The sequence below is a fragment of the Cynocephalus volans genome, chromosome 5 (genome assembly GCF_027409185.1).
Source record: "Cynocephalus volans isolate mCynVol1 chromosome 5, mCynVol1.pri, whole genome shotgun sequence".
NCBI classification, from domain to species: Eukaryota; Metazoa; Chordata; class Mammalia; order Dermoptera; family Cynocephalidae; genus Cynocephalus; species Cynocephalus volans.
Window position 1 is genome coordinate 88,502,251 of NC_084464.1, and position 144,179 is coordinate 88,646,429.

At 37.0% G+C, this 144,179-nt stretch overlaps 1 protein-coding gene across 4 annotated transcripts; it reads left to right on the forward strand.

Annotated features, from left to right (window-relative positions):
- The first annotated feature begins 4,007 nt into the window (after positions 1 to 4,007).
- LOC134378010 (cytochrome b5 reductase 4) lies at positions 4,008 to 91,991 on the forward strand. 4 transcript variants are annotated; one of them, XR_010023600.1, is made up of 16 exons: positions 4,008 to 4,208; positions 8,138 to 8,291; positions 40,751 to 40,851; positions 46,291 to 46,372; positions 59,263 to 59,292; positions 61,349 to 61,409; positions 62,790 to 62,847; positions 64,431 to 64,524; positions 66,899 to 66,931; positions 68,757 to 68,879; positions 78,131 to 78,271; positions 79,747 to 79,899; positions 82,690 to 82,840; positions 83,148 to 83,234; positions 85,440 to 85,513; positions 90,308 to 90,393. XR_010023600.1 is itself a non-coding variant. In XM_063096904.1 (16 exons), the coding sequence occupies exons 1-16, from the start codon at positions 4,134 to 4,136 to the stop codon at positions 91,479 to 91,481; spliced, it is 1,563 nt and encodes a 520-aa protein (XP_062952974.1). In that variant the 5' UTR covers positions 4,008 to 4,133; the 3' UTR covers positions 91,482 to 91,991. The 4 variants fall into 4 exon arrangements, 3 of the variants coding, with proteins under 3 accessions (XP_062952974.1, XP_062952975.1, XP_062952976.1); XM_063096904.1 differs by lacking the exon at positions 85,440 to 85,513 and adding an exon at positions 91,427 to 91,991 and having other exon boundaries at positions 90,308 to 90,472; XM_063096905.1 differs by lacking the exons at positions 59,263 to 59,292; positions 85,440 to 85,513 and adding an exon at positions 91,427 to 91,991 and having other exon boundaries at positions 90,308 to 90,472.
- The last annotated feature ends 52,188 nt before the right edge of the window (positions 91,992 to 144,179 follow it).

Consider the following 144,179-nt stretch of genomic DNA (forward strand, 5'->3'; position numbering starts at 1 on the left):
CAGAGTCAAGATCTAAAGGGGAAGTACAGACTTGGGAGCCTGTGATAAATGAAAGATTGGGAAAATCGTGGCAGTGGGGCAGGTCATTCTAGAGGGCAGAGCTGATAATTCTCAATGAAGCCCTGGGGAAAGGCCAACATCTAACCAGTACCCTGAGAAAGAGAGGTCCACAGAGCAGACAGAGGAATCAGAACAGGGAGGAATCCAGGGAAGTATGGAGTCCCTGCAAGAAGAATGGTCCACAGTGAGAAATTCTGGGCAGTGTGATAACAACTAAACATTCTTTGGAACTTGCAGTTCTAATTACACAATGGAAAATAAGCATTTCCTTCTTTTCTGAACTACAGTTACAATTTAATTGTACTTCTCTTGAATTTATTTTATTTTTATTTATTTCTATCTTGGCTAGTATTGTGTTTCTTAGACTTACTCAGTCATCAACTTCTTGAGGGTAGGGACCATGATTTATTCATCTTTGAATTAAGAATTATGTGGGCACAAAGATATCACTAGAATATTTATTGAATGAGTGATAATTGATAGTTACTTATTTAAGCACCAAAGTTATAAACTTTTTTATTATTTTGCTAGAAACATTTATAAACTACACTGTCTATTTTTCTGCCTTTTAAAATGGAGCATACTGAAAATAATGTAATCTTTCTTTTGTTGGAATTACTCTATTATATGGCTACATGGAGCTATTTACCCTACACTAAAATGACTGCACTGTAGTTGGTGATTCAGCCTTATCTCTTCTCCTTTCTTTTCCTTGGATGAAAAATAATAAGGCCAGATAGCAAGAGTAATATTTGTCAGATTTTTGAAATTCTGGGGTAATCATGCTTACATGCAAATTGTTTGTATAAAACCTGTATCATTTCTCAATATCTCAATATGGAGTTCACAAATTTAGTTGAATGGAGAGAGGGGAGATCTGATCAAGGTTGGGGTCAGAGGTAGCCTTTCTGTGTCTCAAGTTGTGAGTACATAGACAAAATTTTTAAAATATTGCTTTTTGTACTTTTCTGAACTTACATTGGCTACATCTATAACGAAGAGCTAAATTTGTGAGTTTTAAGTAGGATAGGAAGTGATTGCTGCCTTTGTGTAAGATGCATGATATTTTGTCATCTTTATCAAGTTGGCTATTATCAGATTTTTTAATGTAGTGTTAGAATTCATTTTTTTTCCCAAAGGAATTTGGAAACTGGGAGACAAATCTTCTTTTGTATTTTGTAAGAATAAATATATACATAATGCGTGAAGTAAGATAAACTTTGATATTATGCTTACACAGGGTTTAATGTGAACTTGTTTGATCCCATTTACATCTTGGATAAAGATTGAAAGTAATCAACCAGTTGTTAATAGTTTGGCAAGTAGACTCCATAAAGACTGTGATAGCAGCATTTTAAAACTATTTTAAGGCTATATCTGAATGCATAAATCAATTGCTATCTATATTGAAATTTGACCATTTCATTAATATAAGGATTCAGAATGTGAAAAAAAGTAGTGTATTATGTTGTCTGCTTCTTTCAGACTATTTTGGCCAAAATCAAAGTGTTATGATTACTTATATCAAGAAGCAGAAACTCTTCTGAAAAATTTTCCAATTCAAGCCACAATTTCATTTTATGAAGATTCTGATAGTGAAGATGAAATTGAGGAGCTGACCTGTGAAAATTAATCTGATTAGTTACTTTGGATGTCATTCAAAGCTTGTAGGATTCAAATCTAGTGTACAGATGTATTATAATCCTCTTAAACTAATTTATTTGTATATAAATTATTAATAAAATGAAATATTTTGTAATCACTCTGGTAGTTTGGCTTTTTTTAAATCCCTGTAGTAGAAATAAATGTTGAAATTTAAAATAGTTGCTATTTACAGATGTCTTGATCGTATTATAAATATTTGGGGCATACGAAGGATAATTTTGGTCTCTTCATTAAATTACAAATTTATCTTTAGTTATAGTTTTGCAAAGAATGACAATATTTAATTTTCAAGACTGAATCTTTTAACATTTGCTATTTTCTATTGATTCCAATTGGATGTTGTAGTTACAGATCATTATTATCTTATTAGGTTATAAAGAAAATCACCTTATGTTGCCAATCACGCATTTATTATTATGCATTTGCTAGCAGATGGTGAAAAACATTCTAAATAATTTTCTATAATTGATAAAGGAAACCAATCTTAGGGCTCTTAAATTTTAGGGATTTTAAGTAAATGATTAGTAAGGTAACTCTCATGTTAATATTCCTCTGTTGTCCTTAAGTCCAGTAGTAAAATAGCCTGGATATTCATTACTGAGATCCCTGGAATTAAAGCAAAATTTTAAATGGGAGGGTTTACATGGAGTCTAAAAAACTAGAGCCTAAAGACCAGAATTTGATAGTATTTTTTCATTTTTGTTCAAGGGGGAGCTAAGACATTTGGCAGATATGAAACATTCTTCAACATTATCAATTTTCCTTTGCTCTAGTTCCCTGCTCTTGATATTCTCATGTAAAATTTATCTTAAGGGTAGTGAAATAAATTCTCAGTGATTAGATTTTCTTATGCATAAGAAAAATACATCATCATTTAATGAGAAAGAAAACAGGAACAATTTGCAAGGTCAAGGTAATATAGTAAGCTATGGTCATTTTTAAAAAATGAATTTCTTTTAGCTCAAATACAATCTTCTCACAATAAGCATTTCAATTTCAAATAAAAATGTTCCTGTAATATTCCAGAATGATAATGGTAGAGGTGAAGATCAGAGGTGGTTGCCTAGCTAAAATGCCTCTTATTTGAATGGCTACATATATTCACAAACTTTTTCTTCTAATTTAAAAGATACCACAAACATAACTTTGATTTCCAGGCATTTAAGGACTATGTAATTGAAATAGAGAAAGTTCCAACGATGACAGTGTGTTCAGCATCAGGAAAAGTTAGTAATGGAAAGAGGGTGGGGAGGGTTATTTAGACCTATGTTTCTTCTGCTGAAAACTTTCCCTCTTCATTGGATTCTGTTCTCAGAATCTGTGTTTTCCCCAAGGGACAAGAGAAACAAAACAAAACACAAAACAAAAAATGCAGCAGGTCACCGATCTGGACCTTGAGCATTAGGGACTGGTGTTTACCTGCACGGTACTTGTGCTTCTCTCATTAATATTTTGGAATAGTACAAAGAGCCACTGCCATTTATTGAGTGCCTACTATTAAGCAGATAGTGCACTATGTAGCTTACATATGACCATTTAACCCTTACTAAAACCTAAGACCGTCATGCTGATGGAGAAAACGAGGCTTTGAGCTACTAAAGCAACTTGCACAAGACAGCATAATCATTAAGTGCAGGGATGGCATCCAGACCAAGTCTGTCAGACTCTTAAACGTAGCTGTTCAACACAACTGGGGGTCAGCTGTATCAGTACACAATTCCCCGTAGCTTCCAAGGATGATAGGAAATTACATGAGAAAGACGAATTTGTGAGTGGGTGAATAGAGCAGAAGGAGACTTTAATAACGTCTTTGACTCATTTATCAGCCATCAGCGAGCGTGCTTAAAGGTGAAGTTTTTCTTCTTACCCCGCAGTAGTGGCTGTTTGCATTTGATACCTTAGCTGTTAAAGGTATGAGGTTCTCTTTCCGGAGAGAATTTCGGAAAAATCAACATGTTTTATTTAATAGTGGTATTTTATTCCATATTGAAATATGGATCTGCTTAACAGTGGACGGACACTTCTGTTCTGGGTTAACAAGAGTCTACAAGAATTTGTTCTCAGATCCGGTCAGCACCGAGGCTAAGGAACAGCTTCGCTCTCTCTAGTCTCCATGGAACAGCTGTCCCCTTCCTCCAGTGCTGAAGTTCAGGACGCGAGACTAACTGAGCATGCGTCCTTTCCCTGATTCTACTCCAGCCGGCGCTCCCTCCGACCCGTTGGCTCCGCCCTCCACGGACGTGCTGCGTCATGGCGCGCCTCACTCCCCGCGACCCCGGAAGTGTGTCGGGGGCTTGGCATCTGCCCGGCTGCGAAGCCGGAGCAGGAGGTTCCTGCCGGAAAGGGGTCCTGCCGAGCAAGTCCTTCGGACAGCGGACCACGGGCGAGGCCCGGGCCAAGGGGCCAGGATGCTGAACGTCCCTTCCCAATCTTTCCCGGCCCCTCGCTCGCAGCAGCGCGTCGCCTCCGGGGGGCGTAGCAAGGTAAGCGGGAGACACCGTCATTCTCGCCCAGAGCTCGACTCCCGCCCGCTCTGTGTATTTTCTTCTTTCGTCTCCTCCTGTCCCCCTCTGTAGCATTCGTTCCCTCCTGCCCTTGCTGGCGACCTCTTCTTGATCCCACGCCGTCGCCTGTCTTCGGACTCTCCTAACCTCTCTCCCTGTCACCTATTAGCCTCTCTTCTTTCCAGTCCCTTTATCCCATTCTGTCAGTTGCCTTCCTCCAAGCCCTTTCCCGCTGTTTAAATTCAGATGTGTATGATGGCACTGTGCTTGTATGCTTGTACATACGTAGGTACTCAGTGTTAGCTTTTTCTCCTCAACCTATCCTCCTCTCCGGTCTTTTGCTCTTCACTGCCCGAAGGAGTTGTCAGTGATTTGTGTTCTCTAGCAGAAGGGGAAAGCTGGGCAGTGGCGACAGTGACCATCCCTGCAAGAGTGGGGACTCCTGGAGCTAGGGGAAATTGGAGAAGCGAGGACAAATATGCACAAACCTCTGGTCAGATTTACGTACACTTCTAATTCATACTACCTTTCGTTCTTGTTCTGGTACTGTTTCATCACTGCCTTTTTTACGGATATCACTTGGTGACTTTGAAACTAATAAAGAGTTTTTGTTGAGCATAGTTACTGTTAGCAACAGGTGGGCTACAAATGTATTTTGCATCTGCAAAATTTAATCAAAATTATTTCCTATGTTTATTGCAACGTGAATATTGCTTGCTCTTGTTATTTGTTAGTTCCTCATTCTGTTACCACATCTTCATGTTTACTTTCTGAGACTTCCACTTACTTGGGCCACTCCTTTTTCTTTTCATTTCTCGGCTCTTGAGTCTTAGCATCATTTTGGACCTTCACCAACTTTTTTTTTCTTCACTTAGACCTGGAGTTCTGATCCTAGATCAGAATATGGGTTCAGGGATCTGTAGCTTTCATCAGCTTTTCAGAGAGATGTAACCTCAACTATAATAATAATAACTGAGGTTTATTTAGTGCTTACTGATGGCCATGTATGTGCTTAGTGCTTTACATGTATTAACTTGTTTAACCTTCACAATGATTCTTTGAAGTGAGAGCTTTTATTATCTCTATTTCACAGAAAAAGAATCTAGTTAAGAAATGTTGTCTTAGACCCTATATGCTTGTTGTCATGTGATTCTGACTGACACCATACATATCTATCATCCAGCCATACAATTATGTTTGACCTGTTTCTCTCCTTAATCTAAATGCCTGAATGAATAGTATAGCCTTTCCAGAGGGAATCTCTGAATTAGAATGAGTTGCTGTCTTCCTCCATTAAAACTACTGCATTAGTCCGTTTCTGTTGCTTATAACAAAATACCTGGAACTGGGTGATTTATAAGAAAACAAAATGTATTGCTTACAGTTTCTGAGGCTAGGAAGTCCAAAGTCCAGAGAACACTTCTGGTGAACATCTTCTTCGGTGGTGGCTTTACAGCAATGTAGTGGTCTCACATGGCAGAAAATAGTAGAGCAGTGAGAGAGACTCTCATGTGCTCTCCTTTTAAAGCCCTCAGAACCACACCCATGCCCATCATTATTAATCCATTCACTATGGCACGGCTTGGTCCTACAATCTAATCACCTCTTCAAGGCCCCACATTTCAGTAACCATAACAGGATTTCCAACCCTCTTAACACTGTCACAGTGGGTGTTGAGTTTTGGGGGGACACTCAATCTAAGGCAACTACCAACCATGTTTTTGGCATCCATTTAAAGAAGAAAACTTAGAGGCAAAGACGAAAAGTCCACACAAGTGGTGATAGCAAAGGTGAATCTCTGGGCCCAAAAAGAGGACCAAATAAGAGTATTGTGCAATTCAAAGGAAAACTCAGACTCTGTTCTTTTTTTCTTCTTTTCTTTCTGAAATGAGATAATCTTGAATGTGTTAGAAGCTGAGTCAAGATTGGATGAAGTGTGTAGAGCTTGAGAAAATAGAACCTACTTGGTAAGGTTGTATATCAAATTGTCAAAAGCATGCGCTTGGAAAGGAGAAAGATCCAGATTCTTTCCCCATCTCCACTACTTAATCTCTTTGAGTCTGTCTCCTCAGGTATAAATGGGAATAACAGTACCCATTTTAGAGGATTGTTTGCAGGATTAAATGAGATGTTTCTCTTAGCATAGCCTGATAAGCACTTAGTAAATGTCAATTTCCCTTAGGCTTTTATTCTGATTGCACAGATTTGAATCTGACACAGAGTATGCACTCAATATGTGATAGCTATTATTATTTCCACTAAAATTAGTAAATAAATATTTACTGAGAACCTACCGTATGCTGGAGATGTGGTCTCTGATTAGAGTTTAGCCTCATAGGCTGCACAGGCTAGTAGACAGGCAGTTATAGTGCCATAAGTACTACATCAGTGTGTTGTGACCAAGAAGGAGTTGGGGTCAGAGAAGGCTTCTGGAGGAAATAATTGGGGGTGGGGGAGATTGATTTAGACAGAGGAAGCGGCACTTGTGAGCACGTGCTATAGAAGTCAAGTTCCCGTTTGGCTAATGTATGTAATGGGTAGGAACAAAAGTTAAAACATGGAGCTAGTGAGGTAAACTATGACAAGATTATGAAGGACCAGGTAAATCACTCTAGGGAATTTAGAAATATTATTATAAGGCAATGTGGAGAGCCACTGAAGGAGGGAGGGCTTATGATCGGGTTGGCATTTCAAAAGACTAACTATCCTGTGTGTTATGGAATAGAGAGAGATCAGTGATTTGGATTCAGGTTAGGAAAGATCATTTTCTCACATTTTACTTCATTTGTTGGGACTAAGAGATCTAGAGAGTTTCAGCGATGGTAAGAATGAGACAATGTAGTTGGTAGGATGGAATGTGAAATTGAAGAGGCACCACAGTCTTATTAACTTGGTTATTTACTTAACTTGGTTATTTGGGGGTAAGTGGATGCCTAAACTTGGAATGATTCAGTCAAGTGAGGTGTATAAACTTCCTTGAATGTACCTGCTTTTACATTAAACATTCTTCTGGTACTGTGTTAGAAACTAGTTAAACAAGTTTAGACAGTAGCCTCGTTTCACAGAGATGTCTTGAAAAATTTCCACTAGGTTGTCTTAACTGGTTAAAATATTAATGAAAGGTATTTTTCATCTAAAAGCCTTGAAAATTCATTTTGCAAAAAAACGAACAAACAAAACCCCAAACATCCTGTTATTAAATCCTCTAGGCTACGTTGGCAAAGTTTTCTGCAAAGAGCCAGATAGTAAATATTTTAGGCTTTGAGGGCTTCATAAGGTTTCAGTTGCTTCACCACCACATGTGAAAACTATTCTTAGCTCAAGGGCTGTATAGAAACAGGTGCAGGTTGTAGTTTGCCAACCTCTTCCTTACAGTATTACAGGAGTTTTGTTATTTTCCATTATTTGATAAACTATGTTTCTCAGTGAATTCTTAGGAAAAAGACTGCTGCCTAATGATTTATAATGTTCTGTTTATATCAACAGTCCAGAAAATCAGCTTTCGCCAATTGTTTCTCTTCTGTCAAATCTCTGTTGTTTTAAGATGAAGAAATTTTGGTACAAATTGTTGACTGTAATATATTAGTGACAGAGGCAGGACCAGAACTTGTTTACTAACTCCAGGTTCAATACTATTCCTGTTATACTATGATACCATTATGATGAAAATTTGTGTGACAGAATTTCTAAGACCTAATGTTCTATTTATAATTCTAATACAGCAGAAACAATTTGGACAGCCTCCTAAAGCTGTAAGGGGATTTGTAGAATTGTTAGATAAGAGTTTTATTATCTTCTTACATGGGAATAAGAGTAATGAAATAACCTGAAGACAAGTAGCAGGAAGGGGGAGGGAAAGAAATTAACTTGAATCAGCCGAATTTAATCCTTCTCAACTTTTATTTTAGGTACCTTTAAAACAGGGCAGAAGTCTTATGGATTGGATTCGACTAACCAAAAGTGGAAAGGACCTAACAGGATTAAAAGGCAGGTTAATTGAAGTCACTGAAGAAGAACTTAAAAAACACAACAAAAAAGATGATTGTTGGATATGCATACGAGGTAGGTGGTACATATTTATTAAGTACTTCAAAAAATTTTGCCTGGGCTTTTCAATTGTAATGATATATAACCCCATAGTCATGTCATTTTGTGATATGATTCACATTTAGATAACAAAAATGTGCCTTATACTGGATAATAAATGATATAATTCTGACTTTGGATAGTATTTCTTTCTTAAATAACCATTGACATTCTGATGCAGAAAACAGTGAACTTCTGAAATGAAAATTTTTTCTAGCATTCCTGTTCTGCATTCCTTTGAAAGTAAGCAAGTGTTTGCTAGGCAATTTAATGCTAAAGTAGTACAGTAAAATTATTTAGTAATACTCAGTTTCTATAGAATAACTTTCCACTTCAGAGTCTTATTACAGAATTCTGTTGGAAAAAATCTCTCTGAGAATCTAAAGCAAGCCTGAAAACCCTTCATTAAAGCCAAATCTTCAGTTCTCACTTGCAGCAATCTTGGTTACTTAATGTATATTTCTTAGCAATATTAGTTACCTAATTTTTCTGACTCATAGCACATTAGAAGATCCATATTAAGAATGGGACTATTGGAAGAAGAGAGCAGAGGGGCAGGAGGGTAGCTGATAAAAGCAGACCTCACGGTTGCCAATAACCTGGCATCTAGGAGGGGAGCAAAAACAATGAAAGGCACTGAACTGTGCAGTAAGCCTCCATAGTGATGTTCTTGAGTCATCCAGACATGGTTTAATATGTCTGGGAAAGGGAAGTGGGTCATTTTTGCTCTTATCACAATTGTAATAATTTTTATTATTAAATTTAATCATTGTATAATTTTGGTTTATTGTCAGTTATCCTGATTACACTGTAACCTGTATGAGGGCAGGGACCATGACAGTCTTACTTACTGCTCTGTCTTTGGTGCTTGGCACATAGAGGCCATTAATATGTGTTTGTTGAATTAATGCAACACTTATTTTTAAGAAGTTTGATTATACTTAAAGAGGCATGTGGTTGTCACAGTGGATTGGTGATATGATGAGTGGAAAGACACCAGTAGATACTGTATTAGTTTCCTACGAATACCATAAAAATGTACAATTTAAATTAACAATGTAAATTTATTGTCTCACAGTTCTGGAGGGTAGATGTCTGAGATCAAGGTGTCAGCAGGTTTGGTTCCATCTGAGGACTGTTAGGAAGAATCTGTTCATGCTTCTTGCCTATCTTCTGGTGGTTGGCTGGCAATCTCTGGAGTTCTATTGCTTGTAGAACATTACCCCAATCTCTTCCTTCATGTTCACATGGGATTCTCCCCTTTTGCTCATCTGTGTCCAAATTTGCCATTTTAATATGGCACTAGTCATATTGGATTAGGAGGCCTACCCTACTCCAGTATGACCTCATCTAATTTTACATCTGCAACAACCCTATATCCAACTAAGGCCACATTCTGAGCTACTGGTAGTTAGGACTTCAACCTGTGAATTTTGGGGGGACATAATTCAACCCATAACAGACACAATTAGAGTGTGAAATTTTCAATGGCAAAGGGAATGGAAACTTCCAGCAGGTGATGATGTAGCTTGCCCTGAGACAGAACAGCTGCTCAACTCCCCGTAGTTCCTCAGAGACATACAAATGTGGATAGTACCAGCAACCTGGAATCAGGATTCTGCCAGGTGCAAAAAGGGGATAAGAACTTGAATTGCTGTGTCTGAAAAGTAATACACTGCTCCTAGTTACATATCTCCTGTAATGATTTGAATGCAAAGCACATTTTCTGGTAAGGTTGGTGACTTAATCATACGTTTTTTAAAAGTTTCTGTTGAGGAAGTTTTCTGTGATATTTCTTATCAATAATAAGACTTTTTCTCTTTTCCAAAAGTAAGATGTGTCTTTTTTTTTTCTTTTTGACAGAGTTTGTTTTTTAATTAGGAAATGCTAACTCAAAATAGACCTTGCCCTTGGAATGAGGATAAATGACTGTTAGACAACAGACTGCATGAAGTGCAGTAAGAGGGTACAAAGAAAGTGATTTCAGATTGAAGGGAGAAGAGGTTAGGAAAATCAGAGATGCTTTTGTGGTGGTGATAAGCCTTGAAGCAGTGGGCAGGATTTCAACAAGGAAATGAGGAAGTTCATCCATGTGGAGGGAGAGTCGTAAACAAAGGTACAGACACAGAGAAGCTTGAGATGTTCTGGAGCTTAGGGGAACTGTTGGAGAATTATAAAAAAGAAGGCTGGGAATGTGTGTTAGGTTAGATTGTGGACAACCTTGAAAACCAGACTGAGAAAAGTGTTCTTTATTTAGATGGCAGTATGAGTTATTGAAGGGATTTGAATGTGAGCAGTGTGATCAGAGTATGCCTTGGAGAGAGTAATCTGATGGTGGGTATAGGGAAGTGAAATGGGACAAGGAAAGCATTTAGCTCATTGTGGAAGTTCAGGTGGTAATAGGAGGTGAACCAGGATGTTGAAAAAGGCAATGGAAAGTAGGCTGAATGTGAGACAAAGAGATTACTGGTAACTTCTAACACGATCCCATACGAAAGTAAAAGAACATATGTAACAAAATGTAATTGTCTTTTTTTCTTCATAGCTGTTCTAATTCAAAATATTACTCATAACTTCTTAATGGGGGAATATATGCTAATTTTAGCCTCAAATGCCAGAGATAATGTCTGGACCCAAGTTTTAGTCAAAACTGTATTGCAAGGAACTTGTTATCATAGTGCCACTTTTCCCCCTTTTTTAAGCATTAAATTCTTCATTTTCTAACAATTGCTCCATTTTTTAGATCAGGTCTGAATTCAGCTGATCAGTCCTAGAAAATAAACAATTTTGTGTGGGTTTTTGGTGGGGTTTTTATAATATTTTGGAGGCTATTTTCTCTTTTTGAGTATGTAGCAGCATTTCTGCTTAATGTTCAGGTGTGTGGAACCTGGTCAGTTTCTTAAAAATGATGGTATAAAAAGAACTCATGGCTGGCAGCAGAGTGTAAATGTATAAACTGTAAAATGTGGGCATTGGCTTGGAATGATCTGTAAGACAAGTATTTGGAGTTCCTTATTTGTTCATTTACTTTACACCATTTTCTGTAAAGTATGTAATTACTATAATGCAGCAGTAGTTAATTGGAACATTGAAGGAATGAGTTGGGGGGAGGTTGGGATATTGCTTTCTCAAAAACCTTTTGAATTTATCATTGATTCATGCTTTCGTAGTTTTTTTCCTTGTTGCTGTTTCTTCCTTTCTCGAGAACTAAAGGTGATTTACCAACATGTGAAGCTTTGAGCAAACATTTAAATCACTCATCTGTGAGAGCTGTGTAGAGCCTAGACAGACTGTTTTTACTGTAGTATTATATATGTTACTATAGTAAGTAGTCAGTGTTAGTATTAAGTATTAAGATGTATTCATACATGAAATACAAATGTGTTGAGTTGTGAAATCATCATTTGGCAGCATGGTACAGACTTCGATCTTAGTGAGGGTGAGGGAAGGGTAGCCTGGTACTCAATACGAGCCAATTGAATAAATGATATTTCAAAAAAGTTGATTACAGTCAGGGGACTGGGGATCTGTTGTTTAAAAATTTAGCAGAGTAGGTCCTCCAAATGGGATTTAGTGGATTTCATTTATAATTTAGAAATGAGCATACTTTGATTTCTCCTAATGCTGATTGTCATATACTAGTAAATTGAAGAGGCCTGCTTGAGGCCACTGAAAAAGTGGCTTTTAAGGTTCATATTTTCATGTTTTATAACTATTTTTAAAAGCTTGGCAAATTGATTCTGAGAAGTAGTATGTTAGTCCTTTTATATTTCTATGACAGATTTTTAGATTTCTAAGCTCATTTACAGTAAATCTTTTAAGATTTGCTCATAGGATGGTAGTGTAAATTTTTGTGAATATAATTAATCTTCATTATTCATGGATTCTATATTTGCAAATTTGCCTACTCACTAAAGTTTATTTGTAACCTCAAAGTCACTAGAGTGCTTTCACAGTCATTTGCAGACATGCACAGAGCAGTGAAAAATTTGTGTGTTCCAACATGCACGTTCCTAGCTCAGGTTAAACAAGGTGATGCTCTGCCTTCTGGTTTCAGCTGTCATACTGTAATGTAAACAAGTGTATTTTTCGAAGTCTGTGTAGTGCCATGTTTTTCACATTTTTGTGTTTTTTGTTGGTGATGTCATTGTTTAAAATAGCCCCCAAGAATAGTGCTGCAATGCAGTTGCTAGAAGGCTGTGGTTTGCCTTATGGGGAAAGTATGCGTTCATTCAGGTATGAGTTATAATGTGTTGGCTATGAGTTCAGTGTTCATGAATCATCAATATGAGGGTAATTCAAAAAGTTTGTGGAAAAATTAAATTAAAAAACAATACAAATCTTTCTGTGAACTTTTTGAAGGCCCCCTCATCTAGATTAAATAAGGTGTCTTTAAACAGAAATACACATTAAACAAGGTTATGTATAGATTGCTTGACAAAAACGTTGTGACCAGAGGCTCACAGGAACCTAACCCTGTATTTTCCCCATGAAGCAGTGGTTCAGTATCTGCTAATTCAATGTTTGTAGTGACTTTATAAAATATAACTGCCACAAACAATGAGAATCGACTGTATTGCTTTAAACTATCGTTTATTTATAGTGAAGTAATAATAAAGTAAAGTAAGTTTTATACTTTTTAGGTTAGATTCAAACCCACCAAAAATATAGCTAATTTTTCCTACAGTAGGTTCTTTTCTCTAGGTTTCTTTAGCTCCCTGCTTTGATTATATTTTGAGAAACTGCAGTATTATGTCTTGAGCACAGAAACCTTTTCTATCTGAAAGTTTTCTTCTAGGAGTAGTTTTTCAAATTTGGAACTATGTTTTAATTTTTAATGGGACATATTATCACAGTAATACAGTATCTGAACAATAGTATGTTGCTGTTACAATTAGCTCAACTCTTCTGTGGGTTTTCTACTTTGTGTACTATCCTCATTACTTCTTGACAGCAGATTTTTAACAACTCTTTTCTGCTATCACTTTCCTGTTTAGGGAATACGAACCAAGATTTTTTAGAGGTACATTTTCCTTCCTTCATTCGTTCACTTCTAACCTAACCCATAGATTTTTTTTTTTTCAGGTTGCTTATCCACACCATTAATGCAAATAATCTAGCCTTTGTCAATTTTATTAGTTCCTCTGTCTTGCTGACATCTAAGATTATTTGCTTTTTCTTGCTTTTACTCTGTCTTTATCACCTAAATTGTCATTCACTCTCCTCCTTGTTCCCCCTCCTCCTCCTCTACTTTTACTTTTTACTTTTCTTCTCTCTGTACCTCCCTCTCATTCATTAAAAATTCAGTACGGGGGCTGGCCCTGTGGCTCACTCGGGAGAGTGCAGCGCTGGTAGCGCCAAGGCTGCAGGTTCGGATCCTATATAGGGATGGCCGGTGTGCTCACTGGCTGCGCGCACTGGCTGAGCGTGGTGCGGACAACACCGTGCCGAGGGTTGTGATCCCCTTACCAGTCAGAGAAACAACAAGATTCAGTACAGGAAAAGCTTATGGTCTCGGGGCCTCATCTAACTCTCAGATGTTTTGTTTGGTTGACACAGTGCTTTACAAAGTTTAGCCAACCTTTTGAAATTTTATTTGTGTGAAGCTTTCGATTACAAATTCATCTAAAAAAGATAAAGGGCTATTCAGATTTTCTCTTGTTCTTGTGTCAGTTTTAATAAGTTGTGTTTTTCAGTGAATTTGTTAACTTCATCTCAGTTATTGAATATATAGCATAAAGTATTCTTTTATTATTTCTTAAATGTCTGTAGGTTCTATGATATGCCTTATACCCTCTTTCATTTCTGATGTTGCTAATTTTTAGTTTTCTTTCTTTTTTTCCTGGTCAGTCTTACTAGGAGTTTATGAATTTTATTAACTTTTTCAAAGAGACTAATTTTGGTTTTGATTTTCTCTATTCCTTGTTCATTTTCTGTTTCATTGGTTTCTTCTCTTATTTTTATTAGGGAGGTAGCCATTTTAAGATTCTTTTCTTTCAGCATTGACATCAACATATTTATGGAGATAAATTGTAGTAACTTTTTATAGTCTTAGTTAATGCCTGAATTACTAGTAATGGCAAATTCAGTATTGTGATTTTTTACTCCCATTTATGTTTTGGCTGTTGCCATTGTCTTCTTGCCAGAGGTTTTTGTACATTTGAATTTATTACCTAATTACATAACTCTCAGGTTTTAAATTAAAATCATATGTATAGCTCAATATTCTTTGTAAGAAGTGTTTACTCTCTCTAAATGCCTTAGCAGGGTTAATGATGTGTTAGGTATGTGCTGTGTGCGAAGTGGTTAATTTTCACAACAAACCTATGTACTCCACTTCACAGATGAGTGCTGAATCTGAGAGAATCCTAATTTTCCAAGTGAGGAAGCTGAAGCTGAGAATGTATACTAGTGGGGACTCATGGATATTAGTGACAGAAACCTCAGCCTAACCTAGTTTAAACAGAAAGCAAAAACTGATTAAAGTGTTATGGTGAGCATTGATGTAAGAGCTCAGATCGTGTCCCTTAGACCTGCTTTCACACTATCATTTGATTTCTCTTCTGAGATTGCTCCAGTTTAGGAGTGGCTCTTCCTTCATAGCACCAAGATGACCACAACAACTCCAACCTTAAATATTTTCCAATTCTATTCTGTCTATCTAATAGCTAAAATAACAGTCTTAGAATTGGCTCTGATTGGCACAATTTTAATTATGTTACCATTGCTGGAACAGTAATTCTATTTAGGGGGAAATGGTGTACTTATTTACTTAAACCTAGGTCACAGACTTCAAACTATAGCCTGAGGTGGGGCCAAACTGAAGCACACAGGACAAAGAGGAGAGAGAAGCTCCCTCAACAAAAATTGCTGCTGCTGCTGGAAGGGGATTGGATGCTGGGTAGGGAAAACACTAATGCCTACTTCAGAGAGTAGAGGAACTTGCCAAAGACATGGCTGATGAGAATGGAGCCACTATTTTAACCTAGGCAGCCTGATTCTAAGCTTTTATGCTTAAACTATCACACTGTACTGCCTCCCGTTTTACTATATTTAGCTCTAGAATTAATCTTAGTTTGGCTTTTGTGTGCAGTTTCTCATTTTGAGTGACACATAAATTCACTCGTTAAGAAATTCCTTGGGGTGCCTGTTACTTACAACTCTTCTCTTGTGTTAATTAACATTGCTAATTAAGAATCATATTGGTTATCTTTCTGAGACAGTTTTTATCTTTAGTAATTTAATGAAACATAGTTTTTTCTTCTTTTGGTAACTTTGTGTGTAGTTGTCATTTATAAAAAATGGAGAAGACAGGTTTTAACTTTCTTTTCCTTTATCTTGGTTCATGCATTTAATCAATATTTCTCCAGGGTCTGCCATGTGTTATGCACTGTGCCAGGTTCTGTAGGGTAATATGGCACCTTAAAACAGAAATAGCATCTGCTCTCTTGGAATTTATAATTTGGTGGGGAACACAAAACATTAATCCAGTTTCATAGGTGTTGTGAAGGAGAGGTATGCCATGTTAAGAGTGAAGATTGTAGAGACCTGAAAGATGGGAGTTAACTAGGCAAAGAGAGGAATGGGAACAATAGTCCGTGCTCCAGGAAAAAGTATGCAAAAGCTGGGTGGTGTATTTGTTTGAGAGAAAGAGATCATGCACTCACACATAGTTGTTCTCAGTGACTATAAGGAACTTAAAACGGTATCTGTATTCTTTTGTCTCTTTCTTTAGTATCAGAAAGACATATTCCTTTCAAAGACATTCTTTCTAAGACATTCTCTTTTCTAAGCCCAGTCCCTTTATGTGTTCTTATCAGCCCTCTCCAGCCTTTTTTAAGATGTTGTGCTGTTGCTCATCCTATGTTGTTTGACATCCTCATTCCTTTCCTTTCTTTCTTTTAACTGCTTCTTTCCTTCAGACTCTTCATCACTGAAAACCTGACTCTGACCTTCCCTGACTTTACTTCTTCCCCTGGGCTTTCTTTCTTAGTATGTACTTGGTGTATAGAGCCTCTGTTGGAACATCTATCATGTTTTTTGGCCACTTTTTATGCTTGTATTTCTTTATTTTTAAATTGAGTTTCAGGCTATTAATATACCTCTTCTCTCCCTACATCCCCTGCATCTAGCAGAAGGCATAGCTCATAACTCAGTAGTTGCTCTAAGGGTTTATGATCTACGTTTCTAACTTACTACAGTCTATCTTCAAATAACATACCATTTCACACATGGTATAAGAACTCTGTAATAATATACTTCCATTTGCCTTGTGCTGTTATTATTATTCATTTTACTTATACATAAGCTATAAACCCCACAATATGGTGCTATTTTTGCATTAGACAGTTACTTCATTTTTAAATTTTTCTTAATCTCTTTAAAAGATATCTTTTATGTTTACTTACATTTTTATCATTTTTCAGTGCTTGTTATTCCTTAGTGCTGATCCACATTTCCCCTGAAGAATTTCCTTTAACCTTTTTTTGTAGTTCAGGTCTGTTGGCAGTGAATACCCTCAGCTTTTATTTGTCTGACAATGTCTCTATTTTGCCTTCATTTTAAAGATATGTTGTCATTGGCTATTAAATTCTAGATTGACTTTTTTTGTTTGTTTGTTTTTCTTGAATTTTTCCTGTTTGGGTTCTCTAATTTAATTTTTGAAAATTTTTAGCCATTACATCTTCAGATATTTTTTCTGTTCCTTCCTTTCTTCTTCTTCTGGGATTCCAAATACAAATTCAGTAGACTATATTGTCTGAGGGCTCTTAGATGCACCATTCTATTTTTTCATTCCCCCCCCTTGTGTTTCAGTTTAGATAATTTCTATTGACATTTCTTTAAGTTTGCAGAGTCTTTCCTCTATTGTGTCCAGTCTGTTGATAAGCCCATCAAAAGAATTCTTTCATGTTTTTCATTTATAGTGTTTTCTTTAGACTCTGTTTATAGTTCCCATCTCTCTGCTGAAATTTGCCATCTGTTAAGTGTCATCCATATTTTCTACTACGTTATATTAGTTAGAGTTATTTTAACATCCCTGTCTTATAGTTCCAACATATGTACCATCTGCAGGTCCGGATGTATTGCTCTTTTCTCTTTTTTTTATTGGTTATGAATATTCATAAGATACAAAGCTGATGGTCACCCCTCATGCCCATGATGTGAGGGCCAGATTCATACTGGCAGCATACCCATTACCACAAATTGCATTTGTACCTTGTGTCCCCCACCCAATTATCCCCAACCTCCCTCCCCTGCCCTCCTCCCCCCACTCCACTTTGTAGCCCAAGAAATGTTCTCTCCCTCTGCAAGTTCAATGCACTGTTGTGATCTTTCTTTCCTTCCTTCTTTCTCTCTTAGCTCCCACATATGAGTGAGTACATGTGGTATTTATCCCTCTGTGCTTTGCTTATTTCACTCAACATAAGTTTCTCCAGGCTCATCCATGTTGTTGCAAATGGGAGTATTTCATTCTTTTTTATGGCTGAGTAGTATTCCATGGTGGATATATACTGCATTTTCCTTATCCAATCATCCATTGATGGACGTTTAGGTTGGCTCCATGTCTTGGCTATTGTAAACAGAGCTGCGATGAATATGGGAGTGCAGGTATCCCTTCGGCATGATGATTTCTATTACTCTGGATATATACTCAGAAGAGGGATTCCTGGATCATATGGAAGATCTATCTGTAGTTGTTTGAGAAACCTCCAAATTGTTTTCCAAAGTGTTTGTACTAATTTACATTCCCACCAACAGTGCAGTAGTGTTCCCTTCTCTCCACACCCTTGCCAGCATTTGTTATTCACCATCTTTTTGGTTATAGCCAGTCTAACTGGGGTGAGGTGGTATCTCAATGTAGTTTTAATTTTCATTTCCATGATGCCTAGTGATGTTGAGCATTTTTTCATGTACCTGTTGGCCATTTTTGTCTTCCTTTGAGAAATGTCTGTTCAGCTCCTTTGCCTATTTTTTAATTGGGTTACTTGAGTTCCATGTATATTATGGATATTAATTCCTTGTCGAATGAATAGTTAGCAAAATTTTTCTCCCATTCTGTAGGTTGTTGTTTCACTCTGTTGATTGTTTCCTTTGCTGTGCAGAAGCTACTGACTTTGATATAGTCCCATTTGTTTATTTTTTTCTTTTGCTGCTTGTGCTTTCGGGCTCATGTTCATAAAGTCTGTGCCCAGACCTAGTTGCTGAAGTGTTTCACCTATATTTTCCCTTAGTAATTTTACAGTTTCAGGTCTTATACTTAAGTCTTTAATCCATTTTGAGTTGATTTTAGTGTATGGTGAGATATGCATATCTAGTTTCATTCTTCTGTGTATGGATATCCAGTTTTCCCAGCACCACTTGTTGAAGAAACTGTCTTTGCCCCAATGTAGATTTTTGTTGCCATTGTCCAATATCAGATGGCTGTAAGCCTGAGGGGTGGTTTCTGGGTTCTCAATTCTGCTCCACTGGTCTGCATGTCTGTTTTTATACCAGTACCATGCTGTCTTGGTAACAATGGCTTTGTAGTATAATTTGAAGTCAGGTAGTGTTATGCCTCTGGCTTTAATTTTTTTGGTCAGGATTGCTTTGACTATTCGGGGTCTTTTGTTGTTCCATATGAAAGGTAAGATTGTTTTTTTCATTTCTGTGAAGAAAATCATTGGTATCTTGATGGGGATTGCATTGAATCTGTAGATTGCTTTGGGTAGTATAGACATTTTCACAATGTTAATTCTTCCAATCCAAGAGCATGGAATAACTTTCCATCTTTTTGCGTCTTCTTTACTTTCTTTTAGAAGTGGTTTGTAGTTCTCATTGTAGAGGTCTTTCACCTCCTTGGTTAAATTGATCCCTAGGTATTTTATTTTTTTCATGAAAGTTGTAAATGGGCTTACTTTCTTTATTTCTCTTTCTTTTAATTCATTATTTGAGTATATAAATGCAACTGATTTGGGGGCATTTATTTTGTATCCTGCAATGTAATTGAAGTTATTAACCAGCTCTAGGAGTTTTTTGATAGAGTCTGTAGGTTTTTCTATATATATATCATGTCATCTGAACATAGAGAAAGTTTGACTTTGTCTTTTCCAATCTGGATTCTCTTTATTTCTTTCTCTTGCCTGATTGCTCTGGCTAGTACCTTCAGTACTATGTTAAATAGAAGTGGTGAGAGTGGACATCCTTGTCATGTTCCTGTTCTTAAGGGAAAGGCCTTCAGTTTTTCCCCATTCAGAATGATACTGGCAGTGGGCTTGTCATAAATGGCTTTTATTGTGTTGAGATACTTTCCTTCTATACCTAATTTGTTGAGAGTCTTTATCATGAAGGGATGTTGAATTTTGTCAAATGCTTTTTCAGCATCTGTTGAGATAATCATATGCTCTTTGTCCTTGAGTTTGTTGATGTGATGTATCACATTTATTGACTTTCGTATGTTGAACCATCCTTGCATCCCTGGATGAATCCCACTTGATGATAGCGTATAATTTTTTTAATATGTTGCTGTATTCTGATTGGCAATATTTTTTTGAGGATTTTTGCATCTAGGTTCATCAAGGATATTGGCCTGTAATTTTCTTTTTTTGTTGTGTCTTTATCTAGTTTTGGTATCAGAGTTATGTTGGCCTCATAGAATGAGATTGGGAGAGTAGCTTCTGTTTCAATTATTTGTAATAGTTTGAGGAGAATTGGTATTAACTCCTCTTTAAAAGTTTGGTAGGATTCAGCTGTAAAGCCATTGGGACCCAGACTTTTCTTTGTTGGAAAATTGCTAATTACAGCTTCAATCTCCTTGCTTATTATTAGTCTGTTCAGCGTTTCTTTCTCTTCTTGGTTCAGTCTTGGTAGTTTGTATGTGTCTAGAAACTTATCCGTATCTTCCAGATTTCCATATTTGTTGTCATACAGTTGTTTATAATAGTCTTTAATGATTCTTTTTATTTCTGTTGTATCAGTTGTAATGTCGCCCTTTTCATTTCTGATTTTTGTTATTTGGGTCTTCTCTCTTCATTTTTTTATTAACCTAGCTAACAGTTTGTCTGTTTTATTTATCTTCTTGAAAACCAACTTTTTGTTTTGTTGATCTTTTCTGTTGTTTTTGGGGTCTCTATTTCATTTAGTTCTGCTCTGATCTTTTTTAAAAATAATTTATTTATTTAATCAAAATCGATTATACATATTTTGGGGGTTGAACATTGAGGTATGTTGATTAAATCAGTATTACTAGCATATATATTGTTACAAATCGTAATTATTCTTTATGCCCCTTGTCCAACCTCTCTCCTTCCCCCATTCCCTCCCCCTCCTCCCTCTAATTGCCCTAGGTTTCTTCTCTCCTTCTGAAAGAATAATGGTTACTCTGTTAACTTCTTGCCTAGATGATCTGTCCAATGCTGAGAGATGTGATCAGGTCCCCCAGTATTATCATAGAGCAGATGTTTCTTCTGTCACTCTGGAATGGGTTTTGTGGAAAGAGACATCCTCTTCTTTACTTTGCCTCTGCTGGTGACTCTTCTTGTGTGAATGCACTCCAGTGGTTGGCGGACCATCTGTGTTGTGGCTGTGGTGTCTAGCTGCTTTTGCAGCAGCCATGGTTATTGTGGTGGCTGTGGTGGGCCACCCACGTGGGGGTGCTGTTTTTGGCATGCTCATTGGCACTGGCAGTATGCCTGGTTGTGGGGTGTGTTTGGTCCCCTTCTTCATGCCTCTGGTCCCTGGGTGGGCCCCGAGGTACAGGCACAGTGTGCCTGGTTGTGGGCGAGAGGTGCATTCCCCCTCTCCTTGCCTCAGGTCCCCAGGCAGGCCCCAAGGTCCTGGCGTGGTGTGCCTGGTTGTTGGAGGGTGGTCCAGTCCCCTTCTCCATGCACTGGGACTGTGGGGGGGGCCCCGAGGCACTGGCTTGTTGTGCTTGGTTGTGGGAGAGTGGTCTGGTCCCCTTCTCCATGCCCCATGTACCCAGGTGGGCTCCGAGGTGCTGGCATGTTGTACCTGGTTGTGGGAGGGTGGTCCGTTCCCTGACTCCATACCCTGGGTCCCTGGGTGGGCCCCAAGGCGCTAGCTCAGTGTGCCTGGTTGTGGGAGAGAGGTCCAGTCCCCTTCTCCATGCTTCAGGTCCCGGGGCGGGGCCTGAAGCACTGGTGCGGTGTGCCTGGTTGTGGGAGAGAGATCCATTCCCCTTCTCCTTGCCCTAGTTCCCTGGGTGGGCTCCGAATTGCTGGCATGTTGTGCCTAGTTGTGGGAGAGAGGTCCAGTCCACAACTCAATACCCCAGGTCCCTGGGTGGGCCCCAAGGCACTGGTTCAATGTGCCTGATTGTGGGAGAGAGGTCCGGTCCCCTTCTTCATGTCCTTGGTCCCTGGGCAGGACCCAGGGTGCTGGCGTGGTGTGCCTGGTTGTGGGAGAGAGGACCAGTCTCCTTCTCCATGCCTCGGTTCCCCAGGTGGGCCCTGAAGTTCTGGCTCAGTGTGCCTGGTTGTGGGAGAGAGGTCTGTTCCCCTTCTCCTTGCCTCAGGTCCCCAGGCAGGCCCCAAGGTGCTGGCATGGTGTGCCTGGTTGTGGGAGGGGGGTCCAGGCTTCTTCTCCATGCTTCAGTTCCCCAGGCTGGCCCCGACACACTGGTGCAGTTTGCCTGGAAGTGGGAGTGGGGTCCGGTCCCCAGATCCAAGCCTCCAGTTCCCAGGCAGGCTCCAAGGTGCTGGTGGTGTGCCTGGCCCGGAACTAATTTTTTGTCCTTTGCTTCTAACATGGGGGAACTTCCTGTGGGAACCAGTACTTGAGCTGTGTAGTTGATTAAATTGCTACTTTGCTGCTGTTTCCCTAGGGAAGGCTTTTTGTGCAGCTCAGGGTTTAATGGTTGACCTTATAGGCACTTCCGGCTCTCCAGAGACCCAGTGGATCTGTGGTCTGTAGAATCTCTGATCTGGGCCTGAGTTTTTTCATCAATCTGCACCCCATGCAATTCTGTATTCCCGACCAGTCTCCTCTGAGTGGTCCTGTCCTGATTTGGGGGCAGGTCGGCTGTCCTTGCTGTGTCCCAGTGTTCCCCTGGTGGGCCTGTCTCCCCCACGCCTGTGCTGCAAACACTTTCCATGGGACAGGCCATGTGCCGGTCCCTTGCAATGACTCACCAGCTTCTGAATGGCTCCCTTTTTTCAGTTGTTCTGGCTCCTCGCTCCTGCATGGGTCCACGTGAACCCTATTAGTGGTCTTGCTGTCCTGGGGCTGCCAAGGCCCTCTTCTCCCCTGCTGCCTCCAAGTAACTCCATCTGAAGTTCACAGCTGCAGCTTCTGCCGGCTCCTGCTCCATGTGCTCATCAGTTTGCGTCTTAAAGCAGCTGCGGCCCGAAATGCTCAAAGCAGCTTTTTCTTTCTCTCATCATAGTTTCTCCTGCCTTCATGAACTCCATAGGTCTCTCCTGCTCTTCCGCTGAGCTCCAGCAGCCCTGGCTTGGCTGATGTTACATTTTTATAGCTGTAAATTGGTTGATTTGTGGGAGAGAGTGACTCTGTGGACCGTCTATTCCACCATCTTGATTGGATCTTGAGTTCTGCTCTGATCTTAATTATTTCTTTCCATCTACTACCTTAAGGTTTGAATTGTTGTTTTTCAAGTTCTTTGAGGCATAGTGTTAGGTCATTTATTTGAAGTCTTTCTGTTCTTTTTTTTTTTTTTTTTTTTTTCTTTCTGTTCTTTTGATGTAAGCATTTATTGCAATAAATTTGCCTCTTAATACTGCTTTTGCAGTATACTACAGGTTTTGGTATGATGTATCTTTATTTTCATTAGTTACTAGAAATATTTTGATTTCCTGTTTAATTTCTTCTTGGACCCATAGGTCATTCAGGAGACTGTTATTTAGTTTCCGTGTATTCGTATAGTTTCCAGAGTTTTGCTTATTATTAATTTCCAATTTTAGTCCATTGTAGTCTGAAAAAATACTTGGAATGATTTCAGTTTTTTAAAATTTGCTGAGACTAGATTTGTGACCTAATATGTGGTCTATCCTGGAGAATATTCTATGAGCTGATGAGAAGAGAGTATATTCTTTAGTTGTTGGGTGAAATGTTCTATATATATCTGCCAGGTCCAGTTGGTCTAAGGTGTAGATTAAATCCTCTTTGTTGACTTGTTGCCTTGTAGATCTGTCCCACACCGAGAGAGGGGTGTTCAGATCACTCACTATTAGTGTATTAGGGCCTATTTCTTCCTTTAGTCTAAGAGTGTTTACTTATGTATCTGGGTGCGCCAGTATTGGGTGCATATATATTTATGATTGTTATGTCTTCTAGCTGGATAGATCCTTTTATCATTATATAGTGGCTTTCTTTGTCTCTTTTTATGTTTTTTGGTTTAAAGTCTATTTTGTCTGATATAAGAATAGCTACCCCTTCTCGTTTTTGGTTTCCATTTGCATGATATATCTTTTTTCATCCCTTCACTTTTAGTCTGTGTGTGTCTCTACAGGTGAGGTGAGTCTCTTGAATATGGCATATACTTGGGTCTAGCTTTTTAATCCAATCAGTCAGTCTGTGTCTTTTGAGTGGGGAGTTTAGTCCATTCACATTTAGGGTAGTTATTGACAAGTGTTGCTTAATTCCTGTCATTTAATTGCTTCTTGTTTAGATGGTCTAAATGTGTTTTGATCATTATTTCCCCCCCCTTTTTTTTCTCTTCGTCAATATCAGAAATTTAAGGTGGGGTGATTTAGCTTCTTTCTCTTTCTTGCTGGCATTTTTGTTTAACTGTGCGTTTTGCTCTTGTGTATTTGTGGTAGTGGTCACCATTATTCGCATTCCACATTAATGACTCCTTGAGAATTTCTTGCAGGGCTGGTCATGTGGTGGTGAACTCCTACAACTTTTGTTTGTCTGGGAAATACACTATTTCTCCGTTTCTGAAGGGGAGCCTCACTGGGTAAAGAATTCTTGGCTGGCAATTTTTTTCTTTTTAGTATTTTGAATATATCATGCCACTTTCTTCTGGCCTGTAGGATTTCAGTTGAGAAGTCTGCTGTTAGTTTGATGGGGGTTCCCCTATAAGTGACCTGATGCTTTTCTCTTGCTGCTTTTAGAATTCTCTCTTTGTCTTTGAGCTTTGAAAATTTAATTATAACATGTCTTGAGAGGATCTTTTTGGATTGAATCTGTTTGGGGACCTTTGAGCGTGCTGGATCTGAAGGTCTATATCTCACTCTACACCTGGGAAGTTTTCTGTTACTATTTCCTTGAATAGGTTTTCAGTACATTTTCCTTTCTCCTCCCCTTCTGAAATACCCAGAGTTCGGATGTTAGAGCGCTTGAGGTTGTCTACTATCTCTCCTAGATTTTCCTCATTATTTTAAATTCTTTTTTCCTTTTTTGTCTGCCTGAGTTATTTCAAAAAGACCATCTTCAAGGTCTGAAATTCGTTCTTCTGCTTGCTCTGTGCTGCTGCTCAGGCTCTCTGTTGTGTTTTTTATTTCATTGAGTGAATCATTTCTAGAAGTTCTGCTGCATTCTTTTTTAAGGTATTAATCTCTGTAGATTTCCTCTTGCATACTCTAGAAATTTTTTCTTGTTTCATTGTATTCTCTAATTGAGTCTTCCTTTATTTCTTCAAGTTTTCTTTTTATTTATTTATTTAATTTTTTTCCTTAATTTTATTTTGTCGATATACAATGTGGTTGATTATTGTGGCCCATTACCGAAACCCCCCTCCCTCCTCCCTCTCCCCCCCCCACCCAACAATGTCTTTTCTGTTTGCTTGTCATATGAACTTCAAGGAATTGTAGTTGTTGTGTCTTCTTCTCCCTGTAGTTGTTCTGTCTTCTTCCCCCCCACCCCCGGTTTTTGTGTGTGTGTGTGTGTGAATTTATTTATTTATTTTTAGCTCCCACCAATAAGTGAGAACATGTGGTATTTCTCTTTCTGTGCCTGACTCGTTTCACTTAATATAATTCTCTCAAGGTTCATCCATGTTGTTGCAAATGGCAGTATTTCATTCGTTTTTATAGCTGAGTAGTATTCCATTGTGTAGATATACCATATTTTCCGTATCCACTCATCCGATGATGGACATTTGGGCTGGTTCCAACTCTTGGCTATTGTAAAGAGTGCTGCGATGAACATTGGGGAACAGGTATACCTTCGACTTGATGATTTCCATTCCTCTGGGTATATTCCCAGCAGTGGGATAGCTGGGTCATATGGTAGATCTATCTGCAATTGTTTGAGGAACCTCCATACCATTTTCCATAGTGGCTGCACCATTTTGCAGTCCCACCTACAATGTATGAGAGTTCCTTTTTCTCCGCAACCTCTCCAGTATTTATCGTTCAGAGTCTTTTGGATTTTAGCCATCCTAACTGGGGTTAGATGGTATCTCAGTGTAGTTTTGATTTGCATTTCCTTAATGCTGAGTGATGTTGAGCATTTTTTCATATGTCTGTTGGCCATTTGTATATCTTCCTTAGAGAAATGCCTGCTTAGCTCTTTTGCCCGTTTTTTAATTGGGTTGCTTGTTTTTTTCTTGTAAAGTTGTTTGAGTTCCTTGTATATTCTGGATATTAATCCTTTGTTGGATGTATATTTTGCAAATATTTTCTCCCACTCTGTAGGTTGTCTTTTAACTCTGTTAATTGTTTCTTTTGCTGTGCAGAAGCTCTTTGTTTGATATAATCCCATTTGTTTATTTTTCCTTTGGTTGCCCTTGCTTTTGGGGTCATATTCATGAAGTCTCTGTCCAGTCCTATTTCCTGAAGTGTCTCTCCTATGTTTTCTTTAAGAATTTTTATTGTTTCAGGGTGTATATTTAATTCTTTAACCCATTTTGAGTTCAGTTTAGTGTATGTTGAAAGGTATGGGTCTAGTTTTATTCTCCTGCATATTGATATCCAGTTCTCCCAGCACCGTTTGCTAAAGAGGCAGTCTCTTCCCCAGTGTATAGGCTTGGTGCCTTTGTCAAAGATCAGATGGCTGTAGGTGTGTGGGTTGATTTCTGGATTCTCTATTCTATTCCATTGATCAGTGTGTCTGTTTTTATGCCAGTACCATACTGTTTTGGTTATTATAGCTTTGTAGTATAGTTGAAAGACAGGTAGTGTTATGCCTCCAGCTTTATTTTTTTTGCTCAGCGTTTCTTTGGCTATGCATGGTCTTTGTTATTCCATATAAATGTCTGGATAGTTCTTTCCATTTCTGAGAAATATGTCATTGGAATTTTGATGGGAATTGCATTGAATTTGTATATCACTTTGGGTAGTATGGACATTTTCACTATGTTGTTTCTTCCAATCCAAGAGCATGGGATATCTTTCCATCTTCTTGTATCCTCTCTAATTTCTCTCAGCAGTGGTTTGTAGTTCTCATTATAGAGATTTTTCACCTCCTTGGTTAACTCAATTCCTAAGTATTTTATTTTTTTGGTGGCTATTGTAAATGGGCAGGCCTTTCGATTTCTCTTTCTGCATGGTCACTATTGGAGAAAAGAAATGCTACTGATTTTTGTGTGTTGGTTTTGTATGCTGCTACTGTGCTGAAATCATTTATCACCTCCAAGAGTTTTTTTGTAGAGGTTTTAGGCTGTTCAATATATAGGATCATGTCATCTGCAAACAGGGACAGTTTGACTTCATCTTTTCCAATCTGGATGCCCTTTATTTCCTTCTCTTCTCTGATTGCTCTGGCTAGTACTTCCAACACTATGTTGAATAGGAGTGGTGAGAGTGGGCATCCTTGTCTAGTTCCTGTTCTTAAAGGAAAAGCTGAAAGCTTTTCCCCATTCAGGATGCTATTGGCAGTGGGTTTATCATATATGGCTTTGATTATGTTGAGATACTTTCCCTCTATACCTAACTTATAGAGGGTCTTTGTCATGAATGAGTGCTGAACTTTATCAAATGCTTTTTTAGCATGTATAGAGATGATCATATGGTCCTTGTGTTTGAGTTTATTAATATGGTGTGTCACATTTATTGATTTGCGTATGTTGAACCAACCTTGCATCCCTGGGATGAATCCCACGTGATCATGGTGAATAATTTTATGTATGTGTTGCTGTATTCTGTTAGCTAGTATTTTAGTGAGGATTTTTGTTTCTATATTCATCAAGGATATCGGCCTGTAGTTTTCTTTTTTGGTTATATCTTTACCTGGTTTCGGTATCAGGATGATGTTTGCTTCATAGAATGAGTTTGGGAGAGTTGCGTCCGTTTCAATCTTTTGGAATAGTTTGTAAAGAATCGGTGTCAATTCCTCTTTGAATGTTTGGTAAAATTCTGCTGTGAATCCATCTGGTCCTGGGCTTTTCTTTGTTGGGAGCTTTTTGATAACAGCTTCAATCTCCTTTATTGTTATTGGTCTGTTCAGATTTTCTACATCTTCATGGCTCAGTTTTGGGAGCCTGTGTGTGTCCAGAAATTTGTCCATTTCCTCCAGATTTTCAAACTTGTTCGCGTATAGGTGTTTATAGTAGTCTCGAATGATTCCTTGTATTTCAAATGAATCAGTTGTAATATCGCCTATTGCATTTCTAATTTTTGTTATTTGAATCTTCTCTCTTCTTTTTTTTGTTAGCCATGCTAATGGTTTGTCAATTTTATTTATCTTTTCAAAAAACCAACTTTTTGATTCATTGATCTTTTGAATTGTTTTTTGGGTTTCAATTTCATTCGGTTCTTCTCTGATCTTAATGATTTATTTCCATCTGCTTACTTTAGGTTTGGATTGTTCTTGTTTTTCTAGATCTTTAAGGTGAAGTGTTAGGTTGTTCACTTGCCATCTTTCCATTCTTCTGAGGTGAGCATTTAATGCAATAAATTTCCCCCTTAATACTGCTTTTGCAGTATCCCACAGGTTTTGGTAGGATGTATCATTGTTTTCATTAGTTTCCATAAATTTTTTGATTTCCTGCTTGATTTCTTCTTGGACCCATATGTCATTAAGTAGAATGCTGTTTAATTTCCATGTGTTTGTATAGTTTCCAGAATTTCGTTTGTTATTGATTTCTAGTTTTAATCCATTATGGTCAGAGAAAATACATGGGATAATTCCAATTTTTTTGAATTTGTTGAGACTTGATTTGTGACCTAATATGTGATCTATCCTGGAGAATGATCCATGTGCTGATGAGAAGAATGAATATTCTGAGGTTGTTGGGTGGAATGTTCTGTAGATATCTGCCAATTCCAATTGGTCTAGAGTCTTGTTTAGATCTTGTGTTTCTCTGCTGATTCTTTGCCTAGATGATCTGTTAAATATTGACAGTGGGGTGTTCAGGTCTCCTGCTATTATGATATTAGTGTCTATTTCCTTCTTTAGGTCTAATAGAGTCTGTTTTATAAATCTGGCTGCTCCAACATTGGGTGTGTACATATTTATGATTGTTATGTGTTCTTGATGGATCAGTCCTTTTATCATTAAGTAGTGTCCCTCGTTGTCTCTTTTTATGGTTTTTAGTTTAAAGTCTACTTTGTCCGATATAAGAATAGCTACTCCAGCTCATTTTTCTTTTCTGTTTGCATGGTAAATCTTTTTCCATCCTTTCACTCTTAGTCTATGTGAGTCTTTGTGGGTGAGGTGGGGCTCTTGAAGGCAGCATATAGTTGGGTCCTTCTTTTTAATCCAGTCAGCTAGTCTGTGTCGTTTGATTGGGGAATTTAAGCCTTTTACATTGAGAGTTATTGAAAAGTGTTGATTTATTCCTAGCATTTTATTTATTGTTGTTTGGTGGTCTTAGGTTTTTTTTGGTCCTTGCTTTCTGATTTACTGTTTGTTTTCTGTGTTTGTTGGTTCCTTAGGTTGTAGATCGCCTTTCTGTTTGTTTTCTCTTCATGAATGCCATTTTTATTATGCTAGTGGGTTTAGACTTTTCTTGGGTTTTTATGGCAGTGGTAGTTATTTTTCAGGAACCAAACCCAGTACTCCCTTGAGAATTTCTTTTAAGGGCGGTTGTGTGGTGGTGAACTCCCGCAGTTTTTGTTTGTCTGAGATATATACTATTTGCCGTTCATTTGGAGGGATAGCCTTGCAGAGTAGAGTATTCTTTGCTGACAATCTCTGTCCTTTAGTATTTTGAATATATCATCCCATTCCTTTCTGGCTATTAGGGTTTGTGATGAAGAGTCTGATGTTAGCCTGATTGGGGCTCCCTTATAGGTGATTTGACACTTTTCTCTTGCAGCTTTTAAGATTCCCTCTTTGTCTTTGAGTTTTGCCAATTTGACTATAACATGTCTTGGAGAAGACCTTTTTGGGTTGAATACGTTTGGAGATCGTTGAGCTTCCTGGATCTGAAGATCTGTAATTTTTCCTATAGCTGGGAAGTTTTCTGTCACTATTTTGTTGAATATGTTTTCAATGCAATCTCCGTTTTCCTCCCCTTCTGGAATACCCATGACTTGGATATTTGAGCGCTTAAGGTTGTCTGATATCTCTCTCAGATTTTCTTCAATGCCTTTGCTTCTTTTTTCTTTTTTTTTGTCTGCTTGTGTTATTTCAAACAGCCCATCTTCAAGTTCAGAGGTTCTCTCTTCAACTTCGACAAGCCTGCTGGTTAAACTCTCCATTGTGTTTTTTATTTCGCTGAATAACTTCTTCAGTTCAGCAAGTTCTGCTACATTTTTTTTCAGGACATTGATTTCCTTGTACATTTCCTCTTTCAGATCCTGTATACTTTTCCTCGTTTCATCATGATGTCTAGTTGAGTTTTCTTGTATCTCATTCAGTTTCCTTAGAATTATCACTCGAAATTCCTTGTCAGTCATTTCAAGGGCTTCTTGTTCTATAGGATCTGGAGCCTGAGATTTATTATCTTTGAGTGGTGTACTGTCTTGATTTTTTGTGTTTCTGGTATCTTTTCTTGTATGTTTATTCACTGTGGCAGGGGGTTTCACAGTCCACAGGTTTGACACTATTGACTGACTAAGATGTTGCTGTGGTTGCTAATTTGGTATGGCTACCTCAGTGACTACGCAGTTGGCCACTAGTGCCTTGTGTATGTGGTTGCCTCGGGTCTTGGTCCTCTCCGGGGAGCCACCTCTCTGGTCAGCTTGGACTCTGCGGGGCTGCTGGGTGACGGGGCGATACCGCATGGTGTCGCTCCTGCTGCTGCCGCTTCCCCTGCTGCCGCCGGCTCCTCTGCCGCCGCTTCCCCTGCTCCTGCTGCTGCTGCCGCTACCGCTGGTGCCGCTACCCCCGCTGCTGCCGCTGGCACCGCTACCGCCGGTGCCACTTACGCCGCTGCCCGCTCCTCTGCTGCTGCCCAGTTAATTTTCAATTAGGTGATCACTGTGAGCATGGTCTCTCTCTCAAAATAAGTTGCAGACGCTGGGAAGTCCAAAGTCCAGGGAACACATCTGGTGAGGGCCTTGTTTTTGGTGGTGGCTCTTGAAACCTGGATGATTTTTCAGAGCTTGTGTTCTAAACTAGGAGTTTATGGAAAGTCTTCAAAGGGTCCAAGAAATCCTCTGTCTCCATTTCTGGGCTCTGCATTCCTTTGTGTTGGCTTCAATCAAACAGGTTCCTGGGACTCATCCAGATCAGGCCTGATCTCCAAAAGGAGCCTTCCTCAGGGTTTCTGGGTCTGGGAAGTCCAAAGTCCCTCTGGTGGTTGTGACAGTGACCCAGGGGTCTCACATTGCAAGATGGTGGAAGGAGAGAGAGCAGAGCAGCAGCTATTTCTTCAAGTTTTCTTAAGATCATTACTTAGAATTCTTTTTCAGACATTTCAAGGATTCCCTGTTCCATGGAGTCTGACATTAGAGCGCAGTATATTCTATCGGTGGTATCATTTCTTCTTGTTTATTTGTAGTTCTAGTATTTTTTCCTTAACATTTGGTCATTTGGTAGAATGTTTGCTTCTCTTATACTGAGTTTGGCTGTAGAGTGGCCCTCGTTGCTACTGTGGTGGCAAATTGTCTTTGTTTCACAATTCGTTGCTTGTGTGTTGGTAGTTATGTTAAACCACCTTGGGTCCTGTTCCAGAATCTGTGGTTGTAGAATGAGCCCCTGGTTCCACATGGTTCTGCTGGGCTCGCCTCAGTGGGTCGGGCTGTGGGGGCTGGTGCTCCCCTCTGGATCCAAGGAGTGGGGAGGGCTCACCTCTCCTGTTTTCTCTTTTGACAGTGGATTGTTTTATCTTTTTCGAAAGGTATGTCTTGTATCTTTTTTTCTTATTTTTATTTAATTGAAATATATTGATTTACATATTTATGGGGTACAGAGTTATATTTCAATACATATATACATGTGTAGTGATCAAATCAGGTTAGTTAGCAAATTCATTACTGTAAAAACTTATCATTTCTTAGTGATGAGAACATTTAAGCTTCTCTCTTTTAGCAATTTGAGAGCATACAACAAGTTATTGTTAATTATTGATGGCTAGCACTGCTGTGTCCCACTAGACCTTATTATTCCTATCGAGCTGTAATTTTGTGTACATTAACCAACCTCTCACTATCCTCCCATACTCTCCCCTTTCCCACCTCGAGTAACTATTGTAATTTTTGATTGGATGCATACACGTGCACAGTAGAGCCTGAGGTATTTACACTCAGAAATGTATACTTTTTTTTCTGGTAGGCAATTAGATTGAGTCAGTCTAGTTAGTAGTTGAGCAGGGTTTGGAAATTATTGTTGCTGTTGTTACCATCTCAACAATAATTCAAATTCGTCCAATAGTAGCTTACTACTACTTTGTTTTTAAAGTAGGGCTTGCTGTGCTAGAAGTTTCTTCTCAGTGTTCCTATTCCACTCTTAACTGACAACTTGCCCTATATCCTTTTGTGGGATCTTCCTCCATTGTTCTTGCTCCTTTCGCAGTGGCAGACTGGTATTGCTTGTTACTCGATATAAGACTTATGTGGGGGCAGAAGGAGTTTTGCAGTTTTCTTGTTTCAGTCTGTCTTAGGCAGGTTCTGTGCATCTGAGCCCCAGGGGCTGAGATTTTGCATTTCTCTGCCTCCTACTCTGTGCAGGATCTAGAGTGCAGATAGGTTTCTTGCCTCTTCTCTTTGTGGCAGTGGAACTTTGCCTTATATTAGTAAAAGATCACTGTTTTGTATCAGTGCGGAATCTGGGCATGAGTGGGTTTTCTGGCCCTCCCCCAGTACTTAGCTAGCATTTGCTTAGTATCAATGAAAGGTAAAGGACAGTGTATGTTTTCTACTCTTTCCAGCTAATCCTTGCCTGACAGCAGTACAGGGACTAGGGAATAGGAGATTTTACTGCCCCTTCCTGGCAACAGATGACTTTTGCCTCAGGGTTTGATCTGTGGTGTGGGCGAGTTTCTCACTCTACCCCACCAGTAGCTGATCACCACCTTGTACTCTTGTAGCTCCAAAATGTGGATGGACTTTTTTTGGTACTCCTGCTTTATCCTCAGATCTTGGTGCAGGTACTAATGGACATTTCTCAGGTCTGCCCTGCTCACAGTATTTCTTATGAGCATTTCAACAGGCAGAAGATTATGCAAAAAGAATTGGCAAGTGGGTACAGAATCACCTTGCTCTCAGGGCTTCTAAATTTGCTCTAGTGCACACTTGGCCCTTAAAAGTTTGTTGAAGTTTCAATTGTTTTATAGTAACATCTCTTTTTTCCGTGCTCTGTCAAATTTGAAATGGTTCACGTGTCCCGTCTCTTCAGAGGGGCTTGTTACTCTTTAGAATTTAGATCATCTATCTGGTGGCCTTATGACCTCACCTCTCTGATGGGCTCAAAATCTTATGATTTTTATGTATTACCTGCCTTTTTCTTTTTGTTAAGGGTGGGAGCAATGTTCTCTTGTGGTGTTCTAATTCTAAGTTCATCATTACATCTTAATAAGTCTTTGCAGCTGACTTGTTTTGGAAAACAAGAAATAGCCAAGAGCAGAAGGACTCATTTTTTTTTTAATTGTTTTTTTTTTTTATTTTATTTTGTCGATATACATTGTCGTTGATTATTGTTGCCCCTTACCAAAACCTCCCTCCTTCCTCCCTCTTCTCCCTCCCCCTCAAGAAAGACTCATTTAACTTTTTATTTTTTTTCTTCAGGTGACTAATTGCAAGGCAGTTAAGTACTGGTAACTGTCACTGTTAGATCTAAGGCATAGACAGACAGGGTAAGGATCCCATGGAATTGGAAATAGATTGAGAAAGATAGGAAAACTGATTTTCTGGAAAGAGGATACTTGTCGTAATATTGATGTAAATTATAAATCTAGTTCTGTTGTAGTAAGTATGGCTATTGGTAATGACTTCTGGTCTCCCAAGGAGAAGTTTGTAATTTTTTTCAAAATATTCAGAGTGTAACTGATTGCTTAGACTGTTGGTTAATTTTTTGTGCTTTTGTTGGTCTCTTTCCTTTTAGTTAAATGCCAGGGCTGTTTTTCCTTATACTGATAATGTCACATAGATGATCTGATAATTCTGTGCAGTTGACCTTCTGAAGTTCTTAGAGGCCTTTATCACATTCTATTTATTAGGGAGGTACCTATTTTAAGATTTTTTTTTTTTTTTACTGTAACATTGGCATTAATCTTGGGCTGGTCTGTTCCCCGTAAGAGGAATTCTGCAGTCATCTGGAAATGTGTCCTGGGAGATATTTGGGGAATGGGTGGTGGTGGTAGGAGGTGGATCTTAATGTTTTGACATGCAGACTTTTGCTTCTTGTTTTGTGTTTAAACCCCTCCCCCACTCCAAGTCTATCTGTTTCCTTGCGGATAGTGTCTCTCTGGTTCATCTTCAGGTAAATTAAGTTGTCCCTTGGTATCCATGGGGGATTGGTTCCAGGACTTCCCATGGATACCAAAATCCTAGGGTGCTCAAGTCCCTGAAATAAAGTGGTGTAGTATTCGTATATAACCTATGGACATCTTCTGTATACTTTAAATTATCTCTAGATTACTTATAATACCTAATACAATGTGATGCAATGTAAATACTTGTTATACTGTATTGTTTAGGAAACAATGACAAGGGAAAAGTCTGTACATGTTCAGCACAAACTCAGTTTTTTTCCAAATATATTTGCTTTTGGTTGAACCCACAAATGCAGAACCCACGAATAAGGAGGGCTGACTATATACTGTAATTTCTAGAACAATCACTTAAAAAATGATGCAAATAGGTAGGGCTAAAAAACCATTGGTAAACAAAATGAAATTCTAAAAAAAATATGTTTAACCCAAAAGAGGGAAGGAAAGGGGGAACAGAGACAAGAAAACTTGGAGCTGGGGAATGGGACTAATACAAAAGTAAATCTAAATTCAGCCACATTGATAAGTAAGTGTAAATGGACCAAACATTCTAATTAAAAGATAGAGATTATCTCTCTCTGTGTGTGTGCATGTGTATGTTTGTGTTATTAATACCTAAGTACATAATGTCTGTAAGAGATGTGCTTTGAAAGTAAATGTTTGGGGAAAAGTGTACTATCCAAATAGTAAGCAACATTATTGATTGGACACTGTTGGTTGGACTATATTAATATCAGATAAAAAGTATTACAGAAGAAGGCAAATTTTCTTACCAGGGATAAAGAAAGACATTTCATAATCATAAAAAGATTCAGTTCATTAGGAAGACTGTTTATTTCTGATAGCAAAACTTCAAGATACATGAAGTAAATGTTAATTAGAGTTGAAGGTTAGAATTAAAATCCGCAATCGCAGTTGCATATTTAACACCTTCTCTGAACAATTGTTAGTACTAGATAAAAACCAGTAGACATAAAATAATGAAAATAAAGTGCAGTTTCTTTACTAAACACAAGATGGCAGAGTAGTCACAGTACTTGCAAAAATCTATATGTTTATCTTAATATAACGAAATATGCTGTGGTTGTACTGTGTGAACACACCTTTTCTCCTTATTTATTTTGAGCCAATAAAATGAATAGCGACAAATAAAATAAATAGGAATAATGAAATAAATAGGAATACTGCCATATAGTGGCACAATACTTGGTAGATATGTGGTAGGCATTAAATAAATTTTTGTTGAATGAATATAATATGGGTCTTTGGAGTTAAATACTTGTTTGAATTATAAACCAAATATTATTTTTTAATCTGATTACAAAAATACCACTTTTACTTATAGTAGTGGTTCTCAAACTTTTTGGTCTTAAGATCACTTTACTCTTTTAAAAGTTGAGGACCTCAAAAAACTTTTGTTTATGGTGATATCTATTGATATTTACCTTTCAGAAATTAAAATTAAGAAATTTACAGAATCTTTTTAAATTAAATTAAAAAGAAAAGCAATAAACCTACTAAATGTTATCATAAATAGTACCTATGTTTATGAAAAGTAACTGTATTTTCCAAAACAAAAAATAGAAAAGTGGCATTGTTTAACACTTTGGCAAATATCTTTGTGGTGTAGTAGATGATAAATGTATTTTCATGTCTCCTGCTATATTCAGTCTTATATCACATTGCATGCTGTTTTAGTCAGTTTTGTGTTGCTATAACAGAAATACCCGAGACTGGGTAATTTATAAAGAAGAGAGGTTTACTTGGCTTATGATTCTGGGACAGCTGCATCTGGCATGGGCCTCAGACTGCTTCTACTCATGGCGGAAAGTGGCAGGCAGCCGGTGGGTACAAGCAGATCACATGGCGAGAGGAAGCAAGAGAGAGAAGCAAGAGAGACAGAGAAGGTGCCAGGGTCTTTTTAAGCAACGAGCTCTCACGGGAACTAATAGAGCGAGAACTCACTCATTAATCTCCCCTCCCCCAGGGAGAGCATTAATCCATTCATGAGGGATCCGCCCCCATTACTCAATCAGTTTCCAACACTGCCACATTGGAAAGCAAATTTCCACGAGTTTTGGAGGGGACAACACATCCAAACTACATCACATGCAGCCTCTAGAAAACCCTACACTTGGGAAAGAATGACAATAAAAACACACAGATAACGTCTTAGTATTACTGTGAAAAAGTTTTGGACCACCAACAGAGTCCTGAGTTCCCTCAGAAGTCCCTGGACCATACTTTGAGACTCCCTGACTTAGAGAAGAGAACAAAGAAGTGAAAAATTATTAGTTATTGGGTATGGTGATACAGCTTATTATTATATACAGTTTATAATTTATTGGCCATTATGGTTCACGTGTATGGTTATCTAATGTGAAAAACTGTGGGAGCTTAAAATGTCACTTGAGTCTTACATCTTCTTTAACCAAACCCGGTCATACAGAGCTGGGTGTGAGATAAAGTTGGAGCATGCTTCAGTCCAGTTCTGAATTCAGTCATCTGAGATATGTGATGTGATTCAGGTTACATAGATAGAAAAGGGCTTTTTCTCTCTATGGAGAGTTGGAATAGTGACTAAAGAAGAGTTCTCTAAAATTGGAACCTTCATTCGTTGCTGGTGAGAATAGAAAACAGTCTGGCAGTTCATGAAAAGGTTAAACATAGAGTACTATATGACCCACCAAATTTACTCCTAGATATATATACTCAAGAGAAGTGAAATGTATGTCCACACAAAAACCTGTACAAGAATGTTCATAGCAGCATTATGCTTAATAGCCAAAAAGTGAAAACAACCATAAATGTCCATCCACTGATGAATACATAAACAAGATGTGTTATATCCATACACAGAATAATTACCCAGACATGAAAAGGAAAATTACTGATACATACAACAATGTGGATGAGCCTTGAAGACATGCTGAATGAAAGAAGACAGTCACAAAAGACCACATGTTGTTATGATTCCAGTTATATGAAATGTCCAGAATATGCAAATCTATAAAGACAGAAAGTAAATTAGTGATCACCTAGGGCAGATGAGAGGAATGCTACATGAAAAATGTTTCTGTATATTGTTAAATTGTAATATCTATTATGTGGTCAGTGTTCCCATTATAAGCACTCATAATTCTTCACAATATCAAGAGAGTTTCTCTCTTTTAAAGAACTAATGAGTCTCCTTTTTTGTTTGTTTCATTTTAATACTTTTTAATATCAGATAAGGAGATCACTGTTACTTGTGGTTTCTTTTGGCCTTGGCTGCTGCTATTACATTCTCAATCACAGAATAGCTAGATTAGGCAACTGGTATATTTTCTTTTTTTCTTCTGCACATTTGATTGTGGGTTTTTAAGGTTTTTACACAAACTAAAAGGTACATGTGTTATTGGAACATGTTTGCAATCTTTATAAGAGGTAGTTGAGGTTTAAGTTAAAAACAAGTAAATATAAAAAGTATACTTGAAAAACTAGGCAGCGTTTGCCAAGATAGAGTTCTTCTGTGTAAAATGGCAATATTAGTTTTCAGGTATAAAAATAATATTTATTATTGAACTAAGCTTTTTTAAAAAGTGGTGAGCTCCTAGACACTGGAATTGCTCAAGCAGATGCTGGATGATGCTCTGTTTGTAGATACTATAGTGGTGAAACCTGTACCGGGTGAGAGATCAGACTAAAAATGACCTCTAGTGTTCTCCCAGTCTTAAGACTATCATTCTGTGATTGAACTGAAGAATAAATTTTGGATGATACCAAGTACTGTGGTAATTTTAAAATGGATAATTTTTATTCCAAGAACTTATTCGAGTTCAGAGTTCCAGACATAAAACGTAAAAGAAGTAAGATAATTTAGTGTAAAAAGATATCAAGAGCAGATACTACTGCTACATTGCCTAAAGAAACTCAATGTAGCTGTTGTTCTGAATGTGTGTTTTCAATTGTGCTGCAGCTCTGCTAGGATGAATTAGCTATACAGTGTGCCCCTGAATATTGCTAGTGCATTTTAAATGATTTATTTAAACACTGGAGTATATCTTTTATACTCATATATATATATATATATATCTGTATTTTAAAAATAAAACACACACACATGAAAATATCAGCATAAAGAAGGGGATAGATGTATGAATAGATGGATGGATGGGTAGATAGATATTCTCATTAAATCCCCCTCTGTCACTGAAGATCATTCATGTAAATGATCTAAAAGTACAATTTGGGTTGTGTCCAGAAGACCTTGGTCACCAGCTCAGTTTTGCACCATTCAGGGTTGGTGTTTCATGAGTATTTCTGCCCAGTTTTGTTCTTACTGTTGTTATTAGGATTTAGGTTTTGCAGAATTTATTAATAGCCTAGCATCAATTTGAGATTATGTCTGTTGGTCTATAAATATTATTTATTTCTATTTAATGGGGCAGTCAAGTGCTCAGATCTGCCACACCTGAGCAATTAGAGATGTAGGAAGAAGTTAATAAAAGTGTACCATTGGAAAATTTAGGTTACAAAATTGTCTTCTAAAAACCAGGTGGTAAGAACTCACTGGAGGCTGGAACCTTGCAATGAGAGATGCACTTTCTAAAAGCCATGTATAGTGCAAATACAGTACATAATAAAGCATGAAGGAAAAGCAAAAGTTTGGTTCTTTGCACTTGTTTTCTTCTGCCACATTCAGGTGGAAGTTCAAGTTTTAGGGGTTCAAGTTTTTAGTTGTTAAGAAATGCTTTTGAAAAAGGAAAAAGGAAAGAGATAAGAGGGAAGGAGAGAAAGAGGAAAGAAAGAGCCTGTGGATCAGAGGAAATGCACCAGTTTCCTTTTGGGGTTGAGTTTAAGTCTCATAAATAGCAAATTACTAACACTGCCAAGTGTGGTTAGATCTAATATATCTTGGACTGAGACATTATCTAACAGTCTTAATTCCTTATAGTGAGGGATTTTATAGGCATTCCTAATTTTGTCCGTGTGAAGAGGATTGGATGTTCTGCAGGTCCACAGAGTGATCCTAGTCTATGAGAAAGGAAGCTAAGATTATGAGAGGATAAGGGTTAATGTGAAGGACTGTGAGGCAGCAGAGAGCACATGTGGGAGTTTCATGCTTTGTGTGCCGGTTATGGATAACTTTTAGAGCTACCTGTAAAGCTTGTTGCTGAAACACATGAAATTTCATCACATATTATCATGTATTGTGGATTTCTTGTTCTTGAGAAACTCTACAACTCTAGTCAAGACTTGTTTGCAGAGAAAGTTTGGAACCCTTGTTTGGAAGGCATCCTCTGTCTTAAAAAGCCTATTGGGAATAATTCTCATTCTAATCATTGCCACTCACATTTGTGGCCTGTGGATTTTGGAGCATGAAACAATAAGAAAAACTACTTTTAAATTTGGTGTCGAGATGTGTATAGGGAAGGAGAAAACAGCGGACTCAACTAGTTTTTTTCAGACTTATTTAAAGGACTGCAGAAAGAGAAATTCTATGGATTTACTTCCTTTTGTGTTTGCCTTTAAGCAATTTTATAAAGAAATCTGGACCCAACCTCTTTTTTTTTAGGATGAACATTTTAAGTTATCTGGGATAATTTAAATTCATGGAAGTCATCATATAAAGAGGGAATAGCTCTGGAGAAAAGAAAACTAATTGTTCTCATTGTACTTTTGAGGTGTCTTTAGGGCTGGATTTGTCTACTATCTAGTTTTCAAGTAAAGACTTAAAAAGCAACTTACTTCTGTGGGAGAGCTATTCATTGAAATATTCTGCTCTTTTTGTTGTTCCCTATTCTTTTTTAAAAGATAAAAATATAGTTAAATACATAAATAAATGAAATAATTATTTGGGGAAGATAAAAAGATTATTAAGATCTAGATAATAATCTTTGTTCCTTGGGCAGCTGCAAAGAAGAGTTGGACTTTCTTTTCACAGAGCAGGCGTGAGTGTTCCCCATTGCTTACCCTTTGCTGAGATGATCAGACACAGGCATGAAACATCGATTCTTTTTTATCAGATTCTCCTACCAGGGCAGTAGAGGATTATAGAGTGGAAATATTATTACTGTGTAGTCTGTGTGTGTGTATGTGTGTGTATTTTCAAAAAGTATATAAGCAATGTGTATCATTTCTTTGTTTCTTTGTGTTGGGAGGCAGTTATCTGTAGGTCTTTCACATTTCTGAACATCTTATGAGCAGAGGCTCTGACTGTTCTGGACAATCTTTTCAAGAATGTTTGCATAGTGAATAACCTTGGGCGATAGAAAGTATCTCCCTCTAGGTCAAAGGACAGGTTTGCTTATTGTTCAGTAAAATGAAGTAAATGTCTTCCTCTAGAACAAAGGGCAGACATACTTACTACCCATTATAAAAGATTTGAGTTTCCTAAGCTCAAGATTATATCCTGTAATATAGGACATTGAGTGTGCAGGTATTATAGTTGGCCCTCTTCATGTAACTGTGGGAATAGGGGTTCAGGGAATTGATGCAAATGTTGATATTCTAGCTACTGTTATTGATGTGAATGCTAAACTGTTATTTGTCTCTGACCTAGGAATCTCCTATCTTCTCGGACCTGTGAAACTGGCAGATTAACTTGTTAACTTGCAGATATGGTGAATAGTAATGACTCATTAAATAGAATGTATTTCGAAAGATTTCTTGGAACTTATAAGTTTTTCAATTTTTAAGAAGTTCATTTAGTATATTATTTCTCCTCGCTTTGATATAGGGTTTGTTTATAATGTCAGCCCGTATATGGAGTATCATCCTGGTGGAGAAGATGAACTAATGAGAGCAGCAGGATCAGATGGTACTGACCTTTTTGATCAGGTAAGGTCCTGAAAGTAATCAAAGTATTACAATAGAAGAGTACTCATAGATTTAGTAGTATGACATTTGTACAAAGAAAGAAAATAGTTGCATGAATTTCAGATGTGTTGGCTTGAATTTTCAAGTATAGGAAGATGCTCACAAATAGCAACTGTTCATTTAATTTGTCCTTGAATTATTTTATTAAAATTTTAGGGATGGTTTCAAATCTGTTTTCTAGGAGTCAGCTCTTAAGTGCTTGCTGCCTCTGCTGGCAAGTTTTTACTGAGTCTTCATTAATTTTAATAATGGTGATGATTGACTTATGGGAGGCAGTGACAATTAGTAGAAAGGACATTGGGATCTGCCGCTAACTTGCTGAATTACTTTAAACAAGTCAGTTATCTTCTTTGCTTATAGTCTTTTCTCATTTGGGGATTGTTATATATTCAGCCTGCCTCACTAAACTGAACCTGCCTATCATGTAGAAAGTTAGATGAAGCTGATTAATGAATAGAAAACTTATTTTTCCTAGAGTGATAGCTGAAATTCTATATGGGTTATCTCAAAAGATATTGATATTTAAATTTGTCATTTTTCCACTTCATTTATTAAAAACAACATTAGCTCTTACACTATTTAAAAGTCATACAGAATATGTTTATTACCATCAATTTGCTGAGACAGCAATCTTTAGAAGGGTAGAAATTTGCTTTCATCTCCCTTATTCTTTATTTTGTATTTTAATGGTGATTAATCATGTTGTAGGACTGGGTGTTTATCATTCGAGGTTCCTGAATCAGACTGGATTATTTTATAGTTATTTTTTGATCAAATACAATTTGATTTCTGTTCCTCCTACTTTCTCATCCATTTTAGGATTTGTTTTTTGGCCAGGTTGCCAGAAGTATAATTTATTTTATATTTAAAAGTTCTTAAGTGCACGTGCTTAAATGGCAGAATATCATTTGCTATTAACGTTCTTTCTGGGTTGGGAAAAATTGTCTTTGCATATTGGTCCTTTTTTAAAAAAAAATTTTATATAGAAATAGAATTTATTTCTTACACTTTGGAGGCTGGGGAAGTCCAAGGTCTGGGGAACACATTTGGTAAGGGCCTTGTTCTGGGTGATTACTCTACAGGAACACCTGCCCACCAGTCTTAATAGCATTCTCCTTGGGAGGTTCTTATTGCTGTTTTAAGGCAAGTTCTCATTGTCTTTTGGTATTGGTTATTATCTAGCAATGAAAGCCAAATAGAAAGGTTTAGGAACATTTGCCTAAAAACATGCCATACTTTTCTCTTATGTCTGCCCTATAACCTCTTGATGCTGACTGTACTCTTCCGCAAGAAGAATTTCCAGTAAAGTCTAGTCTGTCTTACAGTCCTTAGTGTTGTGAGGTTGTATGGACCTTATTTAAGGAAAGCGTGTTTTGAGGAATTCACAAGAACTGCTATATTGTTAAGTTCTTTAGCGGTTAAAATAATACTTTAGTTACCAGATTGCTGCATTCCCCTTGGCTTTAATGATACCAGTGATGTTTAAATTATTTATGACTTTCACTTATCATGAACGTAGACAGCTTTATATTCTAGAAACTGTGGTGAATCTTATTGTGTCATTCAGTATAAGAATTTAGTTGTGCCTGGTGTTCGAGTTGTACAAAGAACTTTAAGTAATCTCTTTTCTGTCATATTTCTGTTTCCAGTTTTGATCCCTCTGCTGACCTCTTGTCTTGCATTTCCAAATGCCAGATGGGCAATTTGATAACCTGTTGGCACTTCAACTCAGTGTGTGCCTTCAAACAATATCAGCTCATCTTTAATAGATCTGCAGCATAACCAGTGCCATTTTATACAAGCCCAAGTACAAAATGGCACCGTACACCTCTTCTCCTCTCCTCCCTTCCCCTGTTCTCTTTTATAAGAAGCCTCATGGTTTCAGGGAAAATGAAACTTTCTGCATTTCGGCATGCACAGAAATGCATTCTCCATTCCCATGATCTAACTCAATCCCCACCCTGGACTTATATCACCCAGCTCTTGGTGCCAACATACCAATATAAGCTCCCACCGCCCTATGTTAGTGGCTGTCCCCCATTTTCAGGGCAGCCCTGGGCTGTCCTCCATTTTGAGTACAGCCTGGCACATTTCTTTCTTCAACAAAGCTTGAACAGTACCCTGCATCTCAGCTCACTTTCTTCCATTATGGTGCCAAAACGCAGGAAGGGTCTTGGCTGGACCGTCAGACGATCCCCTCTCTTGGGTTGATTGGTTCCCAGCCACCCTTCCCAGACTTGTCAAAGCCAGATGCCTCTGGGACTCTCCTTTTGCCGTTTCAGACCAATGCATCCAACACTGGCCTCAATTCAGGGTGAGTCAGTGGGTCTGTCCTGCCTACTTCTACGGGGTCCCCCGACTACTCTCTACAACTCTGGTCTCTACAAAGCCCAGGCACCTGGCCAAGGGAACTCTTCTCGTGCCCCACAGCTATTGGAGGACACTCCTCTAGCCGGTCAGTGGCTTTTCTCTCGAGAAGAAGGTGGGCACCAAAGGGGACGCCCTTTGCTGGCACTCTTCTTCTACTAGGACTGACTGCCCTTTCTCACCCTCTACATGGGATCCTCATGATCCAAACCTCCATGCTCTCCTCCCTTGGGCTGTCTCCTGGCCAATTTCTTGGCCTCCAGGGAGACATTAAACCTAAACGTCTCATTTTCTACTGTATTCCGCGCTCTATGCCTTCAGGCTGTCTCCTGGACACACCTCTTGGTCTCCAGGAAGAAATTGTAACTTGAACGCCTCATTACAATGGATCCCAGTGGCCACAAGATGGCACTCTCAATTTAGATACTCACTGAAGCAGCAAGACAGAGATTTCCTTTATGTTTAGGCCTTCTCCTACCTCTGAACGCATTCTTCTCTCTGTCAAAACTGTCCTATGTCTCAAATTCTCCTAGCTCATGCTCTAGCTCTCCTTCCAGACTTGGATCAATCTTCTGATCCTTCAGCCCTCCACATTTCTCTCTCTTCCCCACAACTGGCCTCCAGATGCTCATCCTCAGCCTAACTCCTCCCCTTCTCCCCCTTCATCAGGTAACAACCCCACCTCAGCTATGACTTTTTATAACTCTTCTGTGAAGTGGCTGGGACGGAAGGAATTGTCTGAGTCCATATACAGGTAGCAGGTCTGGATGGTGGCTCAGGTACATGCTCAAAATAATAGGCGGCCTGTGGGAGCCATTGTTGTTCCTTGCACAGACACAATTGGAATTACCAGCCTCGCCATGAGGATCCAGATCTCCAGGATAACATGATCACACACCTACTTCACAGCCTCCAAAAGACTACTCACAAGTCAGTCAATTATGACAAGCTTAGAGAGATCACACAGAAATCCACTGAAAATCCCAACGAGTTCCTAACCTGCCTCTCTGAGGCTTTACATGAATACACACGTGTAGGTCCAAATTCCCCTGCAGGCATGGCCCTCTTAAACTCTCATTTTATTATACAATCAGCCCCTGATATTAGAAAAAACTATAAAAGAGATCAGGCCAAATACCAGCTCCCGGCTAATGCCATCTGTGGCTCACATACTCCAAAACTGGCTGCCTCAAGGGGCAAACCACCCGAGAACTGCTTCAAATGCGGTCAGCCGGGCCACTCGGCATGGTCCTGTCGTAACTTGTCCTCACTGCAAATGGCCAGGTCACTGGGGGATTGACTGGGCCAATTGCCAGAGAAGGAGTGGCCCAGTCTCCAACCTACAGCCTTTGGCTTCACGGCCATCCCTACTGGATCTTCTCGGCTTTGCCCAGGAGGAGAACTGCCGATGCCCAGTGCCTGAGGCCCCCATGGAGATCACCACGTGTGAGTCCAGAGTAGCTCACCTTGTACCAATTTAGGCAATGTGACAGCTAGATTCATTTTCTTAAAGACAGTTGTCTTAGCACCTCACTCTGCTATTCTCAGTGGCTCACCACTAACAGTGGAATAAATTTACAATATTTGCCTGGCACTTGAGGCCCTAAGAAGAATATATTAAGGTAGATATTCTTAACATGCATCTTGCTTTGAGCAAACTGAAGGGCCTGCCATTTTTCACCAGTCCCATGATTGACAAACCCCATACCTTTGTGTCCTTGAATATCTTTCTCCTTTATCTGAGGTAGTGCTTTCATATTAGTGGATGCTGCATAAATATTTGGTAAATGAAATTTCAATTTATGTTAGTAAATGAGTGCCCATTTATAAATACATGTACATTTTTTATGTATTTGCTATTTTATTGTATATTTATTTACTCAGGAACATACCATAATATTATTTGACCCGATTATTTTAATGATTATATATCTGTATATATAGGTCATAAAATATTATAGTTAAATGATTATATAATGATTATATGATAATTATATATCCAAATATGCAGATTATATAATGATTTTATTGAGCAACGTATTATGATTTTCCTTTACTGGTCTTGTACAATTGGACATTTAGATTGTTTCCAATATTTTGCTATGATGAGTGTCTAGGTACCTGCATGTTTGTGTATATGCAAATATTTTCTCAAGTAAATTTCTAAATATTTGAGTGAAAGAGCTGCATATTTTAAGACTTTTAATGCATATTGAGAAGGTGCCCTCCAGAAAGGTTGTTTAAATTTAATTCCCACCAGTAGTGTATGGCAACAAATACTATCAGTTGTTTTTTTTTGAAGTGTGACATTCTCACTTTGTTAATATGCAAGGAAATGTCTGTTAAGTATCCAAGTCTGAATAATCAGTTTGTTTATCATTCTTTTGTGTACAAATGGTCTTTCTTGAAAAAAGCCCAGTTCAATTTGCAAATCGAACAATTGCCTTAGTGTTTTTCCTTGGGGCAGCCATCAAAATTTATAGCCGAAATGTTTTTGAGAATTTCCCATTTTGTCGCACAAAATAGAAAAAAAGACCAGGGTCCAGATTTAAGTAAATTAATGATTTTTCTGCTTCTTAAAGGATATTTTTTAAAATGCTTAAGTATTCCCCGCTCCCCCCAATTTGTGGGTCCGTGGTGGTGAAGAACATGATTACTAGTTCTATATCATTTGGAGCCATGCCTTGATTGGTGCTATTACTATTGTTTGCATAGCATCAGTGCAAATGTCCGAACAGTGAGAAAGGCAAATAACATATTATTATCATGAAACAAAATTGAGATCTCATGGATATCTGAAAGGATGTCAGCAACCTCCAGAGGTCTGTAGACAGTACTTTGAAAACACTGTTCTAAACAATCCCTATCCATGCTGCTTTTCTGTCACTCCCTTGTTGGCTAATTGAATTTACTTCTTAGTTTTTACGTGTGTGTTCAGAGTGGTTTAAGGTATAGTTTTGCTCATAATATAATAAGACCATCCTGTGGAATTAGCAGTCATATTGCTTTTCTGTCATTTATCTTTTATACCAGGTTCATCGTTGGGTCAATTATGAATCCATGCTGAAAGAATGCCTGGTTGGCAGAATGGCAGTTAAGCCTACCATTCCAAAAGGTAAGTGGTGTTGGTGCTAAACAGGAGTTGATGTGTGATGCACATGTACTTTTTTTTTCTATTTGTATTTCAACAAATAGATTTAAATAAGTCACTATATTTTTCTCATTTTCACTGGCCTCCTGGTCTAGCCACTCTAAAGGTTATACTAGAATCAGTGATCTTCCCTTAAAAATTTGACATGTTTTTAGAGAAAATTCGTAGTGTAAGGAGGAAGCATTGTAGAATTGAGAGAACTTTATTTACTCTTTGTTTAGTTTTCATTAATCTCTTATTCTGTTGTTTCATAGGCAGATTAGCTACAGCACTATGATAGGGTTGATTTTTAGAATAGTTTTTTAGAATTTAATTTTTTGAATAAGTAATATATTCACATGATTTAAAAATCAGAAAATGTAAAAAGTTGTACAGTGAAATTTTCCCTCTCAGCTTTGTCTCCCATGTGCCTCGAACCTTCCTGTTTATATTAGTCCATTTTGTGTTGGTGTAACAGAAATACCTGAGACTGGGTAATTTATGAAGAACAGAGGTTTATTTTGCTTATGATTCTGGAACAGCTGTGTCTGGCACGGACCTCAGGCTGCTTCTACTCATGGTGGAAAGTGGCAGGCAGCTGGCAGGTACAAGCAGATCACATGGCAAGCGGAAGCAAGAGAGGAAGCAAGAGAGAGAGAAGGTGCTAGGTTTCTATAAACAATGAGTTCTAGCAGGAACTAATAGAGGAATCTGCCCCCATGACCCAATCAGTTTCCAACACTGCCACATTGAGAATCAAATTTCCACATGAGTTTTGGAGGGGACAACACATCCAAACTTCATCACTGTTCCTTGCCCCCTCACCATAGATAACCTCTATTCTTATTTTGAACTTCTTTTAAAGTACAACCCATTTCTTCCCCTTATCTCTGAGATGGGGCTCTACAAAATGTGGTCATTGTTCAAAGTCATCTTTTTACTTCCTAAGGTTCTTTCAGAAGAGCACCCTTTGAAAATTTTAGAAATGGAATCAGAGTAGCAGGAATGCTTTGCATAACCCTTCTCTGTATAGGAATGATAGTCATTTCTTTTGTGTAACTTCTTACCTTGACACTAAAATTAGTAATAAATTGGTTTGTTCAACCAGAGTCTTCCACTATTTAGTTCACTGAATTTTGTAATTCAAGGCTTTATTGCCAGAGGCCTTGATCAGCAGTATGGAAATAGCATAGGCAGTATCTAGATTTGAATCCTAGCCCCATGGCCTGTTGGCTGTGTGATCTTTGGGCAAATTCCCACTTCTGAGCCTCAGTTTTCTAATCTGTACAGTGATTCATAGGGCTAAGAATTAACATGAGTAAAGTTCCTTGCACAGTAAGTGTGATAGATGATCAATAAGGATTATGTCTTTTTCTTCAAATTGCTACAAAACAAATAAGCAATATGTATATACACTAAAAACAAACAAGTTTGGACTTAGGTGTTTAGATATTTTTCTAACCACCTTATTTTTCCCTTTAAAAATCCCTGTCTCCCCTTCATTGGCTCTTAAATTCACTGATTCAGTGCCAGCAGGAGATATGGTCCTAACTAAAATTTCTAAATGACTGATTTCACCTCATCCTGAACATTATGTATCTTCTATGTACAATATGGTAGTAAACGTCAAGTGTTATTCTGTGATCAGATGTATACAAGGGGAAGGCCCTTCAGGCTTCTATTCCAAAGGAGACATGAAATTAGTAAAAGGACTTTTCTGTGTTCCCTCCTTCCTATCTGGAAATGAAAGATAGATACTCCCCAAAATGCATGATCAAATACAACAAACAACATTTTATTTTTTATTTATTTATTTATTTATTTAGTCTTTTTGTGACCGGCCGCACTGCACTCAGCCAGTGAGTGCTCTGGCCATCCTTATATAGGATCCGAACCCGCGGTGGGAGCACTGCCGCGCTCCCAGCGCTGCACTCTCCTGAGTGCGCCACGGGGTCGGCCCAACAAACAACATTTTAAATGAGCAGATTAGTTTACAAGGAAATTTCCACATTAAAAAATAAAATAAAAAAGTAGGTGGAAGCAGCAATCCAGAGTGATAAGCTAGCTCTGAAGCTGCCATTTCTCCAAGCCCTTATATAGATACTAGGAACTTAGAGCTGCACAGGAATTTTGATGGTTACACAGGGATGGAAGACAGGGTCTTGGGTTCATAAATTGAGTTGGAACTGAGACCCCTGCCTATTGGCTCAGACTCTGAACAGCTATATTATCAGGGAAATGGGAAGCCTTGAAGTAAATCTGTTCAATAACAAAGGGAGATGTAAGGGTATCTTGTGATTATTTAACTTCTTGTCACAGTGATTTAGGAGAGAAAAACAGAGTCCTCTGAGAATTTGTAACCACAGTCCTACCCACATAAGAATTTAGAATTCAAATATATCACCTGTATGTTCTCAGAAACTCCAAAGGAATAAAATGACCTCTCCTTATTGGTTTCCCAGGCTGCTTAGCAGATGTATATGCAAATGTTTAATGGAGGAACACACTTTCAACCTGAAATCCTCAAAATTCCCACAGGTACAGATCAGACTATTATTAGTGCACAAGAAGAAATTAGAGAACAACAACAGGAAATAAGTCAGCAGAAACAGATAGCAGCAGAATTTCACCCCTAGGACTTCATTATCCATATATAAGATAAAAATAATTATGTTTTAAATACTTAAGAAAATAAGAATGAATTAATAACATGAGTTGAAAATGAGAGACTATTAACAATAATCATGTAGTATTCAAAAAGAACCAGCTAGAACTTTTAGAAATGAAAAATGAAGCTGGTGAAATTAAAAAGTGCAGAGCATGAAGAGTCAAATAATTATATATAGTAGAGGAGTTTAGTGAACTGCACAATTGAACAACAGAACTTCCACAGACTGTGTAGCACAAAGAGTAAGATAGAAAAATATGCAAGAAACATGGAGGATAGAGTAATAAAACCTAACACTTGTAATAAGATTTCTAGAAAGAAGTAGTAGTGAGAATGAGGTAGAGGCAATGTCTGAAGGGATCATGGCTTAGAATTTTCCAGAATCAGTATCATAAATCTTCAAGTTCAGCAAATGCCAAGCAAGATAAAAAAAAAGAAATCAACATATAGACCCTTCATAGTGAAACTATAGAACACCAAAGACAATGAGAAGATACGTAAAGCAGCCAGAGAGAAGCAGACAAACTTACTAACAAACCAATGATTAGTAAATCGACAGCTGATTTTCTACTGTAATTTACTAGCTGTTACAGCTAATTTACTAGAACAACAGAATCCAGAAAAGAGTAGAACAGTATCTTGGAGGTGCTGAGAGAAAATAATAGACAACCTAGAATCATTTGGTAGTAAGGATAAAACAAAGGTACATAAGACTAGCAACAAAAAAAAAAAAAAAAAAAATCATGAAACCAAAATCAGAAGGGCTGAGGAAACTAAGGATTTCAGACTAAACCCTAATCATAAATCACTATTCCATCTTCTCCTAACCACCTGGTTCAGGGGAGTGCAAACACATTTCTTACCCAGAATAAGTTATGGACTCCAAGATACCATATAATTATAAATTCATGAAAAGCTTCCTTTTATATATTGCCTCTAACCCTGATATTGATTGCTGAGGCAGCATAACCTGCAGAAAGATTTGGGTTTAAATCTCTCTGCCACTTATAAGTTGTTGTGTTCTTAGGAATCAGTTAATGGATCTGAGTGTTTTTCCTTCATCAATAAAACAGAATTTAAGAATAGAAAATCTTAATGTTATTGTAAGGATTAAATAAAATAATGCTTTCTAACCACCTAGTACATAAGAAGCAACAGACCGTAGAGGTAATAGAAACGGTTATTTCTGTTGTGGCCTCCTTTGCCCCTCTACTTCTATAGTGCTGAGGTTATGTTTGATTCCTTCATGTCTTACTACAATTATCAGGTATAAACCAGCATATAATGATGTGTTTCATCATGAAAGATGGTTCTGTTTCTGTGAAAAATAAAGTATTATCATCATTGACAGGACATATGAGAATGGGGTTGTGAAGTGAATCAGTCTGTACCTCTTTTGATCATGAGTGTTTTGCTAGGATGAGGTCAAGTGTATTTCTTTTTCTGTGCCTGGCTTATTTCACTTAACATAATTTTCTCTAAGTTCATCCATGTTGCTGCAAATAACAGTATTTAATTCTTTTTTATGGCAGAATATAGTTCCATTTTATAAATATGGCAAACTTTCCTTATCCACTAATCTGATGATGGGTATTTAGGTTGATTCCAACTCTTGGCTATTGCAAATAGAGCTGCAGTAAACATGGGAGTACAGGTATACTGTAGACATGATGATTTCCATTACCTTGGATATATACTCAGCAGTGGGATTGCTGGGTCCTATGGCAGTACTATCTGTAGGTGTTTGAGAAACCTCTATACCATTTTGTATAATGGCTACACCATTTTACAGTCTCACCAACAGTGTAGGAGGGTTCTCCTTTCTCCACATCCTTGCCAGCATTTATTATTCTCTTTTTCATAATATCCAGTCTAACTGGAGTAAGGTAATATCTCACCGTGGTTTTGATTTGCATTTTCTGCATGCTGAGTGATGTTGAGCATTTTCTCATGTGTCTGATGGCCATTTGTATATCTTCCTTTGAGAAAATGCCTATTCAGCTCCTTTGCCCATTTTTAAATTGGGTTACTTGTTTTTTTACTGTTAAGTTGTTTGAGTTCCTTACCTATTCTAGATATTAATCTTTTGTTGGATGCATATTTTGCAAATATTTTCTTTCTTTGTCTTTTCACCCTGTTAATTGTTTCTTTTGCTGTGCAGAAGCTTTTTAGTTTGATATAATCTGATTTGTTTATTTCTCCTTTTGTTGCCTGTGCTTTGGGGGTCTTATTCATAAAGTCTTTACCCAGTCCTACTTCCTGAAGTGTTTCCCCTATGTTTTCTTTTAGGAGTTTTATAATTTCAGGATGTATATTTAGGTCTTTAATCCATTTTGAGTTGATTTTGGTTTATGGTGAGAGGTACGGGTCTAGTTTCATTTTTCTATGTATGGATGTTCAATTTTCCTAGGACCATTTATCAGAGAGGCAGTCTTTTCCCCAGTGTATGTTCTTGGTGCCTTTGTCAGAGATCAGTTGGCTGTAGGTATTTCTGGGTTGATTTCTGAGTAACTTTGTAGTGTAACTTGAAGTCAGGTGGTGTTATGCCTCTGGCTCTATATTTTTTTGCTCAGGATTGCTTTGGATATTCAGTCTTTTGTTGTTCCCTATGAATGTTAGGATTGCTTTTTCCATTTCTAGTGAAGAATGTCATTGGTATTTTGATGAGGATTGCATTGAATCTGTAGATCACTTTGGGTAGTATGGACATTTTCACAATGTTAATTGTTTAAATCCAAGAGCATGGAATATCTTTCCATCTTCTTGTGTCCTCTTTAATTTCTTTCAACAGTGATTTGTAGTTATCATCATGAAGATCTTTCACATCCTTGGTTAACTTTATTCCTAAGTATTTTATTTTTTTGATGTCTATTATATATGGGCTGGCTTTCTTGATTTCTTTTTTTGCTAGTCCATTCTTTTTTTTTTTTTTTTTTGTCCTTTTTGTGACTGGCCGCACCACGCTCAGCCAGTGAGCACACCGGCCATCCCTATATAGGATCTGAACCTGCAGCGGGAGTGCTACCACGCTCCCAGTGCCGCACTCTCCCGAGTGTGCCACGGGGTCGGCCCTAGTTCATTCTTAGAGTATAAAACTGCTACTGATTTTTGTATGTTGGTTTTGGATCCTGCAACTTTGCTGAAATCATTTATCAACTATAAGATTTTTTTTATGGAGTCTTTAGGCTTCTCTCTCTATAGGACTATGTCATCTGCTAACAGGGACACTGACTTTTTCTTTTCCAATCTGGATGCCCTGTATTTCTTTCTCTTCCCTGATTGCTCTGGCTAGTACTTCCAATGCTATATTAAACAGGAGTGGTGAGAGTGGGCATCCTTGCCTTGTTCCCCTTCTTAAGGGAAAAGCTTTCATCTTATCACCATTCAGGATGATATTGGTGGTGGGTTAGTAACATATGGTCTTTATTGTGTTGTGATACTTTCCTTCTGTACCTAATTTGCTGAGAGTCTTTGTCATGAAGGGATGTTGAATTTCATCAAATGATTTTTCAGTGAGCATATGGTTTTTGTCTTTGATTTTGTTGATGTGCTGTATCACATTTATTGACTTGCATATGTTGAACCATCCTTGCATCCCTGTGATGAATCCCACTTGATTGTGGTGTATAATTTTTTGGATGTGTTGCTGTATTCTATTTGCTAATATTTTATTGAGGATTTTTATGTCTATATTCATCAAAGATATTAGCCTATAGTTTCCTTTTTTTGTTGCATCTTTGTCTGGTTTTGGAATCGGGGTGATGTTTGACTCACAGAATGAGCTTGGGAGAATGGCTTCTGTTTTAATTTTTTGGAATAGTTTGAAGAGAATTGTTATTAATTCGTCTTTAAAGGTTTGGTAGAATTCGACAGGAAAGCCTTCTGGTCCTGGGCTTTTCTTTATTGGGAGAGTGCTGATTACAGCTTAAATCTCTTTGCTTGTTATTGGTCTGTTCAGGTTTTCTGTGTCTTTTTGGTTCAGTCTTGGTAGTTTGTATGTGTCCAGAAATTTGTCCATTTCTTCTTGGTTTTCAAATTTGTTGTCGTACAATTGCTTATAATAGTCTCTAGTGATTTTTTGTACTTCTGTGATATCAGATTTAATGTTTCCATTTTCATTTCTAATTTTTTGTTATTTGTGTCTTCTCTCTTCTGTTTTTATTTAGCCTAGCAAATGGCTTGTTTATTTTGTTTATCTTCTCAGAAAACCAACTTTTTGTTTCATTAATCTTTTGTATTTTGGGGTGGGTTTCTATTTCATTTAGTTCTGCTCTGATCTTAATTATTTCTTGCCATCCACTAACTTTGGGGTTGGATTGTTCTTGTTCTTGTAGCTATTTGAGGTGTATGTGAAGTTGTTTATTTGTAATCTTTCTGTTCTTCTCATGTAAGTGTTTATTGCAACAAACTTCCCTCTTAGTACTGCTTTTGTAGTCTCCTAACAGCTTTTGGTATTATGTATTATTAGTTTCAAGAAATATATCAATTTCCTGTTTAATTTTTTTCTTGGACCCATATTTCATTCAGGAGAATGTTTTTTAATTTCTGTGTATTTATAGTTTCCAAAGTTTCATTTGTTATTGATTTCTAGTTTTAGTCCATTGGGGTCTGAAAAAATACGTGAAATAATTTCAATTTTTAAAAATTTGTGGATATTTGATTTGTGACCTAACATGTGGTCTATCCTGGAGAATGTTCCATGTGCTGATGAGAAGGATATGTATCCTGTGGTTGTTGAATGAAGTGTTCTGTAGATGACTGCCAAGTCCAATTGGTCTAAAGTATGGTTTAAATCTTCTGTTTTTCTGTTGATTTTTTGCCTAGATGATCTGTCCAATGTTTAGAGAGGGGTGTTCTGGTCCCCAACTATTATGGTACTTGGGGGCTATCTCTTTCTTTAGGTCTAATAGTGTTTGCTTTATATATCTGGTTGCTCTGCTGTTGAGTGCATATATGTTTGTGATTGTTATGTCTTCTTGTTGGATAGATCCCTTTATCATTATATAGTGGCCTTCTTTGTCTCCTTTATGGTTTCTGGCTTAAAGTCTATTTTATATGATAGAAGAATAGCTTGTCCTGCTTGTTTTTGGTTTCTATTTGCATGGTATATCTTTTTCTATCCTTTCACTCTTAGTCTGTATTTGTCTTTACAGCTGAGGTGAGTCTCTTGAAGAGTCTTTTTAATCCAGTCAGTCAGTCTGCATCTTTTGAGTGGGGAATTTAATCCTTTTACACTAAGAGTTATTATTGAAAGGTGTTGATTTAGTCCTGGCATTTTTTTGATTTTTGTTTGGAAGTTTTAAATATCTTTCATTCCTTTCTTTCTGTTTTAGTTTGTCTTCTGTGTTTGTTGGTTTCTTGAGGTGATTAGATAAAGTTTCTTTCTCTTTATCATTTGCATTTTTGTTTTTCTTGTGGGTTTTGTTCTTTCTTGTGTATTCAGGGTAGTGATGGCTGTTTTTCAGGTACCAGGTGCAGTACTCCCTTGAGGATTTCTTGTAGGGCTAGTTGTGTGATGGTGAACCTCTGCAGTTTTTGTTTGGGAAGTATATTTCTCCTTCATTTCTGAAGGATAGCTGTGCTGGTTTTAGTATTCTCGGCTGGCAATTTTTGTCTTTTAGTATTTTGACTATATTGTTCCATTTTCTGTTGTCTTTAGGGTTTCTGATGAGAAGTCTACTTTTAGTCTAATAGGGGCTTTCTTATAGGTGACTTGATGCTTTTCCGTTGCTGCTTTTAAGATTCTCTCTTTGTCTTTGAGCTTTGCCAATTTGGCTATAGCATGTCTTGGTGAGGACCTTTTTTAGATTAAATGTGTTTGGGGATCTTTGAGCCTCCTGGATCTGAAGGTCCATGTCTCTGCCTGTACCTGGGAAGTTTTCCACTATTATTTCATTGAATATGTTTTTCAAGGCTTTTCCTTTTTCCTCCCTTCTGGAACACCCATGACTCAGATATTTGTGTACTAAGGTTGTCTGCTGTTTCTCTTAGATTGTCATCATTTAAAAAAATTCTTTATTGTTTATTTTCTATCCACCTGTGTTATTTCAAAAAGGCCACCTTCAAGATTAGAAATTATTTCTTCTGCTTATTCTAGTCTGCCATTTAAGCTCTCTGTTGTGTTTTTATTTCATTGAATGAATCCTTGAGCTCCATGACCTCTGCTACATTCTTTTTAGGGCATTAATTTCTTTGTACATTTCTTCCTTCAGGTCTTGGATATTTTTTCTCATTTTGTTGTGTTATCTGAGTCTTCTTGTATTTCAGTGAGTTTCCTTAGAATTATTGCTCAAAATACCTTTTCAGTAATTTCAAGGACTTCCTGTTCTATAGGATTTGGTATTTGAGAATTATTATATTCCTTTGGCGGCATATTTTCTTATTTTTTCATACTTCTATATCTGTGCATTGGTGTCTAGTCATCTGGTAGAGTAGTTCCTTGTTGTACTCTGGAGTGGGGTTTGAGGAGAGGGAATTCCTCTTGTAGATATGTTTCATAATGACCGTTGAATGGGATGTGTTAGTATTGGTTCCAGGTATATGCAGTAACGTAGTTGGTTCCAGGTATATGCAGTAACGTAGTCTCTGTGTAGATGCTTTGGCCAAATTCAGTGTTAGAGTTACATGAGAGTGCCTCTGTGGCACTTAGTATTTCCTTGCTGATGTTGGTGACACTATGTTGGTTCCTCAGGACATGGGCAAGCTCACGAATTTTGGGGGGTAGCTTCTTGGAGTCTTGTCACTCTTAGGTTATGATAGGTGTTCTTGGGCAGGCCTTTGGCACCCTGGCTAGCTCCCCCTGACCCTGATAGGTGCACTGGGGTATACTGGTTCTCTTTGACTTGAATGAGTGACACGGATGGGTTTTCTTTTTTTTCTTTCCTCTTTCCCTGGGCTCCACTGGTGACTCTTCCTCTATGTTGATGAGTGGTCAGCTAGTCGCCTATGAAGTAGTGGTGGCTGCTGGTATGGCAGTGAGCCATTCTTGTGGCAGCAGTTGGTGTAATGTGTCATGGCCCATTCATTCAGCACTGGTGTCTGCAGTAGTGGCAGAGAGTATTTCTGACAGTGTGGCTAACTGTTGCACTGGCACCCTCAGCAGTGGCCAGGTCAGGCTCTCAGGGGCAGGGCTCACTTGCCAGGGTCCTACATGGTTGCCTCTTGCACTGGTGCCCTTGGCAGCGGCTGGGTCAGGATTTTGGGGGCAGGGCCCGCTTGCCAGGGACCCATGTGGCTGCCTTTTGCCTTTTTCATAGTTTCTAATAATTTATTGTTTTTAGGTTTCATGCCTATTCTCTCTAGCAGTTAATGACCATAAAGCACTTTGAACCCAGTATTAGAAGTGGAAGAGGAATTTAGAGCTGTTCTAATACCCTCAGTTTAAAAGTGAAAATACTAAGTCTTGTGCCTAACTAAAGGCTACAGAGTTACTTAATTGGATAAGCCTACTATTTGAAGAAATCATGGATGCCTCCTTTTGTAAGTCAGAGAATCCCCTCACTTATGGTATCCTCTTTTGCATAATTTATTTTCCTTTGGTACATGCCAATGGTTCTTAACTGGGGCTGATTTTGTTTCTCAGGGGACATTTCACAATGTGTAGAGAAGTCAGGGATGCTGCTAAATACCCTACAATGCACAGGACAGACTCCTACAACCAAGAATTATCCAGCCCAAAATGTTAGTAGTGCTGAAATACCCATAGAGAAACCTTTTTTACATGCATTGGTTTTTTATTCTTAAAAATGATGGTATTAGTGGCACATGTATGTTAGGCTGGTATGTAGACAATGGACAGCTCTCCGGTTCATACCAGGCAAACCCTGGCATGTGTAGAGCCAGGGATCAAGATAGACACCAGGACCCATAGGGTGCTGAGGCATTAATTTCAAAGGATCCTGTTACCATCATGGCACTGTGAGCAAGGACAAGACAAGTATTTAATGGGATAGCTGCCAGCAGAAGTTCAGCTTCTGTAAAATTGGTCAAATTTCTTTCTTCTCTATCTTCTTCAATATCCCTATCAAGATGATGGTCAGCAGATATTTATTGAAAGAATGAGCGTACAGATAAAACAAATTTTTCTTTCTTTATCCCAGGCGGTCGTCCTGTGGCTCCACTCAGCAGATGTAAACTAGATTGGGGACATAATTAAAATCCTCACCTAAACCCTCTTAATCAAGGAAGAATAGAGTGCTGTTAGATCCCAGCATTAATCTTCTAAATGACTCTGACCTCTCCAGAAATACAGGCTGTTATCAGAGTAATGCAGTTTAACTAACATTATGCGAAGATACAAATTCAATTGGCCGTGGAACCAACCAAATGATGGCATTTTAGTTATCAAGAGAGAATATCAGATTTTTTTCAGAAAGGAAAGTATCTCCTGTAACTAAAATGATTCGGATGTAAATATGCTTATGAGTAGAAAATAATCTCTATTTTTATGACTCAGTTTTTAAAAGAGTTGTAAAAACATACTAGAAGAGTTTTTATAGGTAATTGAAATCATTTAAGTGGAAGTTCTCTTCCTACTGGTACTTCTTGTATTAAAAAAAGACTCAGGGAAAAAATGACTAATTTATCAAAATCTAGAAAGTTCTGACAGATTCAAATCAATTCACATCTGGCAGGAAATAAACATATGAAATAATATATTCTTTTTTTCTTAGAAACAAATTACTGGGACATTTTTCAAAATCTGTGCGCCTCTTAGATAAAAACAAATTGTTTTATGTGATGAATGAGATTTATCAAACTGACAATTATATTGCACACTGAAAATAGATTTAACTTACTTATGTTACTGTGAATTTGCTGTTTTAAGATAAAACACATAATCACAATTGCAGTAGCAAAGACAGATAAAACAGACTTCATGAAAGTAAGTGGCCAAGTGGGGACATCAATGATTTCTTGCACACTGTAATGACTAGATATACAAAGCTCATTCTGAGGTATAATTTAAATGCTTTTTTGGTCTTGTTTCTTTTTAAGAACTGTTAACTCTAGCAATGGCATACTAAGAAAAATAGGGCTGAATTTCAGGGGAGACAAGTCTAATCTTGCTTTGTTGCTGAAGAGCTGTGGATTTCATTCAAATCCTTCACCTCTGATTTTTAGTCTTAAATGAGAAGATTGGATGATAATTTGCTGTCTGTTGTTAAAATCTCTTTCAGTTATAAAATTATTTTGGTAAATGGGGGAAACAAAATGGATGAGCATCTGGCTTCCTTAATTGTAATTATTTTGCGACAGGTGAGGGGAGTGAAAGTAATTATTGAATTTCTGGTGATTAAAAAATTTTAGGGCTGGCTGGTTAGTTCAGTTGGTTAGGGTGAGGTGTTATAACACCAAGGTCAAGGGTTCAGATCCCCATACTGGCCAGCTACAGGAAAAAAAATTTTCTATTTGAAAGCTTTAAGTTAGTTTCTTTTTCTATAAAACAAGGTGTGATGTTGGTCAACTTAACAAGTGATGTCTTTCAATTTTACTACTTGGATGTTTTGTGTTAGCTTATCATTCTTTTTTTGTTTTTAAACTCTGACAACTTGCTGAGAGGTTTATTTTGACCATAATGGTATAGCACTTGTGGTTATTAAGATATAATATATATTTGCGGGTTGGTTGCTATCCTGAAAGAAAATACCTGTTAATTTTTTTTTTTCAGTTGTAACACTGATAATTTCATTCTGTATATATGTGAAAGTCTTAACATATTTTCAGCATTTTGGCCACTTAAACTTGTACTAACAATGATCATTTAAGTACTGACCTCAATAAAAGAGAGATAAGACATCTTTGGGTTATTAACATGTGTGTTTTATTATTTATAAAATGTAATCTAATAAATTATAGTTATTTAAGACTAATTTAGAATATGATATAACCTGGACACAACGGGTTTTTATATGCTCTCTAGAGAAATTGATCAAGACATTAGAAAAAAGTGACTAAAGAAATAGAAAAAAAGCCCAGTGAGGTGGGAGACAAACACCTAGAAAAATGGCCTGACAATCTTGAGAGATGAAACTTACTTATTTGAAACAAAGGCCATCTATTTATTAGCCTTATTTTTCTCCTCAGGTCTTAGAAGAAAGTCCTTCAAGAAAGAAGGGCTGTTATCTTTAAATCAGTAATTGGTACTGATAGTCTCTTTGACATTGTAGTATTCTTATCTGACTTTTTTTCCTAAATCACTATGCAGACTATCATGAGGAAAAGAAAGTCTTAAACGGTAAGTCATATAAATGTGTAATAAAAAAAATTAGTTATATTCACATGTTTATGTACAGTATTGCTTCACAGAATTGTCTGGGGTATTTAGGTTTTTTTAATAAAAAATATGTCTTTGTTGGTCTAAACTTAGAGGATTTGACAGAACTTTCTAGGCCCCTTATTCCAGCCATTCCTCTAATAGTCCCGTCTGTGACATTCCTGAACACATGTTCATCTGCCCTCAGCTTAAATACTTGTAGTAATTAGGAGTTCCATCCTCAGAAACAAGTCTGCCAACAAGTCAACTCCCTGAGGCATATGAGCTTACCTCCAATGTTTGTATACAGATGATGAATAGCTTATTAAACTACTCTTTTCTGGGCTGAGCAGCAGCAGCAGGAGCCATTTGGGATGACTTGCAATTATGACTAACATTTCCCTTCCCCCAAAAAAGTTTGATGTGATGGTCAGTACTGACTCATAAAATGCATGAGGCTACTCTGACTGAACTGAGTCGATATACATTTAGAAGTAGTTTTTTTTTTTCTTTCTGTATTTATGCAAATACCCAAAATTGTCTGGTGATATAACACTGCATGAAATGAGGGACTGATCTTAGGTTTTCTCCGATGATTGACTCTTCAGTGATACAATGAAAACAACCATTGCTTAATGACTAATAACTGATAGACTGGGCATTTCCTTTCCCACCACATATGGCTTCCAAAACTTTACTTTTTTGGTACCCTTGTTTGAATGCACTGCATTTAACTAAAACCTCAAGGGTTTTTTTCAAAATTTTTTAATTAACAGATAAAATTGTATGCATTTATCAGGTACAACATGATGTTTTGAAGTTTATATACATTGTGGAATGGCTAAATCTATCTAATTGACAAATGAAGTTAAAGATGGCCTTATGAGTGGAATATAGCATTCCACAAGTGATCTGAACTGGATCTTATAAGATTAGAATATATGAGGGTACTTCAGAAAGTTCATGGAAAGATTCTAAATTGAGAATTCCAAGACTTACCAGAGACTAATCATTATTTTTTCCCACATAGTTTAAGAAATATATAATTGTTACAGTGATTATCAAAAGTCATTTAGCAGCAGTGTTCTTTTTTTCCAAACTAAGTCTTACCAATATAAACAATGGACTGTTATCGTGGGAGGAAAATTCTTAATGTTTGCAGAATTTCAAGTTCTTCCATGTTTCAGAGTTTTCTGCAATGATTTTAAACCCACTGCTTTAGTGGGCTTTTAAATGCTATGTTGACGCATATTCACAAGAATGAGTAAAATGGAAAAAGAATACCATATGTTGGTGAGGTTGTGGAGCAACTGGAATTCTCAAACACTGTGGTAAAAAGTAGTACGACCATGTGGTACAACCACTTTGGAAAGATGTTTGGCAGTATCTGTTAAAGCTAAACATGTGTACATCCTGTATGCCCAACAGAAATATCAATATATATTCTTAAAGAATGTACATGTGCGTGTAAAAGAATGTTTGTAACAGTGCTATGTGTATAATATCCCCAAACTGGAAACAATACTAATGCCCATCATCAGGAGAATGAATATTGTGGTCTATTCATATAATGTAATACTGCTCAGTAATAAAAAGGAACCAAACTACTGATGCATTCAACAACATGGATAAAATCTCAAAAGCTCTAGGCTTGATTTATTGCTTACTGTCAATCATGCTTATTTGACATAAGAACTGTAATATCCATAATGTAGGACCAAAAGCCCAAGCAAAAGAGAAAATATCTTGTGATTCCACTTATAGGACGGTCAAACGCAGGCAAAAACTAATTGTGGTGTTGGAAGTCAGAAGAGTGATTATCCTTGGGGGAGGGGTGGTTATTGGAAGGGAGCACACAGAGGATGCTGGTCACCAGGGTATGTTTCACTTCATAAAATTTCACTCAGTATTTCATCTATGATTTGTATTCTTTTATGTATATATGTAATATTTCAGTAAAAAACTGAAAAAACAAAAACAATTTTTTAAATGCCATGTAGATGAACTGTAGCTATTTTGTTTATTTTTCTTTGTGAAGGCATGCTTCCCAAGAGCCAAGTGACAGATACAATTGCCAAAGAAGGTCCTCGTTCTCCAAGGTACGCATTCTTGTTTTAGACTTTTAAAGCTAAATCAGTACTACACAAAAATGCACACATTTAAAAAAATAAAGTAGCACTGAGTTTGATTTATTGCTTACTATTTATCTTGCTTCTTTGACAATAACTGTAGTGACTCATTTATTAGATGTTGTTGAAGAATGAGCTGTCCCATAAATATGAATTTTAAGTATAGCTGAAGTTTGATCCATTTGAAACACCAACACTTTAAAAAGTTATTTTAAAATATTTTTCTGATTATAAAAACATAAATAAGTACATCTATGGTAGAAAACTTGGAAAATGAGAGAAATACAAAAGAAAGTGATAAAATCAGTTGTAATCCTACCAACCCTAGATATATTCTCTTAACATTTGATTTATTCCTTTCAGTTTGATTTATATAATGCTTATTTTCGTATTGTTCTATTTTTATAATATTGGTTTTGCAGTATATTCTATGAGCAATTTCCTGTGTCATTAAATATTCTGTGAAAGCATTTTTTCTTTGCATTCCATCATGTGACCATACCATAATTTATTTAACTGTTCTATTTTTTGTACATCTAGTTTTTTTTTTTAATCATTTTTTTAATGGAAAGCTTTCAAATTGTGTTGTACACTAATGGTCTTAAACAGTAGCAGTAAATTAAGCAACATAGATTTTTGTTAATGATATTTCCAATGTTTGGGTTATACCCTCAGGTGTGTTCTCTGTAGTTCTTTCTTTTAATGCCCTTCTTTCCACTGGCAGTCTATATTATTCTAACAGCAGTATCTTTCTATATTTGTTAAATTATTTTGTATACAATTTTAAATTAAAGGACTGGGACGCCTCCTCTAGATTCACCTATGGATGCCTGTATGTAGGTGTTGCGATAAGTGCAAAGACAGTATCAATTTGATCAATAGCTGTAGCAAAACAAAAGACTTAGTTTTATCTTAAGTTTGCTATTGACCCATTAAACAACCCTGATGAGTTAGTTTCTTTAGTAGTAATATATTTGTGAAAGGGAGGAGAGAAGGTAATTAGCATGTAGATTTCTTCATGCTCCTTAACAAAACATGTGCTTTGTTATCACTCTAATAAAAGAAGATTTTAGTAAAGAGATGTGTAACCTTTATAAAAACTGTCTTGTCAAGGATATTTTGTTTTTATCCAAGTAGGAATACATGGAAGTATAGATATTTTTAATTTAAAAATAATTGTCAGCTATATAATGAAGAAGATAACATGGTAAGACCATTGTTTATTTAGAAAAAAGTTTAACGTAGAGAAATATATCTCTCACTGTAAATTTTAAACAGTTAATGCTTTAATATATGTTAATGCATGTGATTGTTGATCTAATTATTCATTGTTTTATTAATATTTTACAGCTATGACTGGTTTCAAACAGACTCTTTAGTCACCGTTGTCATATATACTAAACAGAAGGTAAACAAATGTTTTAAATTGGGAGGGGAATGTAAATAGTAATGTTAGTTATGTGTCAGGTCTTTTTCTAAGCATTTTTCTTATATTAACTTATTTACTCTTCACAACAACTCTGTGAGGTAGGTACTATTGTTATTCCTGTTTTACAGAAAAGAAAACAGAGATTAAGTCATTTACCTAAAGTCATGCACTAAGTGGCAGATTTAGCATTTGGATTCCAAGCATTCTTGCTAGAGTGTATGCTCTTAACAACCATGCAGTAGCCTCTTAAGAAGACTAGATTAGGAAGTATTTCGTGTGCTTTTTTGTGATTTTTTTTTTTTCCAAAACATGGATAACAAAAGTGAATCCCAGTTAACTTCACCATAAGAACAAATTTCCTGAGTATAAATTGAGATTAGAGAGACTGTACTGCTATAGCTTAGTATGTTTAAATCACCACTAATGGTGTTCAAATGCCCTTGTGAAACTAAAGTTGGGGAGATAATTCATTCACTATTTATGTAACACCTACTTTATGTGAGGCACTGTCTTAGATTATCTAATCATGAGCCAGATACATAGAAACTTGTATTTCACAGGGTTTACAATCCAGCTGGGAAATCACATAAATCAGCAATTTATAATATCTCCAAACACATTCTCCAGCAATTGTCAAGGTTTTCTCACTTTGAGCAACCTTGTGGATTTAAAGACAAATTCTGGCAGCTAGGAATTTTTGACAATTCATGCTACTTCTGTAGTAGCCGAACCACATCTGAGCCTGTGGGTTTCTCTGACTCTTGTAGCGTAATCTGACCGTTCTGCAGGAGTGACCGGCCTCTTACTGATACAGCCAATAGGGCCAGAGGCACTGCTTGTCCCACCTCCCACTACCTCTGACTATTGTGTCTTCATCACACAGTCCAAAACCCAGAGGACAGGGCCTAGGGAGGTTGGGGTCCACTCCCACTGGTAAGATCAGTGGGGCACAGAGGATGGATGGCTGAGGGAAGGGGGAAGGTTTCCATGTGGAATAATATGTTCAGTGTATGGTATAAATGATAGGTACCAAAATGCCCTGCAGCAAGTTTATGTAGAAATTAGAGACATCTAAAAATTTGTTAGTGCATTGATTTTTTGATAAGTTAAGGTCAAGAGGTTATGTAATTTGCCCAGCATCACGCAATAGTAGAAAGATTAAAACAAACACAGTATTTTGGTTTCTGGTCTGATTCTAATTTTTTTTTTTTTTTTTTTTTTTGCCACACTTCTTATTCAACAAATATTTATTGAACACTTAACTATGTGCCAAGCAATATTCTGAAGATAGTCCCTTACACTTAGTGCTTAGAGACTAGTGGGTAAGGTAGATATTAACAGAGACAAATACGTAATTAAAATTGTGATATGTGCTTTGAAGGAGAAGAACTGGGTTGTAGGAAAGGAGAAAAAAAAAAAGCAACAGGAGTAACATTTATTTGGCTTGGGAGTTCTGTAAAGAAGCACCATATGAACTTTCACTGATCACCTTAAAAGTATAGTTGTAGAAGTTTGGAAAAAATTTTACTTTTTAATCTTTGTATTTTCACTTTCTGTTTAAGGATATCAACTTAGACTCAGTCATAGTTGATCATCTGGATGATTCCTTTAGAGCAGAAACAATTATCAAGGACTATTCATATCTTATACATATTGGTGAGTGAGTTATTTTTATTAATGGAAACAGCTCCAGTTTCCTGTAAGTATGGCAATTACTTGGTTTACAGTCTAGGTAACTATAATATTTTATATGCTGTTGTGATTTCGGTTTGTTACTTCTGATCAATTTTTTTCTGTAATTTATACTAATAAAAATGCTAGCAAATGGCAGTGTGACCTCACCTTTCCAAGATTAAGCAATTAGATGCAGTCAGGATCAATAATAATATAAAATATTTGTTAGCCCAGCTTTAGCAAGTTTCTTGTACTTGACACCTACAAACAAGTCTCTGGAGGCCTGACTGTCACACTCTCCTCCATCCTTTGCTAGATGGCCCGTTCCACTGGCCCGTTCCTTCCCAGCTCTGCTACAGAGAGTCAGAGGCTGCACCAAAGCAACCTGGGCTGCAAGTTTGTATTGTTTCCCTCCTCAGTTGCCTGTGCTTTCATGGCCAAAGACCAACCATATAATTCACTTCTGTCAGTTTTGAGAGATAAATCAGGACTAAAATGTGGAATCAAAGACACCAAATTCTTAATCTACTTCTCACCCATAATGAACTTGACTCTAGGATTTCACTCTTTCTCCTTTTATGAAGTTGATGATATTCTAGTTAGAAGGTGGAAATGAAAAAATCAAGCAATACTAACAAGAAAATAATCTTGGTAACATTGTTTTAAGTCTCTATTCTTATGTAAAGAACATTTCAGTTACTTTTGCAAAACAGGATGAAATTCTCCAGACCTCAGCAGACTCAGCATTCTGCTCGCTGCTTTGCTATATTAATGAAATACCTTTAGTCCTGAATTTGGTCAGAGTTGATAAGTGGTTTTTTTGTTTGTTATTTTCCCCCTATTCATTAGATTAAATAACCTCAAATCTTTCTTCCAGAAATATGAGTATATCCTACCTTATGGAATGTTTTATTTTTCTGTTACTTTTTGTTAGTATAAGATCTAGTTGCCTTTTATGGGAGAGTTTTAACCAGACATTCTGATGTCTAGAAAAGTATACATTAGCCATCAGCACTGTCACGATTTCTCTTCAAGTAAACCCTGTTCCAGCATCTATTATTTTTTCAAATACTTTATGACTAATTTCGTTCACACTGCAGCTAACAGTATTCATGCAGCTGAACCAGTGGCTGGAGTTGCCCCAAAAGTGGTGGCAAGGAGTTTCCGCAAGGGAGTGCACAAAACCATTGAGATGGGTCCGGTTGGGATTCCAAAGAAAGAAGCACTAAATGCCAGGTTATTGGTCCAAAGCATTTATTAGGGGAACTTACTTACTGAGGGGGGCTGCAGCCTATCCTTGGGACACACAGTGAGACAGGGGATGTCTACTTAGGTATGTCTGCAACAAGGGGGAAAGGCTACGGAGTTTATATGAGGGTTTAAGGAATTTGGCTCAGGACCAGGGCTAATTTCTTTCATTGTTTTGCTCAACAACCTATATACCTTTATCAGTGCCTGAGATGTTAAAGGTTCAGGCTTGGGTTCAAGCCTGCTAGGGAAAACATGCAACTGGCTGGGTCACAGAGTGGTCAAGACACTTTGTATTTCTCTGTCAGGACATAGAAAAAGTGGGGGAAACTGGGAGACCCTATGCTAGCACACATATAAAAAAACATACAAATATTCTGCAGTCAAAAATATGAAACTCTTGGTAGCCAATATTGCATTGGGAGAATTAAAATGCAAAATTTTAAGTTCCAGATAACTGTTATTAACAGTGAAATTTAGAGCAGATATTTGTAAAAACATTGCTTATATCTCCTTCTAGAATGTAAGTTGCATAAGGGCAGGGATTTTTATTTCCTGTTACCTGTGGTATCCGAAACACCTAGAAAGTGCTTGGCACATACAGATCTCAATAAAATTTTTTTTCAATAATTGAATGGATATTCAGTTTTAGAGAACAATAAGGAAGGCAAAACTAAGCTAGCCCCAGGCCTGGCCTCTGTTCACATATGCACGTGCACTCACATCGAGGTGTGCATGCTTCAGGTGCTGCCTCTCTCCCTAGCCTGCTCCCTTTTTGGTTTCTAGGACCATGTGTGGGACCATACTTGGACTAGTCAGTCTGAGACCATGCTTGGACTAGTGTGGGTTACCCACTGTGAGCAATTGAGTATTTTCTCTTCAGTTAATAGGGAAAGAAATGAAAAAATTGAAGAAATACATATTTAAGTAATTAGAATGTCTATTTTGATTGAGTATAATTTTCTTTTGGTCTCAATATGTTTTACTTGTCTTGAGGAATTTGAAATAGTGCATAAAAGAACCATTTAAATGATCTTTTATGGTGTTCATATAAATTGGATTATGAATTGAAGTTGGATTTTTAACTTAATACATTTTTCTATGGCAGGGCTAAGCCATGAGGTTCAGGAAGATTTTTCTGGTAAGCTGCCTTCAAAAAGTTACTTATGTGCATACATATATGACACATACATATGGAGAAAGAGAAAAAAAAATAAGCATTTGTCTTATTTTTGATATGTATATTTTCATGTTGCAAAACAAAAGTATGATGTTTTCTATATAAACAAATACATTAATTTTTTAATGTACCTCTCCCTCTGGTTTTGGGTTTTTCCCTTCTTTCTTCCCCCTTGTTCCTTTCATCTCTTAACCTTTTCCTTTTCCTCTCCTTAAAAAAAAATTCCTGTCTATTTCCCATTCTTTCCTCATCTCTGCCCTGCTCCTGACATGCAACTTGTGGAAATATACTAGACCAGAGAAATTTTTCTAACATGTGTATATTTAAATGTTTAATGTTGACAGAGCACACTAAATTGTAAATATTGCTACATATAAATGTGCACTGTGGCTTTTACACAGCTGTTTAGCAATAGAAGACTCATCATGGAGTGGTGGTTTCTTGTTGGAGTACAATATACTGGTTCAGTGTCTACCCTTTTCGTATACCACAATAAGCTCTGTAGACTGTATAAATTAAGCTCTTTAAAGTCAAGGGCCATGTTTTTATTTTGGTTAAGCTTCAAATCAGTGCTCATTGACTTGAATTAATTTGATTAATCTATCTTAAACAGTTGTTAAATTGTTACTGGGTTTTGTTTTTATAGTGAGGGAGAGTAGTTACATTATTTCTAAAGAAAAATGAAACATGCTTAGGCATTTAAGAGCATGTTCAATTCCTAAAATTTAAATCAGTGTGTAAAAGTCTATTTTATTATTATACCTGTATATTCTAAACTGTTTTAATCATTCAAAAACAAGAAGATAACCTAACAGGTGTTTAATTATCAAAGATTCACATGTACTGTATTAATATACTCCATATTTACTAGGGACTTGTTCTCCTAGGGCTGTTTTTGTGTTTTAGGTCAGTATTGGGCTACTGAATTTACTGATAAGAACTCCTCAGAGTCCAGCTAAGAAATGTTAAAAGGGAGTAAATTAAATTTACTTTTAGGAGTTTATTTAATGGCTAATTTGTATATCTCAGCCCTACTTTTTTTTTTTTTAGCTGTGTGTTAATTAGTTGCCACAGCTATATTTTAACTTGTATGAAACTAGCAATATGTATTACTTTGACCCTTGATAAATTAGTTTGAAAGAGGTTAATCTGAATCTAAAATAAATTAAGCTGCCATCCCAGCAACCACCAAGCCACCTGGCTGGAAGCCCCCTGGTCTCCCCTGCCTGAATGAGGGGGATGCCACGAGCCTCGACCATGCCCTTCCTCCTCCTCCCGCCCTGTTTCCCTCCCTCTTTTCTTCTCTACCCCCAACTGCTCCATAACATCTTAGAATGTAAAAATATATATATATTAATAAATTTTAAAAGATAAAATAAAATAAATTAATATACAAACAAATAAAAGAGGGGGGGAAGATAATAATGATCACAACAATTCCTTGAACTTGTTAAGACAAGTGAACAGATATGATGTTGATGAGGGATGGGGAGAGAGGGAAGTGGGAAAGAGGAATTAGTAAAGGGACATGAAAATCAACTACATTGTATATTGATAAAATAAAAATTAAAAATTAAATGAATTTTAAAAAATAAATTAAGCTGGACTTATCATATAAGGCATAAACAATTTTGATGAATACGTGAACAAAATCTTTTTCTTATCTCACTAATAATCAGTGTCATTCATATTAGATCAAGATATTTGGACTGTTAGAGAAATATTGGTTTTAAAATAAAATCTTATATTTCATACCAATGAATGCAAATGGAATTTATCTTTTCAGTGAGGGTTGTTGAGAATATGGGAAAAATAGAGATTGTCCTAAAGAAAAAAGAGAATGCCTCTTGGAAATGTCTTGGTCATCCCTTGGAGAATCATAATTCATTTATTCCAAAGAAAGATACAGGTATGCTGCACTGTTATTATGTTAACTTCATGTCTATGAAATTATTGTGTTAGTGACACAATTGTACCAGAGTTTGGAAGCCTACTGTGGAACGAAACTAAGGATCCTTTTATAATCTCCCTCTAAGAAGTGTGAAAGGGTCATTGTATGTTATCCATTTTTTTTTTTTCCCCATAGAGGTTAAATTTCAGACTGTACTATCTAATGTTTAGGCATAACAAAGTCATTACATAATGATACTTTGAATGGATAAGCCCACTTGTGCTTAGACTGTTGTCCAACATTCACTCCTTCAGGTCCCTTTTTATAAAATATGCAAAAACAAGTTTAAGTTTATGCGTTCTATGCACATCTGATTTTTTTTTTTTTTCCTGTTAAGGAAGACATGTTTAATATTTTTCTGCTTCAGTAAACCTGTTTCTCAGTTTACTTCTAAAGGAGGATGCCACTTATTTCCTTCCTTTTCTTTAAAGCTTTTTCTCCAAGTTTAACATATATATGAGTGTAGAAAAGAGTGCATATTGTAAGTGCTCTGCCTGATGAAATTTCACAAAGTGAACACACCCTGTGTTTCCTTTTTAGAAATTGGTAGGATTTCCTTCTTGTTCCAAATGTTTTGAAATTTCACAATGATATGCTGCAGTGTGGATGTGTTTTCATCTTTCATGCTGGGTGTTCATCCTTTGTAAACTTATGACCTTCAGATCTGGGTGATGCTGATTTTTCTTTCTCCCATGATCTGTTTTGTCTTTCTAGAAGTATTCCTATATTTAACCTCCTTAACCAGTCCTCTAATTATCTTTTCTCTCTTATTTTTAATTTTATCCTTTTGTTCTACTTTTCAGGAGATTTATTCAGCTGTGTCTTCCAGAGACTTTTGTTTTACACTTTCCAGAGAGCAAACTTCTGATATTTTGCCAGGATGGAACAGGGTCACACATGTGGCTGCACTAAGTAGGGGAGGGCTTCAGGGGGTTAGTGGGGACATCCAATCTTTTTAAATGAACTTACATCCAGAAAGTGGTTTTTAGCCCCCCCTTGATTTTGATTCCAGGGGTATTTGGTCCTGCCGGTGCCTGAGCCTTACAGAGATTTTTGTATTGTAAATGGATTGAATCTTGGCTTTCTACACTTCTAGCTTAGGATTCAGCTTTCTCAGGTCTGCTGAATCAGTTACCAGTCATCTCTTTGCCTTGTCAGCTCCCAAAGTTTGTTGCTTTCATCTCTAATTTTTATTCTTTTTGTCATTGTGGGCTTATGCCTTAAAAAACAACCACAAACACATAAAGAAAATCTCTTTGCTGTTGTTTTAGGGGATTCAGAAGGAACTAACTGCATGTGTTCAGTTTAAAATATTTAAAATTATTATAAATATTTTAAATTATTGTATGAGATAGGAAAAACCAAACTTTTTTCCTGTTCTCACCTCTCACTACTCAGAACACTTCTGGTCACCAAAATGTGTGAGATATTTCTCCCACATCATCAGCCAGTTCTGTAGCAACACCAACTGGGTGTCCTACAATTTAATTCAATTCTGATACTAACCAGGGTTAGTGCAGACCCCGTAGTTTAAGGACTGAATCCCAGAAGACTGCCTCCAACCTCAGACACTAATTGTAAGTCCCAGATTGTAACCTGTGCTTCTGACCAATCGCCAAGAAGTTGGGGTTGTCACAACCCTCTCCTTGAGTTTGAAAATTTGGTAGGATAACTTATAGAACTCAGGGAAACACTTACATTTACCCATTTATTATAAAGGATATTACAGAGGATACAGGTGAATAGCCAGATGGAAGAGATGCATAGTGCAAGGTATATGAGAAGGGGTGCAGAGCTTCCATGCCCTCTATGGACATGCCACCCTCCAGGCATCTCCATGTACTCAGCCCTTTTGCATTTTTATGGAGGCTTTATTACCTAGGCATGATTGATTACATCATGGCCATTGGCGATCAACTCAACCTTCAGCCACTCTCCCTCTCCCTGGAGCTCTGGGGATGCCGCTGAAAGTTTCAGTCCTCTCATGACATGGTTGGTTCCTCTGGCAATCAACCCTTCATCTTGAGGCTATCCAGGAGCCAACCAAGACTTGCCTTATTAGAACAAAAGATGTTTTCTGTCACCCAGGAAATTCTAAGGGATTTAGTAGTTCTGTGTCAGACACTCCTATTACTCAAGAAATTCTAAAGGTCTTAGGAGCTCTATGTCAAGAACCAGGGACAGAGACCAATATATATTTTGTATTATTCCAAAATTATAAAAATATTTTTGTAAATAATTAATTTTCAGAAAAGTATGAGGCAGCCTTATTTTGAGTACACATTGTATATAGAAGGCTATTTTAGACACTGTGGTATGAAACAAAGGCATGAGAAATTATTTTTCCATACAGAAGAGAGAACATAGACAAGCATGAGATTGAGGAATACTTTTATAAAGAAACAGGCCAACAGGACAAGTTATATAGTACAAACTGAGCATATTTTTGAGGTAGCCCAAAGTGAACCAACATAGATGAATGTTATCTTGAATGACTGCCTGAAAGAGGTGAATTTTAAGCAGCGTTTTACAAGTGAGATCCATGGCATTTAGAAAAACAAAGCAAAAAAACCCTGTGAGGGACTTGCCAGGTATAGTTACATATCGTTACTAGATACATATTGTGTCAGGCATTTTGCAGTTTGTAGAGAAAGAAAAATGTAAGCAGTATACAAGAAAGTTCAAATAGATTATGATAGATTTATGATATTAGGTAGGGAAAGAGGATATAGAGGAATAATAGCATGGTCTAGCAATCAGAAAAGAATAGGAAAGTGTCCATAAAATGAAAAGAGATATCATTAGAGTGCAATCTCTTGCCCAGAAATTATCTGACTTATCTACTGACTGAAAAATCATAGCAAATCAGATAAAAACCAAGTCCAAGAAATAAATGATACTGAGAACCAAAGCTGATCTCCATTTAGAAATAGTTAGAATGACCATCACTCAAGTATTTTTCTCTGTAATTTCCTGAGGCTTTCCATGAACTCTTTTATCCCTACTGTAAATTTCTCCTCGGGTCTTGAACCACCATAAAAAAAAAGAAAGCTTTAGTTTTCTTATGTGATATTGAACCATAGATGTACAAGGGTACTTCAGAAACTTCATGGAGAGATTCGTCTTATTTTTTAATCACATTTTTCCCCAAATTTTTGAAGTATCCTCGTATTTTTCAGTACAGTAGATTTTCTGCTGTGGAAAATGACTCAGAGTTTGGGTGGTATTTTTGTTTATTTGACTGAATTACCAAAGATAATTTCTTCTTTCTCCTTTCCCTTCTTTAAATCACGACAAAAACTATAGGTTATTTTATTCGCTAGCAAAGCTGAATGCTTACATCACCCAAGTATAATCAACTTGCTATATTGGTAGCCTCAGACATTGTTAGCTAGCCCATCATGTGGTTCCTAGACTTTCAACATGTATTACTAAAATTATTGACCTTTATGATATTACCATGCTGGCTTCATCTTACTAAAGTTTCTTGGCTAAAAGAATTTTAGTTTGAAAATAAGCATATATGTTAAAAACTTTTAATACAGTGTCTTCTCATGTCAAATCTAGAATTTACTTACATGAGAGATTCAAATATAATAAAGAACATCAACCAGAGAAAAGAAACTCCTACTTCATTTTTACTTTAATCCAAATGTAGTAGGTAATATTTTAAACTGTGTGAATGGAACCAGACTTCTACTTATAAGTGTGATGCCCCCAATTAATTTATTTCTCCCCAGAGGTGAAGATTATGAGTGAATAGAAGTGTGTGTGTGTGTGTGTGTGTGTGTGTGTGTGTGTGTGAGAGAGAGAGAGAGAGAGCGAGAGAGAGGGTTGAGGAACTTGTCTATTAATGGTCAGAAACCAGTAGGAAATTGGATTACTATTTCTATACCCAACTTAACATTTTATTTTAATTGCTATTGCCTTTAGTATGAATACTTTGACCACTAGGTAAAAGCAGCTTTAAAGATTTTCCACCAAACAATCTAGTAAATTAGCCTTAAGAGAGGTTTTGTTTTTTTTTAAATTGTGTCAGAATTTTGATATGTCAACAGCCATATATAAGCATTTAGGCTTATGCACACACACGCACACACGTGCATGCACACACACACTCTGTGCCGTCTTTTAAATTCAAATTGAACTGTATGAAATAGCTGATATTTAACAGTTTTTTTTAACATAAAAACATGGTAGTTTCACATAGTCTCACCAATATTTTTATCAGGGCTCTTTAGCTACCGATACTACACACACACACACACACACTTGTGCGCACACCGTGTGTACTTGTAAATGTGCTATCGACCCACTGGAAGTAGTCGTTTAATTCATACTTTCTGTAGGGCATGTAATTCTCCTGGTAATCTGCTTGTCCTCACAATGAACAGATCTTCTTGCAGGGGTGGAAAGAACCATCCTCACCTCTCACCAACATTTCCCTGTATATCCATGTTCCTTTGCTGCTATAAATAAGCAATCAGAATTACTAGAAATGAAGAAATATTGTGGATAGCAAATAAAATCTTCACTGTGCTTTGCTCTCTTCTTAAACTGCCTCTTCTGCCCTGCAGGCATAAAGTCGTTGCTTACACAATAACTGTAAGATGCTTTGGCATCTTGTTATCTTATTTTCTTTTCTGTCAGAATGGCCTGTATATGAAATCTGAAGAAGTGTGAAATATATGAGGCAGTTTGTAATTGAGTAAAAAATTATTTACTATACTAAAATAGAAGTTTAACAACTTAGAATTCAAGTGATTTGAGCACTTCAGTATACAATATTGGTTTAATTATTAGGAAAATGAGTGGAAAGGTGATAGGCATAGAAATGTTTAAATTTAATGACATTCTTGCCATATGATCTTGTTGTCTGAGGGCCCCATTGAATCTACTCTTGGAGAAAGATCTGTCTTTCTCCTAGCTTAAGGCTAATGTTTAACTCTGCAAAATCTTTGCTTTGAAAGAGATTCAGTTTACATCAGTCTCCTTGAGGTAGTAAAACATCTTAATACACTTTAGGAATATTTTTTAACAATAATAATTAAAACAAGGAATTGTCAATTTAATAATACTAATATAAAAATCATATATGGAAATTCTCAGTCCTTGAGCATTCTGCTTCATCATGTTTTATCCCAATATATAAATAGATATGTGTCCATAGATACAAAGGGTCTTCAAAAAGTTCATGGAAAGATTCATATTATCTTTTAATTACTTTTTTTTCTGCATACTTTTTGAAGTACCCTCATATTTATCATCTCTTGTGTTTGAAGATATGTTGTGAATATATTCTTACTCATATATACAAGAGTGGTTTGGGTGAGGATAATAAAAGTATACTACTAAAAATTAAGTGGAAGCCTTATCAAAATTAGTGAAAAGGCTGAATAATTTTAAAAACAACAAAATACATGCTGTTATATAGTATTTTTAAAAGTATGTACTAACTTGAAGTTTGTTTCTTCAATATAGGAGGCTATTCTAATGACTTCATGAGTTCGAATTATTTTATCAGTAGACATAATGTTAATAAACATTGGTAAAGTGCTTGAAAATAGTTTGTTCTCAAGTGTTCTGAACATTATCCCTGCAGTCAAGTTCACTGCTCATCAGGGTCACTGTCGTGGAAGGACAGCTAGCAAGGTTAAATCAGCCTGGCCCCTGCTGTGTGAACTGTGAAAAATTCTAAATGGAATGTCTATTGAATTGAATGGCTGTAGGTTATAGTTTTTTCTGTGTGGTCATTTTTAGGTATTTATGTCTATATATATTTAAATATTGTAGATGTTAGCATATTTGGGGTTTTTTCCTTTCCATAGATTGCTTTTTGTGTGTATGTGTGTAGTCCCACTAATTGGTTGCCCTACTGTGGTTCAGGAAGTTCTTGCAGGAATAAATGAGAAAAAGTAGATTGTAATTTAGGAGATAAGTAAATAACATTTAGGTAATTGAAAGTAGTAAAGAATGCTAAGAAAAAGTCTGGTTGATCAGAACAGTAGAGAATGGGATTATTGAAGAAGAGATGTACCTGGGAAGAATCTTGACTTGCTGAACTGGTTCCTTAATTTGGATATTAAATAGTTAATAGGGAGTTGTAAAGAGTGGAAGGGAAAATTTGTAAGTGTTTGTGCTTCGACTGACATGGTTAAAATAATCAGGAAGACTCTACAGAACAATATTCTAGTCTAGAGCATGGTTCTCAAACTTCTTAAAGTCTACTGAGTTGGGGCAAGAAATGCTAGTAACATGTTGCTCCATCCCACATCTTCTCCAGCTGCTCTGTGACCTTGGGCAAGCTTTTTAGCTTCTGGAAGCCTCTGTTTCCAGCAGGGAAAATAAGAGTGACCAAGTGCTTTGAAAATGTACTAGGTGCAAAGAGTCCCCAACTGAAGGCAATGGGGACTTTTAGTCCAGTGTTCTCTTTCTGTTCCATCTCCCATTGAAGACGTTGCCTGTGTTTTCTGTTTTAGCCTTGTGAAATTCTGTCTTTTAGAAGGGAAAATATAGTTTCTTTTCAACATTAAGAAAAAAGTTTGCCCAAATTATCATATTATCCTCAGTATTTCTGTGTTACCCTGAATATCTTGATATTATATGTATATTATTAAAAGAAGGTAGCTATTTGGGGTAGAAATTTTTGTCTTATGTTTTTGTTTGACCATCTTACATTTATTTTCAATTTCTCATTTTCTTGTATAATTATATGTGTTTATGAAGCCAAAACCCTGACACTTAAATAATGGCATTTTCCAGACTTGAAGTAGTCAGCACCATCTATCTGCTGTGTACTTTTTTTCTTCATATGCTGCAGTTCCCATCCATCTGTGCTGTCTTTTTCTTCAGTGCAATCGAAAGATGAAAACTTTCTTAAATTTTTCTTAAAACTTTTAGAGCGTATAGTTAGGATGTTCCTTTGAAATTGTCAGTTTTTTAGAGGAAAAATTTTGAAAGTCTCTCAGCAGTGTTAAATAGCAAGAATGCTATGTCAGCGCTCTCACAAGGAAAGTCAGTAAATCACTATAACCCAGGATTCCCTTGTGTTTTAAGTATAGTTGATGAGATGCATATTTACTGTAGCAGATCTTTTCTGGCAAATGCTAGAATAGAAGTTATCGAGTCAGAAGATGAATGTATTCATCTGGCAATAAAGTTATCAGGAAGACATGCACTAAATTTGATTAGAAGAAAGCACTCAACCTGGGCAAGAGGGGCACCTTCCCTGGATTCCACACTTGGAGAGCCCCACGTGGCTGTCCTCCAGCCACACCCCTCCCACAGGGTGAAGAGTGTGCAAGGGCAAGAAGTGTTCATCTGGAGTTCACCCTCTTTCCTTCAACACCACACTACAGGTGTCTGGAGCCCTACAATTCCCTGCCCAATTGGCTCCACTTCTACCCAAGGAGTGGCCAGGGCTGTTTATGGGGAGAGCTAGGGGATGAGCATGAACAAATGGACTAATGTGTCTACACTGAGTGTCAGACAGTGCCAACAGAAGAGGGGCAGGCAGTGGGCATGCAGATCTCATCCCTCTGCCATCTCACTGTGTGATAGTATGAAGGGTTTAAGAATCCTGAGTTTGGATCTAGCCTTCTAGGACATTATAAAGGTATATATTTCAAGATACAGCATAGGACTTTTTTTTTTTTTTTTTTTGTCTTTTTCATGACAGGTGCTCAGCCAGTGAGTGCACCGGCCATTCCTATATAGGATCCGAACCCACGGCGGGAGCGACACTGCGTTCCCAGTGCTGCACTCTCCCGAGTGCGCCACGGGCTCGGCCCGGACATATTTTATTTGACAGTTATTTGTCTGATTTGTAACTTTTAAATATTTATACATATAGTATGTGGGGCTCTGGTTGTATTCTCACCTTAGGTCCCAGAAAATGGCTAAAGGAAGAGATAAGAAGATCATTTATTTGAACCTTCATTTCTCCTTGTGGGTGGGATGTCCTTTGACCTTTGGTTAGTCCAGTACTGGTTAGGCCTTCCAGGATGACTCTAGAGTGGTGCTCTTTTGCATAATCTAGTCCAAGCCTACGGTCTGGCACTAAAGTGAGGTGACCTGAAGAGAGGCCCTCAGATTTTTGTGTGCAGCGATGCACTCTAAACTTATGTACTTACTGAACTACCATTGTAGTAGGTGGAAAGATTGAGTGACTGGGAGCTTTGGGGGGCAAAAGGCAGAAGAGAAGTTGGGTTTAGCTTCTCTTGAATGGCCAAGATGATTTCTTAGGATTATATGTAAATTTTAGTTTTTTCCATTAATCATTTATTATTAGCTGTTGGGCCTTCACTCTCTAAAATCTGGAGTTAATCTTTCTGCACCTACTTTATTTTTAGGCTTAAAAAAAGAGAATAATTAGGATAAGAAATGCATTGTCAGGGTTGATTTCTTTACATCTCTGTAAATAGTGTTTTATGAGAGAGGAAATAATGAAACAAACCAGTATCATCAGTCTACGGTGGTATGCTGTTTATGTTCAAAACAGAATTTACAAATGAAAATATTAATCCTTTCAGAACTTTTATAATAGATGGTATTATTTTTCTCTGTATGCAAACAATATTTTCTGCACTTGAGATATTAATTTCAAATATTTCCAGTATTTATAGAAATACTTGATTCCTTTTATTTGTGTATTAGTACCACAAACCTAGCATGTTCAATTTTTCATTTAAATTAATTTTCCAACTACCAAAACTTATATCCTTAAGCATAAAAGTTTATTTTTTGTTTTAATCATCTTTTGACGGTTAAAAAGTTGTATAATTCATATATATAATACGTATACACAAACATAGAGACATAAGAATGTATATTTTTCTTGCCTTTCTTGAAGGGCTATTCCTACAATAACTGTATATATAAAGCATAAAAGATGGAATTATTTAAAAAGTGAATTTAAGAAGATCTAATTGGGTTTTGATTTCTTAGAACATAATGGTTTTAACATGCTGTAATAACAGACATGAGGAAATAACACTCATTTTGTAATTTACAGGTTTTAGAAAATAGATATCTCGGGAAATAAAATGAAAAAAATTAACCTTATAATATGAGGAATTTTTTAAATGTGTGGGCATTTTAGTGAAATTGAAGCTTTCTAGAGAGCAGAATCTGAGCATGTGCTTTCTCTTAATGGTCTATTATTACCTATTAATGTATGTATCAGTAAGAGAAAATGACTCACTTTCTAGGTTTGTACTACAGAAAGTGCCAGTTAATTTCCAAGGAAGATGTTACTCATGATACGAAGCTTTTTTGTTTGATGCTGCCACCAAGCACTCATCTTCAGGTGCCAATTGGGCGACATGTTTACTTCAAGCTAACTATTACAGGTAAGGTCAGTAGAGGCTTTGGGGAAACATTTTTTTTCTTTTATTAGCAATTCCGAATCAGTACTAATCTCTTTAGGAAGCAACCATTTAAGTTATTGATAAATTTTTTGGGCAGCTAGATTCAGTGATAGCCAAAATCTAGGTTTGTGGATGCAGTGTTTTCTGTATGTTGGAACTATAGCCGTGCCGCATTATCATACGGAACAAAGAAATTACTACCAATTGGAGAGATGGTTTCACCAGCATTGTAATTTATTGCTAACAAACCCAAAAGGAAAGAGGTAAGGGATTACATAAATGGTCAAGACAACTACTAGAAATTCATACTAGCATTTCTTAGTAGCCACTAATGGCTGTGTCATTTATGAAGTTGAATTTATAGAATTCAAAATGAGTGGGTGATTATACATGATTTCCTTATGTTTGCTACCAGTATAAGGAACTCTTAAAGTGTATTCCTTACTCTGTAAATTCTTTTTACCTCATTTTCTTCCTAAAATTACTTCACTTACTTGTTTTAAATACCTTTCTTATTGATGTCCAACATTTTCTTGGCCTTTTGAAGCTGCAAAAGGTAAAATTCTCGTGTTGGTCATAGTGTTTCTAGCAACCAGTCTAACATACTGCCAGCTAGGCTTTGGTAGATATGGTATATTATAATGGCACTATTTAATTTTTCTATTCATCATCACTAATGCCAGGTTACCATTCAGTAGCTGATTTCTTCCCTAAAGCATTATTGCCAATATATTTTAATATACATATGGATTAATTTTGTACATGTCAAGGAGCCATGTATTAAGTTTTGGTCTTTCAAATGTGTGGTGATTTTTCCCTTTGGAATTTGGCTAGCTTCAACATATAACATGAATTTTAATTTATTTTACCCCTTTTAAAAATAATATATTCTTAGAAGTGGTTGGATTGACATTCTTTTCACTCAGTTACCAAAGTAATATGTAGTATATTAAAACATTAAAATAATTCAAAATATGTAAAGTAAAAAGTGAAATTCCTCTCTTCCAAATGATCTCATTGGCCATCAGTAACCATTGTTAAAATTTTGGTGTATAATTAAAATTATTATGTAAATACCTTCTTACATCTCCATGGTAAACTTTTGATGCCATTTTTGGTGTGGCTTATTACAAAGCTTATGTGCTAATGGAATAGATGGTTGCCTAAATTTATTAACATATATTCCTATTAATTTAGGCCACACTTAATAAAAACAGGTTGTTTATATTATGGGTAAAGTATTGATTTGTTAAAATTATTTCAGCACATATAGGCTTTGGGTGTACATACACATATATATACTATATACATGTAGAACTCATAGTTCCAATTATATATTCATTAGGTGTATAGTTTTAAATATGTACTGATTACATCATAAAATTTATGTGTTTTATCTTCATTAAGAGCTTTTTAGATTTTTAGAATTTAATTTCTTTGGTGTGATTTTTTTCTAGGTACAGAACTAGTAAAGCCATATACACCTGTATCTGATTCCTTACTCTCAGAGTTCAAGGAACAAGTTCTTCCCAACAATAAATACATCTACTTTTTGATCAAAATCTATTCTGCTGGACTCTTCACACCAGAGCTTGATCATCTTCAGATTGGTTAGTATTTTTGCTTTTTTTTCTAGCACATTTGTGCTCTAGATTGGATCAAACTGCCCTCTAGCTTTCTCTATGTAGAAGTCTATCAAACATATTAAACTCAATATCTCTACAACCAGTGTCATCTTCTTTTTGTCCCATCCTACCTATCCATACTCCATATTTCCTGTCTTTATTATTGGCAGCATCACTGTTCATCATTGACCCAATCTGGAGACTTCAGTCATCCTTGACTCTTCCCACCTTCTCTCTCCAGTCAGCCATTAAGTTCTATTGATTCTACCTCCCAGTGACTTTTTAATCTTTCCTTCCTACCTCTTCTGCTATCCTCTTATACCAAATCTTTGTTATTTCTCTCTTGGCCTCTCACTGGTCTCACAATGGACTCTAACTGGTGTCTTTCTCTTTCTGTTTGTCTGCATTTTCCATTTTTTTCTCCAAAGTGCCCTGAAAATAGATTTAATCATGTTGCTCTGTAACTCTGAAATCTCTGATGAGTCCCCATTTCCTCTACTGATTAAGTTTTCTGCATGGCCTACAAAGACTCTGACAACCTCTCCAGCTTCATCTCTTGCTGTACGAAAATACTGGTGCTATTCGCAGTTCCACAAGTTTGTCATCCCCATTCATAGTTACATGCAGTTGCCACACCTAGGATGCCCCTCAACCCTTTCTCTGCCTGCCAAGTGCTTTTCTTGTAAAGACGCAAACAAAATATCACTTCCTTTATGAAGTCTCCCTCTTCCTGTGAACCCTCCAGTAACTAACATTCTATTCATAGATCTATCGTAAGAATAAATATATTCCTTCTTTATAGGACTTTGAGTTGAAGGACAGAAATTGTCTTACTTACCTTTGTATTTCCAGCATGTAGCATGGCAGTTGGCACATAGTAGGCTGTCAGTAAATGTACCTTGAGAAAATAATAAAAGAACTGTAATGAGACCTATTAAGATTTAGAGACCTGTCTTCTTGCTTCTACTCCTTTTTCTATCCTCTGTTCTTCTTTCTAAGGCAGCATTAGTAGTACATGGGGGTAACAGTGAAGTGGATTACTAAGATTTGGAAATAAAGAAAATTATGTTACTTTCTGAAAGTTAAGCTTAGAAATATACACATAGTGGATGTGATTAGTTATCCTTGCTTATGTAAAGCACAATATGAATGTGAACTTGAGGTATTTTGGAATACCTGCAAATGTCGTGAAGGTAAATATCACCTTGTGAAGGAAGGACTGACACATGATTGTAAGATAGTAAGTGGAAACTTAACCAATGGTATTATAACCTATTTATAGAAATTTTGCGAACAAGCAGGGTGGAGAATTAGCATAGAGCATGGAAAAGGAAAGCCCAAAGAAAAAGATGAAGTATTACTTCATCTTCATCCAGGAAAGCTAGACATGACACAAATATTTGTGTACACTTGCAGAGTGGTGATAACTCACGAAGCCTCATCATGGCCTAAATGAATGCTCCCATAAAGTTATCCACCTCTTTGCTTCAATCCCATGTTCACCAAGCAACTTTTATGTAATTACTTTGGCCTTTTAAGTGTTCTGATCCTGGAAATGAGAAACCCTGGGTGGGATGTGTAATGTTCAGGTCACTAGATACATATAGCACTGACTGAAAATCATTTGCCGTTCTGGCTTTTGTACTTCAATCTCTTGTGATTTGATTTACATCAGTTACCCTGCCCGAGTCTAATCAATTTTGTGGCATTGGAAGGACTGGACTATGGATAAAAGTTACCAAGTTAATGTCATCCTCTGAGTCTTCTTTAGTAAACAGTATCTGGCTTTTCCTTAAGGACATTCTGATCTTATGGTTCCTTCATACTATAATAAGGTGTTTTTATTACTTTCAAATACTTAATTCATCAATTACTGCAAGATTCTTACTATCCTACGATGAATAACAAAGGAAATTGTGAGTATCCAAGCATTTTAAAATAAACTAGAGTATTTGAAATTATTTTAAAATTATAGACAGCTTTATTTTTTATTTCTAAAATGATGTTGAAAATTTCCGAATCTAGTCCTAAAGGCAGTTTTCTTATATGAGTGGTATGTGGTGGTTATTTCAGCTGCACTATAGAAAATGGGCACCGATTTCTCAACTGTGTTGATTCTAGATTGGGACATAGCATGCTCCAAGAACTGCTGACTGCTTTTCTGATTTTGCTTTGTTTTTATAGGAATTAATCTCAGAAAAGCTCTTACTGATTAAAACAAGAAGTCTTTTCAAAAATTTAATGGAAGAGAGGTTAGCACATTTACTAACATAAGATTTTAGAATACATTTTTATTTCAGTTTTCCCTCCTACTAATTCTATTACTGTGGTTAATAATCAAAATGTAAATAAGGAATATCTATTCTCTACCCTGTTCCATGCTGAACAGGTATATGTGGATTATGCTTTTGAGGAACTTATAATTAAGTTTAGCAATCAATCCTTTATTGATAATTTGTGGATAAGTACTTTGCAGCAGTTTATAAATTTCACACTTCAGGTGGCTTGGGGAAATAATGTTGGGAAATGACGTAATGAAGCCTCATTATTAATTTGATTATAATGATATAATCCAGACATACTTGAGGGCCTAACGTAAAACTCCTTACATATCTTAAAGACTCATATGTAGTCTGCAGGTTTTTATCTGGTTACTCATCAGTGCTCTAAGTTAAGGTACTTTTAGCCTTCTTGGTTTCCCTGCTGGGTTTTTTGGTTTGTTTTTTGTTTTGCTTTGTTTTGTTTTTCTGATTTAGTTTATATTTTATTGTTTAGGGGATTTTGTTTCTGTAAGCAATCCTGAGGGCAATTTAAAAATGTCCAAGTTCCAAGAATTAGAAGATCTCTTTTTGTTGGCAGCTGGAACAGGCTTCACACCAATGGTTAAAATACTGAATTATGCTTTGACTAATATACCCCATCTCAGGTATGTAATTTTATCTCTAATTACTATCCTTCAAGAGGCTGTTGCATTAGTATAAGGTATTCTAAATTGATTACTCACTGGACCTTAATAGACATGTTCTTGTTCCCTCATTCATCATTTCTTACTCTGCCTCCTCTGGTCCTAGATATTTTACTAATTTGTTTCTTTTATCTCCTTTCAGTTTTTGATACTTTTGGTTACCTAATTGACACTAAAAAGCATTCACCCTAGTTCACTTTAGACTTTTTATTTGTGTGTATTTTAAATGTAATTAATTAGTACTTTCTGAGGTTTTTTTTCTTTTAAGGAAAGTGAAGCTGATGTTCTTCAATAAAACAGAGGATGATATAATTTGGAGAAGCCAATTGGAGAAATTAGCATTTAAAGATAAAAGGTATTGAACTGGTATTAGCTCTGCATTTAAATATTCAAACCTATGTAGTAAATCTAGGCCCATCTCTTTTGGTTGGAGCTTTGAATTGACCAGGAAGCTCCTTCAAAGGAAAACATAAACTAATTGATAATTCTCTAAATGTAAATAATGTTGATGCCCGCCCTGCACCCCATCCCTCCCCCCAAGAAATACTGAAATACTGTCTGGTAAGATCTAAGTAACCTCATTTATGTGTCATTAAAATGTACATTGGGCTTTATGATCATGTTATGTAATTTATACTGAGTTGAGTTTCTTTGAAAATGTTCCAGTGTAGCCAGTTTGGTAATTCACAGGTTTTTTTTGTTATAATGGGGCAGTTAAAATAAATTTGATGAGGATGCGTTAAGCAAAATTGAACGTGTTACAGGATTTCTTAGAGCCATTAATATGCTAATATCCATTGTGACTTTCCAAGAGGGGGATTTCTTGTACATTGTTCAACAAGATTCTCTTCGTTTTTCTTTGTTTGCATTAATGCTTATTAATAGTCTTATCACTAGTGGTCCTTATAGCACACTTTGGGAAATGCTAGTAGAGGCAATAGAAAAAAGTTTTGGTTAAGGTGAACTCAGTGATAGAATGAGGCAGAAAGAATAGCAAAGTGAAAATTTTTATTTCATTGAAAAAAGAGCCCAGCACAGTCAACTGAAATAAGATAATTTAAATGAGCATATACTCTATCTGTCCTAAAAAGATTTGAAACAGTTGGAAGTTCAGAACAAATTTTTTACAGGAAGAGCAAATTGGACAAGCTGTCATACTCTCTAAAACATTTTTGTAATCATTAATAGCTATTTCTAAGAATTTCAGGACTTCCTAAGTTGCACAAAATACCTAAAGTAAGTATTTATGTTTTTGATAGTATGGTATAAGTAAAATTCTAGACCTTTTGTGTTCTATTGCACAGTATAGTGACTGTGGTTAACAGTTAAGTTTTGTATATTACATAAGAGCTAGAAGAGAGGCTTTTGAATATTTTTGCCACAAAGATATGATAAATGCATGAGGTGATGGATGCACTAACTACCCTGTCGTGATCATTATGCAACATATATGTATCAAAGCCTCATATTGTACCCCATGAGCATGTACAATTACAATGTGTCAATTAAAATTTTTTTAAAAGATTTTAAAAACTCAGCCTTAGGCCTACCAAAAAAACCCCACAAAACAATTCTAGACCTTTTGAAAGTTGGAGTTAAAGCCTTAGAAACTCAGTTAGCTGTCCTGGGGGATCTAGGTTCTTCTGAATATTTTCTGAATATCCGTAATAAGGTAATGCAGTGATCTCTTCTCCCTGTTGTCTCCCATAATCCTCCCATTTCTCTTTTATAAATGACTTTTACAAATTAAGGATGACCTGAGTATATTTATCCTTGAAGTATTTACTATTCTTTACATACTTAAAACATAAACCTAACAATATTTACTATATTTAGGCAGTTGTTTGGCAATTTAGAGAATGACTTAAAGAAATATGAATTTTTAGGTTTTCAAGTATCTTTTACACTAAATTTCAAAGTGGAAAATCAGAAGCATTTATCAAGAAGCCTAAAGACCTAAATTCTAGTTCCCATTTCACTTCTCACTAGCTTGAAACTTCATTAAAAAACTAATTAGCTTTATGGGCCTGTCTTTCTCTTCAACATAAAATAATGATATCTTTCCTACTTACTTTATAAAACTCTTATGAGGTTAGGAGAAGATAATATAAATGCTTTGGAAACTGTGACTCTCCCTCCCTCAGATATTTGAACGTGGTTATAGATAACCACTATATACATGTGTTTGGGTTCTGTCTTAACTGTTAGAGCTCCTGTTTCCCTAAACAAAAATTTTTAAAAATTTAAACAGACATAGGTAGGCTTTTTTAGCTAGGGGTTTTTAGCAAGAAATTTCTGATGGTTTTTTGACAAAGGTGTTCTTTAAGATAGTTCCCTTATGAGAGAAATTATATAAATTTTTAAAAAGAAACTTACCATTATTTTAATGAGTAGACACTGTACTTTTGGTCTTATTGATAGGAGTTAAACTTGATTTACAAATTAATCAGTGAAAAGGAATGTGTTGACAGCCTCTGAACATAAAGTGTCTTTTAACAAAGTCAACTGTGTTTTTTGTTTTGTTTTGGTCTACCTAATTTGGGTTGGTGGAATTGCATAGGCTGGAGTATTGAGGATGAGGAAAGGCCCCTTTTTTTTCACTTCTGGATGCCTGGCTCTAACAGCACTCACCAGGTGAGTGATCCTCTCCAGCTTGCTGAGAGAAGTGATAGTGTTCCGATTTCTGGCCTGCCTTTATCCTCCCTCTCCTGCTCCTTCTCTCTCTTCCTGCTCTCCCTTGCTCATTCATATGTGCTCTCTTCCCTAATCTTCTCCTCTCTTACCTTACTTTCTCCTTCCTCTTTCTGGAGACTGTTCTCCTTGCTTCAGGCACTCTCCTGGCACTGACTTCTAGTATTATGTGATTTGTGATCCCCATAGACTCATGGCCTTTTATGAGTAAGGTCTGGCCGGGCCCTCACTGAAAAAGAAAAAGACCATCCTTGTGTAGATGGCCTTGAAATATTTATCAGGAATTTTACCATATTCTGAGTATTGATGTGGAAATAGGAGAATCCTAGACTTAAAAGCTTACTGATGGGTTTTGGTAGCACTGTTTAGTTGAAACATGATTGTGTGTCCCATACATAAAAAGAAAGCAAAAGTCAGATTTAATATAAGGTAATTTTAATTAGTCACATCTATATTTTAGTTAGCATTTAAAGTTATTAAATTTTTAATATACTAAATCACCTTCTTCCACATCTTGACTCCCCTATGTCACTTCTAGTTTTAGTAATAAAGTTTATGAAGATAAAATGTTAACTGAACATGCTTACTTGGTTAAATTATTATTGAATTGTGAATATTAAAAAAAATTCTCTGATATTTTGTAGTTAAAACAAGTGAAATACCCAACTCTGTAGAATTAGGTCTCAGCTTTCCACTCAATCCTTGTGGAACAAGGAGGCCTGGGAAGGATGGATACTGAGGCTGGCATATGATCTAATATGAGGGTACTTTAAAAAGTTCGTGGAAAAATAGAATTAAAAGATAATATGAATCTTTCCATGAACTTTGGAAGTACCCTCGTATGTGTAATATTGGATCTAGCTAATTATTATGTAAAATTGAAGTCCAGATTAAATTTCACTTATTTTCCTCTCAAACATGAGCAGTGTTAAAAAGGCTCAGTTGACTCAGTCTTACACATTGGCTTACACCCTCCCATCAGAATGCACTGGCTCTGGGAGTTCTCTGCTTTTGCAGAGCTAGTTTTGAGGGGTGGAAGAGTTTGACAATTAGGTTGACTTCTAGACAAGTTGTAATATGTAAATATAACAAGTATTTTCCTTTTATTTCAAAGCAGTCATTTTTGGAGGTAATAATAACCTTGTTTCAGTAGAGCTGATAGTACATTCTATTTAGAGACAGCATTTGATGATTTTACCTTCTGTTCATAAAAGTAATACATACTTATAAAGAAAATTATAGAAAAAGCATAAGGAAGAAAATCACCCATAATCTTATTACCCAAAGAATAATTATTAACATTATAGTCTGTATCTTTCCATTCATATACACACAGACACACCCACTTTTTTGTTTTGTTTTGATTTTTAAAATAATGCAGTCATACTGACTACTTTTTATAACTGCATTTTCAATTTAATATATTGTGTGTATTCTGTATATAGAATATTTTCAACTGGTGGTTCTTGACCTGGAGCAACCCCACTGTCCAGGAGAAATTCATGCCTGGAGATGTTTTTGATTTAACTGGGGGGGGCTGGGGGGTGATTAGTCAAGGCCAGGGATGCTGCTCAACATCCTGTAATGCACGGGACAGCCTCCCACAATAAAGAATTATCTGGCCCAAAATGTCAGTATTGTTGGTTGGGAAACCCTTCAATATGTCATGATGTTTAATAACATCATTGTATTATAATAACATCATTATTTAATAAGTGCATTGTATTCAGTCAAGTGGCCATACCGTAATTTATTTAACCAATCTTCTACTATTTGACATAGTTACTAGAAGTTGTTCTTAATCTCTCTAACTATTCAGGATAAAAATTCATCAGAAGAATCACTAGATCAAAGTATTCTAAGGCTATTGATACAGTTTGACAAATAGCCCCTAAAAAGTAAAGTGCCCAGCACAGAATATTGTGCCCAGCACATTTAATTTGGTTAGTGTTGTTATTTTTCATTTAGAATGGATGAGGAGGTTAGTGTTTGGGACATAAGAGAAAGAGAAAGAAAAGGATTCCAAGCAGCAAGGGAATGGGACACAAAGGACAGAGGATTATTTACCCAGTTTTATGCTCCAACGGAAGATCCTTTGCATCGTTCTAAGCATGTGTGTGCACACTATTTGCAAAATGTGCCTGACGTTGGGAAAAAGTACAAAATAAGTAAGACTACCTTAGTGGTGGAGAAATTCTGAAGTATATGAGGAACTGTAGAGTCTGTGCCTTAAGAGGAACAAATAGCATGTTGTAAAAGTCTAGGGAGAAGAAAGAGTAATTCCATTTTTGTGAGGACGAGGATATCAGAGCTTCAAGGAAGAAGGGGTTTTTGACTGGGATTTGGGAAACAATTAGCATTTCTGTGAATAGGAAAAGTGGGATTGTGAATGGGTTAGTGGGATTCCATGAGTAAAGACATGAGTTCCAGGATGTTCTAGTGTTTTAGCAATAGCAGAGTCCAGTTTTGTTGAAATAAATACAGTGCACGAAGGAGAGCAATGTGAAATAACTGTAAAATAATACCTTTAACCTTATATCAGTATAAGAATCAGTATTAGAAGGAATTAATGGTGGGGTTTCTAATCCTCTTGTTTTACAGTCGAAGAAACAGGGTAGGCTAAAATCAGGTGATGGAAGACCTTGAATGTAATTAGATCACTTAGGCATTCATCCGTAGCAGATCTATTTTCTCTCTCTCTCTCTCTTTCTCTCTTATTTTTCATACTGCTTTGCATTTTATGGGTTATCTGAATTTATTTTCCAGTAACCTTTCCAAGAGTCCTGGTCCTTTTTGGCACTTTTGAAATCATAGGGCAGAGAGTAATTTCAGGGTGTTTACTAATGTGCCCCTCATGCCTCCAACAACTCAGTGCTGTAATTGTTTCAGACAGTAAGTTGGCCTTCATTCAGAAAAATCTAGGAGAGAAGATTCCATCAGAACCGTCCATGTCTTGAAGAAATTCTTTATTAAAGAATTCTCGAATCTTAGTTTGGGATTGCTCTTGCTCCAGCTTAAGCTCTTTTCCATCCCATGAGGGAGATAAGCAGGATAACAACCTCTTTAGAATATCCTAAATTGTATCCATGCTGCCTGTTGACTTTCTCTATTGAGAGCCTAAAAGTACAGCCAAGAGACCGTATGTGAGTAAATACAAAATGTGCGAGAAGTTTACACCGTTCATATCAGGATCTTAGTTATTTACCACCAGTTAGTAAATACCTGCAGAAAATATGCTACTGACTAGGTTTCTTTTTTTAAAGCATACCAGTAAAGGAAAATTATGCATTGGTATTTATTGGAGATTACAGAGATCAGCATTAATTTATATTCCAGTGATTGGCTTATTGGAAATAGAGGCATAGGAGACCATCTTGTATCTTTTTAAGAGGGAAATTTTAAACTTTTATCTAAACAGACATTTGCATATGTATGTATAATTTGAAATTTCTTAAGACAGCGATTCTGCAGCTGCTTTGATAATCTGATGAAACGTTATGGACCTTCCCAGAAAAATGCACTTATGAATTTATATACATTTTATATGTAATTTCATAGATGCCAGTACGGGGCTTGTCCTTGTAAGTACAATTTATATTTTTTGCCAATATGGCTAAAATGGAGCAAACAGAGCAGGTACAACATAGAATTTTGGATTTACTATGGCTTTTCACCAGCAATTTACTTAATAGATTATTGAGGCTGAGGAAAGAAATAGTCTGTAGTTACATGGTGAGACTTGGTTTGATGTTCTTCTTTCTCATTTTAATTCTGTATCCTTTTCTTGCGTAACATTTCATAATATTTGAGTACTTCCTGTGTGCTGGCCGCTAGGGATACAGTGATAGCCAAAGCAGACATGGTCCTCACTCTCATGGAGTTTATGGTCTAATGGAGAAAGTAGACAATAAAATAATCATCTTAGTGACTGCATGTATGCAACCTGAGGTAAGGGCTATGAAGAAAAGGAAAACATTTCTACAACACATATAACAAAAACCCTAGACTGGTGGGGCCGCAGTGCTGCGCTGTGGAAAGGATATCTGAGCTAAGAACTGAAGAGATGGGGGTAGTAGAAGCATTACAGGAAGAAGAAGGAGATTGGGCAGTGTTATGGCAGTGATGACTGAGAGAGGAGCTAGGTCTTGGTAATGATTCAAATATGGAGGGTGAGGCAGAGAGAGGTTCTGAGGATCCCAGGTTTCTGGCTTGTGCAACCAAGTGGACTATGGCACTACTAACAGTGATAATGTCAGGTTTGGGGCAGGGTCAAGCTGAGGTGGAGAGCCTTTGAGACAGCAACAGCAAGAAGTCAAATAGGCTTCTAAGTCAAATAGATTAAAAGATCTGGAAATCACTGGAGAGGTTTGAGCCAGAGATTAAAGTGCACATGTTGCTGGTAATCGCTCTTTATTATGATTTATACAAGCAGATTATTAATAGAAATGTGGAGTTCTCTGAGATCCCTTGGAGCTTTCTTTTTGAGTTCAATAAAAATTTACCAAATCACTTTCTTTATCTATAGCAAAAGCTACTCCTTAGTAAATATGGATTAACCTGTATGTTTTTGTTAAATCTTTACTTATAATCTATTCCAGTGGTATTTTATCAAGTGTATTAATTATTTATATATTAAATTGTTATTTGGTGCGGGGGCCTGGATGTTTTATTGAATTTGTAACATGTCAATAATATGTTTAAAATAATAGGCTTTCAAAAACTGTTTCTTTTCCCTAGATTTGATGTTGAATTTGTTCTCTCAGCACCTACTTCTGAATGGAATGGCAAACAGGGATACATTTCACCAGCTCTTCTCTCTGAATTTTTAAGAAGAAGTTTAGACAAATCCAAAGTCCTCATCTGCATTTGTGGACCAACACCATTCACAGAACAAGGAATAAGGTGAGTAGCCACATGGTAGGAAACAAAATGCCCAACACCATGAAAGGGAGATCTTCCATAAAAGCAGTTGACTTATCTCTCAATTTCTTCTATTTATGTGAACCTGCACTATAGACACAGAGTTACAGCTAGATAAGAAAAATAAGTTCTTTTGGTTTATAGTAGTGCTAGGCGTCTATAATTAACAATAATTTCTTGTACATTGTCAAATGGCTAAAAAAAGATAGGAACTTAAATGTTCTCATCACAAAGAAATAAATTTTTGCAATGATGAATTTGCTAACTATCCTTATTTGATCATTATACATTGTATACATATATTGAAATATAATTCTGTACCCATAAATATGTACAATCAATACATTTCAATTAAATAAAAAAAAGACAACCATGTATGATGTGCCTCCTGATGGAAGAACACTACCTATGAAGTACTCTTGTCAGGAAGACTTAAATGTGCATCTGATCAAGCCTCTAGATCCAATTACTAAATTATAGGAAATAAGAGGACATAGGAATATATTTTTAAGGAGTACCACAGGATGCAGCAAAATGAGGACTATGGGAGGCTAAACAGATAAAATTTGATAAAAATCTGGTTTTTGTCAACAAATTAATTGCAGAACAGAGAGAGAGAGATGGAAGGAGATCTGTAGATTAAAAGATGGCTAAAAGACTTATCAGCCAGGTGCAATGAGTAATCTTTAATTGGATCTTGACTAAACTATTTTTAAAATTACAACATTTATGAGACAATTGAAAATTTGAACACTGACTAGATATTTGATATTTAGGGATTATTGTCAATTTTCTTGAAGTAATAATTGTGTTTTTTTAAAAAATATAAAATGGTGAAAATGGAAAAGTACTATGGTTCTGAAGGTAAACTTTGATCTTATTTCACTATATTTAAACATTTTCCCTAAGAAACATGTGCTTTTATTTGTTTTTCAGGTTGCTGCATGATCTTACCTTTTCAAAATATGAGATCCATACTTTTACAGCATAATGAAGAGCTATCATTGTTTCTTATTCAACTAGTTTATCTAAATTTGTGATTGCTTAGGGTTTTTTAAGAGAACATTTTCGCTACAAGGTCAACTAGAATCCAGGCTTCAAGTTCTTAAATGAAATCAAATGTTCAGTATAGGTAACTTCTTGGCTTTATTTTGTACCATAACTTATTTTACTATTGATGTATGGCGTGGAGAGTCAAACATGGCAACAAATACATATAGAATTCTTTGTTATGAATTACAAATTTCCTTACCATTTAAATTGTATCCCTGTTCTACAATAAGCATTTGTGTTTTATGACAGATAATGTAAATGATCACTTTGATCACATTTCTATTCTGTAATATGTCTTATTAGCAATACAGATTAAATTTTACATTGCACTGTTAACTCAGGAAATGATCATTTATGCCATGTTAATAATATGCAAACATGGAATGTTGTGATGCAGACATTTTTGTGTGTATATTTGGCATTGATGCAGACTAGAATAAAATTATACTTAAGTACTTTTTAATCCTTGTGGTACAAATGTGGTTGAATGCAACAATATGGGGCCATGTCTTAAGGGCAATTTTAAAAGGCAACAGTAAAAGATACTGGAGATGCTTCGCACATGCATGTTTGGACTAGGTGTATCAGAGAGCTTAGGAGAACCTTGGTAGCTATTTTGATTCTTATCCAAAACCGAAGGCATCAGGGAAGAGAATGAAAAAGTGTAGCATCTAGTCCCATGGCCTAAGATAATCATTTGGTGCTTTGAAATGAGCTAAATTTTAAATTTTTTTGATCCCATCTAGACCAGCTTGGAAAATGAGGAACATTCTGTCCTAAATGGTTCTTTCCCTGGCTGGCTTCTTTCCCCACGGCTGGCAGTTCAGCAGGGAGCCCTCTTAGGCTCTGGTGTGTGGGCAACTTATTCTCTCTCCCTGCTGCTCTGTGCAGCCTTCAAATACTTTTACAGACTGGGAATCAGCAAAGGGTATTGAGAAAAGTTATTGTGAGCTTTTCATGAGGAAACCATGTTGAATGCATAGGTGGCTCAGCACAAGCTAAATTGGATTTTTTATTGTTACTCAATATAGCAGCAGTGTTTTCACAGAAATAGGGGGTGTGAGAAGTCTCTAATTTCCCTGTAAATGATTTTGTAAATAGCCAAATCTTCACTGAGTAATGATGTACCCAAGAGGAACACAATATTTACATTCCCCAAATTATAAACACCCAACTTGTGAAGCTCCGTATGTGTAAGTGACGGAACACTGACCTTTTCCTGTGCTACCCTCTTCTGTAGCACCTCCTCATCATTCACCAAGACAGGAGTCTCGCTGTCCTGGGCTGGCAGTGCTGCCTGGCCTGGTGGCTAATGGGAGCTTTGTCTAGCTTCATGCCTCCCAACCACCTCCTTTTTTTTTTTTTTAAATCCGTTAGTAAAATATCAATTAACTCTACTTTAGCCAACATCTTTCTCATCTTTTGTAACCCCCTTCTTTTTTCTTTCCCCCTCCAGTCCTTTTCTAATTATCTCAACCAAACAGAATCTCCTCTTTGTATCTCTTCCTCATTCCTCCTTTTATTAAATTTTAAAGCAAAAGAAAATCCATAAGCATATTCTGGGTAATCTCCGCTCACATGATTTTATCAACTTATGTGTTAATAATTCCCAAATTGGAGTGTCTAATTTTAGAATCACTGAGCTTCTGTTTTCAATATCCAGTTACCTTTGGGACACTACCTGGATGTTCCATAAGCCCCTCAAACTCAGCATGTCCCAAACTAAACATTCACCATGATCATCTCTTTCCAAGTCTATTCCTCATGAATTCTCTGATTCACTACCTTCTACTTAGTTCAGCCCCTCTAGAACCATTAGGAATCAATATCGTCTCACTTTCCAATCTGATTTTTCTGTACCAGCTAACCCTGCCCTATCATCCCTCAACTGCATTAGTACAGTAGCTTAGTAATTGGTATTCCTGTTGCAGTCTTGTTCTCACTGAAATCTATTCTCCATTCCAGTGTGTCCTAGAAGGCCTTGAAGAGAAAATCCCCTAAATAGAGCCTCAATCTTCCATTGCATACAGCCATATATTGTGGGGCACAGATGGGAGTATAGGTTATAACTATTATTCTTAAGTAAAGAACTCAGAGTCCTACATTGTATATTTGCAATGAGGGAAGAGAATTATAATTAAAGTCACTTCTGTTTGAGAATTCTTGTTTTTTTTTTTCTTTCTTTTTTTAAAAAATATATTTTAAACAGATTATCACAAACTTAGCTTAAAACACACCCATTTATTGTCTCACGGTTTCATGGCTCAGAAGTCTGGGCACAATGTTGCTCAACTGGGTCTTCTGCTGAAGGCCTCACAAAGCTAAAATCAAGTTGTCAGCTGGGCTAGGCTCTTATCTAGAGCCCAGCTGCAAAGTCCCTTTTGTCTCGTAACATAACATATTCAAAGGTTGCAGGCATTAGGGTGTTGACATCTTTGGGGGGAGCATTTTGTCTATCACAGTCCATAAAGGAAACAGAGAAATTTGTCCAAGGTGAGATGATTAGGTTTTGTCTAGATATCACTATGAGCCCTCAACTTTTATCTTAATGTAATAGAACATGAGAGGAGCTTTCACATCCCAGAATATTTGACTATATTATGCTCAAAAGGCTTGGCTGTAATCTCCTCTGTGGTCTCCCTTCTCAGCCATGTAACCTTTTCCTGAACCAGCTTGGAGCTTAGCCTACTGATAGCTACAAACCCCCACCTTTGGACAGATAAGCCAGACTGTGACTAGTCTACAATATTTAGAATTGGGACTAATAGGTAACAAAGGAAAAATGAAACCTCAACCAGCCTCAGGCTCTTGGTATCTTTCAACTTTGGTTTTATTGTGAAATTATCTTCACCCAGGGTAGCGAGTTTGGCAGACCTCAAAACAATACCAGAGTGATCTATCTAAAATTCAAAAATGCATCTCCTTTCCTGGTTAAAACTCCCACTCACAGAATGGAATCCTATCTTGGGTGCATTATTTATAAAGCCAAAAGGTGGAAACAACCCAAATATTTATTTAGTGGGTGTATGGGTAAATAAAATACAGTATATCCATACATGAAATATTATCCAGCCTTAAAAAAGATTGGAGTATTGATACATGGTATAACAGGGTGAGCTTTGAAAACATGCTGAATGAAAGAAGCCAGTTATAAAATACACAGATATGATTTAATTCCTATGAAATGTCTAGAACATGGAAATCTATAGAGACAGAAAGTAATTATGGTTGCTTAGAGGGTACAGGAATAGGGGATGATAGCTAAGGGTATGAGGGGGGTCGAAGTGATGAAAACGCTCTGAAATTGACTGGTTATGATTGCACATACCTGCAAATATACTACAAACCATTGAATTGTCAACTTTAAATGGGTAAACTGTATGTTATATGAAGTATATCTCAACAAAGATACAAAAGAGATATTAAGGCTAAAGTAGAAAGAACACAAGAACAAATAGATACTATATAAAATTTCTTAAGTGAAAAGAATGCAAATAAAGACAAAAGGATGCAACAGGAAGTGGTGAATATTGAAGACAGGAAAAGAATACCCAACATATGAATAATAGTAGTCCTTGAAGATGAAAATTAAAGGAGAAAGAATAAGTACTAAAAAGTGTAAGAAAAATCTTCCTGAAATTAACCAAAAAAAATTGAAGTTAATGTTGAACGAGAACACCTTAGAATACTCATATTCACCCAAAAAGACCAACACAGAGATGAATTTTAATGAAATTACTGAACCTTAAATAAAAAGCAGATACCTTTAGTCATCCAGACAAAAATAAAAACTCATGACTTAAAAGGAAAAGAGAATTAGATTATCATCAGACTTTTCAACAGTATTACCTTGCGTTGTAAGAAAGTGTAACATATTTAAGATACTTAAGGGAAAAAAATGTGAGCCAAGGATTTTACATCCAACAAAACTTACTTTTGACTATAAAGGCATAAACTATTGCTGAATGCAAGAACTGAAGAAATATTGTTTTCAAAAGACTTTCCTAAAGAAAGAACAAGCTTTAGACAACCAGAAAGATTAGAGAGACGTTGATGAAAGGATTGGTGATGAACATTAAACCTGTAGAACTAAGATTAAATGAGGATTTTTTTAAAAAGAACATAGATATATGCTCTGACATGGAGATATAACTATTAAAAATGGGAAGAGAATGAGGAAAACATATGAAAAAAATTTTAACTATTTTAGAGTATTGGCAATGGTTGTATTAGTACTGTTATTCTGAGGATGTGAAATAAAGCAAAGGCATACTAAAAAAAATAAATGTCATCTGGTCTTCAGCCTCTCTGCATTTTCCATTTAAATATATTTGGAGTGGGTTAAAAGTAGCTCTGCTGATCAAACCATTATTAGACTTTGAGAAGAGTTTTCACTAACTAAAAATCTTAGAGAACTAGTTTGTAAAATGCAATTATGGATTCACAAGTTACCTCCCTCATGGTTCAAACCACACAAAATCTTTTCTAAGGAGAAAACTTGACAATTGTTTTTCTTTGTGAGACTGGCTTTGTGAGGCAATCACAGTTCTGTTTCTCTCTTATCTGCTAGTACTTCACTCTACATCTAAGGATTGTTAACTCTCCCAAAATAATTGTGTATAAACCAGAGGGAGACTATCAGTGGCAAAGTGTGTCCTGGAAGGTGTGATTGCCATAAGTAAAGTTCTGTAAGGGGGTGCAGGAACAAGAAGAATATTAACAATGTTCATGCTCGCAGGTTTTTTGTTTTGTTTTTTTTCCAGAGTGTCAGAAAATCAGGCTTTAGGGAGAATCCTATCTCAGATAATCTTCGCTGAACTCAAGAAACTCAAGTAATAAACACAGGAAATTGAGTTAGGAATTGTGCACATGAACTTGTCATCTAGATATAAATCTAAGAAGGAATTAGACCCGCACCCAAACAGACAAAGAATAGGGTCAAAGAAAGTTTATGTACCATGTCTGTTGACATGCCTTAAATCTGGACAGGTTGCTCCTCATTCAAAACTAAGTATACTTTAAAAATCTGGTATAAGATTTATCTTAGAATAATGCAGAAATATAGGAAAAAGAGGTATATCATCCCCAACATTCAAGAGGAATAGCAAAGCTCTGAAAATGATTTCTCACAGGAGCCGGAAGAAAATGAAAAGGTTTGGCACCCTCAGGGGCATGGAGGAAGGCACGGCCTCTTTGAAACAATAGCAGGAAGCATGGACTGTGTTGATGAGATAGACTGACCAAGGTGAAAAGTCCTCAAAACAGGGCCGGCCTGGTGGCTCACTCGGGAGAGTGTGATGCTGGGAGCACCAAGGCAGTTCACTGGCTGAGCGTGGTGCAGACCACACTGAGCCGAGGATTGCGATCCCCTTACCGGTCAAAAAAAAAAAAAAAAAAGCAATATTCTAAAATTTATAATTCTCAATACTGGCAAGAGTACAATGAATCAAGCATTAACTGGATTTATTGATACATTGCTATGATTTTGGGGGGAAGCACCCTGACAGCATGCATTAAAACTGCTCATTTCTTGTCTCTTTTGGGGTTTTATCTGAAGTATTAATACAGAATATTGAAGAAGAAAACCCCAAAGCTGTTCACTGTTAATTGCATTATAATAACAAAAATTTACATTGCATATAATACATAAATTTAAAAACTAAATTTATAAGATATGGGGAATGATTAAGTAGGATTATCATAATTGTTTGCTGGAATATTTTGTGTGCATTAAAATAATGTTTATGAAGGATTAGTATCAAAATATTCATGCTGGGGCCGAGCCCGTGGTGCACTCAGGAGAATGCGGCACTGGGAGCGCAGTGACGCTCCCGCCGCGGGTTCGGATCCTATATAGGAATGGCCGGTGCACTCACTGGCTGAGTGCTGGTCATGAAAAAGACAAAAATATATATATATATATATTCATGCTGTTATATTAAGTGAAAAAACCCAATACTCTAAATTGTATATATAGTGTGATTATAACCATGTAAAAAAGCTATACATAGTGATAAGATGAAGGAAATACTTAAACATTAACAGTGATTATGTTATATAAAAAGATTATGGATGGATTTTTTTCTTTAACTTCTGAAGTCTGTACAATAAATGGTTTTCATTTTTCTACAAATGAGTTACAAACAAATTTCAGAAAAGATTAGGTATTTTAGCTAATAGTAAATGAGTATCAAATCATATATTTTAACTCCAAGTTAGTAAGAGACATTGCCACAATCTAATCTCTTGCTGTAGAGAATAGTACAGTTTTATTTGAATCAGGAATAATTCAAACATTTAAAAATTGATAACACTGGAAGAGATTTAGGACCCTTCCCTATATGGAGAAAAATTGAGGGCTAGGACAAGAGGAAGAAAATCTGAGATCTTAATTCATGGAACTAATTTCAAAGTTATGGATCTTTTGATGGGGATTGCATTGAATTTGTATATCACTTTGGGTAATATGGACATTTTCACAATGTTGATTCTTCCAATCCAAGAGCACGGGATATCTTTCCATCTTCTTGTATCCTCTCTAATTTCTCTCAGGAGTGGTTTGTAGTTCTCGTTGTAGAGATTTATCACATCCTTGGTTAACTCAATTCCTAAGTATTTTATTTTTTGGGTGGCTATTGTAAATGGGCAAGCTTTCTTGATTTCTCTTTCTGCATGTTCACTATTGGAGAATAGAAATGCTACTGATTTTTGTGTGTTGATTTTGTATCCTGCTACTTTGCTGAAATCCTTTATCAACCCCAAGAGTTTTTTTTTGTAGAGGCTTTAGGCTGTTCGATATATAGGATCATGTCATCTGCAAACAGGGACAGTTTGACTTCATCTTTTCCAATCTGGATGCCCTTTATTTCCTTCTCTTCTCTGATTGCTCTGGCTAGTACTTCCAACACTATGTTGAATAGGAGTGGTGAGAGTGGGCATCCTTATCTAGTTCCTGTTCTTAAAAGAAAAGCTTTCAGCTTTTCCCCATTCAGGTTGACATTGGCAGTGGGTTTATCATATATGGTTTTAATTATGTTGAGATAGTTTCCATCTATACCTAACTTATAGAGGGTCTTTGTCATGAATGAATGTTGAATTTTATCAAATGCTTTTTCAGCATCTATAGAGATGACCATATTGTCCTTGTGTTTGATTTTATTAATATGGTGTATCACATTTATTGATTTGCATATGTTGAACCAACCTTGCAACCCTGGGATGAATCCCACTTGATCATGGTGAATAATTTTACATATGTGTTGCTGTATTCTGTTTGCTAGTATTTTAGTGAGGATTTTTGCATCTATAATGACATTTTTCTCAGAAATGGAAAGAACTATCCAGACATTTATATGGAATAATAAAAGACCACACATAGGCAAAGCAATGCTGAGCAAAAAAAATAAAGCTGGAGGCATAACACTACCCAACTTTAAGCTATACTACAAAGCTATAATAACCAAAACAGTACGGTACTGGCATAAAAACAGACACACTGATCAATGGAATAGAATAGAGAATCCAGAAATCAACCCACACACCTACAGCCATCTGATCTTTGACAAAGGCACCAAGCCTATACACTGGGGAAGAGACTGCCTCTTCAGCAAATGGTGCTGGGATAATTGGATATCCATATGCAGGAGAATGAAACTAGACCCATACATTTCACCATACACTAAAGTCAACTCAAAATGGATTAAAGAATTAAATATACACCCTGAAACAATAAAAATTCTTAAAGAGAACATAGGAGAAACACTTCAGAAAGTAGGACTGGACACAGACTTCATGAATATGACCCCAAAAGCATGGGCAACTAAAGGAAAAATAAACAAATGGGATTATATCAAACTAAAAAGCTTCTTCACAGCAAAAGAAACAATTAACAGAGTTAAAAGACAACCAACAGAGTGGGAGAAAATATTTGCAAAATATACATCCAACAAAGGTTTAATATCCATAATATACAAGGAACTCAAACAACTTTACAAGAAAAAAAAACAAGCAACCCAATTAAAAAATGGGCAAAAGAGCTAAATAGGCATTTCTCAAAAGAAGATATATGAATGGCCAACAGACATATGAAAAAAGGCTCAACATCACTCAGCATCTGGGAAATGCAAATCAAAACCACACTGAGATACCGTCTCACCCCAGTTAGGATGGCTAATATCCAAAAGACTGAGCATGATAAATGCTGGCGAGGTTGCGGAGAAAAAGGAACTCTCATACATTGTTGGTGGGGCTGTAAAATGGTGCAGGCTCTGTGGAAAATGGTATGGAGGTTCCTCAAACAATTGCAGATAGATCTGCCATATGACCCAGCTATCCCACTGCAGGGAATATACCCAGAGGAATGGAAATCATCAAGTCGAAGGTATACCTGTTCCCCAATGTTCATTGCAGCACTCTTTACAATAGCTAAGAGTTGGAACTAGCCCCAATGTCCATCATCAGATGAGTGGATATGGAAAATGTGGTATATCTACACAATGGAATACTACTCAGCTATAAAAAAGAATGAAATACTGCCATTTGCAATGACATGGATGGACCTAGAGAGAATTATATTAAGTGAAACAAGTCAGGCACAGAAAGAGAAATATCACATGTTCTCACTTATTTGTGGGAGCTAAAAATAAATGAATAAATATACAAAAAAAAAAAATAACAGGGCAGGGGGCAAGAAGACATAACAATTACAATTCCTTGAAATTGATACAACAAGCGAACAGAAAAGACATTGTTGGCAGGGAGGGGGGAGTGAGAGGAGGGAGAGAGGTTTCGGTAATTGGCCACAATAATCAACCACATTGTATTTTGACATAAAATAAAATAAAATATTTTAAAAAAAAAAAAGTTATGGATCTTTTGCTCCTACCAAGTGGTTGGTCATGTTTACTCTCCAAAACCACATTGCCCATAAGAAAGATCAAAGGTCAGGACAGTCCTCCTGAGCTTCCTGATTCTTTAGGTAGGCTCTCCTAAGTTACTTAATGTACTACTTTTATAACCACCTGCTGTGGATTGTTTGAATTGTGTCCCCCGATTCATATATTAGAAGCTAAATTCCCACTGTAACTGTTGAGAATGGGAAATCCTATTATGGTAACTGAAAGGTGGGGCCTTGAAGAGGTGATTAGATTGTAGGAGCATCACGTAGTGAATGGGTTAATAATGGTGGCCAGGGGAGTGGTTCTGAGGGCTTCCAAAGGAGAGCACATGAGAGTCTCTGTCTGCTCTGCCATTTTCTGCTATGTAAGACTGCTGCACTGCTGTAAAGCCACCACCAAACAGAACCCTCACCAGATGTGTTTCATGGACTTCGGACTTCCCAGCCTCTGAAACTGTAAGAAATAAATTTTGTTTTCTTACAAATTACCTAGTTTTAAGTATTTTGTTATAAGCAACAGAAACAGACTAATACACCACCCATCACAAGTCAATACTTGGCATTATGATGACCTTGCTCCTCTCTAAATACTTAAATTTCTTTTTGCCTTCATGGTACTAATGAAGAGGTGGGTCAATACCAAGCACATGCCAAGGGTAGATTCCTCAGCACTGGACAGAAGGTAATTAGCAAATCCCTGCTTTTTAATCAAGTGGTTGGTTTTAACTTATGTGTAATATATCTCAACAAGATAGAGCCTTAATCAACACCTATCCAATATGGAAATGATCCCTCCAGAAGACTAGGTTTCTCTGAGGACTCCAGTGTTCAAATTCTGATTAGGTTACCAATGTAAATGAGAAGTGGCTTGTTCTTTCTTCCAGGTAGTTTAACCACACAATGGAGATATTGTCATTTGAGGAGGTTGGCAGGGAGAAGGGGCTGCAAATTAGCAGAGAGCTACACTTTAAAGACAGCCCTACTTAGAGGAAGCTGCTCTAAAAATGAGCCCCTCCTTTTTAAGTGGCAGGTAACATTTTGTTGCCCTTTTAATCATAATAGAATCAATGTTGCTTTAGAAAACTGCATTTACCCATTGAATAATTCAGGGTTTGTCCTGCTTTTAAAGAAGAATTCTGTTATAAGCTGATGCTTGAACTTTCCAGTTGGATACATGGGAACTTCTTCAGAAAAAGTTATTCATAGAAGAACTTATTCAGGGAGACAGAGAGAAGGGAGGTAAGTGGGGAGAGAGAGAGACAGAGACAGAGAAATAACAAAAACCACAGTGCCTCCAGTTGAAAGATAAGCATAAAATTGTGAGCTTTTGCAAATGGAACTAGAAAATAGATGATTAAATGCAGAGGAGTGTACATTTTCTGGTCAATCAGACACCCCATAGAAAATTCATCACAGTTATCTAGTACCTAACTTGAATTTCCCACAGTGGTTCTGGTGGCCTTGCAACTTTAATATAGTTTTCTAGTATTAAATTAGAATTAGAACTCAGTTTTGTCTGAATCCAAATCCATAGTCTTAGTTACTAAGCAAATTGCCTATTTAACTTTGTATTTCTGCTACAGCTAACATTGTGCCTTGCACATAGTACATGCTTAATACATTTTTGTAGACTGAATTACCTAAAAATGTATCAAGCTATAAATTGTTACCATTAGTCTCTTCAATAGTGCTACTATCCATACTTTAAATATTGTATTACCCAAAATATTGAACATTGCAGAAAGTACTGGTAATTCACTTTGTGGATTTATATTTTGAATAGTATAGTCCTTGTTCCTAATAGGTGCATGCCAGTAATAATTTTGTTCAACTGAAGAGTGAGACATCTAATAGACAGCTGTAACTGACAGTTTGCAGATGAAAAGGAAGATATTAAAAAATAAAATGGCAATTGCATCCATAGTTTTAGTCATCTATGGGTCCTCATGGAGTTTCTTTTGCAATGGAGAATGTAAAACTTACTTTCCTCATGAAGAATATATTTTTGAAGCAAAATTACTTTTATTATATCTTTTACAAATTTAAATACTTATCTTTGCTTAAGATGCTTTTCTTCTAACATGGTCTCTGCATGATAGTTTCAGAAAAGGTAGATACCTTTCGATGGTAGGATTTACCAGTCCAATTTTTCATATGCAATTTAAACAATTCTATAAGGGAAGTTGATAATCTTTCCTTAAAATAAGCAAGTGGAAGATGAAATCAGAGAGACATAATGCTGCACTGTGATCTAGATACCATGTGGAGAAGTTTGGGTTTTTTCTTTAAGCATAATGAGAAACTGTTAAGAGTTTTAAATTACATTTATTGAGGTATAGTTTACATACAATAAAATATATTTATTGTAATGGTACATTTTGATGAGTTTGACAAATTTGTGTACCCATGTAGCCACCACCACAATCAAGATAAACAATATTTCCATCACAAAAAAACTTCACTGTGGTTTATACTAATTCATTCCCTCCCTACCTGGCCCCAGAAAACTATAGATCTACTTTGATTCACTATAGAAGAGATTTTTCATTTCGATGGTTTCATATAAATGGAATCATCCAATATGTATACATTTGTTTCTGTAATGTTTTGCTCTGCATAATGCTTTTAAAATCCGTCCATATTGTTGCATGTACCGATAGTTAATTCCTTTTTATTGCTTAGTAGTGTTTCAATGTATCAGTATTCCATGATTTATTTATCTGTTCAACTGCTCCTGGACATTTGAGTTGTTTACAATTTTTGGCTATTCCAATTAAAGCTGCTAAGTACCCTCATGTCCAAGTCTCTGTGTGGACATATGTTTTCATTTCTCTTGGATAAATAGAAATGGGATTTCTGTGTCATATGGTAAATGTATGTTTAACTTTTAAGAAACTGCCAATTTTTTTCCCAAACTATTTTACCACTTTACCTTCCATCCACATTGTTTGAGACTTTCAGTTATTCTACATCCTCACCAACTTTGAATTATTAATCTTTTAAATTTCAGTGTGTAGTGGTATCGCACTATGGTTTTAATTTGCACTTGTCTGACGTCTAATGATGTTAAACATATTGTCACATGCTCATTGGCACTAGGGTATTGCCTTCTGTAGAGCAGTTAAATCTTTTGCACATTTTCTAACTGGGTTGTTTGTGTTCTTATTATTGAGTTGGAAGTGTTCTTTATATATTGTGGGTACAAATGTATAACCAGACGTATTTTGTGAATATTTTCTTCCAATTTGTGACAGCAAATCATTTGTGTGCTTTCACAGTTAGTAGCACTTAGGGCAAGAATAAGCTTAGACATATAAGTCAATTTAGATTTTACCAAAATAAAAGTGTAAAGTAAACAATAGTACAGGCAGCAACTGTGAAGCCAATGTGTGAATGACTGAGATTAAAGGACGAGATCTCTAGTGGAAGAGCCGGGAGGACATTTTGGAGGGGTCAGGCCTGAGAGGCAGGCAGCTAATGACAAACAGAACCGTGCTGAGGCACCTTCAATTTTGGTTCAGTAAAATACATTAAATAATGAAAGCCATACTCTATAGCCATGAAGTCAAATAAAAACTGTATAGGCTTTGTATAAGCTTGGCTATGTTGGGAGGAACAAACCATTTACTTGTTGTGGTACATTTTGTCCATCGCTTTGTATCAACAGGGCACTTGAAGGTAAATCTGAAAATGAGCTGGCATGTTTCTTTCTTGAATTCAAAGAGCTTATGTTCTGATTGAGAAATTACTAATTAACCATCTTAGCCCATGGTGATTAGAACGGTGAGGGGAGTATTTTTATTGCAGTGTTTGTTGAGGCAGCCTGTGTAGACTTCATTACAATTCTATTTCCTATCATTTAAAATGTGCTGAGAAAAGCAGTTATTTGTGCTTTGCTCTTTAAGCATGTCTAGGGGGGAAAAGCTTCTTGTATTTTTAGTAAAATACATTCAGGTGTTTGTTAAGCTGAGAATTTACCACTTTCTGAATGTTAATATTTTATTTATACAGGAATTGTCACAGGCAATTCTCAGAATAGTTCAGCCACATTGTTGGGGGAAAAAATCACAGAAAATCATTACACAGTATCGAGGTTTCCATTGTTACATTTCATATATTAAGTGTAGGGTTTTTTAGTGTATATACTTACCATATTTAAAATCTTGAATTTATTATTCTAAGCCTTCTGTGAGGTAGGAATTTATAATAAACCATTAGGAGAAGGTGCACTCTCCCTCACCCGATTAGGAAGTGGCAAAGGAAACCATACAGGGTTCCCTGCACTCAGGGAAGTTTCAGAAAGAACACAACACAGATTCAGAAGTAACATGGGAAGATACCACCTGCTCACTTAATAATAGAAACCTGGAGCTCTGCCTCACTGCACTGGACTGACTCTGTGGAATAACTACTGGTTCTCTCAAGCCTCAACATACAAGCTTGGGCTGCAGAGGAAGGCCTTAAATTTGTGTGCAAACTGTTCTGTGAGATATGGAGCACTGATCTTGTGGGAGGTGTTTTCACTCCTAAAGGTTCCACTTTTTGTTCTCTTGGCCATGGAATCTTAAGTAATACTGGTTCATATTTATATGGTGCTTTTCAATTAGCAAAGCAACTAATGCTTAACAACAGACCCTAAAAAAAAAAAAAGATCTGAATTGTAAGGTTTGCCAATTTCTGTAGTGTGAATACTCCTCCCATTGCCCATTTCAATAGAAGGTGACTGAGTGTTGCACTGGGGAGAGATGGGCATCACTAGCTCCACTGGTGGGTAACAGTCTCAGAGAGGTTATGGACCAAGCTCTGTGCAAGAGTTTTTTTAATGCGTTCATTTAACTCCCTCAGACAAACCTTATGAGGCAGGTATTAATATCTCTAATTTGTTGAGCGGGCTTGATGAAGCTAAATCACAAGTCAGAAAGTGGTAGAGCCGGGTCTGGAATTCAGTCAGTCTGATTAACTTGCCCCAGGTCACACAACTGGTAAGAGCTGGAGCAGGGCCTCAAAGCCCAGCATCCTGATCAGGAGGCCTTACTTCTCCCAAGTGAGCACTTGGATTTTGTTTTCCAGTCTATGAAATTAGAAAGCACCACATTATGGCCAGGTCTAGTTGCTATAAGAGCACTGTTATCTATACTTGCTTAAAAATTACTTGGAAGCAAGACAGAAAAATAACAGTTGTTCTGGGAGGGGCAGAGGGGCAGAAGAGAGTTTAGAAAGGTCTCTGGAGCCAGCTCTGTCCCTTATTAGGTGTGTGGCTTTGGGAAATTGACTCAGTCTCTTGGTGCATGTTTTTCTCATATGTACAATGGTGATGATTAGTGTCTGGCACAGAGTAGTTGCTTAATAAATGCTAGCCACTAATACTACCTCAAAAATGTTCTGGCTTTTTATATCTTTGATGAAACAAAGAAGCTGAGCTTTCTGGAGAAAAACTCACAAGTTATTTGTAAATTCAGAAACATATGGAATGATTAAAGAACAATTTGTGAACCATTGTTATCTTTTACACCAGCTGTGCATTACAAGTTCTTATAAATGTATTTCAGAATTTTGGAAAACTTTAGGATTGATATTTTTATTTAAGTAATAAAGTAATTTGATGCAAGCCCTTCCTTATCTTCTTAATAAAAATCAACTATTTCAGACATACAAAAATATAGATAGAAAATGTAAGGAAAAGGCAAATATTGCCCACCCAGCTTGAGAAACAAAGCATTTAAATTATTGTTGAAAACTCCTGAGAGCCTTCTAAGATCCTCTTTCCCTCTCTACCACTCGCAGAGTTAACACTGCCTTGAATTTTGTGTTTATCATTCCCATGCTTTATATTTTCACTATGTATATACACAATCCTGAACAGTATTCCCATACAAGATACAGAATTGTCTTTTATGTTTTTAAACCTTGTATGAATAATATTGCATGTGGTCTTCTGCCACTTTGTTTTTATGACATGGTTTGGGGGATTAATCCATGCTGATACATGTAGGATTGGTTCATTTATTTTAATTGATTCCATTATTTTGTGAATATATAGCATTTTAAAGAAATCAGTTTTCCTATTGACGACCATTTGGATTGTTTCCAATTTTTTATCATCCCCAAATGGTAATATTCTTATACATGTCATCTTGTGCATATATGTGAGAATTTTCTCTGGAATTTATACCCAGGAGTAGAATTTCTAGGTCACAGAAGGTATGTGCATCTTCAATTTTACTAGGGAAAAGAATTTTCACAATTGGTTATGTCAATTTACCTGCTCACTAACAGTGTATGAGAATTCTCATCAAAACGCATCCTTAACATGTTTTTTATTGTTTGACTTTAGAAATATTCCAGCTCTAATGGATATGAAATGATCTCAAAGTAGCTTTCATTTGCCTTCCCCTGATGAGTTGGGTGTTTGCCTGTTTGCTCTTAGATCCCTTCAGTCCTATCCTGAGGGAGCCAATTCCCGCACATGCATTTCCCAGGGCCCTTTGCCTATTTTCCCTCCTTCACTTTCTTCCTTTTTTATTTCACCATTTAGATTTTCTCTGGTGTAAATTAACTGCATGTCTTTTTCTATTTTTCTATTGAGTTATCTTTTTTTTCTTGATTTGTAGGAATTCTTTTAAAATTCTGGATATGAATAAATTGCAAATATCTTATTCTAGTCTGTAGCTTGTTTTTTCCCTTTTTAATTGATGTATTTTAATGGTCAGAAATGTTTATTTTTAATATAATCAGATCAAGTTTTCCCTTTGTGGCTTGTGTTTTTTTATATTATTTAAGAATTCTTTCCTACTCAGGAGTCAAAAAGACATACTCGTGTTTTTATGGTTTTGCTGTGTTTTCATTTTCCTAACTTACGCTTGTCACATTTCACATTCACATCTAACTTTGCTTTTCCCATCTCAGGGTTTAGTTCACCTGGAATTAATTTTCATATATGGCGTGATGTAGAGTTCCGATTATTACTTTTTTCATACAGGTAGGCAGCTATCCTAGAATCAGGAGTATGTTGAAGGTGCCTCATAGCAGCTCAGGAGAGTCCATTGTTAAATTTTCAGAAATTTTGTGAGCTGGTTGTTAAACACGTTGGTAGGTTGTCTTGGCCATGGTGGGTGTATTTCTACCATGACAATGGGCAGACACTACAAATCAACTCCTTCTCCAACCCTGGGGGACCAGTTGTATAACATACTAGCAATATCACTGCCTAGAACTCTTTATCAAGAACATTATTGTATGGTGCATTTTTTCAGATTGAAGGTCCCAACTCTGTAGTGGTTATGAAGTTAATCTTGTGAACAATAGGATTTTTTTTTTTTTTAATAAAATGGGGCTGAATAGAAAATATCAGAATGCATTGCACATAATAATTGTAGCTCTTCCTTGAATCTTCTGTTTTAGTTATATGCATATATTCACCTATGTACACATGGCTGTGTGTTTTGGGTTGCAATATAAAATGCATTTCTTACTGTGGGTTTTTGGTAAAACAAAGTGTGGAAAACACTGGGCTAGTCTGTCCTTTCCTTTCTGATGTGCAAAGCCACTTCTGTCATGTGTCAGGTTCTCATATACGAATGCATCCATACCTGGGTTCTCTATTCTGTTCAGTTCTCTGTCTGGCCTGTGCTGTATTGCTTCCTTCTTTCAGCTTTCAGAAAGTCTGCGTAGCTTCTGGGATGAGGATCCTTACTCTGAAGTTGTTTAAAATTGTTCTTAGTTCTTTGCTCTTTCATATAAATTTAAAACAAATTTGTCATATTCCATGGAAAATACTGTTGGGATTTTAACTGAATTACATCAGCTTTATAACTTATTTTGGGAGGAATTAACATCTTTACAATATTTACTATTGTTATCTTTGAACATGGTATATATTTCCACTTACCTAAACTTTTAAAATGTCTTTCAATAAAGTTTTATAATTTCCTTTATAAAACATGCATCTTTTCATTAGATTTACTTCTATTGCCTTATATTTTGTTGCTATTGAATATAATAATATGCTTTAAAAATTATATGTATATGTATATTTTGGTATGTAGGAATCCAGCTGTTTTTTATATATTTATCTTATGTCTAGAATACATTCTGACCTCAATTACTAATTCTAATAATTGGTCTATTTTTCTCTTGATTTTTCTGTTTAGAAAATGATCCTATTTGTAAATAATGATGTTTTCATTTTTTCCTTTAAAATTCTTATACCTACATTTTCCTCTTTCTTTCTTCCTATACTAGAAGTTGACCCCAAAAAAGTGATAGTAAAAACTTCTTATCTTATTCTCATTCTTGATTTTAAAGGCATGCTTCTAATATTTCACCATTAAACAGGATATTTGCTGTAGTTTTACAATTTTATCAGTCTAGGGAAGTTCATTTTTATTCCTGGTTTGCCAAGAGTTTTCAATTATTAATGGTGTTGATTTTTTATCAATTATGTCATTCTTATTCTATTTTTTCTATTAAGTATGATTTTACTGTTAAAACTTTTAGGTTGAGGAAAGTTTTTTCTCTTCTAAATTTGCAAGCAATTATGCTATGTATTTTGAATCATGAATTTTTAAAAAATTTTATTCTCCATTTACTGAGATGATGTTATGATTTTTCTCTTTTAATCAGTTAATGTGATAATGGATAAACTATAAATATAGACAGAATTGATAGATTTTTCTAAACTTGACTCGTATTTGTATTCTTGGGAAAAACCAAGTTGGGTCATAATTATTATTACTTTTTAATCATTAAATTTTATTTGCTAATACGTTATTTAGGAGCTTTCTTGTCAGTGTTCATAAATGAGTTTCTCATGTTATTTTCATTCTTTTATCATTCCAACGTGGTCTTAATATCAAAGTAATACCAGTCATACAGCATGTGTTTTGGAGTGGGCAGTTTTTCATCTATCTTGAGGTACAGTTCTTACATGACAGGAATCTTTTCCTTCTGTAGTTCGTAGATCTCACTTGCAACACTGTGTCATCACCCTTCCCCTGACCCCAAGGGCAGATTTTTTAATTCTTGATTCATTGTCTTTAATATTTTAAAATTTATTTAGTTCTGCGATTTTTTTTCTTTGAGTCACTTTTGCTAACATATTTATCTAGAAAATGGTTTGTTTCATCTAACTTTTCTAATTTACTAGTAAAAAATTGTTTAAAGTATTTTCTTATGTTTGGTATTGTTGCTATATCTGCAGTTAAGGCCATTTTTTTTATTCCTATTACTTACCTGTTCTCTCTCTGTCTTGCTCATCAATCCTTAAAAGTTTTAGCTATTTTATTGGTATTTTTTTAAAGAATGAGTCTATCTTGTTGTTTTCAGTTTCATCAGTTTTGCTCTTACCTTTATATCTACTAACTGTGGCTGCTTTACTGTGACTTCCTTTCTTTGGGGACTAGGGAGTGGAGCTTGAGAAGAGGAAGAAGAAAGTGTACTATTCTTGAAATGAAATTAAGCCAAAAAAAATTGAGGCTGGCATTTCCTCTGAGAAGTGCTAGTCAAGTTGTTCTTTAAAGGAAAAATTTTGAAACCCTTCTTTTGAGCTATTTGGGAAGCCCTGGAAGGTATGTTCTAAGGGGACCTTTTCAGAGAATGTTAACGTTTTTATTACATAACAAATCTCTATGAAGCCTTAGAGGCAAGGTCTATTTTCTTTAAATGCTGTGATTTATTACAGAGCTCATAACCTCTAAATCACAGTACAGCAGGCAGGGGAGAAAATGAGAACACAATGACTATCTATATAATTTATTTCTAAGTCACAGTCTTTGGGCTGAGTTCCTTCAGCATCTGGCACTTTGCCTGGCTGATGGGCCCCTACCCACATGTAGTCAAGACCCACACAGATGATGTGGGTTTTCCTGCCTTCAGCATCTGCAAGCACCCAAGTGATATGGTAGTATTTGGAAGAGTTTGTTCTATAGGTCTTTTTTGTCACCCATTAATTTGGTCCCTTTGGTGACTCGGAATTTCTGATGTCCTTCTGAACTGATTCTTGGCTGATACTTCATTCCTTGGTTTAAAGAATTTTTTTTTTTTTAATCAAGAAGCTCCTAGCTTAAATGAGACATACAAATAAGTAGATAAACAATTATGGTGCATTATAATAAATGCCACATTGAAAACATGCAAAGGGTGCTATGAGAGGTGGAGACAGAATCCCTCACTCAGCATTAAGGATTTATAACAGGATTCCTGGAGGAAGAATTGAGGCTCAGTTTACCAAGGTTAGGTTAACCCTGAGGCAAGGTTATCTGAAAGCTCTTTCAGAGTGGGCATGGATGGGTAAGAGGAGTTAAGGCCAGAGGGGTGAAGGGATTGGTAGCCTGTATAAAAGCAGTAAGTCCAGTCCCATGGAGGAACCAGTGTTCCCAACTGCTGAAATGATCCAGCCATGAGACAAGAGAGGAAGGGTGAGTGGTCAAGCATGCCTTTTCTTAATTGGAATGGCCGGTGATGCCTTCCAGCATGGAAGATGTGTACCCAGCTCTCAGTTCTCACCTAAAGGGAGAACAGTGGGGTTCACTCAACCAGCACCACTACAAGAATGAGCCACTTGCTCCCATCTCACCTGACTGGCTCACCACCTGCATGTGCTATCACATGACTGATTTGGAGATAAGATCTCTCTCCTTATCTAGACCACGCCCCTAGCTGACCTTTCCTCCTACCTTGTCATTTCTAAAAGAGAATACTAGCTGAGCCAGACCAGGGTCCAGGCCTTAGGACATAAAAGCCAGATGAAGGCTACGCTGGCTTACCAGCAAGATGACCCCCATGTGCTTAGGGGCAGCAAGGCTGGGGACCTACACATTCTACTGAAAGAATGTTCTATTTAAAAAATAGCTTCAAAGCTATTGCCCTAGTAAATGTAAGAATGTTGTGCTGTAATTTCTTATACCTACATCAGCTTATACAAAGGTTCTAATGTAGCCCTAGTTGAAAAGTTGGTATATTGGAACCAGGTTCTTCATCCAGTGTTTTGGGGATAATGGGGGGCCCAGTCTTAGGGGTAACTGAGACCTTAGCAAATGTTGCAGAGCACTTCCACAAACTGCATCTCACTCGTTCTTCATTAAACCCTGTGAGCTGCACTGTATTAACAATTCTCACTTTACAGGTGGGGAAGTAGATGCTAGGGGAAGTTGCAAAATTAACCAAGTTCTTCAGCTGGTGAGTGTAATATTCAGAATTCATAACCAGATCTTCTGACTCCCAACTCTGTGCTCCTTTCCCTCCCCAAGACTGTGGCCTTGTTTGACTCTCATAGACCTCTGTCCACCTCAGCTATGAGGGAGAGGCAGGAGCAAGACATAGGGCCTTCTAAGGTCTGGCTAACACATGGGGTCTCAGTTGGGGGAAGCACAATGAATCCAAAGTGAGAGCAAGGTTGGTGGTTAGAGGAATCCAGACTGAGCTGAGAACTTGATCTCGCACCCCTTATATTTCTTCAGCCAAGGCCGGAGTCAGGGCAGCCTGGATATGCAGGTGGGGATGTTGGTCACAGATGGCAGAGTGCAGCAGGAGGCAGGGGCAGATCGTTGTAGCAGGACTTTGCCTTTTTCACCTTGAGGTAAAGTTTGTTCTCATGCTGCTCAGTGACCCTGAGAAGTTGTTCTGCTTCTCTATTTCTCTAGCTCTGAAAGTAATTGAATATATGAGTGCCTCTTCTGTGAAGATGTAGGGACGGTCCCCGTCCTCAAGGGGCCTATATCTAGAAGGCAGATAATGCAAATAAAGAGGTCTAAGTATAAGGCAGAATTTTTTTAAAGGATTAAGAAACCTATTCTTTTGGAAGACACAAAAGAGGGAGATGTTATTTTAGATTATGAACACTGAAGATTTTGAATGGACTTGGTATTTGAACTGCTCTTTGTCAGGAAGTAGGATTTTGATGGGCAGGGCTGGGGGCAGGTTGGGGAGCAAGTACAGGAGCCTGGAAGGGCCAGTTTGGCTGCTACGTGAGGGCGATAGCATGCTCTCTCTCTCTCTCTCTCTCTCTCTGTGTGTGTGTGTCACTCACTCACTCTCTCTCTCTCTCTCCTTTTGGTTTTGTTTCTTTGGAGAACCCTAATACCACTCCAACTCTTTCCAAAAGGGTTTTGAGATTGCTAACAGCCATATTCAGTACAATCTGGCTTTAGATTTTGTAGGTTTGAGCAATTATTTTTTTAGGGCAATGAATGTACCTTCAATAGTTTTTTGAAAGTCTCCCTTTATTTGTCTCAATCCATTATTTACAGTCCCCAGGCCTCTGCCCCCCATCTAATGATCCTTACAGCAAATACATTAAAAGAATAGAAAAAAAGGATTCAACAGAGACTGAACCCTGGAATCTGGAAACAAGATTTAGTCTAATAAGCAATGAACACAGCTTACACTGCTGGCCATTCTGCTTTAAGACTTAGATATCATGTTTGTAAGAATGAGGTGGCATCACTGAAGGAAACAGGAAGTTTGTAGAGTAAAATGTAATTAAAGCAGGATAAGTAGCCATCTTGGAAACTGTGACAAGAGGCTTGTAGAAAGTTTTGGTGATGTTGGTAAGAGAGAGATGGAGAGTAAGAGATGGGCCACTGTTTCTCCAGAGCTGACAAATCAGGGCTCTACTGAGGCCTTAGTGCAGGACTCCCAAGTGGCACTGTTTCTCAACACACACACACACACACCACACACATGCACGTGCACACATGCACATACACATGGTTTTAAATATCCACGTGACCTGGAAGAAATGCTTCCTCTTCTTGGGGCCCAATTTTCTTATCTGTAATATGACAGGATTGAGCCAGATGATCTCTAAGCTCCTTTCCAATTCTGACTTTCCATGACTCTATACTTTGCTTTCTCAAATCAGCTCTGTGATTTGGAAGAGCATGAATTGATAATCCAGTGGGCTCTGACAGTTATAGTTCTCAGTAAATTAAACTAAGATATTCATGTTTTGGCATTCAAATCCACATTTGTGGGCTCTGATTAGCACGGAAAAGTTCTCCCTCGCAGATCACTTCCGGGCAGACTTACCAATCACCTGACTAGTGCCAACTCATCCTTACCACAGCACCCTGCAGAGCAGCAGGCATTTGGGCAGTCATACATACAAATGAAATCATATTAACCATGCAGTTTTGCAATAATTTTAAAATTTTATTGAAAACCTCTATATTTAAAAATTTTACCTAAAACTTACTTAAGAGTTTAAGAAATATGTTATTGTAAAATAAAAAATATGTAATATATTTTCTTATAGTTAGGGAAGCATTATTGGCATAAAAAGGAAAGATTAGAAGACTTGCTTTCTCAATCCACGGTTGTACCATCCATGTCTAAAGATACTGAAAAACATGAAAACTGACATAACAGAGAATTCCCCGATTCTCCAGAAATTGGGAAAACTGTAAATGAAACAAATAAATGATGAGAGCTATGTTTCCCTCACTTTTTAGTTGTTAATTTCTCATATTGGGTCTTATGCAACAGAAAAATTTCAGTTGATATAGAGTGTTGGTTAAGTTGTGGCCAATTTTGAGGGCAATGACTCAGTGCAAAAAAGAAAAAAGTATTTTAAATGTAGATTTTATGAGTTCTTTAAATGCTTTGTTACAACTTCTTGAACTCAAAATAAGAACTCCCTGAAGCATCTTCTTGGATAAGTCATTGTATTGCATTGACTGGTGGAGCACAACAATGACTGAGAGAACCTTTACAATTTTATTATCAGGTATGGCTGAAGGCCTGCTGGATGAAAAGCCAGTAAAAGAAGTAACAGCAGTATCACTTGCCAGTATTATAGCAACTGGTAAAAAACACTTCTGTGCAGACTGAAGGAGGACAGTTGTCTCAAGGAAAATCAATTTCAGTTGCAAGCTGAGCTAGCTGCTTTATTCATAAAATGCCATTTTTACTCAAATGAACAAGTAATATATAAACTGTGGTTATTCAGACTTGTGTACTTAGCAGACATTTTCTGGAAAAGGAACAAAGTAGCTTGTCACTGCCAGGACTAACATTTTTTGCTAATTTTGCAGATTTTGTGGGATTTTTTGCTGATGATAAAGTTTCAGCCTTGAAGAGATTAGAATTTTGGAAAACATATCTTTTGCTGTGACTTTGACAGCTTCTCAACACTTGATGACTTTTTATGAGATCAATGGGTATTAATAAATATTACTAGATAATGTGATTTTTATATCATATATTGTATATCAATATTTGGAAGATCTACACAACTTAGTGAACTGGTATTTATCAATACATAATCCTGTAAAAAATATGGTTGTGTAAAATGTGTAAAGTGCAAGATAGACAAGTGTATTTTAATGTACAAAAAGTTCATTGTTATTTCAGATTCCACAATGCAGCTTAACTTTTCAGAAACTACCATTTGTTGAAATTTGGTATTGTGTTAAAAAAGGTTATTCACAGTTATTTATTTATTTATTTTCTGACTGGTAAGGGGATCGCAACCCTCAGCACGCTCAGCCAGTGAGCGCACCAGCCATCCCTATATATAGGATCCAAACCTGTGGCCTCAGCACTACCAGCGCCACACTCTCCCGAGTGAGCCATGGGGCCGGCCCTTATTCACAGTTATTTAAAGGCTATGTAAATGCTCCTCTCCTTTCCGACTATATATTTCTGTAAAGTTTGAATTTTTTAAACCAAAACAGCATGTTGCAACAGATGAATGCAGAAGCAAATATGAAAATCTAGCTGTCATCCTTAAGCTAGACAGTAGAGAGATGTGCAAAAATGTGAAACAATGCCACTCTTGTCACTAAATATTTTTGTTTTAGAAAATATTTTTATAAATATGTTATTTATATTTGCATAAAATGGGTTTGTGGGTATTTTTGAATCAATTAATAAATACTTTTAAAAATTCTGAGCTTTATTATTAGTATGATAAACATTGATAAATACAATCCACATAAAATCTCCTTAGAGTTCTCAATAATTTTTAAGAGTTTTAAAGAGGTCTTGAGACCAAAATATTTGAGAACCATTGATCTAAATCCTATTTATCCAATGTATTTAACTGATGCCTTGATTGAAATCACCTACTGTATGTACCATATTGGGTTTTTCTTTGGAAACAGAACAGGATAGGGATTAAGGGAGTGGATTTAGGAGCCTACTGCCTGGCTCTACCACCTCCTAGCTGAGTGACTCTGGACAAGTTTTTTAACCCGTCAGTGCCTTCATTCCCTCCTCTATATGGTGGGGATCATAACAGTATCACCCTCACAGGGTTCCTATGAGATTCCATGATTGAGTCTTTATAAAGTGCCTAGCACACAGTGAGCTCTTTATAAATGTTTATTAAATAAATGTAAAAATAAATAAATGAATGCGGCATGGCTTGGCTGACCTTTAGAAGTCTGCCAGACTCAGGGTTGGGTGGGGGTTTGGAATTTCCAAGTACTTGAGCCTCTTCCCCCCAGCACCTGCCCACCCCAGTGAGCAGCCCTCTGGACCCAAGTCTTGGCTTGTCACGGAGGGCCCCATCCTCCCCCATTGGGTTACGTCTGGCTGCATCTTGAGACAGACCATCTTACCTAGACAACAAAAACTTCCACATCTAGGACAAGCACAACTGCCTGTCAAACACAACTTTCATGAGGTATCCTTCCAAAGGTGAGTGGAAGAAGGCTGAGAAGAGCTTTCTCTAAGAGCAGAAATTACTCACAAGGACAAAACAGAGGAAGGTAGGAAAAAGAAATTCAGACTGGGAATAAACATTTTTGGATCATGCTATAAATTATGTGTAATTGGAAAGTCACAGTTAGATAGGAAGAATAAGTTCTGGTGCTCTAGAGTGACAATAGCTAATAATATAGTATTGTATATTTCAAGATAGCCAGAAAAGAGGATCTTGAATGTTGTAACTACAAGGACATGATAAATGTTTGGGTGATAGATATGCTAACTCTTCTGATTAGATCATTATACAATACGTGGATGTATTGGAACAACAAAGTGTATCCCATAAACATGTGCAATGAAAAAATGAAATTTTTAATTTTAAAAAATTAAAAAGAAATCATGTGTAATTGGTAAAAGTCACCCCGCCTAAAAGAATCAGTAAATGTTCTTTTCTGTCTAGGGTACACTCTTTTCAGACACTGCAAAGGTGATTTTGAGCTGGTTTGTCTCCGGAAAGCCCATAATTTTGGCTGCAGTTTGCTCGATAGACACAGGTAATTACACATTTGAATTGGTCACATCATGTTAGCTGAGTCTTCAGATCACTTCTAATTGGATCAGTTGCAAACCTTTTTTTTCCTATTTAATCGTAATACCTGGAGTTTAGATGTGTTTCATTTCCTATGAGCTGTTAATGAGAATAATCTTCCTTTTCAGAGTTGGAATAAAGGAAAAATTGTCATAAATAAGCACCTGGAGGCCCAAGATGTTTCATGGAACTACTGTGCCCTAGAGACAGAAGATTCACTGTAGAAGAAATATTTTAAAATAGATAAGTTTCACATGCTTTATCCGCCATCTTTTGTGTACATAGGAAAATGTCAGTAACTAAAGCAGCCTTTAAAAATGGGTGGTCCCCAACCAGCATTTGAGAAGACCCTAGAATTGCCGCATTTTCCAATGCATAACACGAATACCAGTTCATCAACCTAAAAAAACGGACTGACCTCACCAACTGATGTGTATGTAGTGACAACACGGAAACCATCGTCAATCTAATGTGCCCCCCAGGAGCCCTGTGTGCACCCTTCCAGTGGCTACTCCCCTCTCTGACTTCTAACAGCTAAGGTTAATTTGCCTGTTTTTGTACTTAAGTAAATAGAACCATGCCCTGTGTACTCTTCTGAGACTGGCTTCTTCCATTTGTTATTGTTTGTGAGGTTCATCTGTCACATGATTTGATTTTAAGTCTTGCTACTTGCAGGCTTTGTAACCTTAGGCAAGTTGTCATAGAATCAGGGTAAATGGCTATTTTTCAGGACTGAATGTGAGAATGAAGTAAGACAACGTGAGGTGGCCTCTAGCCCAGTGCCTGTTTCTAGCAGATGCCCTTCCTGTCTCACAGCCTGCCCGGTCTTGTCCTACTCCTTGACCCTGATACCACATTGGGGTGTTGACTTGCAGTTACACGGAGGTCCTGTGGCTTCCTCTTGCTCTTCTCACATGGGCCTGGGCATCTGCGGCAGCAGGCATACGATACCTAGGCTCCTGGCAAATTTGTGTTTTAGAATTAATAGACTTCATAAAGGACTCTGAGGATAGAAAGAAAAGCCATAGGCTGAGAAAAACTATGGGCAGTCCCCAACTTATGATAGTTCAACTTACGACTTTTCAACTTTGTGACCTGGATGCAACTGCATCATAGTTGAAGAGCATCTGTATTTGCAAATCACATGATTGGTGAAGAATGTGTATCCAGAATATAGAAAGACCTCTCAAAACTCAAAAATAAGAAAACAAATACACAACTAAAAAATGAGCAAACAATTTGAACCAATGTTTCACCAAAGAAGATATATGGATGACAAATAAGCACATGAAGATGCCCAATATCATAAGTCATTAGGGAAATGCAAATTGAAAGCACAGGGAAATACTGCTACACATCTTTTAGAATAGCTAAAATTAAGAAGACTGGCCACACCAGGTGCTGGGCACGATGTGGAGAAACTGGAACTCATACACTATTGGTGCAACCACTTCGGAAGACAGGTTGGCAGTTTCTTAAAAATAAAAGCATGCATTTGTCATAGGACCGCACTATTCCTTTCCTAGATATTTACCCAAGAGAAATGAAAGTAGATATTTACACAAAGACTTATAAACAAATGTTTATAGCAGCTTTATTCATAATAACTCCAAACTGAAAATAACACAAATGTTGATCAACAAATAAATGAATAAATAATTATGGTATATCCATATAGTGGATAATACTTCTTAGTAATAAAAAGGAATTAACTATTAATATACAGAGCAATACAGATTGAATTGCAAATAATTTTGAGTGAAAGAAGCCAGACCAAAAAAAAAAAAAAAAAAAGTGCATATTGTATGATTTCATTTATATAAAATGCAAGAAATTGCAAACTGATCTGTAGTGACAGACAGCAGATCAGTGGTTGCCGAGGAGTTAGGGGGAGGGCTGGAAGAGAGAGCAAAGGACCAAGAGGAAACATTTGCTGATGACACACAGTTTACTTACTGTCTCGATTGCAGTGATGTTTTCATGGGTGGGTACATATGCCAAAACATATGAAATTGTACACATTTAACATATGCAGTTTACTATACCTCAATAAAGCTGTCACAATTTTTTTTTAAAGAAAAAAAAGACTGAAGCTTTCAGGTCCGAGTAGTGCATTAAGCTTTCTCAATAATTCAACAGACCATTGTTTGGTTTGATTACAAAAATGCAGTTACTTTTCAAGAGCTGTTACTGATTTGCTTTTCCTGTCCATTGTGCTAGTTGTGATCCATTGCTTGGTTGCTCAGGGACTGCCTAGCACTAACTAGCCCTTTGGGAAGGTAACCACTCTTTAATCAGGCTTAGTGTGCCTATTAGTTTTAACCACTATTAAGTTCCTCTTTCTACCTTTGAATTTGAACAAGAAAAAAGTCCATTAATTTGGGACATTTCCTCTCCCTGCTCCCCAACACCCCCAACCTTCCGAGACTTCTTTATGTCCCTCTCTAACCCTAACACAACCCAGTCTCTGATGTGCCGCAGTCCTGGGCAATATGTGTGCACAGACAAAAATACCATATGTCCTCACTCATAAGTGGGAGCAAAGAAATAGGAAAGAAAGAAAAGGAAGATCACAATAATACGCTAAACTTTCAGAAGAGAACAGAACTGAGGTTACTAGAGGCAGGAAAGGGGGTGGGGGAATGAGGATAGCAAGAAATTGGATAATGAACACGAAACAGCTAGTTAGGAAAAATAAGTTCTATTGATGTACAGTTGAGCTAGGCAGCTATAATTAACCTTAATTTACTACATGTTATCAAATGGCTAGAAGCGAGTAGATCAAATGTCCTCAACACAAAGAAATGATTATGTTTTGCAGGGATGAATATGATAATTATCCTGATTTGATCATCACACATTGTACCCAGGTATTGATATTCAACTCTGTACCCCACGAATGTATATAATCTATTAGATTTCAATAAAAATGAAATGAAAGCAGAAATACAAAAAAATGCATGCACAGAAAATAGATTTCTAAAGGTTGTTTTTTACAAATTTCAAAGTTAGTTCATAAGCTCAGCAGATCAGCCTGACTCAGAATTTACATGTGAATGATAGACACAGAAATAAAATAATCAAGAACACCTAAGACCAAAGTTTCTTTGTTCCAGCTGCTTGGAGGGAGATTTTGTGACATCCCTTCCAGCCTCTTGGCAATAATAATCCTGAGTTCTGTGCTGTGACATAGAAGTTGGACTAAACAAGGTCACTGAAGGAGAAGCTAATGATGTAGACACTTCTGTTGTTTCCGTAAAGAAATGAATTTGGTATATAATGTGAGCATCAGAAAAACAATTTTTACAATGAAAACCTAAAAATAAGGCTTTGCAAAACAAAGAGGAATAGATATTATGACCTGGAATATTAAGTCTTGGTTCAAAAAACTGCAAAACCATGTAGAGAAGACTTTCACAGGTGTAAATATAGTAGAAACCTTAGGTGGAATCACTCATTTCAGGCAGTTGTCTGGTATATAACAAGAGAAAATCTAGTCCCATGGGAAAGAGCAGGGATCTTAGACTACTATGACTTGAGTTCAAATTCTATCTTCACTACTCACTAGATGTATAACCTTCAGTTACTTTTAAGTCTCATTTTCCTACTCCATAAAATAGGAATCATAATACCACCTACCTTATAAGATTGTTTTGAGGAGAGCTAACACGGTAAAACATTCAGCAGAGTGTTTAGTGGTAAGCTTTATCATTATAGAACATAACTGAAATGTGCTTTAAGTAATCATCTCCTATCAGAGTTCCTCAAACTTGCCCAATCATAACAATCACCTGGGGCTTTCGTTAAACATACAGATTCCAGGGTCCTGACTCAGACTAGTGAACACACACCTCCAGGGGAGGGGTCTGGGAGTCTGTTAACACGAACCCTGGGGCTCCAGTCACATTTGAGAAATGTAGGTGATGTTAGTAAAATTCCATATTCCCTACACCTTTGGGTCTTAAATTTGAGGAGACATAAGAATCATCTGGGGTCTATTTAAAATACATGGGCAGGGAAGTATTCAAAAAATTAAACCAGAGATCAATTTGAAACTGACACAGTCAGAAATGAACTTATCATTTAGCAATATTTATTATGTTCCCCTATTCACACAACCCTGCTAATTCACAGAACTCAAGCCAGCTTATAAACTTTATGTATTTCTTTCCTCCCAAATTTCCATCTATCCTTATTTCCCTACATATTAGTTAAGAATGTTTCCGGCTGCAAGTAACAAAGCACAACCAAGAGTAGTTTAAATTATGAGAGTATTTATTGTTTAATGAGAAATCCAGTAGAAGGTCTCATGGTGGTTTGGCATTTCAATGATGCCATCAAAGATCTTTATTTTTTTGCTTCACCATTCTTAGAGTGTTGGCCTATTGTCCTCTTCGTTGTCATATTATGTTCACAAGAGAGCATGATTCCAGTCTCAGATCTTTACATCATATTTAATGCCAGGAGGCAGTAAGATAAGGGGCAGATGAAAAAGAAGGTGGTTTGGCACAGACTAGTCACACAGGATATGAAAAGGATGCTAGCTCCTCAGGGCAGTATAAGTAAAGAAAAGTTAAAAACAAAGAACAATAATATTATGCATTTTGTGCCAAGCATTGTGCTTTACAATTGTTTCCTTACTAAATCTTCACAACAGTGCTGTGATACTGGTACTATTAAAATTACCATTTTATAGAAATAAAAAGATGATATAGCAAAACCAAAAATGATTTTTACAGAAAAAGATTTTTGAATGACATTTTATCCTATCATTCTATACAAGATATTTTCATTTTTATCCCAGATATGTGTGGCTCGGATCCACCTTCAAGAAAAGATCTGTTGCCTCAGCTTCTGGTGGTGGTGTCAGCAGATGCCCTCCAAGGAGAACTGCCTCTCCCAAGGTCACCCGCTCCTGGGGTGTTCCACATCCAGTGACTGATTGGGGTGAGGTCATACAGACTAGGTATTCTGGCCCAGTAGGGGACAACTCTAATGGACCAGTTCAGCTAGACTTCTCCTTTTGCCTGATCCTGATTCCTCTTTGTAGGGAAAATAGAATAATTTAGTCAGGTTCCCTGGCGCAGTCCACAGCATGGCAGGATCCTAAAGAGCATGGGCTGCCCTCTCCAAGTTGGCAAGGCTGCCAGAGGGAGAGCTGTTGGCAAGGCCACAGCTACGAGCACTTGCTGCAACCATAAGGGCTGCTGCCTCAGCATCGCGGTACTGCTTTTGCTTTCTCTTTCAATGTTTTGGTTAGCGTGGCTTTTCTCTAAATCCCCAAAAGATTCTAAAATAACCAAATGATTTTGCGGTCATTAAACTAAACATTCCCATGGAGGATCCATGTAAATTGGATAATTCTAAATTATCCCTTTATGACAAATTGAACACACCAACATATGCTTCAAAAGCACTGCTCATGACTAAACATGAGCTGCAGCCCATACAGGCGAAATTACTTCAAAAAAGAAATCCCCATCCTCTACCTACCATCTGGGTGAATGGATATATGGGATACAAAATGGGGAAAGGAAAAATTTGGTTTCCCCCTAGGGGACATCCAAAATATGATGTAAGTTGGCAAACATCATTTACTGGAGATTATATTAATGGCAAGAGAATGGTTGGCATTAATGAGAAATTATATGATTGGGACAAATTAAGTATATGGGAACAAAACCGTAGAACCCCCTTTACTTGGTGGTGTCCAGTTTTAATAAATCATTACAAATCAGGTATTGGGATAAAAATATATGCTGTAAAATTATTAAACCTGCAAAATTAGTTCTTAGAAGAATAAGAGAGTGCACCTCATTTTGTGAGGGATGGTGCTGTGCATAATGACACTTTAACATTTAGATCAAGATTACACGGCTACAGCCAATGCATAACCTCAAAATGTGCATGATAATGCTGCTCAAATATCCATTGTTCCTTTTCCATATGAACAATAGGCTTGTTCCATTAGAACATAAAATCATTAGACTCCCATTAGAATTTAAATGTTAGCATTGTTCCTTTTCCCAAATTTGTACTTACATTTAACAATAGACATAGGTCATATGATAGTATTGTGTATCACTTTGTGACCACAATAGCCGCCACCCCGTTAATAGGGTAGATATTAACCACAGCTTGCCAACAGGAAAAAGTCACAGGTTTACTTCAGGACAATGAGAAGATGGTTCCGATCTGCTAACTTGATACCAAGAAAAGGAAGCACAAGTTAATCACCCTAGAGGTGCTGACAAAGGGAAAGAACTGGCTGACCACCAAAAAAGTTTCCCCTGTGCTTTTTGAATTATTGACTCAAGCTTGCTGATGTAATAAAAATAGTACCCAAAGCTCCCCTACAGAGTTGTAAATTTAAATAAAAGGCATTGTCTCATGCTCTACTGCATTCCAGCTCCAAAGCGCTGACAGCCTGCAGAGAGAGAATGTGTATATTGATGCATTGAGGTCTCCATCTGTGTTTGTTATTTTCGCCAACCCTCCTCATCCCTTTTCGGTTACCCATCCCTCCCTGAAGCTGGACTTCTGGCAGCTCCCTAGGCAGGTCTGGCTGGGGGGTTGAGCAGCACATTTCTTGTAAACAAGTTGTGTGGGTGGAGTTCATGTGTATGTGCAGCCATGTATCTTTCTAGTTAATTGCTTTTGTGTGTTCTGCAGTTTTGTGAAGCAGGCTGGGGGCAAAGAGCTCAGATCAGACAACAGAGCATGTTTACTCTGTTGGCAGCTGCTCAGTTTTTCTTTGGACTTTGCCTATAGCAGTTGAGTTTCTGAGTTTCTCCTTTGTACTGCCTAGCTCCTAGATGTGTGTGTGTGCTGAATAAAGACTATTCCTTCTTCACCTATGGCTCCAAGGACCGATTTATCTGGTTACCTAGCTTGTAGACCTGCGTGTGAAGGCTTTGTGAATAGGCTTGAGGTGTCTGTGAGCTTCAGACCCAGCCCTCACTCTACACTCTTCCTCCTTTCTATACGTAGGTCTTGACCTAACTCAGTCTCAGCATCTGCTTCCCAGAAAAATCAAACTGTGACAACTTTTAATGAATCATTCTACCTCTTGTATACATGTATTTCTGTTTTACATTATTGCAGATATACTACAATACTACTTTTATTCTAATCTTTAAATTTAACGTTCTATGATGAAACAGTTCTTCATATTGTTAAATACACTTTGTAATTACCTATTTAAAGTTTAAAACTAAAGTAATGTAACTGTTACTGGAGGTGAGGGTGTGGGGAGGTCAGATACCTGACCTCAGCCCTGTCATCTACCAGGTTCTTGACTCCGCCACAGGAAATAGTTCAGGAGCAGAGTCAGAGAAGAAAGTGAAATTAAATGTAAAGAGTAAGGAATACACACTTCACAGGCAAAGTGTGGTCTGGCTTGAGAGTGAGCAGCAGCTGCTTTTTTCCTGGCTTCCACCTTTTATACTTGGCTATCTATTCATATTCATGATATCTATGAATATTCAACTAAGGGTGTGGTTACCAGTTATGTAACTTCTAGCCTTACACATGCTCTGTTGTTTCTTTTGGCACCTGTGCAGTAGTCAGATTCCAGCATAAATAGAGTAAACTTAAAATACACTCAGTGCTCTCTAGCGCCTCCAGTGGAAGGTCATTGAAGGACAAACTCCTTTCTACTGAGCATGCTTGACCACTGAAATCGATCAAACTCACCTCCTGTGGTCTCTATCTTCCTGTGTTGTTCTCAAAAATAGGTGTCACATGTAACAGTAGCTTTCTTCTAACTCAGGGCTCCAGGGAGGGGCCTGAGACTCCAGGGAGTGGTTTGAAACTTAGAGGAGTGGCCTTAGACCCAGACTCTGAGAAACCGAGTTCCTCCTATCTCATAACCATATTACAGAATGTTTGAAAAAGAGGAAAGAGGGCCGGCCCTGTGGCTCACTCGGGAGAGTGTGGTGCTGGTAGCGCCAAGGCTGCGGGTTCAGATCCTCCATAAGGATGGGCCAGTTGGCTCACTGGCTGAGCATGGTGCAGACCACACCATGCCGAGTACTGCGATCCCCTTACCGGTCAAAAAAAAAAAAAAAAAAGAGAACAAAGTTAACTGTAACCCACTGCCAAACATAGTTGACTGTTTTGTTATATTTCCTTTAAGTTATTTTTTTTCCAATGAATAGTTTATATAAGGTTGTAATCACAATGTATAGGCAGTGCCTTTATTTTTTACATTTTTTAAAGATTATTGATTTATTTACTTATTTATTTTTATTCTCTCACTTGGGCCAGAAAGGATTAAAGGCAGCCTATGAAAACACATTTTCAGTAAATGTAATCTACACATCACCTGGGGCTTCCTATTTGTGGAGAAAATAGAATAATTTAGTCAGGCTCCCTGGCTCAGGTCTGGCTGGGGGGGTAGAGCAGCACATTGCTTGTAAACAAGTTGTGTGGGTGAAGTTTGTGTGCATGTGCACCCATGTATCTTTTCAGTTTTGTAGCTATTGTGTGTTCTGCAGTTTTGTGAAGCAGGCTGGTGGGCAGAGAGCTCATGTCTAAAAATAGAACATGTTTACTCTGCTGGCAGCTGCTCAGTTTCAGTTTTTCTTCGGACTTTGCTGGTAGCAGTTGAGTTTCTGAGTTTCTCTTCGTACTGCCTAGTTCATAGTATTGTGTGTGCTGAATAAAGACTATTCTTTCTTCAACCAAGGCTCCAAGGACCTTTTTGCTGGTTACCTAGCTCATAGACCTGCGTGTGAAGGGTTTGCAAATGGGCTTGAGGAGTCTGTGAGCTTTAGACCCTAGCCCTAGCTCTACACTATTCCTCAGAGATTTATGTAAACAAACATTGAACATTTGAACACATGGCAAATGAGAATCCAAAGCCCTTCTAAGATTTTGACAATTTCTGACTACTCTGACTTATTCATACTTTTTTCCCAGCTCCTTTGTCTGCCTAAGGGTGACAACTGGCTGCCAAAGTCTTGCCCATGTCAATCTGGGTGGTAAGCACAGCCCGTTTTCCAGTTGCCACACATGCACACACACCAAACTCACAAAATAGAAGAAAAAAAATACAACTCACTTTAACAAGGCATTTTGTGGCTCTGCTCACTTCATTAAAGTTTTAGGGACCCCATCTTTCTGACTCCTACTTCTTTCCTCATCTGCCGAAGTGATGACAAATTCTTCCCCTCATCTCATGCAACAAGAGTTCCACTCACTGTCAGACCCTTCAGACTGAGCTTCTACCCCAGAGCAGCTCATCTGAACACTGCCTCAAAAAGGGCAGGTTTCAACCTACCAGGAGTTCTCTGTTTTTAAAGTTGGATCTCTACATGAAATAATAGGGTGAGAGAATAGTTTGGAGGGAAAACGAGAGCAGAAAGAAAGTACAATTCCAGGTGAAAGGTGAGCCCTCGAAGTGCATGTTGTGAAGTTTCTTTATCTGAAAAGTTTCTAGAGAAGGCAGAGGAAGGGTTGAAGTGAGGCAATGTGGCAAAATAACTGAATAACTTAAGCAGCTAGTGGGACCTGCAGAACAGAAGAGATGAGGAAGTAAAAAGTGACATCATTACTTCAGCAGAGTTATGTATCTGGGACATTTAGGGAAAATGGTCCCAACATGAAATGAAATGAATAAGTTGGGAAAGAGAGTCATTTTGGAAGGAAGGTGATGAATTTATCTTCACAGGTAAGGATCCAGTTGAATTTGTTTGTAATTGGACTTGGAGTGTGGATGAATGGGACAACGGGAGGGTTATTGAGACTGACCTGGCTCCTGGCTCCGTGTGAACTGCTGTGAAGAACTGTATAATGCCACTGTCACTATTAAATCAGTCTGAAGAGAAAGACTATTTGTAGTAAAGGCTGGGATAAATCAAAAAAATATTTTTGGTAGGGGTCAGGTGATGGGCTGGTGTGGGGAGATGGATTAGTGGAGCAAGTAGGAGGTTGTATCTGTGAATTCTGGAGTGTCCACAATTAGGGCTTTTTTTTCCCCCCTGCTGTTTTGCCTGTCCAAGTGTTGGCATTATTATGAGAAAGGGAAGACATCGTGCTGGGGATGAAAAATGATTTTCTGCCACTTGCTGCTAACTCTGTTACCATAGCAACCAGTTTCCTCAGCTGGGAGGATTTTACTACGGAGACAACCTATATTGGACCGTAGTGATTTCAAAGGGAAATATTTACAGCTCTGTCAGTATAGCTGTTCCAGTTGGGATGGTAACAGCATGGCAGATTAAACTCTATCTCATAGATTTCTAGAGTGTATCCATTCCTGACTCTAAGTAACAGCACTGTTTTTGACCAGTTACAACAGCAAAATCCCGCAGGATGTATAGTCCCTGGTGGCTGGTGTTAGTTTATTTTTTTGTTTGTTTTTGTTTTTAGCTGTTGGTGATAAAATTAGTTGGCCCCCTTTGGGGTTTAAATCAAACCAAAAGACTAAAATTATTGTGTGAGGCAGATGCTGGGCCCTATGGACATCTTTTGTCTCACCCCATACAGAAACTCAGAGGGTTTCCCTATTCCCTCTATAAAAGCCTCTCCATCTGGCATTGACAAGAAATGGACATTTCACTGAAGGCTTGGTAGGGAGGCTGGTTCATGTCACCAAGCTCAGAGCCTTTCGCCTCCTCCCGACGTGGACAATATTTCCTCATGTCTTTTGTTGTAGCCCGTGGCCGAGTCTCCCCTCTTCTCCACTCTTCTATCTAGTCCCTCTTCTCTCCACATCTCCATTCTTAGACAGAACAATAGGGTGTAGTGCAGACTCCTCCGGCCGGGGCTCCCCACATCTGTTTCTTAAAACCGTCTACAGAGACAGCCAGAGGTCATTAGATGGGGGGGGGGTTGGTGGCTTCATTTGTGCTATGCAAACAAAATCTTTCATTTACTAGCATCCTCCCTCCTTAGATGATAGAGGGTAATTATAAATAATTTTTTTTCTCTGTTTACTTGATGTGTTAAAAAATATGAATTAAGTTATTTTAGTCCTCTGCATGCCTTTGATTTGAAAACCAGGTTTTCTTGGCTTTTGAAGTGGAGCACCTCTCCAGATTCCTGCAATAACAAAATCTGGATATACTGTTCTGCACCAAAAGTAAGAATGAGCCTTTTAGATTCAGATTTTTTCCCTTCTCTTCTAGTGAAAGATTGGCTCGGATCTTAGGTGTCCATGCAGTAGTGACTCTATTACAGCACTCAAATAATTGTTTTACTTACTCCTCCTTCCATCCCCAAGTGGTATTTCCCATTTTGAAAGATGATCTTGTTAACTTAATTGGTGAAACATTTGTGTGTGAAGAGGGACATGAGGAAGGAGATATTGAGGATTCTTGCATATTTTCAGCCCCATTTCTGGAACCCACATTACTCCACTCTCAAACATAGTTCATCAGAGAACTAAATACACAGAGTAAGTTTACAAACATTCATCACTGAACCTTTTTACACTTTATTTTAAACATGCACCTAAAATAGAAGATCTCTTATTCATTGTGTATTCATTTATAGATTAATTGAGACATTGTTATGGACTTAGAATGTCATAGACATGTCATGGACATTGTTCACATTATGCTTGAGTTTGCCTCTGGCAGAGTTGCCATTTTATTTTACTTACATAACAGTCGAGGAAAACACTAGACCCAGAATCTCAGGTTCTTTTAACAGAAAAGTACTACCCATTTCTTTTTTGAGATGGGTAATGACTAACTCAGGACTTTAAAAATTAAAAATATTTGGCAAAATGGGTATTTTCCCTCTGAATCGTTTTTTATTTTTGAGTTATGATTGAAATACAAAAAGCAATGTATGCAACTTGATGCATTTGGAGGTAAGTATACACCCTTGAAACCATCACCATGATCTATGCCACAAGCCTATCCATTACCTCCAAAAGGTTTCTCCCACCCCTTATTATTATTATTATTATTATTTTGTGTATGTGTGACATGAACACTTAACACAAGTTCTATTCTTTTAGCAAATTTTTAAGTATGTAATACAGTATTGTTACCTATAGGCACTGTGCTGTACAGTAGATCTCTAGGACTTGTTCATCTTGTATAACCAAAACTTCGTACACTTTAGTGAATATCTCCCTGTTTCTCCCTCTCCTCTCTGCCCCTGGCGCCCCTTTGACTATTTTATACTCATCATATAGTAGTGTTGTATAGTATTTGTCCTTCTGTGCCTGCTTATTTAACTTAGCATAATGTCTTCCAGGTTCATCTGTGTTGTCACAAATGATCGAAATTCCTTCTTTTTTTAAGGCTGAATAACATTCCATTGTATGTGCATACCACATTTTCTTTGTGCTTTCATGTGTCAGTGGACATTTATGTTGCTTCCACGTTGTGTTAGTCTGTTTGCGCTGCTATAATAAAATGCCACAGACTGGGTGATTTATAAACAATAGAAATTTATTTCTCACAGTTCTGGAGAAGTCCAGATCAAGGAAGTCCAAGATCAAGGCACAAGCAGATACAGCATCTGGCAAGGGCTGCTCTCTGCTTCCAAGATGGTGCCTTGCTGCTGCGTCCTCCAGAGGGGATGAGCGCCGTGTCCTCACGTGGCAGAAGGTACAGAAGGGCAAAAGAGAGGGAGGCAGCTCCTTCGCACCTCTTTTATAAGATCATTAATACCATTCATGAGGGCTCTGCCTTCATAACTGAATCATCTCTTAGAGGCCTCACCTCTTATACTATAATTGGCGATTAGTTTTCAACATAGAAATTTTGGAGGGGCCATAAACATCAAAACAATAGCACATGTCTTGGCTATTGTGAATCATGCTACAATGAACATGGATCTGCAGATATCTCTTTGAGATCCTAATTTCAATTCCTTTGTACAGATACCCAGAAGCGGAATTCCCTTTGAATTCCTTAATCAAATGCCATTAACATCTATAGTTTCTATTCATTTTAACCATCTGAATTAAAGTATTTTAGTAGCCCTTGTTTCTATTTCCCTTCTAAATGCAGACACGGTGCTAGAAGTAAAGATACTAAGACAACATAGATCAAAACACAATCTCTCTTCTCAAGGAACTTACACTAACATAGGGGAGACAGATAAGTAAATGAACATCATAAGGCAGTGTAATAAGGGCAATGACAGAGGTAAGCCCAGAAGATTAAGGGAAAATGTTCACGGGTGACTAACCTGGCCGGGAGAAGTGGGAGGGAGTCAGGAAGTTTTCTCAGGGGAGTTAACTTTGATATGTAAGGACTAAGATGAGTTTGACAGGTTAGGGTAGAGTAGGGTAGGGACAGACAAGGGTGATCCAGACTGAGGAAACAACAAAGTGAAGAAAATATTGATTGGCAGTTGGAACCATGATAAAGATAAACACAACTTATTGAGAACCTATTAAGTGCCAGGCACTGTGTGCTACCAATTTCTATGTTATTTATAATTCAAAACTCTCTAGGGCATGTCATTATTACTCCTCTTTTATAGGTGAGGAAATAAAGGTTTAGCAAAGACAAGTATCTGCTAAAGGTCCAACAGTTATGACTGAACTGGAAGTTCAGCCCAGCGTGGCCAGGGGAGTTCATTCTTATGTGGATTCAATGTGCAATTGGACTGAAAGAAGGCATAGGTATTTCTGGTTGATTCAACTTCCTGATAAATTCCAGTTATGATAAATGAAAATACAGCATAGGGACTCAGGTGTTTGAACAAGTCTTTGGATCTAAAATATAAACATGAGATTGTATTTGATGATTGGCACTTTTTAATGAAGCATAAATTAAAATGTATTTTTCTGACATGTAAGTGACCCAGTCTCCAAACCAAGCCTTCATAAAGAAGTCTTATTTCTATTTATTTTATGATTGGAGATGTGGAGGTCAGTGTTGGTGAGGCCAAGGTAGAGCATTTGTGAGCTTTTTCTTCTTAAAGAAATAAACCAAAATGCTAAAATGAATGAGAAGTGTTTGAAAGTTTTAAGTACATATGTAATCAGAAAATACAGCCCCTAGTTATCATCTTCAAGTATGACGTACAACTGATGGAGCATCACTGTCCAAGCATGCTTTTGCACATTTGTGTTCCCCATCGTACAACTGTATTGATAGCAAGGCCACTGTGCCTCTTTTGCAATGAATATATTCTGATGTGCTCAGGATCTATTCAGTACACTCCAGAGATTGCCTTGGATTCTGTCCCTGAAAATGTAAACAGAGTAGAGCAGACTAGTAATCATTCCATTTCCTCAAAGTGTTTGAAATACATAAGTGCAGAATGAGTGTCTGGAGTCTCATTTCCAACCATGTTATTTAGACCTCCTTCTTCATGCAGTCAGCGTAACTTGAGGCCAGGTACTGTGCTAACTGTGGGCCACCACACTGATTGCTAAGGATAAAAAGATATTGACATCTGGCACCTGTCAAAATTTAATGGGGTACCAAACCTCTATTCCAATAGAACAGAGATAGCGCACAGCGCAGGAGAAGGCATAAGAGGGCACAACAAATTATGCCGTAATTAGGGAGAGTTCCACAAATGTCTACAGTGTTGTTGCTGAGTCTCAGGAGTAAGGAGGAGCTATCTAGGAAAGGTAGAAGGTTATTCCAGGAAGTGAGACCAGCAAAGGCATAGAAGCCTGACAATGCACAGTAGGTGTTGGAAACAGGAAGTTAGGCCAGGCTAAAAGTGAGAGTGTATTGTGTGGAAGGAACAAAGCACACCAGATGCACAGATATCAATGCAGGGAGACAAGAAGCATGAAAAAACAAGGAAACATCATGCCACCAGGGAAATTCTTTTGCACTGTTGGTGGGAATGTAAATTAGTCCAGCCATTACGGAAAATAGTATGGAGGTTTCTCAGAAAACTACAGATAGAACTACCATATGATCCAGCAGTCTCACTGCTGGGTGTATATATCCAAAAGAAAGGAAATCAACAAGTCAAAGGGATGCCTGCACATCCAGGTTTATCATGGTTCTTTTCACAGTAGCCAAGTGCATCAGTCCATTTATGTTGCTTATAATGAAGTACATGGAACTCAGTGATTTATAAAGAAAACGAAATTTATTGCTTACGGTTTCTGAGGCTGGGAAGTCCAAAGTCCAAGGTAGCAACAGTGACCCAGGGGTCTCACATTGCAACATGGTGGAAGCAAAGAGAACAGAGAGAGAGACAGATTCTCCTCTTCTCTTAAAGCCCTCAGAACCATGCCCCCGACCACCATCTTTAATCCATTCACTACTGCACAGTCCTACAATCCAATCACCTCTTCAAGGCTCCACCTTTCAATAACCATAATAGGATTTCCCACCCTCTGAACAGTCACAGTGGGGGCTGAGTTTCTAATACATAAAACTTGGAGGACATAATTCAAGCTTCAATGAGTTTTGGGGGAACATAGTTCAATCCACTACAGCAAGATTTGGAAACAACCTAAATGTTCATCAATGAATGACTGGATAAAGAAAATGTGATATATATACAAAATGGAATACTCCTCAGCCATAAAAAAGAACGAAATTCTGCCATTTGCAGCAACACAGATGAGCTTGGAGAAAATTGTTAAGTGAAATAAGCCGGGCACAGAAAGGGAAATACCACATGTCCTCACTAATACGTGGAAGTTAAAAAAGTTAATCTCATAGAAGTAGAGAGTAGAACGGTGGTTACTGGAGACTAGTAAAGGGGAGGGGGTGGGGAGATGGGAAGAGGATGGTCAATGGATACAAAATTGTAGAGAGCTAGGAAGAATGAGATCTACTGTGCTATAGCAGTAGAGGGAGACTAGAGCCAACAACAAACTACTGTATGGCTTCAAGTCGCTAGTGGAGAGGACATTGAGTGTTCCCAACACAAAGAGGTAACACGTGTTAGAGGCGATGAAAATAAATTAAAAAGAAAAAAATTTTCAGAGATGGAAGTAGATTAGAGGTTACCAGAAATGCAAGGTGGGGGAGAAAGAAGGATCAGAGGAATAAGGGGAAATTACTCTTTAATGGGTACAGGGTATATGTTTAAGTTGCTGAAAAACTTTGGAAATAGGTAGAGGTAGTAGTCACCCATCACTGTGAATGTAATTAATTCCATGCAATTGTGTGTTTAAAAATGCTTAAAATAGCAATCCTTATGTTATATGTTTTACCACAATAAAAAAATAATAATAAAGGAAAACAAAACAAAACAAAAAAAGCAGAAAGTGCCTACCAATACCCCTAGGTTAAGAGATAGGCTGGTGCAGAATATAAAGGGGTCTGTACTCTATTCTAAAGCAATTGGAAAAGGGAAGTCAGTGTAGGGCATTTAAGCAAGTGAACTGAGAGTTCTGTATTTCAAGGCGATAGGTGGTCAATAGAGAGGAGCGGTTGGTTCCAGAAAAGGCAAGTCTATATATTCTTTTGCTACCCGAGTCCCATATTCACAGTATTTGAATTTTCAAGCTTCACCATTCATGTTTTACCTCTACTGCTTCTGTTCTGGGAAGATGGCAAGTGGCTAGCAGCTGTCTTATGTGTAGCAGTTCGAGTCCAGGCACCTCTCAGCTTTCCCTTGTCTGAGTTGAGTAACACAGCTTGTGGGGCTTATTCTCAAGCCTTCTGATATTGCCTCTGTAGCATTCCACTGAGCTGCTAAGTTCTTTTCCTCCCCCGATCTTCTTCTTAAATAAAATCACTTATTTAATTTTGACTAGGCAATACATTTTTATAATTCAACCATAAGATCCAATACTATCCTTTCCTCCCTGTCCTCCATCTGCCCCTTTCTAACTGTCCCCTCCCAAAGATAACCACTATGGTTAGTTTCCTGTTTGCCTTTCCAGAATTTGTATGCATATAAAAGCCAATACAAATACGTGGTATTTTTACTCTTTTCTAAAAACAAATGTTAGATTTCTCTTCATTATATTCTCTACCTTGTTTTTCGTTTTTGTTTTTTTGCTTAATATCTTGAAAATATTTCCAAAGTTTTCTTCATTGTTTTTAAGAAGCATAATATTCCGTTGTGTGACTGTACCATAATTTGTTTAACTGCTCCCCTGTTGATGGGCACGTAGATAGTGTGCAGTTGTTTGCAATTATAGTTTCACACATGTATATATCAGGAGGATAAATTCTTGGAAGTGGAATTTTGGTGTCAAATGGTTTATGCAATTACAATTTCGGTAGACAGAGCTAAATTGCACTTTCCCTCTGCAGTACATTGAGAGTTCCTTCTTCCTCACACATTCACCAAGGGAGTATGTTATCAACTTTATGATGTTTACAGTCACAGTGAAAACTGGTATCTAGGGGTGCTTTCAATTTGCATTTCTCTCATTGTAAGCGAACGTGAATGTCCCTTCACATATTTAAGAGGCATTCAAGAGGGATCCTTTTCTATAAACTGTTTATTCATACCTGTGCCTATTTTTCTGCAATTATGTCCTTTGCCCATTTTTCTATCTTTTTGACATCTAAGAGCTTCTTATACATTTTATATTCATGCTGGACACTTTTTTTTGAAACCAGCATTTACCCCCAACCCCTATTTTGCCCTCCCCTATATCACAGGTGTCAGAAGCTGGAAAGTGTGATTTGCAGAACTCCCTTTCACCCTCTGGATGCAATTTACATTGTATGAGTAAAACACATGTCTGTAAGATTTTGGAAGGCAGACAGAAGGGAGAAACCATGTTTTCTTCCAGGAATGAAGGCAGGTGAGTGGGCTTCAGCTGATAGGAGTCTTTGCAGGGACCTCCAGTCCCCCTATCAGCCACCTTCCTCTTGATTACAGGGGTACTGCAAAGTGACTGCAGTTTCCTGGTATACAACAACATCAGCTGAAAAATCTTCTACAGTTCAGTAAGGCAGCACACTATGAAATTAATACTTAGAAATTATATATATATAAAATCTCTATATATAGTTTGTATAGTATTATAATGCAATGAAAGAGCCTATTTGCTATATTGACAAATAAGATAAAATATCAAGAAATAAATGTAGTAAGGGCTGGCCCGTGGCTCACTCAGGAGAGTGTGGTGCTGATAACACCAAGGCCATGGGTTCGGATCCCATAAAGGGATGGCCGGTGAGCGTGGTGCTGTCACCACCAAGTCAAGGGTTAAGATCCCCTTACCGGTCATCTTTAAAAAAAAAAAGAAAAAAGAAAGAAATGTAGTAATAATTAGACAGAATGTATGTGAAGTAAATGAAAACACTTCTGAAGGAAAAACAAGATTGCACAAATGGAAAGGTATCCTTTTCCTTGGGTGGCAAAACTTATCTCAAAAAATTTATTGAGATTTTCTTTTAGCCTACTATGGTCAATTTTGGTGATGGTACCATGAATGCTTGAAGAAAAGATGTATTCTCTGTTTTCTGAGTATTGTATACTTATTCATTTATCTCCCTTATTAGTTTTGTTACTAAGGTCTTCTATAGTCTTGCTTATTTTTTGCTAATTAAAATCTCAGGGACTGAGAGATGAATTAAAGTCTCTTACTAGGAACATGGTTTTGTCAATCTTTCTGGTATTTCCTGTACTTTCTGGATTATAAAAATTTATGCTATGTTATTTTGTGCTTAAATACTCATAACTGTTATATATTCATCATTAATTGCAAGTTTTAGGATTATGAAGTTCTTTTTTATTGTCTTATTTAATGATTTTTCTCTGGTCCTTCATCTATTCTGATATCATGATTAGGATTTCTGCTTTCTTTTGGTTTATATTTACCTTTTATAACTTTGCCCATATTTTTAGTTTCAATATTTCTGAATCATTTTGTTTTCGGTGAATCTTTTACACACAGCTTGGAGCTGTGTTTAACTTTTTGATCTAGTCTACAGTTCTTTTTCTTTTAATAGATGAGTTAAGCTCATTTATATTTATTGATTTGAAAAACTTATAATCATAATTCTATTATAATATTTATACTTGCTGATTCTGTAGTTTTAAAAAGTATTTCCCTCTGTATTTTGTGTTTCTTACTTTATTTTACATTGTGGATATTCATCTGATATTTAGAAAGTTTAGTGCTTTTGTTTTGTGGTTATTCTGTAATTATAGATATATAACACCCTTAGCACTTTATTTCTTTAGGGACACTATCTATATTTCCCTACTATGAGCAACGATAAATAAAACAAGCTTGCTTCTATATCCTTCCTTTAAATACCTCCCCCACACCTCCCAATTTTGGTCAACAATTTATTTTTTGTATTTTTCCTTGTATAGTTTATATATGCTTGTATTTATATTACTTCATTTTACAGCCTCGAATGATATCCTTTGAGTCAGAAATATCACAGATCATTGTACTTACTCTTCCTCCTACCTTTTTCTATCTTCCCATTTCAATCTATGATAGTCACATCACTTTTATATTGCCAGGCATATAACATTTACAATTTCTCTATTGCTGCAGGCATAAAGGTTTACCATGCTGTTTCTGTCCCTCTGATTGCCACATTGTCTTTTTTTTCCCTTTATTTGGTAATTCCAGCTCTATAGACTTCCTTTGCCTATTTCTTTGTCATTTTCTCCCTAATTCTTTTCAACTTTTAAAAGAACTCTTTCATTTTGATTACTTGACAGTATCTATTTTACTTCATTTACGCTCCCTCCAATTTTGCCTTATTTCTGACTTTTTCCCTTCTAATTGTCTGCTGATTTCCACCAGCTCATGCTTCATTTCCTTCTGTTGCTTTGCCACCTCCTCCCTGAGATCTTGCATTTCTGTTTTCTGGCCTGACTTTAGAGAAGCAATTTAATTTTGTTCATTAATTTTTTTAAGTTTATGAATATCTTCCTTGTTATCTCTCTCCGTTTAATCAATGAAATTCTGTGTTTTACTTAAACCTTTTTTTTGTCAGAACAGGGCTGTTCTATGCAGGCGATTCCTGCAATACACTGTAGTCCATGAAAATAGATGGGGCAAGAGTAGTTTCTTTTTAATGGAAAGATAAGGTTTGACGAATATTAATAAAATATAAAGTTATGCGTTATGGGATTTTTATTGGTGAGACTTAGAATTTAAATTTGTATGTGAAAGAGGACTGTAACATAGGAAAGCAGTTTGAGAGATGCTAGTAGAGATGAAATGATTGTGGCCTTGGAGAGAACTTCAGTCAGCACCTTCAGTGTAGTTATGGGATAGCGGGGAACCTGGCCAGCCTGAATTCTGAGGTCATACCAACTCCAGTTCGTGCATATATGCCCAGAGGGACGTAGTGCCAGTACTTGTGGATAAAATGGCTTAATTAATTCTTGATAGTCTATCTATGCAGTATTTTAATATAAACTTTATAACCATTCTTGTTTTGTGTTTTAGATATTTATTGAAATGCTGGGGAAAAGGGATATGTCACCTGGATACTTATCACAAAAGGAATTATTGAGAAGGTGCTATGCATTGCTCCATACATGTCTCGTAGTTGATGTCGTCTGCTCCACAGCTTAATAGACTGTGGAAATCTCTAATTAATAATAAGCACACTGAAGTCTTTAGGGGGATATGTATTGATACCTGTGATTTACTCTGAATGCACAAAAATAGGATGATTGGTAGGCTAATAGAGAATTGGATCAATGGATAGACATGAGAAAGCAAGTGTATGGAAATGTTAATGGCAGAATCTAGGTGATACTGTAAAATTCTTCCAACTTTGTGTATGTTTGACAATTTTATGATAAAATATTAGGGGAATTTGTGGAAGTGAAAGCAATTCTGGGTTAGATTTTGGTTTTGCTCAGAGAAGGAGGCTTATAACTCCTTTGGTAAAATTCATACTCTCCCCGAAAACAGGCTTTCTTCCCCCAAACGAAAAAGCTAACGGGGAAAATAATTTCCTAAAAAGCCAAAGAAAATTTAAGTAACCTCTGGCTTATTTTAAATGAGTTTTTTTCCCTACTTTTGTCCTGAATTTTCTCACTAGACTCTTAGTTTTTCAGTCTTGGGCTTAGAAAGGGAGCACAAATATACATAAAACTTTGATATTGTGTTCTCTTCAGAAACAAAAAAGTGAGATTAAAAAGAAATCATTTAGAACCATGAGCAGAATTACCTTCAATTTATTAAGATTTTTGTGGTAAAGTCTGTAAAATTTGACCTGGCAAAAAGACGAAATAAAAGAGTAAAACTTGTATTGTTACTTTCCTTTTTCTTTGTTCATCTGGGGAGCCACAGAGCTGGGAGCTTGTGTTTCTGGGCGTTAGGAAATGGGGCAGTGAACTTGGAACTTTGCCAGACTTCAGGGTCACTTGCTGTTTATCAGGTTGAACACAATGACCAATTTGGCCAGAAGGAAATAATTTGTGTTACCTGGGCAATGCAAGCTGTGTGGCTTAGGACAAGCAAGGTCATCCTGAGCCGTTATAGGAACCAGAAATTGCACAACAAAGACCATTACAGCAATATTTTTTCAAGGTTTTATAATTGTTATAAAATGATTTTCCTCTGTTGCCAGCAGATGTACCTTTGCAATTCTCTACCTACTTATACCTTTGTAGTTCTCTCTAAGGACTGACTAGTACTTAGAATCACAGCATCAAAAACTATGACTGAATTTTTTTCTCTTTCTTTTTGTTCTAGGGGCCTCACATTCAATTCTGAAGAGACATATGGATCCTGAGGGTAAGGCACTGACTGCATAGGGATAGTTAGGTAAGTAAAAACAAGTATGAGCTCAGAAATGTTCTTTTCTGTTAGGATATAAAAGTGCCAGTGTTATAGCCAAGGGGAAATCTGATGGGACCATTTCATTGGGTGATACTGGGAGAGCCAAGGACACTCTTCAGCTGAGGTCTAGTAGTCTTTCAAATCCCAAACCCCAAATTAGTCAAAGGCCATGTGATCAATGGCATGGTTTTAGGTTTTTCTTCCCCAAATCCTTATCTGTAGCTCCACTGGAGTTGGAAAGAAAGTATTGTTTGAATATCTTTTCCTTATCCATATTTCTTTCTTACACACTGAATTAAAGTCCTCATGTGCATGGAGGTTTTTTAAATACCTCTTCTTCAGGTCTTGCTTCCCAATAGGAATGACATAAAAACAACTTCTGGGCCTAAAATTGCTTTTTCTGTCAAGGCTCTTTTGTCTCTTAACATATCCCATGTACCAACACATTGCCTGTATGTAATTCTGAATACCCAGACTGATCGTAAAACACTCATAATTTCATCAGATATTGTTATGGACAGCTGATTTTGCTAAGCATGGGGAAAAGTTGGCCCATTTAGAAAATGAATTGTCCAGCTCCATCTACATGCTTTTTTTTTTTTTTTTTTTTTTTGTACGCTTCATTGCCCTTTAGTGCTGGGTTTGACCAGCCTTACTTTGCTTTCCTGAGGGCAGCATCTCAGAATGTTGTTCTTGGCACATACTCTGGCAGTTGCTCTGTGATTACTGCAGGGCATTGCTCAGATCTCCCTTCCTACCTCCCTTTCTGATCTCCTACTATTACCCCAGAGCAGTAAACCTAATTGCTCACACTGTCCTGGGACTTCTTTAATTGAACTCTGAAAGCCTATAAAGGCCACTGAACACAGAGGCCCCTAAAGCTTCTCCTTAAACAGATTCTTGCAGTCATCTGTCTGTAGCTGTGCCAAGAGCTTCTTTCTGCACTATTTTGGACACCAAGATCATCCATGGGAATAGATCCTTAGTTAAGGGTGCCCTAGCACACTGGTTGGCACATTTATCATTTGCTGTACACACTTGGGACACATTTCAGTAAATATCTATTAAACAAAGTAAGTCTTACTAAAGGTATTGGGGCTTTGCTTAGAGAATATGAAAACGAAATGCTAACCATAAGCAATACTCAAGCATTGACCATTTTGCTTAGAGCACAGGTGCTCTTCTGAGAGGAAATAAAAGAGCTTAGAGTCAAAGGAAAGATGTTTGCTTGATGAGATGGTCCCTTTCCAAAACACTTGCCACTTGCTGCTGAAAGAAGCTAAGGACAGAGAGCACAGACCTGGTAAAGAACGTGTAAACATCTTTTAGTAGCTTCGCTTAACATAGTTTGGCCCAACTTCTGGAATATACATAGAAATTTATGAAGATGACAGAAAGATACGACAGTGACATTCTCCCTAAAAAGAATATGTAGGCTCATTATACTAAAGTAATACAATCTGCAAAGAGTGCAAGGTGGTTCCTAGTACAAATTTCCACTTGTGCTTCACTAAAAGGGTGAAGGTAACTTTACAAAGGAAGTTTACTTGGTTGTAGAACAGCCTGATTTGCATATACATCCCTGTGGCTCTTGTCCTCACCAGCTGTACTGAATTAATTTCTGCCTTTTCCTTGGGGCCTTTATTACTAAGATGTTGTCTGCTCCAGTTGGAGTACTGAAGCTTTGTCAGTTTCTTAAGGGAGGGTTTGCTCCCCTCCAGTGTGCTCTAGATGTGGCCGACTTTCTTTCTCTCTTTGGAGGAAAGAATCTTTCCCCAGTGAGAACCCCAGTGCATCCTACCAAGACGCACTGCCTGTGTAACTACTGAATCTCTCTCTCTGCCACTCAGCAGGAGCAACTCTGGAAATTACAATTCAGTTATTTAGTGCCTGATATCATGTGTATTACAAAAGTTCTAAAATGAGGAATTGTCAGACTGGATAAGGAGCTCCTGAGAATATCACTGCCACATCAGGGAATCTCAACATTTGACAAAGTCAAACCTAGAAATATAATTTGTAATTTTTAATAATTTATAGTTGCACTTGTAATTACTTTTTTCTTGGTGACCTTCTCCAAGGCTTGAGTGCTCTGGGAAGCAGGTGTTGAGTTTACCTTGTTCACCGATGTATCCCCAGAACCTAGTACAGAGCCAGGAACATAATTAGAGGCTGTTAATAATGTTTGTTTTGATTTGTGCTATCATGGTGTCTAGCACTGGTGCTCAATAAATGTGGAATGAATCACTATTCTTTGATCTGTCTGAGATATTCTGGATTAACATTAACTTCACGGTTTTCCAGTCCTATTCTTATTATATTTTCACTCACCTGGAAAATGCTCTCAAATATTCTTCCTGCCAAGTATGGTCTTGGCTTATGGAAGGAGTTTAATGAATAAATGATCTTAGTTAGGAGGATTATTTTAGCAACCAATGAGCAATAATCATTTGGGAGCCTGAGCATGGAACAGGGAACAGGGAAACTGGTGGGACCACCCGAAGGAGGCAGGGCAGAAGGGGAATTTCCAGGCCTTGGCGAGATGGGTTGAATCAACGCAGCAGTTGACCTCTTTGTCCATCGTCTTGTGCAGATCTCTGCCCACTTTCTGCTGAAGGGAGGCCAGCCCACAGGCTGAGGTTTCCATGCGTGTATCTTTTCTGGATAGAGAGGAATATTTTAAGATAGAGGATGAATTAAATGTTTTCAAATTTTATGTGTAAAATATTTAATAAGGCAACATAGCATAGTGGATAAGAGGATAGATTCTGGAGCAGACTCTAGATTTTAATCAGGCACTCTGTGTGACCTCAGGCAAGTTATTTGAATTCTCAAAGCCTCAGTTTCCTCATCTGTAAAATGGGGATAAAGATAATAATAGTACCTACCTACTTCATGTGGTAGTTATGCGGACAAAATAAGTGAATCTTTATAAGGTACTTATAACAGTATGTGGCATATAGGAAATGCCATGTAAGTGTTAAATATAAACAAACAATTATCTTTTGGGGATGGAAGTTAAGTATGTTATTATGTATATTAGCCTACAAGTTTCTTATTCTGTTGCAAATATTGTATAGTTTATGTATTCTTTAGAGTATACAGAAATCCATGATCTCTACATGAGATTTAAGGAAGCATGAGTTACTGATTTAAACCTTGCATCTGGTATAGAATTAAACCTCTCCTACCCAATGGGACATTTGATATATAGCCACAGTTGATTGCTCTTTGATGACTTGTTTTCATTTTGCCTCCAAAATCTTGTGGAACGTCCATTAGAGTTTGGCAGAAGCTCTGTTCTCTAATCAGCACTACAAGTTCTGAGTTTTCCTCAGAAGCTGGAGGGGAGAACTGGTTTTCAAGCAATTTAATTGCCATCTAAAGACATACATGGCTTAGTTTGTCTGATTTATGAGTTAAATGATTTTACCTGGTCATGAGAGGGAACTGGCAGCTCATTCAGTTTCTCATCTCTGCTCCACAAATAACTGTTTGCTGTTCTGGTGACTACAGCAACTGCATGCACATTCATATTCTGAATTTAATCAGGAAATATGCTGTTTACTGATTCATTTGAGCTGTACCACAGAATACTCAAAAGAGGACCACAGGAAACCAATTCTCCCTCCATCATGAGGAAGTGTTTTGTGAGCTTTTTTAAAAAAAATTCTTATAAAGCAGCTATCTTACCAACATTGAGCCCAGAGGAAATTAAAAGGGGAGTGTGTGGAAAATCAAAAATATAGAAGTTTGAGGACAAAGGTGGACTTTATAGACCACATGCTGGTGGGATTGGTAAAAGGCAGAGCTGGAGGTAGGATGGAGGTGTATGTGCCCAGGAGCCTGCTGATCCACACCCTACCTGGAAAATACTGGTATTCCTGCTTTGCATGGTTGTCTTGCTTGACTAATGACTTTTACTCAAATATTCCATCCATCTGGCAAGATTTGACAATGTTTCCCGTGATGTTATAGGCTTAGTTCTGACGTCATGGGCTTGCTCTGAGGTGATGGGCTTAGTTGCATTCTTTAAGGAGATTCAAAGAGCAGTTTATAATGAAAGCACTTTATTTTTTTGTGTTCAGTACCTGTGTGCAATATGTGATGCTCAAATCAGGATAATTAGTATATTTAACATTACACAATGTAATCATTTTTTGTGACCCTTTACCAATTTCTTGCTAACCTCCCTCCCCTTCCCCATTTCTGCCTCTGGTGACCTCAGTTCTGTTCTCTCCTTTTGAAAGTTCAATGTATTATTGTGATTGATGTGTCTTTCTTTCTTTGTTCATTTATTTGTTTATTTTTTTAGCTCCCACTTATGAGTGAGGACAAGTGGTCTTTTTTTTTTTCTGTGCCTGGCTTATTTCACTTAACATAATTTTCTCTACATTTATTCATGCTGCTGTGAATGGCAAAATTTCATTCTTTTTTCATGGCTGAGTAGTATTGCATTGGCATATATACTATGTTTTTCTTATCCAGTCATCCTTTGATGGACATTTAGGTTGGTTCCAACTCTTGGCTATTGCAAATAGAGCTGCAATAAACATGGGAGTGCGGGAATCCCTTCAACATGATGATTTCCGGTCCTTTGGGCATACACCCAGCAGTGGGATTGCTGGGTCATATGGCAATTCTATCTGTAGTTGTTTGAGGAACCTCCATACTCTTTTCCACAATGGTCGCACCAATTTACAGTCCCACCAACAGTATAGGAGCGTTTCCCTTTCTCTGCATCCTTGCCAGCATTTGTTATTCTCTGTCTTTTTGATAATAGCCAGTCTAACTGAAGTGAAATGTATCTCAATGTGGTTTTGATTTGCATTTCCCTGATGTTGAGTGATGGTGAGCATTTTTTCATGTGTCTGTTGGTCATCTGCATGTTTTCCTTTGGGAAATGCCTATTCAGCTCCTTTGCCCATTTTTTAATCAGCTTACTTGTTTCTTTTACTGTTAAGTTGTTTGAGTTATTTGTATGTTATGGATATTAATCCCTTGCCAGATGCATAGTTTGCAAATATTTTCTCCCATTCAGTAGGTTGTCTTTTTGCTCTGTTTATTTGTTTTGCTGTGCAGAACTTTTTAGTTTGATATAATCCCATTGTTTATTTTTTCTTTTGTTGCCTGTGCTTTTGAGGTCTTATTCATAAAGTCTTTACCAGTCCTATTTCTTGAAGTGTTTCCCTTATGTTTTCTTTTAGGAGTTTTATAGTTTCAGGTCTTTAATCCATTTTGAGTTGATTTTGGTATATGGCAAGAGGTATGGGTCTAGTGTCATTCTTCTACATATGGATGTCTAGTTTTCCCAACACAATTTATTGAAAAGGCAGTTTTTTCCCCAAAGTATGTTCTTGGTACCTTTGTGGAAGACCAGTTGGCAGTAAGTACGTGGGTTGATTTCTGGATTCCCTAATCTATTCCATTGGTCTGAGTGCCTGTTTTTATGCCAGTACGATGCCATTTTGGTTACAACAACTTTGTAGTATAATTTGAAGTCAGGTAGTGTAATGCGTCTGGCTTTATTTATTTATTTATTTTTGCTCAGGATTGCTTTGGCTATTCAGGGTCTTTTGTTGTTTTATACAAATGTTAGGATTGTTTTCTCTATTTCTGTGAAGAATGTCATTGGTATTTTGATGGGGATTGCATTGAATCTGTAGATCACTTTGGGTAATATGGGTATTTTCACAATGTTAATTCTTCCAATCCAAGAACATGGAATGTCTTTCCATCTTTTTGTATCCTCTTTAATTTCTTTCAGCAGTGATTTGTAGTTCTCATTATAGAGATCTTTCACCTCCTTGGTTAAATTTATTTCTATAAATTTCAATTTTTTTGGTGACTATTGTAAATGGGCTTGCTTTCTTGATTT

Coding starts and splice junctions, on each gene's coding strand:
- LOC134378010 (XM_063096904.1), top strand. CDS start 4,134: ATGCTGAACGTCCCTTCCCAATCTTTCCCGGCCCCTCGCTCGCAGCAG. Junction 82,841..83,147: donor ACTAATATACCCCATCTCAG/GTATGTAATTTT, acceptor TTTTCTTTTAAG/GAAAGTGAAGCTGATGTTCT. Junction 90,473..91,426: donor TTCACAGAACAAGGAATAAG/GTGAGTAGCCAC, acceptor TTTGTTTTTCAG/GTTGCTGCATGATCTTACCT.